The sequence below is a fragment of the Nuphar pumila genome, chromosome 12, assembly GCF_984573655.1.
Source record: "Nuphar pumila chromosome 12, dmNupPumi1.hap1.1, whole genome shotgun sequence".
NCBI classification, from domain to species: Eukaryota; Viridiplantae; Streptophyta; class Magnoliopsida; order Nymphaeales; family Nymphaeaceae; genus Nuphar; species Nuphar pumila.
In genome coordinates, this window is record NC_143260.1 from 93,088,873 (window position 1) to 93,233,051 (window position 144,179).

General features: G+C 37.6%; 3 protein-coding genes and 1 pseudogene across 3 annotated transcripts; 3 read left to right on the top strand and 1 right to left on the bottom strand.

The window, feature by feature from the left end:
- Positions 1-8,525: 8,525 nt before the first annotated feature.
- LOC149821182 (spliceosome-associated protein 130 A-like) lies at positions 8,526-26,761 on the top strand. Its single transcript, XM_089982721.1, has 3 exons — positions 8,526-11,768; positions 25,362-25,853; positions 26,154-26,761. Exons 1-3 carry the CDS (start codon positions 8,754-8,756, stop codon positions 26,289-26,291), a joined length of 3,645 nt encoding a protein of 1,214 aa, XP_089838847.1. The 5' UTR covers positions 8,526-8,753; the 3' UTR covers positions 26,292-26,761.
- A 346-nt stretch (positions 26,762-27,107) lies between these two features.
- Positions 27,108-58,108, bottom strand: LOC149821183 (UDP-glucuronic acid decarboxylase 1-like). Its single transcript, XM_089983561.1, has 9 exons — positions 57,856-58,108; positions 57,577-57,728; positions 56,838-57,405; positions 42,419-42,565; positions 41,493-41,572; positions 40,784-40,867; positions 40,585-40,659; positions 27,662-27,754; positions 27,108-27,552 (listed from the first exon to the last, which is right to left on the bottom strand). The coding sequence occupies exons 3-9, from the start codon at positions 57,403-57,405 to the stop codon at positions 27,361-27,363; spliced, it is 1,239 nt and encodes a 412-aa protein (XP_089839687.1). The 5' UTR covers positions 57,577-57,728; positions 57,856-58,108; the 3' UTR covers positions 27,108-27,360.
- Positions 58,109-62,455: 4,347 nt separating this feature from the next.
- Positions 62,456-64,899, top strand: LOC149821184 (exopolygalacturonase-like). The gene is made up of 5 exons (XM_089981912.1): positions 62,456-62,602; positions 63,084-63,398; positions 63,502-63,791; positions 63,987-64,215; positions 64,663-64,899. The coding sequence occupies exons 1-5, from the start codon at positions 62,456-62,458 to the stop codon at positions 64,897-64,899; spliced, it is 1,218 nt and encodes a 405-aa protein (XP_089838038.1).
- Positions 64,900-79,252: 14,353 nt separating this feature from the next.
- LOC149821185 (putative GPI-anchored protein At1g61900 pseudogene) lies at positions 79,253-81,300 on the top strand (annotated as a pseudogene).
- The last annotated feature ends 62,879 nt before the right edge of the window (positions 81,301-144,179 follow it).

Consider the following 144,179-nt stretch of genomic DNA (forward strand, 5'->3'; position numbering starts at 1 on the left):
AGTTCTTCTATTCTGCAATTCATGACATGAAACACCTCTTTCTTGATCCATTCAAATACAGTTAGTGTATACAGAGCTGCAGGTCGCATCAATATTTTCATGCCAAAAGTTAGAGGTCGTGTATTGGAGCATTTCACGTCTTGTTCAAGCTCATTCTGTCTTAGACCGTCTACAAATAATTCATATTGTTCCATGAAACGAAATATTGTTAAACATGAATACAGGGTTTTCTTCAGCGTGGCATGCATAGATTCGGCTCTTTGTGTGCTTATCATACCTGCACAAAAGTATTGTCTTCCATATGCCAATGCCCACTTCTCTTTTTCTGTATATAAATTTTGTAACCACAGACAGTCAGCAAGGTCGTATGTCTTAATCATTTTGTCCCAATCTGACTTAAAGGTGACCTCGTCTACGCTATGAAGTACACACCTTGTAAAATGTTTGTCAAACCCTGTATTCTGATTAAATATGTGTCCTATGTTCTTTGCTGCATTTTGAAAGATATGCCACAAACACAGGCGATGATGTGCATCTGGCCACACATGAAGCACTGCAGCCGCAATTGCGTGATCACCATCTGTGAGTACAGTTTCAGGATGCTTCCCGTTTATTGCCTGTGTAAATACTCTGAACAACCACTCAAAGGTTTCCTTGGTATGGTCATACACAAAAGCACCGCCTAATATACAACTCTGTGCGTGATGGTTCACTCCCACAAACTGCGCAAATGGCCACTGTTCAGTGTTAATCTTTACTGTAGTATCAAACACAAGCACATCATTGAAGCATTCATAATCTAATCTAGACCTTGAATCTGACCAAAACATATTCACGGCATATCCATCTGCGTCCACTTGCATTGCACTAAAGAAATCATGTTCATTGCTTGATTTATTCTGTAAGTAACGAACCAAACAACATATTTCTCCGTTCTTCATGTTATCTGTCCTCTTTCTACTCAAGTGGTTTCTAAGATCCAAAGGTGTGAATGGCACATTTTCGCGACCACCATCTATGCGGGTAAACAAATTGTATGTCTTCCTTGGTGCAATGCCGGCGCTATCGGCTATTTCAGCCATTGCAGCATGAGCTACAGTTACTTTACGATGTGACCTTAGCATAGGAGTCATAAATGATGCAGATAAATCATGATTATGATCACTGATTAAAGTACGCACGACAAATTTCCCATTCGGATGTCTTCTCAAAACCAATCTCGCCTGACATCCACATCTTGATTCTGGCGTGCTCCTAGTTGGATTTCCCATTGATTTCTTCCAACCTTGCTTGGAACATACATATGTCTTTCTAACCAAGACACCCTGTGCATTTTTTGACCAAGAAAACCTTCTCACACTGAAGCCAACTTTTAAGGCATAATCATTGTAATATTTATATGCATCTTCTTCGTTATTAAAATGCATTCCTTCTACAGGAACATAGTCAAGTGCAATTCCATGTACATTCCCAGTTCCTACGGTTTTCTTAAGTGTACTGACATCAAAATCAGGATCATTACTGAATTGCATTTCTTCTCCTGGAACATTGAAGTCAGGTGTACTTCCGTGTACATTCCCGGTGCATACACTTTTATTATGTGCGCTGTCATGGTAGTCTACCTCATCATTGAATTGCATTTCTTCCACTGGAACATTCAAGTCAATAGTGGGTCTAATGCCTGCACCTTTCTTTTCATGTGCATCGTTAGTGCAGATGTTCAATTCTTCAGTTGGGTCATAAGTATAGATATTCAATTCTCCAGATCTTTCTATTGATTGAGCTACATCGTCTTTATTACAACCTGATGATAAGCTCAATAATGTTTTAAGCAATATATCAATTTGTGTTTGCAGTAACATGGCAAACAAGTCGATATTATCTCACAAAAACGAGAGTCTGTTACTAATATAGCGATTTGAGATACAATGCATATGATGAGTGAATGTAGGATACCTGATGGGGTAGAGGCCCTTCCTAGCATCTGCAAACAAGCATTCCTGTCAACAGGTCCCAGCGTCTTACAAATATCGATAAGTTTCCAACCTTCGTAAGAACAAGATCTACCTGCAATAACCAAACAAAGCCTTAATGACACACAAGACGACATGCCTTCTTCATCGATAGCATGATGCTGGGAAGCTACTCACGCCGCCTTGATGGAACTGGTTGGAATGTTTGTGCATCATTGCTTTCTTCCTTAATGCCTAACAACAACGACAAATAAAAGAAGACTGTGAAATGTTTTGTAAACAATATATCAATTTCCGTTAGCAAGCGGCATAGGTTTACTACGATTTAATCAGGATGCATATAAGAACGGATACCACTAGGGTTACGCAAGTCAAAGCAACGATTTAATGAATGAAAGTATCAAAGCAAGTGCGGTTTGATGTTTGCTTGTGCTGAGCATCGACGTGTCGCTTACCATGCCAATAAAATAAACATGTCGTACATGTGTGTTGACGATAACGCTCTCATAATATCCACGAGGCTCTAAAGCGAGTTCAATAGAAGTCGCTGAGAGAGCAACGATATGCATGCGAAAATTGCCCCGCCATGCGTGTCAAGATGTGTTTCTGCACCCAAACGTTTTCAAAGTCTGTGTACAAATATCTTACAAATACATATTACAAAACATATAATATCTTACAAAACGATATGTATAGCGATTTGTCAGATATTGAAAATCGATACAGCAGTTCAGTTTTTATAACTTATAACTCGACGATACAAAAACATACTATCTAAAAGGTCGATAAATATATCGCACAATAAATTACAAATCGATAAGGAAGAACTTGAACATAATAGCAAACAAATCGATATTAACTAACAAAAATGTATCTCACAAAAACGAGAGTCTTACTAATACAGCGGTTTGAGATACAATGCATATGATGAGTGACTGTAGGATACCTGATGGGGTAGAGGCCCTTCCTAGAATCTGCAAACAAGCGTTCTTGTCAACAGGTCCCAGCGTCTTACAAATATCGATAAGTTTCCAACCTTCGTAATAACAAGATCTACCTGCAATAACCAAACAATGCCTTAATGGCACACAAGACGACGTGCCTTCTTCATCGATAGCATGATGAGATGAAAAGCTACTCACTGTGCCTTGATGGCACTGGTTGGAATGTTTGTGAATCATTGCTTTCTTCCATGATGCCTAACGACAGCAGTAATGAAGAGAAGACACTGGAATGTTTTGTAACACTGGAACGTTGATAATGGGAGCACCGTTACAACAGATGGCGCAGGCGAACGTCTCCACTTTAAATGGTTAACATCGAACTTTCTGGAATTTCTGCTTTTTTGTCCTTTTCCCCACCCGTCGTTTCACAACTTTTGAATGGAGGATATTTTTGTCATTTCCTCGAACCGTCATTTCAGGGCAAGAAAAGCAAGTAAGGGTGATTAAGTCTTTGCAACATCACCAGAGTCCGATGCAAAGTTATGTCAATATACACGGGAATACGAGCCCCATGTGCATGAATACGTGGCGCTCATTCGATCCCCCGAACACGGACGTGGGATTCAGTGAATCATCGGGGGCGAACATACACAACCCTCTCGTTTGCTCTCGACAATCTTTGACCTGATGTGATCTTTTTTAGTTAAAACAACCCAAGGGGGAGGTTGGCATCTCGCTTCCTTCCATCTTTTCCCCCACTTGGTACTTTTTAATGGGCTTTCAATTAGCCTGCAGGGTCTCTTTCCTTTGCCTTTGATGCATCATTGTTGTCCCCCAATTGAAAGTTGAGCAAGGAATCTGTTGCGGCCAGTACTGAAGTTAGATCGCTCACCTTCTGTCCCCAAAGTTCTGACTGCGCCCAAGTTTGGAACCCACTCATGAATTTAAAGAGATTATCTTCGTCAAACATGTTCTTCACATCAAACATCAAAGACGAGAATTGCTTCACATATTCTTGAACATAATCGGTATGCTTGAGTTTTCAAAGAGACTCTCGAGGCACCCATATTGTGTTCATGGGCATAAACTGCGCCCTAAGTTTCTCTCCCACGTGGAGATTGAAGTTCCACTTACAACAACCTCTTCAAACCATGTTCGCCACCATAGCTTCACATCCCCATGGAGATACATGTTGGCCACCATCACTTGATTGTGAATTGGTGTGTGTGCAACCAGAAAGTACAACTCCATATCCCACAAAAAATTCTCAAAGTCTTTTGAACTACGAGTGCCATTGAACCCCTTAGGTTCAGGGACCTTTGCCTTCCTTTGTTCGGTTAAAGTTGTGCTCCCTACAACACGCTTAAGCATCAAAATATCCTCCTAGACTACTTCATTCATGGAGTGCACATCTCTATGTAGCACTTCCATTCGGCTATCGAAGCACTCAATCAATTGCCAACTTTGAGCTTCGAAATCACCCCACTTGATTCACAAGGTTGATATTTTGTACGATTGCAACAAGTTGTGCTTCCAATGCAAAGAACAACTCCTCTATCCACACCACCCATCGTGCAGGTCTCCCATTCTCGCATCGTGCAGGTCTCCCATTCTCGCCATAATGAACCAACCTGGCTCTAATACCAACTGTCACTGAAGCACTTTTTTTCTCGTCTGAAAATCACACCACATGCAGCCTAGACTCCCTGAATCCGATCGAGGGAACCTAGCAGCCTCTAGTGCCAACGACTTAGTCACGACTAGCACTCTAACATAACATAGCTTACAAGACACCACACTTGTAAACTTCAATGTCGCGCAAAGGCTAAGAAGCACTCACACTTGCACAATCTTACACAAGGGCTCACAACCAGAGGCGGAGCTGTGTGTGTGTGTTTTTTTTTGTAAAGCCCAGTCTTAGCCCAACCCTGATTCCATATGAAATAGATTTTTAGTCCAGTCCTAGCTCAGCTCTGACTGCAGCAAATAGTTTGATTTGTCCATATGAAACAGATTTTTATTAATAATTGTAGCCATTTTTTATTTTATCTCAATTTTTTTTCGTGGGCGCTGCCCCCGAACCCCCGACTATCACACCAAATTTATTTTTTTGCTACACCCCTGTTTGCTCGCGCCCCCCGCCCCCCCCCCCCCCCACCACACACACACACACACACATGAATCCTAGCTACGCCACTGCTCACAACCCATTTTATTTTATTAACTTGCACTTGGCTTACACTTGCTAGCCTCCCCTCTTACCGAAGGGACTAGAGTCCAATTTATATACACATTATACAAACTTTCATATACTAGGAGTGCAACCCTTCAAGAACAGGAGTTGCAGCCTTTCATGCGTTGGGGGTGCGCCCTGGGGTGCTCCCGTCCACAAGACAGCATCGCCCTTCACTGTGCCTCACTTTGCCAAGTATGAGAATGGTCCAGCTACTTCGATGCATGCAAGGGTCCAAAAAGGTCTTCTCCTCCACAGGTGTTGTTCTCATAGTGACAAACATTTTTATCGGCATTTTCTCATTTTTCAAAAAACTCACAAGAAATTGAAAAAAAATCATAAATCTCGCATTTTTCTGCAAAATCTCGGCAATAAAAAATAAATTAAAAAATAAAAAAATATTTTTATAAGAAAATATTAAGAAAAATCATTTAAAAATAAAAATACACAAATTTTTTGCAATAAATAGACGTTCAAAACATAAATATTGCGTTTAAATTGCGGTATTTATGTTTTTTTCATAAATCTCGTGATTTTTTGAAATTCTCGCGAGAAAATGCCGTTTTAAACTTTCAGGCAATTTCTCAAGATATTATCATGAGATTTTCGTAAATCTCGTGATATTTGTCACTATGTTGGTCTGCACAAAGCCTAACGGCACAGCCCGCAGTGCCACCCCACGTTGCGCGGCTCTTCCCCTTTGCGGCACTTAGAGTTGGGGGCTTGCAGCAAACCACTTGCAGCTGAGGAGGAGGGAGTTTGAAAATTATTTCATTAACCTAACGGGAATTTGTAAATTTCCAAAATATGGGCATGTTTTTGTAAACAGGTCAAACTTATGCGTGTTGTAAATTTTTCTATTTATATTTACTAGAATCATGCTTGAAATAACAAACTGGAGATCTATCTAATTTCACGGCACGGCAACCAATCAATTCCAAACGTAGTTACATATATCATCAATCATTTGAAAATATCATGATAAAAACATGATATTTTTCTAGAACTGATAAAATCTCAGGATATTTTCAAATGACTATTTTAAAAACATCATGATTTTATCAACAAACCTTAACACTTCTGATTTTAATAATTTTGTTTTTTTGTCTTATATAGGTTTAGTATTATAGATTATATACGCTGTTAATTTAACGAGATTTCTAAAAAAAAAACAAAAATTTCAAACTTAACGCAGGATTTTCCCTGATAAGAAAACCTTGATACCAATCTTTGTGAGATTCATTCAATCGAAACATATTGTTTGCTTGGGGTGACTATTGCAAGATCCGGTAACCCGGTTAGCTCCCTACTCTTATTTTGATAAAGGCAAAATCTAATTTATTTATTTTATTTTACATGTAAAATAATTTTCTAAACTAATTTTGCCAAATCCAGTACTGTCATATAATTATAATATTCAAATCTGGATATGGATTTAGTCCTATTGCTTTCAAATAATTCAGATTTGGATAAACCGTATTGTATCCTGTATCCGATCTGTTTTTACACTTACCATTCTCAAATTGGACACATTTCAAATCCAAAAATAAAATATTTGTTCAGTTTCAGGGAGCCGATTCATGACCCAAAACTGATTAGCCAAAATATTTGATTTATTCAATAAGGGTGCCCTTGAGAGCCTTGGATACGAGACGGAGGACCTCAAATCCATTTATCTCTGGTTCAAACGTTTGATAAGTTTTGTTTTGAGAGTCTATTTATTAGTGGGTCTGTCTAGGGATGGCAGTGGACCGGGGGAAAGCGGGGTCCCGCCCCGCCTCACCCCGTTTGGACCGGGGATGAAGGGTATGAAACGGGGGATGGAGGCGGGGACGAAGGTTAAAATCCATCCCCGTTCGGGGCTGAAGGCGGGAATGGACGTACCCTTTTCCCCGCCCCGCCCTACCCCCATCCCGGCCACTTTTCCCCGCCTCATCCCCGTTTGAACAGGGGATGGAAGACATGAAACGGGGATGAAGGCGGGGGTGGAGGTTAAAATCCATCCCCGCCGGAGATGGAGGCGGGGATGGAGGTTCTAATCTTGAGGCGGGGCGGGGGTGGAGACCTTGTCCCCCGCCCCGCCCCACTGCCATCCCTAGGTCTGTCAGACCTAGTTAAATGAGCCAAGTTGACATGACCCAAACAGAGATGAGCTAGAAGTGTTCAAGATTGGCTCATTCATATGACTAGACAAGCCAAGTTCGAGTTCATAATCAGACCGAGTTAAACGAGCCAAGTTCGAGCTGACTTGTTTATATGAAAAATACATTTTTTTCGAGCTTGAAGAAATATGATTACAAAAAAATACATTACCTAACCAGCTTCTATGAGTTGAGCTGAGCCGAATGCCTATTGTTAATATTCAGCTTGCCGAGAAAATTTTACGAGTTCAAATGAACTCTTTATGAGGATAACATGAGCCTGGTCATGAGCGGCTCAGCCTGTTTCCGAGCCCTATAGGTATCAGCATGGAAGCTGCTGGCCCAAGTATTATTTTTGTCGACCCAAACCCAACCCGAACAACATGCAGATTGAATTTTGAATGCAAATTTGCCTGGATATCCCACCTGAATATTAACCGGTACCTGACCTGAGCAACATGCAGGTTGTGTTTGGGGCGCAAATTTGCCTAGATATCCGACCCGACCCGACCTGGCTGACCTGAATATTTTATATGTATTTTTAGTGTAAACATACTTTTTCAGCACCATTCAAATTATACAAGTTGGGTTTGGGATTCATTTTTGTGACCCGAAATAATCCTGGTCGGGTACCTAAACGGCTGAACATGATTGATTGTTATTTGGGCTGGTTTGAGTAGAGTTTGATCCTAAAACCCGATCCATTGACAGCTCTATCTCTTACAACAACAACGCCAAAAGAAAGTTGATAGATACAAGCTAAAAAAAATGAATGAAGCAACAAAGCCATTGGAAACTTAGGGGAAGTCCGTGAAGGGTGATAGGAAGGAATAGAAAAAGAAGAAGAAGGTGAATATAGAAAAGAGGCAGAAGATCATCTATCAAAAGTAGTACGTGATAAATAAAATTTCAAACTTAGAACTAAAATGATATTTCTAATACATGATATTTTCAACATAATTGATATTTTGAAGATGTCAAGTAGTTTTTTTGAATTATATCGGTTTTTAACAATGTTATGCAATATTTAAATTATTTATTTATTTTTATATTTTTAATCCGTGACCTGCTCTCCAATCGTTTTGAGGAAAACAATTTTTTAATTTATCACAAGATTTTCTTTTCAAAAAAATCTGAAACTATGATCCTAATCTATCGGATTAGGTATTAGGATCTTGTTTTAAGATCCTAATTCTGAATAAATATAATGTCGGTTTAGATCGGGGGTCCAATCGAACCCGATCCATTTTCACCCCCCGAGTCCCCGACCCCTAGGGCATCCTCATTCGTCTCTCTCTCTCTCTCTGAAACTCTGAACAACTCATAGGAAGCAACGGCAAAATCCTCTTCTTCCCTAAAGAAAAGAAAAAAGAAACCCTAGAAAGAAACAGAGAACGAAGAAGAAGAAAAGGAGGAAGTAAAGGGAAGGTGGTCTTGGGAGGGTAGAGGGGCTCAAGGAAGGATGTATCTGTACAGCCTGACGCTGCAGCGGGCGACTGGGGTGGTGTGCGCGACGCATGGCAGCTTCGTGGGTGGAAAGACGCAGGAGATCGTGGTGGCGCGGGGAAAGGTGCTGGAGCTCCTCCGCCCCGACGACACTGGCAAGCTCCAGACCCTCCTCTCCGTTGAGGTCTTCGGCGCCGTCCGCTCCCTCGCCCAGTTCCGCCTCACCGGCTCCCAGAAGGACTACGTCGTCGTTGGGTCCGACTCTGGCCGCATCGTCATCCTCGAGTACAACAAGGAGCGCAACGCCTTCGACAAGGTCCACCAGGAGACCTTCGGCAAGTCCGGCTGCCGCCGAATCGTCCCCGGCCAGTTCCTCGCCGTCGACCCCAAGGGCCGCGCCGTCATGATCGGCGCCTGCGAGAAGCAGAAGCTCGTCTACGTCCTCAACCGCGACACCGCTGCCCGCCTCACCATCTCCTCCCCTCTCGAGGCTCACAAGTCCCACACCCTCGTCTACTCCATAGCTGCCGTCGACTGCGGCTTCGACAACCCCGTCTTTGCCGCCATCGAGCTCGACTACTCCGAAGCCGACCAGGACCCCTCCGGCCATGCTGCCATCGACGCTCAGAAGCATCTCACCTTCTACGAGCTTGACCTCGGCCTCAACCACGTCTCCCGCAAGTGGTCTGAGCCCATTGACAACGGCGCCAACCTGCTCGTCACCGTCCCCGGCGGCGGCGACGGCCCCAGCGGCGTCCTTGTCTGCGCTGAGAACTTCGTCATCTACAAGAACCAGGGCCACCCGGACGTCCGCGCCCTCATCCCCCGCCGTGGTGACCTCCCCGCCGAGCGTGGTGTCCTCGTTGTCTCCGTCGCCACCCACAGGCAGAAATCCATCTTCTTCTTCCTCCTGCAGACTGAGTATGGCGACATATTCAAGGTCACCCTGGTACACCAGAACGACCAGGTGAGCGAGCTCAAGATCAAGTACTTCGACACGATCCCGGTGATGACGGCGATGTGCCTGCTGCGTTCGGGCTTTCTCTTCGCTGCCTCTGAGTTTGGCAACCATGCCTTATATCAGTTCAAGGCGATCGGGGAGGACCCGGATGTGGAGTCGTCGTCTGCCACGCTTATGGAAACAGATGAAGGGTTCCAGCCCGTGTACTTCCAGCCTAGGGGGCTCAAGAACCTGGGGCAGATCGACCAGGTGGAGAGCTTGATGCCCATCATGGACATGAAGGTCATCAACCTCTTCGAGGAGGAGACGCCGCAGATCTTCGCGCTCTGTGGACGGGGGCCACGCTCCTCGCTGCGCATCCTCCGCCCTGGGCTCGCCATTAGCGAGATGGCCGTGTCCCAATTGCCCGGTGTCCCCAGTGCAGTATGGACGGTGAAGAAGAACGCGAACGATGAGTTCGATGCATACATTGTCGTCTCCTTCGCAAATGCCACTCTAGTTCTTTCGATTGGAGAGACTGTGGAGGAAGTTAGCGACAGTGGGTTTCTGGATACGACGCCTTCTTTGGCCGTCTCGTTGTTGGGAGATGATTCTCTGATGCAGGTCCATCCCAATGGGATCAGGCATATCAGGGAGGATGGGAGGATCAACGAGTGGAAGACCCCAGGGAAGAAGACGATTGTGAAGGTTGGATCCAACCGGTTGCAGGTGGTGATCGCACTGAGTGGTGGGGAGCTCATATACTTTGAGATGGACCTCACCGGTCAGCTGATGGAGGTGGAGAAGCACGAAATGTCGGGTGATGTTGCTTGCTTAGACATTGCCCCGGTGCCGGAAGGGAGACAGAGGTCAAGATTCCTTGCGGTTGGATCCTACGACAACACAATTCGGATTCTTTCATTGGACCCTGATGACTGTATGCAGGTTCTGAGTGTGCAGAGTGTTTCATCTGCACCAGAGTCGCTGCTGTTGCTTGAGGTTCAGGCCTCTGTTGGTGGGGAGGATGGTGCGGATCATCCGGCGAGCGTGTTTCTGAATGCAGGGTTGCAGAATGGTGTCCTGTTTAGGACAGTGGTGGATATGGTGACCGGGCAATTATCTGATACGAGGTCTCGGTTCTTGGGGTTGCGAGCACCAAAGCTCTTCTCAGCGATGGTGAGGGGTAGGAGGGCGATGCTCTGCCTCTCGAGTAGGCCATGGCTGGGATACATTCACCAGGGGCATTTCTTATTGACTCCTCTTTCCTACGAGACTCTTGAATATGCAGCTTCATTCTCATCAGATCAGTGTGCTGAGGGAGTGGTCGCTGTGGCGGGAGATGCATTGAGAGTATTCACTATCGAGAGATTAGGGGAGACATTCAATGAGACGGCGATTCCTTTGAGGTATACACCAAGGAAGTTTGTTCTCCATCCGAAGAAGAAGCTCTTGGTGATGATAGAGAGTGACCAGGGAGCTTTTACTGCTGAGGAGCGGGAAGCTGCTAGGAAGGAATGCTTGGAGGCTGCTGGATTTGGAGAGGGGAATGGGAATGCTAACACCGAGCAAATGGATAATGGGGAGGATGAGGAGGAGGATCCTCTTCCTGATGAACAGTATGGTTATCCGAAGGCAGAGTCGGGCAAGTGGGCATCTTGTATCAGAGTTCTCGAGCCAAAGAGCGGGAACACAACTTGTCTGTTGGAACTGCAGGAAAACGAAGCTGCATTTAGTGTTTGTACTGTGAATTTTCATGACAAGGAGTATGGAACTCTCTTGGCTGTTGGCACGGCCCAAGGGTTGGAGTTTTGGCCCAAAAGGAATTTCAAGGTAGGGTTCATTCATATTTACAGGTTTTTGGAGGAGGGAAAAACACTTGAACTGTTACATAAGACGCCTGTGGAAGGAGGAGTTCCCCTCGCCCTGTGCCAGTTTCAAGGCCGTCTACTAGCTGGCATTGGTCCTGTGCTCAGAATCTATGACCTAGGGAAGAAGAAGTTGCTAAGGAAGTGTGAGAATAAGCTATTTCCTAATACCATTGTCTCAATTCACACATACCGGGATCGTATTTATGTGGGAGACATCCAAGAGGTATGCTACTATTCAGCTAACATGCTCTAGTTGATATTTTTATAAGAGGATATTCTTTTTATGATGAATATTGGTTGATTTCATCTATAAATTCTTTTCTGTATGCAATGTTCTATAACTTGGACATTTGATGGAGTTAACTTTAGCCTTACTGCTGATGGTCGCTTTTAGTTACTTGTTGTTGGTTATCATCATACAAGTAAGTTATCCAACAGCAGACTTTGTAGAGACTAGTTTGATGTAACATAATCAATGATGGGGAATCTCCGCTGTTTTATACAGCTTTAAAGACGGCATCATCATCAAGAAATTTTTTCTCTTCCTGCTCGGGGTATGATAGAAGGCTTAGATGTAAGGGGAGTCTTACTGAGATTTAATGGTCAAAAGCAATACTTCCTTCAGAAGCCATAGCTACACAAAACACTTGGAAGATCTAGGTGTATTTGGATAGTATCCGTCCAACAATATTACAACACTTAAGGTGTAGTATCGTAGTTAAGATAGGCCCCTTCTTTCTTTTCACTTATTAGTTATCTGACTTCTCCTTCCTTCACCCATCACTCATACTGGTCTTGGAAAAGTTATTCTCCTTTTCTTCTTAATTTTTTTTACACAAAGAATTGCCCAGACTTTCGAAAATCTTGCCAATAGTTTGCTGGTGAGGCCTTGTCAATCTACTATCTTTTGGTTAACTTTATGTATGGCCTACCTGCTCTTTTTCAGTTGTCGTGAGATGTCAAGGCTGATGCCTGACCAATAGATTTGGTGGCTTGTATCATCGTGATATCGTCCCTGCAGCTTTGCGATTGGAAAGCTTCAACTTGGTGTTGGGAGTGCTATTGTTTCCTCTCATTCTATCTTAAGTGCTTTAGAACCTCCAAAAGGAAAAAGGAAAGAAAAAAAAGGAATTTGACTGCAGTAAGGGATCAGAAGTCTGTTTGCTATCTGCATGGACTGCTTCTAAGTGGCAGTGTGTCTCTTAGCCACATATTTGAAGCCTACCATTATAGTCACTTCCATTGCCATTCTTCCTCTCTGGTTACCAACACATGTAAAGTCATGCAGCAGGACAGCGACATGGATTTCTAATGTTGAGGTTCTTGACACATTAAGGTGCTCCAAGCTCCGAAGAGTTCATAAATTTTCCACAAGACTGTTCCTCCCTGTCATCTGATTGCACTCTTGGTTGAGTTCATGAATTTTTCATTTTTTTCTTGCATGCTTTCGTAAGTATGTTTGTCAACTAAGTCCAATGTCACATGGACACAGCTAAAAAGACATGGCTACACTGTTTTTGTGCGGTTTCCCATTAAGAGTACTACATAAGTGGAGGGCAGACAGCTAATTAGAGGATTCTTGTGACGTATTATGTTAGGGCTGATGGCCTGGTTAGATTGAAGTTTGTCAAATCTAGACTATCTAGTAACTTAGATAAGCTTTACTGAACTGTGACTCATAACTCGATGGTTAGCTATTCTTATTGAGTTGATGGGGGATTTGTTTTTGGCTATGTCACTTGGGTACGAGTATGGAGGGTACGGCACTGCAATTCCAAAAAATGTCGGTACGAGGACACTGCCATATACGTAATCACATAAATACAAAATAAATTCAAAATAAACTGAATATAATCTAAATATCTATGTCACACAGACTCTTCTAATAGGGCACCACACCTGCATCGCTCCCGCACCCAGGCGGGTGCGACACTTGGACACAACTTCCTTTGTGTTAGGTGAAGTCCACCACACTGAGGTCCATTTCTATCCAAAAGTAGATTCAGCTAACCCTAATCAAGTCCATTTTTATCTATATTATATATATAAATACATAAATGCACACACATACACTTAGTGTTAACTTAAAACTGTTAAAAATTATATATATACCCTCCCCGCACCCCCGCACCCAAGTTTTTTTAAAGTGCCGCATCCGCATCCGCATCCGCATCCGCATCCGCATCCGCATCCGCATCCGCATCCGCATCCACATCCGCATCCGCATCCGCATCCGCATCCGCATCCGCATCCGCACCTATGTGACAGCTAAATATATATGCTATATCTAAAATATATATTATATACTAAAAATATAAAGTTATAAACTGAAAATATAATTATAAATTATAAATTATAAATTATAAATTATAAATTATAAATTATAAATTATAAATTATAAATTATAAATTATAAATTATAAATTATAAATTATAAATTATAAATTATAAATTATAAATTATAAATTATAAATTATAAATTAAATACAAACTTGTATGTATGGAGGGTAAAATGATGTGTCTCGACACAGGGATACGCGTGTCAACACGGGTTAGGAGGGAAACATGGAGTGTCCAGGTACTATAAGTTTTTGGTTTACTTATACATAACCTTCTAAGCTTGTTTGAAGTACAATCTTAGTTTGCTCCATCAGATAGTGACAATTCTTTGATGATTTTCTCCATTGCTATTTTACTCCCACAGTCCCTAAACCTCTATCCTTAGATGCCAAAAGGCCAAAAAGAAAAAGTTGAAAAAAACACTCGTTGCCTTCAAGTTGGAAATCACATAGGCATGAATCATGTGAATCAATTGAACCTCTAAGTTGTTGTTTTTCTGAATAGACTTGAAATAACTTGAGTAATGAATATACGTTTTTTGTCTCAGCTTTTGATTCAGGTCAAGAATGCCAGAAATTGACTCTGAGTTGAGGAGGTAGTCTGAGTTGCAAGCAAATTTCGGGAAAAATAATGTTTTACTCATAGTTGGTAATGTTGGGGTAAACAATAAGAGTTTACATAGAGCCAGATCTAAATGTTGGCTAGGTGTGCATCCTGTGGTAGTAGTAGTAGTTATGAACCTGTAGACCATTCCCCTTGGAAGTGGTGAAGGGAGGGCCCCAATATGTACACACACTACTTTGCTACTCAAGTTGGACCGAGTAAACTGAGTTGAGTTAACTTGATTAAATCATCAACCATTCAACAGGCCTGTCCCTGCAACTGTGCTTCTAAATAGAGCTTATCTCAGTTTTTGGCGTTTCCTGTCAATGTTGGACAACAAGGGGATACTGCTAGGACTAGGTGTGGACAACGGGCTGGGTACCTATCAGGTTTTCGGGTACTCGGCCTGATCCAAGTTAGGTTTGGGCCACCTTTTTATAGCCCAACCTGATAAATAATTGGTCTGGTCTTGGGCATTAGGGTGAGCCTGACTCGAGGCCTTGTACCCAAATAGAAAAAACTTTTTAAATCACATTTTTCTCAAAGGATAGCCGAGGGGTCAGACCACATTAGATCCAAAGCCCGAGAGTGTTCTCAAGGTATGAGAAGGTGGAAGCTTCATCATCCCTTTATAGCACATGGAGTGCCTTCCACCTAACTCCGTTCTTTGATGTGGGATACCCAATAGTTCACTTTTAATGCATGGGTTGAATGATAAACATAAAGATTCTATTTATGGGTAGATTACCATTAATACTCTCTCTCATAAACGTTGTTGCCTAATATTTTCCCTTTCTTTTGTGTAAAAAGAGGTAACACTTTGAAAACTTGTTAGTCTTATATCGATGTGTAAAAACAAGAGGCTCATTCCACATCTATAAAAGGATGGGCATCTGCCCCTCTTTACAGTAACAGAATCGGCATCCCATTTTGGATCCGACCCACTGGACCTGCCTGATTCGGGCTCCGATCGGGCTGGTATCAGACAAAATTCAATGCTCGAGTCTGATAAGACTTGGGCTCAACTTGAGCTCGACAATAGTCGGGTTGGGTTTTCAGCAGGCACTAGGTCGGGCCTTGGGTTGGGCTGGCCCAGCTCGACCTGATGGCCACCCACAACTAGGACTCTCCTATATTGAGCATTTTTAAGCATTTAAAGAAGTGGATATATATCTAAGAGATTGAAAGAGTTTTTTTGCAACATGTAGTGAGCTCTTAGCATTTGCATTTGATGAGAATTTGATACCGCTTCCTATCAAAGAAAGAAGTACAAAAGCCTTGGAAAAGTTGGAGGGCTTGATTGCTCATTTGTTTCTTTGTTTCAGCTTCCAGCTTTCTGCTAACCCAGTCCCTGATTAAGCTATTAGTCCAAGCCTTAGAGGCCTAAAGTTGAACATAAGGAAAGAGTGGCTGACATGGTTAATAGCAATGTCATAATTATCGTATCGGAACCGTACTGCATGAGCCTGAGATATGGATGTATCATACCATATCATATTGTATTGTAAGATACGGCGAAAAACTTGAATTAAAAATCACAAAAAATATGAAAAATTACAAAAAAAAGAGAGAAAAATTTCCTAAAAATTTAGAAAATAAATCATAGAATGCGAAAAATTCAAGAAGAGTCGCTGGAGCTGGATGTGATCGATCAGGAATCTCGCTCTATTTCAAGTATGTCCTCCAATGTAGGGAGTCTAATTAAGGAAGGATATCCAATTGGCCACATAAGCAGGGGTAGAGGATCAGATTCAAATCTGATGGGCAGACTTTGGATATGGGTCGGGTCGACCCTCTCAAGTCAGGGGATAAAACTCGTTTTAAACAATCCAATAAGAAAATGTTGATGCAGTCCAAGGTGAACAAATTAGTGTTGGCAATTGAGGACAAAGTGAAAGACAACGGATGGTCTCAGAAGAAGGATGCCGACAAAGAAAATTTGAATTCAGGCGTGTATGATCAGATCAGACCAGTTAAAGCGAATGAAGTTAAAGTTATTATGTTTACTGCTCTCAAAGAAAATAGTGCAAATTTGATGACAACTGGGGGACCAGAGGGTCAACATGGTTCCCAAATTCTCTAGGATTCTATTGGCCTTGAATGCAATCACGTGGAATATAGAGACTTGGGCAGGTTCCTGGGCACACAAGGAAATAGCTCGCTAAATATTTAAGTGTAAAGCTGATATTATTTTTCTATTGGAAACAAAATTATCAGTTTCAGCTGTCTAAAGTGGGGAGAGATTTTTTGAATTTTAGTTATGTTGGAAACGAAATTTTAGTTATATTAGTTAAAAGAGGTCGGGGTAGGCCTAGGAAGACTTGGATGGAGATGATAGGAAAGGATATGAATGCTTTGAACCTCACCGAGGACATGGCGTTGGATAGAAATGATTGGAGGAAAAGGATTCATGTGGAAGACCCAAAATGAATTTCTTTTTTGGTTCATATCGCTGACCCCAATTGTTTTGGGATGAAGGCGTAGTTGTTGTTGTTGTTGTTGTAGTTATGTTGGAAATTTTGAATACGATTTGTCTTGTAGAGTTCTTTGTTTATGGAAGAATAGTAACATTCAAGTTAAATTAGTGTCTGCTACTGACCAATGCATTACTATTAAAGTGTCCAAGAATAATATTACTGTTATGTTGACTCGTATTTATGCCCATAATTATTATGTTCGGTGAAAGCTTCTCTGGCAGCACCTTCAGCATCAAAATTTCAATATTCCTTGGGCGTTAATGTAATGCCCCAAAATCCTTAACCCAAAAATACATGTATTTTTTTTTGTAGTAGAGTAAACAACAAAAAACATTCTTTAAAAATCTTGGGCAGGTTACAGGCAAACTCACACATTGTTAAGGACTAGATCCAAACCCCTTTGGGCTTGGATCCAAGCCCACACACAAATATTCAAACCACGAATTTGATATTCGAACTCCATTCCTTCTCGAATACATTCAAACCATAATGAGATATATTTAATCAAACTTCATGTGTTAAACATTTCAACATATCAACAGAGTTTAACAAATGACACGAGTCCAAGAAACGAAAAGACAAAAGTGTGGTTCAGTGACTTGTCGCCCATCCAGTCATCGACCGCAATATCAACTACTCTTTACCTAAAAATGTTAATAAATAAAGGGTTAGACTCTCCCTAGTCTGGTAGGTTAACAATAACCCCACAATACTTGCAAATAAGTAAAACATACATAACATCTTTGTTCGTTCTATCATTGCATGTATATGTTTGTGCAAACGTAACATCCATTTATGAGACACAATCATAGACAGGATATACAATTCCAGTCTATGTCACATGGGTGCGGGTGCAAGGGTGCTGCACTTTCAAAAAACTTGGGTGCGGCAAAAAAAAAAAAAAAATATATATATATATATATATATATATAATTTGTGCAGTGGAGGGGTCGAGCTGATGAGTTGTGAAGCCTGATTCAGAGTTTTTGCCCTTGCAGAAAGGGGGGTCCGGGGGCTCCCCCCGACACGGGTCCCGCTGCGTGGTCAGCGGGCGGGGATCCAGGAGGGGCCGCCCCTGGCAGGGGTCTCTCGGGGGTGCTGCCTCCCAGAACAAATTTTTTTTTAATAAAAAAGCTGGACACAAATTTTTTTTTAATAAAAAAGTTGGACACAAATGACCCTGGGTGCGGTCAACGCACCCAGGGTCGGGTTGACCGCACCCGCGTCGAGTCGCGTCGACGCGGGTGAGGCACCCTACTAGCCGAATCCCTGTGACATAGATTCCAGTTCAATAATAATTAACATGCTATGATATCTCCAATCAATGTCAAACTATGATTCACCAATCATCTCAGAAGGATATTTAATAATTATGGATAGGCTATGGATGAGCTGGTGTATAGAGAAAGTCCCAACAAGAGCGCATGTCTTTCTCTTGTGAAACAAGCGTACTCAGATGCTAACTGGGCAGGAGATCCCGTGACTAGACGATCTATGATAGGGTATGACGTATTTCTTGGTAATCATCTCGTATCATGGGCTAGTCGTAAGCAACGAACCATGGCACGATCTAGTACAAAAGCAGAGTAGAGGGCTATGGCAGTTGTCACTGCAGAAGTCTTATGGATACGTCATCTTCACTTCTCCTTATGTCAACCTGTTACTAGATCACTATTATTTTGTGACAATAGGAGTGCCATTGCCATTGCCTCTAATCCAGTTCAGCATGGGAAGATGAAGCATGTTGAGTTAGATCAACACTTTATATGGGAGAAAGTTGAAAGCAAAGAGATTTGGCCCCTCTTTATCAAAGGTGAAGAACAATCAGCGGATTTATTTACTAAGCCGTTAACATGTGCAAGTCATTGGTTCCTTAAGACCAAACTCTCCATGGTTATGAGTAACCCATGTTCAGTTTGAGGGGGCATGTTAAGAATATGTGTTATCACGTGTAAGGGTATTTTCATCACATTTGTACTTTAGTATAAATTTGTAATTTCTCCTTATGTGCAGGGGCATTCTTGTACACCATATATATATATATACAGAGAGAGAGAGAGAGAGAGAGAGAGTTGGGCGTGACCTAGAGGTTGGTACGACCCTTGCTGCATTTCTTTTCCCCTAAACTTTTCTCTCTTTCTTTCTCTTTCTCGTGAGGTAGCGAGGCCTTAATTCCAAAGTGTCATTTCTGTCAGAGCGTCCCTCAGGCAAATCTCAAAGTTAGTGCACCCCAGGAATGTGATTAAGAGACCAAATCCACTTACAGGCTGGAAAATCTTTGCCTTGCACACTAATCACATCCCATGCTGCATTTGATGTGATTCCTTTGAACTGCTTCCACACTAGTTCATCCTCTCTATTATGTCTTAAAATCATCAACCACCTCTAACACCTTCAGTTTCACCTCCTCATCCATGACCTGCAAAACAGAATTTGTTAGCACACATTTATCGAGACATTTTTGTCAATCATGTCTGCCACTTCAACTTTTTTTCATCTACCTCATCTCTTTAATGGTCAACTTTCTTTCGAAAAGACAAACCAAAGCGTAAGATCCACACCACTAGTCTGTCCAAAATTCAACCTTTGGTCCACTGCCAACAGACCATTTGGCCTCATCTTCAAAAAAACAGGTGCTCTCCACAATGCTTCTCCAACCCCATGATGATCCATTGGTATTCTATCGATACCATTAGAGCCTTGACGTTCCTACTTGATGAGGACCAAGTTCACCCATGGGTTGCAGGCCTTAGAGGCCACTTTCCACACCATCTTAGCTAATAAAGCCACATTGCATTCTTGTAATCTTTTTATCCCAAGACCTTCATCACACGGATTGCAAACGGTTTTTCAAGCTATTAGATGGGATCGACGATGGTCACTAGTATCATTCCACAAGAATTCACAAATAAGGTGCTCAATTTTTTTCTTCACAATTTTAGGTAATCTGAAACATATCATCCAAAAAATAGGATATGACGATAGCACTGACTTGATGAGCACTACCAGACCACCCATAGATAGGAGTTTACCATTCCAAGATTCCAAACTATGCTGCAACTTAGAGACCAAAGGACTACAGAACTTGGTACTTAATTTACCAATAAATATTGGCACTCTTAAATATTTGAACGACAGGCCTGCCTTGAATTTCCAACCAAACAATCTTTTTATGCAAATCATACGACCTAAAGTTAAATTGAAGGGGATAAAGGTTGACTTTTCCTTACTAATCATCAGCCCAGACACACACTCAAAATGGTCAAGGATCCTCTTAAAGTTTTCCACCGAATTTTTTGAATCCCGAATGAAAAAGATGCATCATCAACATAGAAACTATGTCTCCAATGGAACGATCTCACAGTATCTGGTAATCATTCTTTTTGTTCTCTGCGAACATGAATCTATGGGACAACCTTTTCATCACCAACAAAAACAAGTAGGGAGACAAGGGATTTCCTTGTCTAATCCCTCTGGTGCTCCAGAAACACTTCAGTAGGCTCCCTGTTAAGCATAACTGCAAAGGTCAGGGGTTGAGATACATGGCATCACTCTGTTGATCCACTGTAGAGAACCCAAAAAGCTCCATAGAACCTCTCAAGAAGCCCCAATCAATGCGGTCATAAGCCTTAGCTAGGTCAGATTTGAACATGATTGTTATTTTCGTACTATTCTCTAAGGATTGGACCATCTCATCAGCTATCAATATGCTTTCTTGTATTGATCTCTCTTTCAAAAAAGTCTGCTGATTTTCGGAGATAATCCTTTGAAGAATACTCCTCATACTATTAACCATCACTTTAGTGCTGTTTTTATAAATGACGTTGCAAAGGCTTATAGGCCTAAAGTCTTTGATTTTGGCTGCTCCTCCCACCTTCGGAATCAAAGTAATGTGTGTGGCATTTATCCTTTTGAGGAGATGGCTAGACTGAAAGAAGTCTTTCACTGCCAAACAAACATCCTTACTAATTATATCCCAATAAAATTGGTAAAAAATCACTGGAAACCCATCGGGGCCCGGTGCACCTTCCCCTTTCATTTGATACACTACCTCCTTAATTTCTTCATCCTCCACTGGGGCAAATAAATTTTTATTTTACTGAGTACTTACCTGTGGGTCACGAATACCTTCCAAATCATAAACATTAACATGAATCTTCAAAAACAGATCCTTGAAATACGATCTGGCCTCTTGATTCATTTCTTTTTGGCTCTCCACTTTCTGCCCATCTAATTTTTGGATATAGCCTATGTCACATGGGTGCGGGTGCGGGGGTGCGGCATTTTCAAAAAACTTGGGTGTGGGGGTGCAGCAAAAATATAAATATAAATATAAATATAAATATAAATATAAATATAAATATAAATATAAATATAAATATAAATATATATATAAAGTCCAAAAGTTGGACATAAATGACCCTGAGTGTGGTCAACGCACCCAGGGTCAGGTTGACCGCATCGGGTGCCGCACCTGCACGCTCACCCGCATTGCATCGCGTCGCATCGACGCAGGTGCGGCACCCAGTTGGCCGAGTCCCTGTGACATAGGATATAGGCAATACGGTTCACCTGATAGTTTTGCATGACCCGAGTATGAAAGAAGCTAGTATTACGATCACCCTCATTAATCCAGAAGACTCGACTTTTGACGCCAGAAAAGTTCTTCGATTTGACAACACTGCTGAAATTTCTCACTTGAGCCTCTATACCCGCCATAACATCACCTTTATCAATAGCCTCTTGCACCCGTATCATATCAGCCTCTAGGCTTCTCTTAAGGCTTAAGCCCTTCAATATTGCCCACCTTTTGTTGGTTGCATTCCTTCAACTTTCTTTTGATTTCATCAAGTTTCCTCACGACTTTGAACATCAATACACCTTTGGCTTTCATATTCCAGCTCTTCTCCACAATATGATGACACCCATCTTTAAGGGTCCACATTTTGAAAAACTTGAATGAAGCCTTAACTGGTTGCTGGTCTGAAGTCCATTTAAGGTGAATGCCAACATGATCGGATATCAATTTGGGATGAACTCTATATCCGTGCTTGGAAAGTGCACTCTCCATTCCGAATTGACCAAAGCTCGGTCAATTTTGCTAGCCTTGAAATCCCACCCTTTTTGGTTATTTGACCAGGTGAATTAGGTGTTTCCATTCGCAATTTCAGATAATATTGACAATAGTCAATAAAATCATTGAATTCTTTCATGGCCAGGGTTGAGGGCTCTCGTACTACGACTAGGTCTAAGCTAAGGCGGCGAAAGGTTGGAGGAAAATATGGGAAGAGAACAAGCTCTGAAAAGGGGAGGCGAGGAAGTAGGAGGCATTAAGAAGAGGCGACAATCCGCTCTTGGACTTAAGAAACTGGGCATCGCGTGCTCAAGCTTGAACACCAACCCGCTCATCCAAGACTCTAACCATGTTCCAGTCACCCATTAACTGTAATATCTGCAAATTCCCTAGGATTTTTAAATAAACAAAAATGGAATTTCAGGAATAAAGTGGCAATTGTTATTTTATCTTCAACTGGCATTTAAGTGTAAATTATTAAATTGCCATTTTCTTGATAATTATGATTTAATTAGCATTTATTTGTTAATTAGTAATCATTTGCTAATTTTATTTAATTATTATCTAGATTTAATTAGCATTAATTGTTAATTAGATTTAATTATCATCTAATTATTAAGCATATTTAATTGACATGTATTGTGCATTGGCATTTACAACAACAACAACAACAACTACGCCTTCATCCCAAAACAATTGGGGTCGGCGATATGAACCAACAAAGAAAATCATTCTGGGTCTTCCACATGAATCCTTCTCCTCCATTCATTTCTATCCAATGCATTGGCATTTAAGGGTGTAAAATTATTTTAATTGACGATTTAAAATTTGAAAGGCTAATTAACAATTTTAAAGTCTGGATTTAAGTTACATGCATGACGATTTTTAGAAATCTAGATTTAAGTATGCATGCATGTTGATTCTATAAATTTGATTCGGGTTGCATACATGTAGATTTTTAGAAATCTGATTTGGTTTATGCATACATGTGGATTTTTGAAATCTGATTTTGTTTATGCATACATGTGGATTTTTAGATCTGTTTTGGTTTATGCATACATGTGGATTTTTAGAAATCTGATTTGGTATATGCATACTTATGAATTTTAGATCTGAATCAATTGGGATTAGTTATAAATCTGATTGTGCCTATAAATCCGATTATGTTTACAAATCGGATTATGTCTCTGCATTTGATTATGTGTATGGACACTTTAAAATCAGATTTATGAAAGGAGATTATGCTATGTGTTTGAGCACTTAAAATTCATAATTTATGGTAAATGATTGTGCTACGTGTATGGGCACTTAAAATGCAGATTTTTGGTAAGTGATTGTGCTGTGTATGAGCACTACAAATCTAAATTTATGGTAAGTGATTGTGCCATGTGTACGAGCATTGCAAATCTTAATTCATGGTAAGTGATTGTGCTATGTATATGGACACTTAAAACCAGATTTGGGGTAAGTGGTTGTTGCTATTTATGAGCACTTAAAAATCAGATTTGATGAATGAACATGTATGATTATTGACTATTAAGGCACCACACAAGCTTTAAAAATCAGATTTGTGTTATGTTCATGTGTACTGAAATTAACACGTATGATTATTGCCATGTGTATGTTGAAAATCTGATATTTGTACTATGCTTAGAATGAATGTCTTGCATGTGTTGTATTGTGGTGGTGATATTGAATCATGTCTATAATGTTCAGCATGATTGTCGAATGCTATCATGATATGTTAAAATACTGCATGATGTTGATTCGTAGTGCTATAAGGTATGAAATGTATGCATGTACTATTTGATGCTTATATTAGAGCTTGTGTGGTGCCTTAATAATTAATATTTATGTATATGTCTTGCATGTGTTGTATTGTAAGGCATATAGAGCATTCATGTACATGTTTGCTCTGGAATGAGCTAGTGTTGACAAGAACCCAAGAGGTTATGAATGATACACACATATAAAATTATTTGATTCACCTTGACAGGTGAGATGTTCAATTGGTTAAAGGCACCCGAGCGAATTGGATGGGTTATGAACATGTTGAAACAATAAATCATGTATCTACTCAGAATGAGTAGTGTGTGTGGCCTATTGATGAGGCACATATGTTGGAACATAAGCCCTGTAATAAAGAGGACCCAACAACTCATTTAGAACACGTTCTACCTTGGAGAGGGTAGGTAGTACAATCCCTGAGTGACCACGATATATATAGATTGAGCTATATATGAATTTTATCTTTGTGAGAAAAAAATAATATTCTCACCTGGTTTCCAGTCCTCGGGAGGTAAGGGGGCCTGGATCTACCAAAATGTTTATCCTAAGGTGATAGATCCCGTGACTGTTGTTCCTTCCACACATAGTTCAAGGGAGAAAAAATTAATAGGTTTTGATCTCTGTCACACAGTTACTCCATTTTGACTGCCATTCTGTATCCCTTTATATACAAGGTTTATTGGGAATTTCATAAAAATGGCTGTATCCCTGTATCCACACCCGTATCCATGTGACATAGGTTTTGATGTTCATGAATCCTTATATGCATACTCACAAATGAGCAAATATATGAAAACTTTGTGAGTATGCTTAATTTTGTTAATTAATTTCCTGAACTTGTTCAGTTCTTAATTCCCTTTCATTCATGGCTCAAGGGTAATTGAATAATAGGGTTTGATGTTAATGAAGCCTTATATACACTTACATTATGCATATTAAAGCTTCCATTGTGTATTGTGTCACATGTCACCTGCACAGGCATGAGAGGAACAATATCACCCGTGTGACGGATAGCTTGGTTCCTCAGTACCTGTATCCATTTGGCGGCTCTATGATAGTATATTTATCCTGGTTGCGTGGGCAGGTGGTGCTTCAAATTAGCAGAACACTAGCATATGCAGATGCTACCATGGCTCTCTAATATTTAATCTAAGTACTGTATTCTTATTATAAAAAAATCACTGTATTCTGGTGTCTTGTTTCTGAGAGAGCATTTTCAAGTCTAGCTCTTTTATATGTTACAACATTGTGTTGTGTTGATGCATGCAATTTTCATAGGTTTTCCTTAGTTTTAGCCATTGGTTATAAATAGGCATAATGATGTTCAGAGCTTGTGTAGCACTGTGTTTGTTAGTGTATTAACGTGGACCACCAGTTTTTTTTGCTGTCCTGTTTCACAAATGTGATTTGAACCTGAATTACAGGTTTCTTGGAAGCAGGCAAGTTTAGTATTATTAATCTACCACTTGTTGATTGAATATCTGCTTCTTTCTTTTCCCTTTTGGCCAACTCAGGATATTCTCTTTCTTTTGTAGTCATTTCATTATGTAAAGTACAGAAGGGATGAGAATCAGCTGTATGTATTTGCGGATGACTCGGTTCCGCGGTGGCTGACTGCGTCCCACCATGTAGATTTTGACACTATGGCTGGTGCAGACAAATTTGGTAATGTATATTTTGTACGATTGCCCCAAGATGTGTCTGATGAGATTGAAGAAGATCCCACTGGGGGTAAGATTAAGTGGGAACAAGGGAAGCTGAATGGTGCCCCCAACAAGGTTGAGGAAATTGTTCAGTTCCATGTTGGTGATGTTGTTACATGCTTGCACAAGGCATCTCTCATACCTGGTGGTGGTGAATGCATCATATATGGGACAGTGATGGGTAGCCTAGGGGCATTGCTTCCATTCACATCTAGGGAGGATGTGGATTTCTTCTCTCACTTGGAGATGCACATGAGGCAGGAACATCCACCACTTTGTGGCCGAGATCACTTGGCTTACAGATCTGCTTATTTCCCTGTCAAGGTATTTTGTCAACATTGGAATTGCATTTCTTAGTTTACTATTTTAGTTCTATCCCATTGTTTTAGTTCCTACCATAAAAATTCCTGGAACCAAACCAAGTATTGGTTAAAAAATCTGGTAGACTGGAAACAACTTTAGATTGACCAAGTTACCATGTCTATTTGTTAGTAAAATGATGGTATATATAGGAACCATGCTCATTTAGATTTATTGTATCATCCCTTCATGTAAACATAGTTGATTTGTGTGATACCTTGTGTTCGCTGCATGACCGACTTGTATTTGTGATTGTTTTTGCAGGATGTGATTGATGGGGATTTATGTGAACAATATCCAACATTAGCTCCTGATTTTCAGAGGAAGATAGCAGACGAGTTGGATAGAACTCCAGGAGAGATTTTGAAGAAATTGGAAGATATTAGGAACAAAATTATCTGAAGGATGATCCTGATCGCTCCTTGTCTGTTTGCATCCAATGGACCCTTTGGTGCATGAATCAGATGGGCGTTGCTCTTTGTATAACTATCAAAAGAAATCTCCAAGCCTCTTGGGGAACAACAGAAGCTTTGTATAACCACCATCAACAGTTTCTGGTGGTTAGAAGGCCTGCCATTCGAGCTGTGGCACTGATGGCTTCTGGTGGGATCTGCCTTGTTCGCTGGCTCGTTTACAAGATCCCTGCAGACTTTGGTTTTTTCAACCAGAGTTGGTGTTTAAAAACTGCTTTTGATATCTTCTGTTATGTATCATCTTTTCACTAATCACCTGAGAGGTCTATTAGTATTTTTATGATGTAGCGTTTAAATGGTTAGGTATCACCGGGATATGCTTGCGATGCTATTTGTTGCAGCATCATTTTGGTCATCTGTTTCAATGAACTTGTTCTTAATTCAAAAATTTTATGCAAAGAGACGAGAATTACTGGTAGTAGCCTGGTGGATGGGGTTATGCGCGTGTGCATCTGCGTGTGCACGACTGCAATGATTCATGATGTAGAGCCTTTGGTCGTCAACCATGCGAATGCCAATATTTGATGACTCGACGATTATAGTCAAGTTTGAAATATAAGGGAATATGCTTGCTATAATCAAACAAACTAAATAGAAAACTCTATTTTCATTTAATTTTTTTATTTTTTAGTAATGTGACCCATGAATGTGATTTACATGCCCGCCCTGTTTAATGGGGATCAGTATTTGGATCATTGGGTTCAGCTATTGAAAAATCAATAGCAGTAAATGCATCAAAAACATCTCTCAAAAAATGTGTTTATTCATTAAAAAAACATGACCCAAGGATTTATCTCTTGAGAATTATGTTTTACAGAAGGGAGCAAAATCAGGACATGAAACGATCACATTTGCAATTAACAGAGATTTAAGAACGCATACTGAATATGTAGTAGTTTCCTATAAATGTATGCTATGAATCTCAAATCCAAATTGGGTAAAATTTCTCTATTATACAGGACGAACAGAAGCAATTTTTATATTTCTTTACATAATTCTCACTTATCATTGAGAACACGCTTCCGGAAATCAGTCACCATCATTGGCAGTCCTTCCCTTAGTGAGATCTTGGGCTCCCAGTTCAGCAGTTCCTGTGCTTTAGAGATATCTGGTTTCCTTTTGTGAGGATCATCTGCAGTGTTTGATTTAAATGCAATTGTGGAACTAGGATCTATTACCTCTTTCACAACCTGCAACAAGCAGAGAAGTTGACAACGCATAAGGTGAAACGAGAATAATAGAAAAAAATGTTTGCGCTAGGAGCCATAAAAAAGAACAAGAGAGAATCTAATGACAAACCTCAGCAAGTTCTAACATGGTGAACTCCCCTGGGTTACCCAGATTGAAAGGCCCAACATGCTCACTTTCCATTAGCCGAATTAATCCATCAACCTGGTCAATGACAAAATAAAATTGTGGGGGTAAAAGCAAGGAGAGAGGGGTGGTTTAGTAGATATTAATTATAACCTTATCACGAATCTTCTATTCACTGAATCCAAAAATACCATAAAAGTAAGACAAGTCACCATGCGGACGTCTATTTAAAACTTGTATAATTTAAATCGTCAAGTTTGTTTTAGAATTCTGGTGACCAGGATGCCTGGCCAATTCAAATAGCCGCTATATTACAATCACTGGCCCATTAGCCATGAGGTCCACGTAGACAGACAAGTCCTTGGACTTGTATTTTCCACATTAGTTTCTATTCTTTATTTGTTTCGTCTATGTTTCAACACATCTATTTGGCCCTTCAAGTCATGGGTTATGCTTTGGAAGAATCAAGTTTCCTTGTATGTTTGCCAACTGCATCTACGATTTCAGCATCTCTTACAACAGCAAGCATCTTGCAGGTTCTTGAATGACAAAAATATTGAACTACAGAAGGGAGTTTGTAGGGGATCATAGGTCATAGTATAACATAACCAAGAATTAGCAGTCATTTACTCAAAGCCCAAATTTTGACGGGAAGGCACTGAATGTCTTATAGTGTCTGTTTGGAAACTGCCTATTGGAGGCAGCTGGAGTGGATCTGGGGAATACTTGGTGCCAAAACTGTTTAGGATGGAGGCAGTTATGAGATGTGAGGGAACTGAAGTGGCATTTGCTGTCTCCAATTCCTCATTTGACCTATCACCTGAACAAGGGGGTTAGGGCAGTGGACCGGGGGGAAAGCGGGGCCCCGCCCCGCCTCGCCCCGTTTGGACCGGGGATGAAGGGTATGAAACGGGGATGGAGGCGGGGACGAAGGTTAAAATCCATCCCCGTTCGGGGATGGAGGCGGGGATGGACTTACACTTTTCCCCGCCACGATCCCCGCCCCACCCCATCCCCCGTCCTTCTAAAGGATGACAATAGACTACGGGAAAACGGGCCCCCGCCCCGCCTCATCCCCGTTTGAACCGGGGATGGAGGACATGAAACGGGGATGAAGGCGGGGGTGGAGGTTAAAATCCATCCTCGTGCGGGGATGGAGGTTCTAATCTTGAGATGCCATCCCTAGAGGGGGTATTTAGAAACGTCCACGCCAGCTACCACAATGATGGAATTTCCGGCTGCTCCGGTAACCTTATCGGGAACCTTCCTAGTTATAATCCCCACTTTAACTATATAACTGCTCCCAGACAATGATAGGGATTTGCCAAAATCATGAAATATGGAGATTCAGTATTTGCATTGCATCCCTAACTGCTTCCAACAGCCAGTTTCCGAACAGAGCCATAATGTGTAAAAGATTATAAAAGGCATGGATTAATACAACCTAAGATATAAATATCATCATATGAAAAAAGTCAAACGAGGACATGAGTTCAAGTAGATGCAAGATAAGACAAAACACTAGTTCAAATAGATGTATCTGATATCATATTCTGTGGTGCTACTTTCAATATTCTTTCCACTAAAGATGAACATTCCACTTATCAAGAAATAACTTTGAAAAGTAAAAGTTCCCTCAGGAAAAAAAAAATAACTTTTTTAAAAAGCATAAGTAAGATGTGAAAATGGCCCAGCACTGATATGGTGATCACTGGGGCTCAATCTATTATCATCTGGGTGCATATAACAAAATGTGAAGTGGAAAGGCTAAATGACGTTTTGGCATAACCCTTGGAAAAGCTTCAAATATCTTGGTGCACTTTATCACAAGAAAAGCCAAGAAGCGGACACTATGTAGAGATCATTGAGAAAGTATGCAAGAAGCTTGGGCTTTCCCTCTAATTCAGTCAGTGTTGGCTTCTGCTCCCTTGCACTGGCTTGTATCCTTTAAAATCCCCACCAAGGTGATCAACTACTTGGAAGATCTCTTCAAAAACTTCCTTTGGAGCATCAATGAATCACTTCAAAATCTTCACATCTTAAAAGCTTATGGAGGCTTAAATATGGGTGGACATTGAGCTGGGTAACTGTCGGGTTTCCATGTACCCAGCCCAACAAGAGTTAGGCTCGGGCTACAATATGAAAACTGGCCTGACAAAAGTTGGTCTAGACCTGACATGATAAATTATTGTGGTGGGCTAGGGGTTGCATGGTTGGCCTAAGTCAGGCTGTTATAAGCTGGTCCACTTTATAAAAGAGCTTCACTCTTGATAACCTGAAGCCAGCTGTCCCTCACATTCTCTAAGCTGGAGCCAGCTGTCTCTGGCTCCCTCTCTCTGTTAAACTTCCAAAATTCTAAAAGTGCCCTCTTCTACCATAACTTAAACCTAACTGGTGAACTGAGAAGGCTGCTCTCATGAAGGATGAGAAACTGCTGCTAGTATTGGGAGGCCTCCATTGCCATGCTCTCTCTCTCTCTCTCCATGGCTTCCATGGTGGTGCTTCGTATGCTTGCCGTGGTAATGAAGTTTCCCTTTGATGAGGAGTTCCTCGTTGCCAAGTAGATGCCGTTGGAAGTGCCATTTCAAGAAGAGCATGTGACCTACTCACATCTCTGGGACTTCTCTTAGTGAACCCTATTCCTGTCCAGAGAATAGTGTAGAAAAAGAGAAACAGACCCACTATTTTCTTGTCGTACTATTGGGTCTCTCTCTCTCTCTCTCTCTCTCTCTCTCTCTCTTTCTCTCTCTCTCTCTCAACGGAGTCTTCGACCATGTATTTTCAAGTCAAGAAAAGGGGTCGCCGGAACCCACCAACACCTTTCTCTCTCTATGTGACAAATGGGATTTGGTCAAACCCCTGTTTTCAAGTGGGCAAAAAAGAGGAGACACCGAGCTCTCTCTGTCTCTCTCTGAGCCAACCTGACCCAGGTCTATCGATAAGTATCTATGTCACCTGGGTACGGGTGCAGGTACGGAGGGGAGGATACGACATGGCAATTCCAAAAAATGTCGGTATGGGGGGCACAACTATATATATATATATTAAATATCACACAAATATAAAATAAACTGAATATAATCTAAATATATATGCTATATCTAAAATATATATTATATACTGAAAATATAAAGTTATAAACTGGAAATATAATTATAAATTATAAATTATAAATTATAAATTTAATACAAACTTGTATGCACAGAAGGTAAAACGGCATGTCCAGGTGCCGGAGCATGTCGACACAGGTACAGAGGGCAAAATGGAGTGTCCGTTTGACATAGATAAGTATCAGGCAGAGATTTATGCTCGAACCTGATAGGAGTAGAATCCGGCATTTGACGGCCTGAGATCCATTATTTTATCACCCATTTCCAAAACATAGGATCCTTTTGTCAAGGAGCATGTGTCTTGGTGGGTGGGGGATGACTGGCAAGCTAAATCCTGGCTTGATCCTTGGTTTGGTGATGCACTGATCAAGTACCCAAGTAAAGATGAATCTACTAAAATTTACTTCTAATAAAAAGGCCTGGTCATCTATGTGCAGTAAGAGAGCCCACATTCTTGTTTACATATGTGGAATGAAGTTATTAACTTCAGATTGTTTAATTCTGAGGATATACTTCAGTGGAAGGGTGAAGACTAGAGACACTACCATAGTTAGTCGGAGGGAACTATGGGATGCTATTCCATATACGCATCCGGCACAAAGATGGAGGTTGAACATCTAGTGTAAAACCACATCCCTAGGGCAACTTGGTTCCTCTATGTTGCTCTTGAGATTAAGCATCTTACATAGGATCACCATCGCAATCTTCGCTTCCAACATCCCAGTTGTTGCCCTCTTTGTATGAAAGAAGAAAAAAATAATCATTTGTTCATCACATGCTCTATGGCAACTAATGTTTGGAAGCATATTACTTTAGATTTTTGGTTAAGAGATCTCCTTGACAGTCCATCATTCATGAGCTTAAGCGGTGGTTAGAGAAGCAACACCATTTTAATTGGACCAGAAAGTGTTGAGATCTCATGTTTCACCTAGTCTTCTAGAAGCTGTGAACGTGTAGCAATAAGGTCATGGATGAAGACACCAAGCAGAGTGCACAATCCATCAAAATATTTATTTGGAATTCTTATAGGAAAAATATAGAACATTGATTGGCAAAGGAATGAAAGAGCTATCATTTCCCAGTGGTTAGACAGTGGACCGATTCCCAAGTAATTCTCAAGGATCTAATGATATTGTTTGCTGCTTGGAATATGAAGGGAATAGAGTTCTTGTGGCAATAAGAGATTTTGGAGGTATAACAGAAGCAATGTGCTTTTTTAGAGATATTAGTATCCTGAATTGGCTGTCCTTGAATATATAAAAGTGGGAACCAACTGAACAGATTTGCCGTATTTAATTCAAACTTTCACCACCAGAATGCTAGTTCAACATGAAGTATACATGTTCTTATAATTAAAAGAAATCTTGAACACTTTTATCTTGACTTAATCTTTTAAATGAATTACTAAGTTTTAATAAAAAGTTCATCCTTTAAGTAAATAAAAAAATGAGTCATTGGGTATAATTTACTCCTCAATAGTCAATCCAATTAGAATAAATCAACTACAGCTCCTTTGTGTGAACCTTCTATCTTTTGAAGAAATTATAGTTCCTGCATTTAAAAGTCTCATGTACTTGAAGTATGCTTCTCATAAAATGGTCAATGAACTTAGGATTTGCTTGGTTTCCACTTTCTAGATTCCTATTGAGCACTTCCACAGTGGTTTATAGGACTTCCAAGGATATGTAGATATTTCCTCTGACCACATGTAGGTCTACAAACACAGCGTTTAACTTCATATTTTCTTTTTCTTTCAAGCTTGTACTCTAAGCCTATGCTTTTTTAAAAATGAACTAGACAGATTGACAGAGAAAAAGAAAATGCAATCTATGGTGAAGAATAGACAACCACCATTCCGAGACATCGAATATGTATTGTTAGTGTGTTGCATACAATGGATACAGGAGGTTGAACAGAATAGACATGTAAACAATGAATAGATACAGGAAGTTGAACAAAATAAACAGGTAAACAATGAATAGATACAGGAAGTTGAACAAAATAAACAGGTAAACAATGTCAAGAAGTAGCCAAATAAGTGCATGTAAACAACAGAACTTCTTATGCAGGAGCATCAGTATCCGTGCCCCACATGCAAGGAGTGGGAGAGAGATCCAAAATGCAATACCAAAGTTATCCATTTCGTTTCCTATCCATTTGGGCCAATTCGGGACCCAAGGGTATTTTGGTAATTTTATCCACAATAATTTTTTGTGAATTTTGCATAATATATTTCAGAAAATTTATTTTTGTATTTGGTTCTTATTTTGCGAATTTTGAAGCCTCGAACAATATTGTAATAATTTTATTTTATTTTTTGGTAGGGGTCAGATCTTACGGATCCGGATAGTTCTAGTATCTGATAGGCTTTCTTTTGAGTAGTAGAAGGTGTAGTGGGTAAATGGCTAGATTTTTCTTTTTTTCGGATCTAATTGAGTATGGATCTCACTTGACAAATAGTTTAATGTGAATGGTTTTGGAGGGAGGTGGCTAACGATAGCTAGCCACCTTCCCTCTGTTAATATATATATATATATTGTAACCGAAATACCCAGCAAGGGTATTTCGGTCTTTTCACTGTAATAGGCGTCAACCCATTAGGGACTGACAACCTTTTTCACCTTTTTGCTTTTTGTTTTTTACTATTGGGTCAACTCCAATATAGCTGTTGGAGCTGCTCTCAATAGTCATAAATATGATCGTTAGGAGCAGCCCAACAGCCATGTTGGCTGCCCCCTTTAGCCTCTTGTATTATAAATAGGCCTCATGGCCTTTGTATTATTTTATCTATTTTTCAAGAGAGTTTTCTATGCAATATACTTTCTAATTTGACCCTTGTGTAGGTGGTGTGATTATTCAATTGTTCCCACTTGATTGAAGTGTGTGTTCTTGCATATTCATCGAATTCGATCCACTTCATTACATGGTATTAGAGCTTGGGTGTTCCAAAAGCCATTTTCAGAGAAGATCGTGACAATATCAAGAGGAGGATCATGAACTTGGAAAAATACAACAAATCACGAATTGTTGCATCGGAAAGCGAATCACTTCGGAAAAAAGTCTTGTATTTTCTAAATTGTTCTCTTTCTTTCTCTCTCTATCCACTTGTTGTAAATAGAGGATGAGAGGGAGGTAATAGTCCTCATTACCATACGCCTAAATGATACAAACTATGTGATGTGGGCATCCATAGTAAAACATAAAATATGGAAAAAAAGACTTTGGGGATTGGTTGACAGCACCGAAAAGGAGCCTAAACTCATTCTTACAAAAATCGAGAATGAAAAAGAAGTGCTTCAAAGAGAGGAAATGGCTAAAACCGTTTTCGACTATGAGAAAAGTTGAAAGGAATAGAGGGTGGGTCATTCCAAAATTATTGGATGGTTCATCAATAGTGTGGACATCCATAAGTGTTCTAGTTTGACGAAGTTTGACTTCGCTAGTGATGCATGAAAATACCTTAAAAACATATATAGTCTTAAAGATATCACACACATATGTAACGTCCAAAACAAAGTAAGGACCATGACTCAAGAAGAGATGATCATAAGAGAATACTACAATGCTCTCTCTCTCTCCTTTGGGATAAATTGAATCTTCTTGAACCAAAGTGGCATTGCCCACAAGATGTCAAACTCCGCGAAAATCAAATCAAAGCGGAACATTTCTATCAATTCATAAATGGGCTTAGGCCTGAATTTGAATGAACTAAATCCGCTCTTCTTCATAGAGGAAGGGTCCCTTCCATAGTTGAAACTCTTGAAGAATTAATGATGGAAGAAAATAGATTGAAAAAGCCATCAACTTCTAAAGATGAAGAATCCGTGCTTGCTATGTCAAAGTTCTAAAGATGAAGAATCCGTGCTTGCTATGTCAAAGCCTGAAAATCATACCAAGAACTATAAACCACCTCATTTTTTAAGAAATGAGAATGATAGAAATCCCAACAACTATGAAAAGAAGGGTGATCATGATTTTAAAAGGGGTGAAAAAATTATTTGTTATCATTGTTATGAATCGTGACACATCAAACCTTTTTTGTCCCAAAAGAAAGGAGGATCATAAAGAAGACAAAAGAGTGATTTCAGTTGAAAGAAGTGAAATGAACGACTCCAAATGCATCGGCTCGCTCTCTTTAGCTCAACTAATGAAAGCACTACAACCTATGCTTAAAGCTCAAGTTACTTCTTATTCGAGAGCGACCATATCTACAAGTGACAACCATGGTAAGACCTCTTAGATCCTTGACTCTGATGCTACATTTCATATGACCCCTAATGAGTCCATATTGACCGAATGCAAGTTTAACCCAAATGATTCTTGTGTTTGAACTGCCGATGGCATATGTTTGAAAATTAAAAGTTTTGGTATTTAACAAAAAACACCTATCTTTCACATACCAAACATTAGAGTAGTACCAAAATAAAATTTAAATCTTTTAGTAATTTCTCAAATTGCAGATTATGGTTACAAAATAGTTTTTTCATCTAATGATTGTCTAGTACAGGATCTCCAGTCCGAGAAGCCGATTGGGTGAGGCCATAGAAGAGGAGATCTCTATGTCATGGACAATCTTGAATTACCAAAATAACTTTTTTGTAATTTTGTGGAAAAGAAAGATATAAAAATCTGGCACAAAAGACTAAGACACCATAGTGTAACTAAATTACAATTGTTTACATTTCTTTCAAATTGTAAAGAAAAAATTTTGCATGTGAAGATTGCATTCTTGGCAAAATGAAGTCTTTACCTTTTGGACCAAGACACCTTATAACTAAGAATCCATTTGAATTAGTGCATTCGGATGTATGGGGACGGGCTTCGGTTGTGTCCAAAGGAGGTGTTTTCTATTATGTTGTGTTTGTAGACGATTATAGTAGACACTCTTAGATATTCTTTCTAAAACACAAATCGGAAGTATTTGATTGTTTTAAAAAATTTCATAGTTATATAAAGAATCAATTTAAAACCAATATTCAAATCTTTAGAACTGATTTCGAGGGAGAATTTGTGTCAAAAGAGTTTGAAAATTATATTGACCTAAATGGGATTGTTCATCAAAAAGCGTGTCAATACACTCCTCAACAAAATGAACTTGCTGAAAGGAAGCACATACACATTATTGAGAGACTAGAACACTTCCAGTATCTAGAAATTTGTCAAAAGATTTTTGAGCCGAAACCGCCCTTACGACGATCTATTTGATAAATAGAATGCCTTCAAAAAATATTGAAAATGTCTTTCCTATTGAAAAACTTTATAAAATATATCCTGATTACAAAAGGTTGAAGGTCTTCGGGTGCAAGTGTTTTGTTCTTACCAACAAGAATGATAAACTCTCTCCTAAAGAAATTCCTTGTGTGTTTTTAGGATATACTGAAAAACAAAAAGGATATAGATGTTATGAAATTGAAAGAAACAAATTTTATGTTTCTCGAAATGTTACATTCCTTGAAAATGAAAACGGTTTTAGCAAAGAAAAAATCCAAGAGAGTTGTGATTATTCGTTCCTCTTTGACCTAGTTAATGATAAGTGTGAAAATATTCATGAAAGTAAAGATACACATGAGGCAAATGAGAATGTGAGAAGGAATCGTGATGATATAGACCTATCTCACAATAATTTACAAACCTATGCTCGACGTATCGAAGGTCACCCACCATGTGCCCTAGAGAGATACTCTCAAAACCAAGAAGAAGATTCTTCTAACCTTAGAAAATCTATAAGAATTTCAAAAGCTCCTAGTAGATTCGTATCATATGATTCCTTTGAACCAAGGTATATATCGTGTCTAATGGCCATTCACTCGTATTTTGAACATCAATCATACCATGAGGATAAACATCATCAAGAATGGGTTAAGGCCATAAACGATGAGTTAGAAGCATTAGAAAGAACAAAACTTGGGAAATCCAAACATTACCTAAAGGAAGAAAAACTATAGGATACAGATGGGTATACAAGGTAAAAACCAAGTACGATGAAACATTAGAAAGATATAAAGCTAGGTTAGTGGCCAAAGGATACAATCAAGAATGTGTGATAGACTATGATGGGACGTTTACCCCAGTCGCTCGAATGACCATTGTTAGAACTCTCATTGCTATAACATCGATTAGAAAATGACCTATATTTCAAATGGATGTTAAAAATGCATTTTTAAATGGTAATCTGGATGAAGAGGTATACATGGATCCTCCACCAGGCTTAGCTTGGCTTTAGTAAATGGGAAAACTCTTCGGTTACGTAAGGCCTTATATGGTTTGAAACAAGTCCCCAAAGCTTGGTATGATAGGTTTAGTAATATGATGACACAACTTAATTTTAAATCTTGTTTTACTGACACTGCATTGTTTGTTAAGTCTTCTAATGCAGGAATGATGATCCTACTTCTTTACGTAAATGATATGATAATCACAGAAGATGATAAGAAAGGAGTTAACCATATCAAAGATGTGCTTAAAGCCAACTTTGATATGACAGATCTTGGTTTTTTATGATACTTTCTTAGAATAAAAGTTGCTTACTCACATCGTGGTTATTTTTTGTCGCAGACTAAATACGCAACGGAGATCATTGAAAGATCAGGACTCTCAGATGAAAAATTGGTCGATACTTCGAAAGTCATAAATGTCAAAATGAAGAAAGATGATGGAGAGTCCTTGCAAGATCCAACACCCTACAGACTAATGATTGTGGCTTTGTCTTATCTTTCTATTGCCCGTCCTAATATATCTCATGCTATTCATTCTGCTAGTCAATTTCAGCATGCTCCCACTACAGTGCACATGAGCGTTGTAATGCGAATTGTTAGATATATTAAAAAATCTATTAATCTTGGCTTGTTTTTTATCATCTTCCTCCTCAATAGAAGTCATTGCATATTCTGATTCTGATTGAGGAGGGGATGTCAATGATAGATGTTCAACCACTGGTTTATGTGTATTTGTAGGTGACTCTAATTTCATGGCGATGCAAAAAACAACAGAAGGTGTCACTCTCCTCAATTGAAGCTGAGTATCGTGCCATGGCGACAACTACGTCTGAGTTAGTGTGGCTAAAACAACTCCTTGAAGACTTGGGGTTTCATATTGCAGAACCTTCAAGATTATGTTGTGACAACAAGAGCGCTGTATACATTGCAAGCAATCATACATTTCATGAGAGGACGAAACACATTAAGATGGATTGCCACTATGTTCGTGAAGAATTTCTGAGAAAGACTATCATATTGCCCTATGTTCCGTCAGAATATCAATTAGCAAACTTCTTCACCAAAGCGCTTCCGTTTCCAAGATTTCACTTCTTACTTGGCAAACTCTCGATTGTTCCACCATGACTTTGAGGAGAGGTGTTAAAATATATATATATATATATATATACATATATATATATATATATATATATTATAAACGAAATACCCAACAAGGGTGTTTCGATCTTTTTATTGTAATAGGCATCAGCCCATTAAGGGCTGACAACCTTTTTCACCTTTTTACTTTTTGTTTTTTATAATTTTTTGTTTTTTACTGTTGAGCCAGCTCCAATATAGTTGTTGGAGCTGCTCCCAACAGTCATAAATATGACCGTGTTGGGAGCAGCCCAACAGCCATATTGGCTGCCCCCTTTAGCCTCTTGTATTATAAATAGGCCTCATGACCTTTGTATTATTTTATCTCCTTTTCAAGAGAGTTTTCTATGCAATATACTTTCTCATTTGACCCTTGTGTGAGTGGTGTGATTATTCAATCAAGTGTTCCCACTTGATTGAAGTGTGTGTTCTTGCATATTCATCGGATTCGATCCACTTCATTACACCCTCAACCATCTTTTGTCTAGAATGGAGGTGTCGCCCAAGGCCACAGTTCATTCTCCCTTGGTGGCTCCTCATTGGCCATTCAAGAGGAGAATAGGACAGACAATTTGAAAAGGGACTTCTCGTTGTCCTCAAGAGGGTGGCCTCCCTTGTGGCCAATAAGAGGCCATGCTACTTTGACACCTCCATATAAAACTTTTCCAGCAAAAAAAGGTGGAATCTTTTGCTATCTTTTGAAAAAAAAATCTGAAAAAAGAAAACAAAATGGGCAAATGAAAGGAAAGCATGGAGAGGGAAATTTGTGAGTTTTGGAAAAGTTTCAAGCTTGTGGGTTGAGAGAACTTGTGACTTGAGGGTTTTTGAACCTTGTGAGTTAAGGAACTTAGTGTGGGACGTCTGGTCCATTGGGCGAACTCGTGGCGGGAATGTGTGAGTTCCGATTTGGTGTTTGAACTTGTGAGAGGAATCGTGTCACTGTGCTGGATGTGAAAGGGCGTGAACCTGTCCATTGTTGGAGCTAGCTTTGTTTTTGGTCACCTGTCCATTGAAGGAGAACAGATTTGTGTTTTTCCCTTTCCCTCTCTTTCTATATTGTTTAATGTTCTGATTGAACGTGTTAGATCAGCTGGAATCTGATTTGTGCTTGAAAAAAATCAATTTGCTTATGTCTTATATGCTTGTTGATTGAACTTAAAATTGTTGCATTTGAAATCAGTTTGAGAACAAGGAAAAACGCTGTTAGCGTCTTGAGCAGTAGGATTGTTTCCTATTCACGGATCAGTTGTGACGTTGGGCTGTAGCCAATGTCCAGCCTGATTTATTGTTGTAGTACTTGGTTAAAAACTGAACCCAGACCATTGGGTGTGGTTTGACTTGCGCAAACAGTCAGTTTGGTGTCGATTTGAATCATTCGCTAGTGCGAATGTGCAGGAACCTCTTTACTTTGCGTGTGTCCATTAAACAGTCATTTCTGAAATCTGGTTCGTGTTGGTATATATATATATATATATATATATATATATATATATATATATATATATATATATATATATATTCTGTTTGCTAAAAAAAATCACTGCAAAAAATTTTCTGGCGTTAATTGCAATTTGCTGTGTGATTTCCCTATTCATGGCAAGCTGATTTAAGCCCTGTTAACAGCCTGATTAATTGTTGATTTTGTTGGCTGATTCACACCTTCAATCTGTGCCGTGCAATTGAGTTCTGTCATGACTGTTTTTCCTTGCTGTTTTGTGTTGGTTAGTGTTCTTACGCGCCTGCGAATAGAGATCAGCAGCCCCATTGCACATGCAGTTTTTCTGTTAGCAGTTTGGGCATCATATACACCCTGGTTTCAGCTGAGATTGTCACACTGAAACAGTCCAGCGACTGTCCATCTCATCAGTCTGCGTGGAGCTGAATTCTGGACTGAACATTATCCATTAAAGAAAACTTGTGCCTTATGTTCCTGAAATTAAAAATCACATTTCTGTGAACCTGTGGAATTCCTAAACTGAATTTTTCTGCGTTTGCTTCGTTGCGATCAATGCTGTTTACCAGAACTGAACTTGTGCGAACTGAGTACTAGTGCACCTAGGTCTGTCATTGCATGGTTGTCGAATTCCCATTCATAGCGCATCAATATATATATATATATATAGAGAGAGAGAGAGAGAGTCATTCATATATATTTATATAGGTAGCCGTGTACCTTTGTCTAGTGTCGTAGTATTAGGTGAGTTAGCATAGTTAGTCTTGGTCTTTATGTTTGAAAAAAAAAACAACAAAAATAGTTTTCAAAATTCATTTTCCCATTTAGGTTTTTATCGCTTCCACATCGTACACCTTGGCGTGTACGCACATTCGCAAGACCGACCTCCCATAGTCGGGTCGGGTCTATATCAACTTCATACTCCACTAATTCTAAAACATGCAAGAAGAGCAGTCAATAAATCTATTGAGAAGGCGATTATAAGGAGAATACCAGATCAGACACATACTGAAAGCTTCTGGTCTGTTTGCCATCACCATACACAGTCAAGGGCTCTCCACGGAGGGCCTACAAAAACAAAACAAACTTGCTGCTTAACCATAAAACTACGAAAACATGAAATTCGTAATCCCCCAGGGCTCCATGATGGAAGTTACAAATTAAATTATTGGCAATTATCCAAGAAATCAACCTGAGCAACGAAATTGCTGACGACACGTCCATCATCTATACACATCCGTGGTCCATATGTGTTGAAAATTCGAGCTATGCGTACCTGAACATGGAACAACCTTTGATTAGGAAGTACTTAATTAGGAAAACGTGAGTGTTAGATTTGGTTTCTGAACCAACTACAAGGTTTCTACCATTCTATTTCTCCTTAGATATTTATCATTATTTTTGTAGTATAATTGTTAATCTAAACATGGAAACAATAATTGGCTTATCAAATTATCTATTGAGCCAATGAAAAGCACTAAACAAAAAAGACAAGCAAAGTGAAGAAATACATGAAAAATCATCAGATCTTCATGTCAATACATTAATAATTGAAATTGGTGCACCTCCATAACAAAAATTGTAGTTCCATCATCCGTTTTGTGGGGGATCTTTATAAGGAATACTTGGGCCAGGAAAAGAAAATTATTACCGGTATAACCATTTCACCTTAACACAATATGATAAATTGCACAAATGACACATTATGTGCATGTCAGAGTAGCATAGAGCAGTGCAGGTCTCAAGAACCACACATCAGCTCCTCTAATGCACTATAGTTATCCACATAGGAGAAAAATATTGTTGAATATAGTAATATCAGTTAAAAAAGAGATAGATCGATTGTGTTGATTATACAAGTTGGAGACCAGGTACTGAAATGTGCTACAAAGATCTGTTACCTCAACATTTGCACCTCGATGGTAATCCATTGCCAAAGTTTCAGCTGTCCTTTTCCCTTCATCATAACAGCTTCTTACACCTGAACAGGCACAAGCCTTCAAGTTTCAATAATAAACTCAAAGCTGTTGATGCAGAATCTAGTCCTCAATGTGGACAAGAAAGTAAAATTTCTCAATTTGTTTATCACTATTTTGAAAAACTTTAATACAGCTCAATTCAATATGAGAAACTGAACTAATTTCCTATGTGAATCTATTGCAAATTATAACAAACGTTGTTCTAGCAGAAATTATTCATCCTCTTAAATTCAACTTGCGTTTTCTTTTTCAAATTATAACCTTCAGTATTTTGGAATTTGCTGAGATTTTCCAAACATGGAAACATCCAAAAATTTAATTGTTCTTACATTTTCCAAGTAATTGAATTACAAAGATCATCCTGACATAGATATTGTGAGCATCGTAAAAATTATAATCACCAAATGTTGTGATGTTTTCACCATGTTTAAAGAATTGCTTAAATACAAATTCTAAAAATATCATGCTTCAAGCTTCACTTTGTTTATTTCTTTATTAAAAACTCATCTTTTGAAGAAAATGCTTTTGTTTTAAATCCTCTCGAGAAAATCCCTTTCTGATAATATCATGAGACTGATATTCACGACTACAATAAAAGTACACTGAAAGCATAGAAAACATAATTGGAAGAGAGAGAGGGTACGACATGTAAAAAAAAAATTAATTAACAAATAAAGAGCAGTCTTAAAGAAAGAAAACTAGAGAAAGAAGACCACATAAGCACTATGCAAAGGGCCGGTATAAGTTGTTCCCCCTTCAGATAAGACTAATATGAACAGGAATATCACTAAATGTTGCTTGTCTAACCTTATCTATAGAAAGAAAGTGCAGATTAGAAGATCACTCACCTATAGGGTTGACGTTACCCCAATATGATTCCTTCTGAGGGTGCTCAAGTGGGTCACCATAAACCTCGCTAGTACTTGTCAAAAGAAACCGTGCTCCAATTCTCTTTGCCAGACCCAACATGTTCAGGGTCCCCATCACATTTGTCTTGTAATCATTGTTAGGGACACACTATACATACTATCATTCATGCTTGCAAAACCCAACAAAGAGACTTTTTATGGCAACAAGCAAAATAAAAAAGGTTCATAGACATTCCCAAGAACAGCTTTTCCTCTTTCCTTATACATATGAAATGTTTGTCGGAGGAAATGAAAAAGGAGGGTAAGAGAAGAATGTACAGTCTTTCACTCCATATGAAGAAAAATGTACAACCCATATCTTTGACATCCCTTTTATCCACTCATCGTGAATTTGGTGGTACCTATGCTAGTAAATAGATGATATATGAAAGCAAAATCAAGAGAAGTAAATGAAGGAATTTGAAAACGTGTGCACCTAGGAGAAATTGAAAACATGACTTTCATCATTGTTGTAAGAAGATCTTGCTACTAAGTCTGCAGTTGGAGTTCCCTATACTCGATACTCCCTTTCACTCCCCATAAGAACACCCATCACAATTTACTGATGATGGAAAGCTCTACATGCCCAGGTACTCATTCAAATGAGTTTCATCCACGTCATAAGAGGATCATGCCACTATGGGCATGTTTGGAAGTGAGAAAATAGTATGAAAAGTGAAAGTAGGAAAGAAAAAATTACATCTTTTCCAACTGTTCCAAATGAGAGAAAAATTTTGAAAGGAAAGTTTTTCTAAAAAATATGACTTTTGATCTATGTCACATGGGTGCGGGTGCGACACGGGTGCGGTGCAATTTTAAAAATTTTGGACACGGGGACTCGGCTATCTATATCTATATATATATATTTAAAAAAAGATATAAAAAAATCATTTTTTTTTTGTTTTTTCACCCTAAAATAGACGAATATAGACTCAGTCAACATTGTCCGAGTCCAAAACGAGGACGGACTCGGCCTCGATTCGTTGACCGAGTCTGGGCAGTGTCCTAAGTCGCACTCGTGTCAAGGCGTGTCGACTCAGGTGCGACGCCTCCCTAGCCGAGTCCGTGTGACATAGCTTTTGATAGGAAAAATTCTTCCACCTAGGGGAAGGGGGCTGGAAGAATTTTCTATAAAAAATTCTTTTTACATTAGGGCAACCATACACCCACAACACATCTCATTTTAAGGGCTGCCATAACAAGAGATTCCTCAATCTTCATCTTCCTCCCACCCACCACCATTTTCAGGTCTCTCTCTCTCTCATCTTCATCTTCCTGCCACCCACCCACCCACCATTCTCAGGTCTCTCTCTCTCTCTCTCTCTCTCTCGTGTGGTCGACACACCTCACTTTGTGGTATGGTCGTGATAGCAGCTTGGCACCACCCTTGTGATTTCCTTTATTTTCATTGTATTTTCTGTTTGGTGCGGGTTTGGATAACTCTCTCATTAGGATCTTATAGATCTAATGATACAAGTGGGTGTATGGGGTATTAGGAGTTACTGAAAGGGATACAAAGGTCTTTTGGGGTCAATAAGGGCTGCATGAGAAATATTAGAATTGTTAAAGGGAAAGAAAGTCCTTTTGTTTGGCTCAACGCCCCACCAAGGGAAAGGTGGTCATTCTACAAGCTTAACGCACCTCTAGGGGCATTGTCATCCTTTGGTTGAGGAGACAATCTCTCCAAAATTGATTTCCAAGATGAAAACATTCAGATGGCTTGGAGGCCTATAAATACCTGTACGAGAGTAGTGTAACCATTCCATTTTGAATTCAATTTCAATTGATAATTTTTCAATTTGGCTTACTGAATATTTTAGTAGGATTGACTCTTTCTTTATAGAAGAGATTGACTCCCTTGAATCCTTTCCAAAGAAGATTCCTTTCATTTTTTCCACTTTCCAAAACTGTGAGGCCTTTCCTAAATTCCTACATCTCTCTCTCACACCTCCCACAACCTCTTTCTCTCTCTCTATCTCTTCCTCTCTCTCCCTCTAGCGCCTTCTCAACCCCTCTCTCTCTCAAGCATTTGTTAAAACATATGTACTTAAGTGTATATATATATATGATACTTCATACCCGATAATGGGTATTTCTTTAAATCTGCCCAATAGGGGTAGTATTGTCTTTTATTTCTTTCTTGTTTTCTTTTTCCTTATTTCTGTTTCCTTATTTTTAATTTTATTTTTTTTATTTTTTATTTTAAATAGTGTAATGCATTGGGGGTACCAACTAAGAGTCGTTGGGACCCCCAACGATCATTAATCCGTTGGGGGCCCAACGGATCCTCGTTGAGCCCCTCAATACTGTCTCCTTTTTCAGCCATCTCTCTCCCTTTTTCAGCTGTATAAATAAGGGTGTTCACCCCATTGTAAAGTAGGTTTTTTCAAGCCCTAATGCTCAATAACATCCTCTTTTTATTTGTAAGCTCTTTGATGGCTTTTGTATTTGTCCCTTATAGACTTGTTCATTGCTATTGCACTTTGGTTGTCCTTTATAAGACATTGGGTATGCTTTAGCATTCCCTATATCTATTTCCGCTTACTTTATTACATGGTATCAAAGCAAGGTTGTGCTCTTGATTATTGTTAAAGTTGTATTTGATTTTTGTGTATCTCTCTTCTTGCTCCTTTCTCTTAATCACCACGGAGGGTGAACAAAAGATAGATTTTTCTTTCAAGCTAAATGGTTCAAACTATTTAGTATGGACATCAACTATGGAGAACAACCTCAAAGGCAAAAAGCTTTGGGGTTATGTGATGGGCACCGTTCCGGAACCTCAACTTCAACTTACCAAAATGGAAGGAGATTAAGAAAAGTCTTTGGAAGGAGGTACGCGAATCAAGGCGATTGAAGAATATCAATCCAAGATTGAGGATTGGGAGAGTAAATATGCAAAGATACTTGCATGCTTTATGAATAATGTGGAGTTAAAAATTTGTGCAAACATTGCCAAATTTCATAAAGCTAACGAGGCATGGTTCTTCATAAAAGGTATGTACACACAAAAAGACCTCACTAGACAATTCTTTCTTCAAGAAAAGATTTGTACCATTAAACAAGGGGACATGTATGTCCGTGACTACTTTAGCTCTCTTAGTCCCTTATGAGATGAGCTCTCTCTTCTAGAACCCAAGTGGGTGGCTAGTAAAGATGTAGAGCTTAGAAGAGAACAATTGGAAAAAGAATACTTTTTTCAATTTTTACATGGGCTTAAGCCTGATTATGAGCAAATTAGATTGTCTCTCCTCCATAGATCTAAGCCTCTTCCTCTAAAAGACGCGGTTGCTGAAATATGCCAAGAAGAAACCCGTCTTGGCATGATAAAAAGAGGAGATGAAGTCTTAGCCGTATCCAAACCCAGTAATCATGTTAAGACCTACAAGCCTCCACATTTTGGGAGGCAAAATGGATATAATGGTAACTATAAGAAGGTCATATGCTATCATTATCAAGAACCGAGACACATAAGACCAAATTGTCCCAAGATAAATGAAGCTCCCAAACCTAGAGTTACTTCTGTTGAAGAAACCACTCCAAGGAAGGAAGATTCAACCAAAGGAAAAGATTTTTTTTCTCTTCCTCAACTATCAGAGGCACTTCAAATTCTACTCAAATCTCCATCTACATCTGGTGCCGCCATTGCCTCTTCCTCTCCCCCAGATATGTCTTCTTGGATCCTTGACTCAGGAGCTTCTTTTCATATGACACCGGTTGAAAATGGGTTATCCGACTTATGTTCTAATTCAAAAACCTCTTATGTTTCAACTGCCGATGGAACATCTTTACAAATCAAAAGTGTTGGAACATTAAGCTCTTTTAAAAAATTTCTTGTGCCAAGTGTTAGAGTTATTCCACAATTAAATTTAAATATTCTCTTTGTTTCTCAAATTTTCGATCATCGATGTGAAATCTCCTTCTCAAATAAGGTTGCTTTGTGCAGGATCTCCGGTTCGGGAAGCAGATTGGGCAAGGCCATAGGAGAGGGGATCTCTATTACATGAACTACTTGAAACCAAGGTTTTAAAACTCGTCGAGTCAACTCGGTGACTCGGCTCGGCCCTCCAGCGAGTCAACCCGGCAAGCTAAACTCGGTCTGCAAAGACTCGGCTGTGACTCGGCATGACTCGGGCGAGTTCTGGGATGTTTAAAATTTGATTTTTTGGGTATTTCAGAATAAAAAAAAATTGTAATATTATTGAGAATATTGATGTTACTTTCTTACTTAATGCCTTCAATATGTAAAGAAGACAATCTGTGACTATGATCTAAGGTAAATGTTATTGGATATGAATCTATTTTTAGAAGCATCAAGCAAGACAATCTTCAGATTCAACAATAACTAATTAATATTTTATGATCAAGTAGATTGCTGCTTTTATTCTGTTCTACACAATTATACTTTTTTGCAGTTTCTTTGCATAAATGCATTTAATATTTTGCTTTAAACTTTACTAACATAACTATATAACAAGAATTTGGTTTTCTCCTCACACCTTTCCTCCTTGCCCCATCTTTATGAAGGCATAATAGACAAGAAACTGGAACAAAGTCATACATAACTTTGGCCTTAACATCCATAGAGTTCCAACGTCTACTTGGTGCTTCTTTCTTGTCCTTTCAGACTTCATATTTTCTTTGTAACTCATATCGGCTATACCCCTTTAATCATAACCAATTGTCCTCACCTTGCCTTATCACATCCAACAAAAATTTCTCTTTTCTTTATAGGCATGTGCATTTTTAATGCATAAAGGCATCTATGTAACTGGAATAAATTGTGCTCTTTCATTCCACATTTCCAACTTATTGCTCATTCGTGAACAATTTATCCACATGCTACCATCTCCTTATTTCAGTTCAACCCAAGATTCTGCATGGAGCCAAAAAACATCTCTTGTTTACTGAAAAACATGGTTTGAGACAAATTATATATTGTTTTTCTTTTAAAATCAAAAGTTAACAAAACCCAGTCTGAGTCACCGAGTTGACCCGCCGAGTCACGAGTCAATAAAGAACAAGTCGAGTCCTGAGTCACTGGGTTTTAAAACCTTGCTTGAAACTCTCCACAAACTCTTTTTGTAATTATGTCTAAGATAAAAATTTTAAGACTTGGCACAAAAGACTTAGACATTCAAGTTTCTCAAAAATGTACTCTTTTCCCTTTGGAAAAAAAATTTGTAATGAGAAATTTTTTGTTTGTAAGGATTGTATTTTTAGAAAAATGAAATCCACTCCTCTTCCAAATAGAACTTTTATATCTAAGAGGCCTTTTGAATTAGTTCGTTCGGATGTATGGGGGCCTTCTTCAGTCATATCAAAAGAAGGATATTCATATTATGTTACTTTTATTGATGACTTTACTAGATATGTATAGATTTATTTTCTTAACTTAAAATCTGATGTCTTCTAATTCCTTAAGAAATTTCATATGATTGACAAAATTCAATTATCAAGTAATATCTCTATCCTTAGGTCCGATTCGGGTGGAGAATACTTGTCAAAAGAGTTTCAAAATTATCTAGAAACCAATGAAATTTGCCATACAAAATCTTGTCCTAGAACTCCTCAACAAAATGGTTTAGCAGAAAGAAAACATAGACACATTTTGGAAACTACCAGGACTCTTCTTATTTCAAAAGAAATTCCAAAAAAAAATTGTGCCGAAGCCGCTCTAACATCAATTAATTTGATAAATAGAATGATCTCATCATCTTTGCAAAATATATCTCCCTATGAAAAACTATTTGATAGAATACCCGATTTCAATAGGTTAAGAATTTTTTGTTGTAAATGTTTTGTTCTTTCACATAAAAGAGATAAATTATCACCAAAAGTTATTGAATGCGTATTCTTAGGTTATGGAGAAAATAAAAAAGAATTTAGATGCTTCGACTCCAAAAATAACAAACTATATGTGTCTAAAGATGTAACTTTTTTGGAAAATGAAAATGGTTTAAAAAAAACTAAAGACATTAATGAAAGCGAATATGCATTCTTGTTTGATCTTCTTCCTCAAGAAGAAGTGATTCCGAATGAAAATTCCGTGAATGACCAAGAGGACACTCCTCTTAACAATATTGAAAATGAAAATATTGATGAAAATGATATCATTGATAGTAGACCAATTCAAACCTATATTCGGCGTGGTCAATAAGTTCCCATGAATGCATTAGAAAAATACTCCCAGGATTCTAGCATAGAGGAAACTTCACTTAGAAGATCCAGTCGTATCTCCAATCCCCCTAACAAGTTTGTTTCCTATGATTCACTAACACCAAAATATAGGTCATGCCTAATTGCGTTACACTCATTCTATAAATCATCCCACTATAATGAGGCTAAGAATTTTCTCTAATAGGTTGAAGCCATGAACTTAGTACCATTGAAAAAGCAAAAACTTGGAAAATAACTTCATTACCTATGGAAAAGAAATCTATAGGATGCAGATGAGTCTATAAAGTCAAAACTAAGAGCGATGTGTCCTTAGAACGCTACAAAGCTAGGTTAGTAGCTAAATGATACTCTTAAGAACACAGTATTGATTATGAGGAAACCTTCACCCCGGTTGCTAGAATGACCAGTGTTAGGACCCTTATTGTTGTTGCTTCTATTAAAAAATGGCTTATTTATCAATTAAATGCTAAAAATGCAGTTTTAAATGGTGAACTAAATGAAGAGGTTTACATGGAACCACCGCCAGGGGTATGTATTGGTAATGATAAAATTCTTAAACTCAACAAAGCTTTATATGGATTAAAACAAGCACTAAAAGCTTGGCATGATAAATTTAGCAATGTAATGACACTTTTGGGTTTTCGTTCTTGCTATATTGACACTGCACTTTTTGTGAAAAACGCAGGGTCTTTGGTGGTTATTCTCCTGCTTTACGTAGATATGATTATCACTAAAAGTGATAAGCAGAAAATTAATGATATCAAGAAAGTTTTAAAAGAAAATTTTGACATGTCTGATCTTGGATTCTTAAGATATTTTTTAGGTATTGAAGTGGCGAACTCCCCCAGATGGTACATTCTTTCTCAAATGAAACTTGCAGTTGACATTTGTTCAAAGTCTAGCATTTTCGACGACAAGAAGACAAAACCCCCTGAAGTTATCAATGCCAATTTAAGATTGGAAGATGAAACTCTTCTTGAAGATCCTACTCCCTATCGTCAACTTGTCGATTTCCTAACATACTTATCTATCACTCGGCCAGACATTGCTCATGCAGTTCATTAAGTCAGTTTCAACATGCACCTACAACAGTGCAATTGAGTGCAGTCTTAAGAATCATCAGATACATTAAAAACACTATAACAAATGAAGTTTTTTTTTCTCATCTTCGTCACTTGATTTAATTGCTTATACTGATGCTGATTGGGGAGAAAATCACAATGATAGAGTCTCAACTATAGGTTTCTGTGTCTTTTTAGGTGACTCTTGTAAAAGTATCTTCAATAAGATACTATAATCAAGACCAATATTCTTAATAAAAGACAAGTGCACACATGCACAATAAGAATACTAAGAACACTTGTGCACACAAGCACAAATCAATCAATCTTACAAAATGCAAAAATATAATCTTTATTGAATACTTGGGCTTTGACCCAAAGCCATGAAAAAATACAAAGGAGAGGGGCCAATTTATAGAGCTCTTAGTGGGCCTTGGAGGGGCTCCACATATAGTCGTTGGAGGGGCCCAATGACTATATGTGGGTTCCCCAAGGTACACAAAGTACATATTTTAAAAAAGAAAAAAAAAGAAATAAAAATACAAAATATAAACATATTCAAGAAGATGAATATACATAAAAAGAGAAAAAGACTGAAATACCCTTATGGCTAATATATATATATATATATATAATCGGTAGATACATATACATATATATATATATATCAATGATCCCACAATATAGTTTAACACCCCCCTCAAACTTAGGGCAAGATGACCGAAAGTTTGCCAAAGAGGAAATTGAACCGCGGAACACAAAAAGCTTTGGTAAAGAAATCTGCCAACTGATATTCTGAAGTTACATATGAAAGATCTATAACTCCTTTCAGATACGCTTCCCGAACATAGTGACGGTCCATCACAATGTGTTTAGTCCGCTCATGAAAAGTATGATTTTTGGCAATGTATATTGCACTCTTGTTATCACAGCATAGCTTGGTGGGCCCTTCTATTGTGATCCCTATGTCTTCTAATAGCTGATGAATCCATACAATTTCCATAGTAGTAGTCGTCATGGCACGATATTCAGCTTCTGTTGAGGATAGAGACACTTTTTGTTGCTTCTTAAATCTCCATGAGATCAGCGAGTCTCCTAAAAACACACAAAAACCAATGGTGGAGTGACGGTTATTTTGGTCACCTCCCCAATCAGAGTCAGTATAAGCAATTAATTTTAATTCAAAAGAAGATGATAAGAGCACTCCCTTATTTAGAGTACCATTTATGTATCTTACAATTCGCAAGATGACACTCATATGAACTGATGTTGGTGCATGTTGGAATTGACTTGCAGTATGAACTGCATGAGAAATATCTGGTCTAGTAATACTCAGATACATCAATGATCCCACAAGCTGTCTGTAGGGGGTGAGATCAGAGAGAGGAATACCATCATCAATCTTCATTTTGGCTCCCACTATAGCAGGAGTTTCATAAACCTTATCATCCGTAATACCTGACTTGTCAATAATCTCAGAGGCAAGCTTAGTTTGAGATAAAAAATACCCTCTATGAGAGTATGCCACTTCAATACCCAAAAAATAAGTTAGAAATATCAAATCAGACATTTCAAATTTATCCTTCAAAATTGATTTTATGCTTTTAACCCCTTTAGAATCACTTCCGATTATAAGTATATCATCCACATATAAAAGCAAAATGACAATCCCTACATTGGTTTTTCTAACAAATAAGGCAGTGTCAGTGAAACAAGATAAGAAACCATTTTCTAACATTACGGAGTTAAACCTATCATACCAAGCCTTAGGAGTTTGTTTTAAGCCATAAAGGGCTTTACGAAGGCGAAGTACTTTCCCTTTGGGAGTCTCCATTCTTGGTTGAGCATCCATATATACCTCTTTATTCAGATCACTATTTAGGAAGGCATTTTTAACATCCATTTGATAGATGTTACATTTGTTAATAGAGGTAATTGTGATGAGATATCGAACAGTGACTATACGAGCCACAAGAGCAAAAGTTTCTTCATAGTCAATCCCATATTCTTGACTATATCCCTTAGCAACTAATCTCGCCTTATATCTCTCAAGAGATCCATCGCTTTTAGTTTTTACTTTAACTACCCATCTACATCCTATTGTTTTCTTACCCTTAGGAATATCTTGAAATTCCCAAGTCTTGGCTCTTTTTAGAGTACTAAGTTCATTCTCTATAGCTTCTACCCATTCAGAACATCTTCGTGCTTCCTCAAAATTGTTAGGTTTTATGTATGAATGAATGGCACTAAGGCACATACAAGATAAACCTAGAAGGAGTTTTCCTATGTCTTTTCATCCTTCGCAAGTTCTTCTCACATTGAGGAACAGTCCTACCGGTGTCATCGTATCTTTAAAGAGCACTTTTGAAGGTGTTTTTATCTCTATGAACATAGGTGATGGGATCTCTAGATGATCCTTCATCGATATGTTGATGAGGATGGGAGAGGGGAGACGTGATAATTTCCTCGATTTCATTATCACTTGAGTCATTCTGAGTTGACTCATCATCACTTGTATCATCATCTTTAGTTAGCAATTCAAATAGAAAGAAATAATCCGCATTCTCATCATGAGATTTAAGACTTTCGAAACCACTAAGATTTTCCAAAAAACTTACATTTCTGAAAACATATAATTTGTCATTTCTGATATCATAATACCTAAAACCCTTTTGAGTTTCTAAATAACCAAGAAAGGCACAAGGAATGGCTTTTGGAGAAAGCTTATCATTTTTATCCGTAAGGACAAAATATTTACAACAAAAAACCCTTAACCTGCTATAGTCAGATTTCTTCTCATACAATTTTTCAAAAGGTAAAATTTTATTCAAATTTTTTGATGAAAGTCTATTTATGAGATAGACCGAAGTAAGGGCGGACGCAACCCAGAGGTTTTTTGAAATGTTTTGTGAAATAAGCAAAGTTCGAGTTGTTTCAATAATATGCCTATGTTTTCGTTCGGCTAATCCATTTTGTTGAAGGGTTTTTTGACAAGATTTTTTATGGAGAATACCATAACTTTCAAGATAACTCTTGAATTCATTTGAGAGGTATTCTCCTCCATAGTCGGATCTAAGAATTTTTAAGTTTCCATTGAATTGATTTAAAATCATCATATTAAAAATTTTAAAGGTCGAAAAAACTTCATGCTTATGCTTGAAAAAATATATCCAACAATATCTAGTGAAATCATCAACAAAAATCAGATAATATGATAATCCTCCTTTTGATATCACAAGAGCGGGACCCCATACATCGAAATGAACGATTTCAAAAGGTTTTGTTGTAAACATGGATTTTTGACAAAAGGGTAAACTTTTTATTTTCCCAAGAATGCATTCATTACACATAAAATCTCCTTTACAAAGATGTTTTACAAAAGGTAAATATGAGATTTTAACAATATTCGGATGTCCAAGTCTCTTATGCCATACATGAAATCTTTATTTTAGACAACATTACAAAATTGATTCTTGGGAACTTGGAGAGAGTCGATATAGTAGAGATCTCCTCTCCTAGAGCCTTCCCCAATCAATCTCCCGGACCGACGATCCTGTATCCAACATTTATTAGAAGAGAATTTTATATCGCAACCATGGTCTGAGAGTTGAGAAACCGAAAGTAAATTCAAGTTTAGTTTTGGTATGAATCTAATTTTTGGAATAAAAAAATCTTGTTTTTCGAAATTGCTTATTCTTTTAATTTCATGAGATGTTTCATTCGTCGTTGAGACAACAGATGGAAAAGAATTTTTAGAATATTCAGAAAAAGAACAATGAGTCATATGAAATGATGCACCGTAATCTAAAAGCCAAGATATCTTACCGAGGGGTGAAGGGGTTGTCATAGCGGCTCCAAAAATTCCTCCCTTGAGAAGAGGTTGAAGAGCTTCCATAATTTATTGTAGAGAAAGAGACCCATTGGAAGAGGATGGTCGTTCTTCAGGTTGAGTTGTGGTGGTCATTGCAAGCAATTTCTTCCATTTTGGGTAAATAGGTTTGATATACCCCGCTAATTTACAAAAATGATAAGTTAGTTTTTTTCCACTTTGCTCACTTTCTCCTTGATTTTGATTCTTGAATTGAGGAGGTTTGTAAGTCCTCACATTGTTACCCGGTCTTGAAACGACATTCACCCCTTCACTTTCTTCTTGAATAAAAGAGGTAGCAAGGATGTTAGGATTGCTTTTACCAATACTCATACGGGTTTCTTCTCCACTCAATTTAGTAATTGCATCTTCAATGGAGGGAGATGTGAAAGAAGAAAGAAGAGAGGACCAAATTTGTTCAAATTCGGGTCTAAGGCCATTTAGGAAGTTAAAGAAGCGATCTTCCTCTAGTTGTTTGTATCTAAGCTCTATAGCTTCACCGACATTTGGGTTCAAGCATAGCAAACTCATCCCAAATGAAAGATAATTCGACAAAGTATTCCCGAATAGTCATCTCATTTTGTTGTAGGGTCAAAGCCCTCTTTTAAAGGTAGTACTTGTGCGATAAATCTCTTGATGTATATATTTTTTCAAGGTATAGCCAAGCTTCGGAAGTTTTCTTGAATTTGATGATATTGGCATTGATCTTGGTTTCAACGGATGCGAAAATCTAAGATAAGATCTTGAAGTTCCTCATTTCCCATTCGTCATATTTTTTTGAGTAGTCTTCAAGAGCTCTTTGCCTTTTTTTCTCCTTCAAGAATCTTTATATCTCTTTTTTCCATGATGGTAATTTTTGGTTCGGGTTCCGGTATCGAACCTTGAACATATCCCCAAAGCCCATTTCCTTTAATATGGGCTTCCATATTACCGGCCCAAACATGATAATTTGAACCATTGAGTTTAAACCTGAGGGAGAAGTGGGAGTCCTTTTCGCCCATTAGAGAAAAGAGAAATAAGAAAAGAACACATACCCCAATAGATTTTTAAGTCTTTCTTGACAAAGAAGACTTATAAAATATTGGCTGAAGGAAATAATCCACTCTAATCTCTAATAGCTTGAGAGCACGTTTTTCGAGGCACCCAAGAATGTGAAGAAACACACGATCTTCCTTCCTTGAACCAAGCTCTGATACCATGTAAAAGTATCTTCAATAAGATACTATAATCAAGACCAATATTCTTGATAAAAGACAAGTGCACACATGAACAATAAGAATACTAAGAACACTTGTGCACACAAGCACAAATCAATCAATCTCACAAAATGCAAAAATATAATCTTTATTGAATACTTGGGCTTCGACCCAAAGCCATGAAAAATACAAAGAAGAGGGGCCAATTTATAGAGCTCTTAGTGGGCCTTGGAGGGGCTCCACATGTAGTCGTTGGAGCCCCTCCAACGGTTACAAATGTGACCGTTGGAGGGGCCCAATGACTATATGTGGGTTCCCCAAGGTACACAAAGTACATATTTTAAAAAAGAAAAAAAAATACAAAATATAAACATATTCAAGAAGATGAATATGCGTAAAAAGAGAAAAAGACTGAAATACCCTGACGGCTAATATATATTTTCTATATATATAATCGGCAGATAAATATACATATATATAATATATGTATATGTATTACCTTATATATATAAAATATATATTGAATTACACTATTTAATTACGTAATTTAACAACTCTATGATTTCCTGGAGATGCAAGAAGCAACACAAAGTATCTTTGTCCTCAACAGAAGCTGAATATCGTGCAATAGCCACTACAACCATGGAGCTTGTATGGCTTCGCAACCTTCTTAGTGGTATGAGCATAATCATCTCTACACCTTCAAAGATGTGTTGTGACAATAAAAACACCGTTTATATCGCAAGCAACCACACCTTCCACGAGCGTACTAAACACATTGAGATGGAGTGTCACTATGTATGTGATGAATATCTAAGAGGGACTATCACATTACCATACGTTACATCCAAGTACCAGTTGGCGAACTTCTTTACCAAATCTCTTGTTGCTCCTCGTTTTATCTTTCTACGTAACAAGCTTTCGGTCATCTCCTTGTAAAGCTTGAGGGAGGGTTCTAAAACATACGTATTTCGATAATGGGTATTTTTGTAAATCTGCCTAATAGGGGTAGTATTGTCTTTTATTTCTTTCTTTTTTTCTTTTTCCTTATTTCTTTTTTCTTATTTTTATTTTTATCTTTTTTCTTTTTTATTTTAAATAGTGTAATGCATTGGGGGTCCCAACTAAGAGTCATTGGGACCCCCCAACGGACCGTTGGGGGCCCAACGACTCCTAGTTGAGCCCCCCAATGTTGTCTCCTTTTTTAGCCATCTCTCTCCCTTTTTCAGCTGTATAAATAAGGGTGTTCACCCCATTGTAAAGTAGGCTTTTCTAAGCCCTAATGCTCAATAACATCCTCTTTTTATTTGTAAGCTCTTTGTTGGCTTTTGTATTTGTCCCTTGTGGACTTGTTCATTGCTATTGCACTTGTGATTGTCTTTTATAGGACATTGGGTATGCTTTAGCATTCCCTATATCTATTTCCGCTTACTTCGTTACAGCATTTCCAACCTCTCCCTCTCTCACGCCTCCCCAAAGCACCAACCTCTCTCTCTCTCTCACGCCTTATCTAACACCTGGGCAGCTACCAGGTCAACTCTCTCTCTCTCTCTCTCTCTCTCTCTCTCTCTCTCTCTCTCTCTCTCTCTCTCTCTCTGAGAGACACACACGTAAACACACATTTTTCCACTCCATTATTATCATGCTATACAAACAAGTGAAAATTTTTCATTCGGAAAAGTTATCATATCAAAACTTCTCATAGGCAAAGTTTTCTTTTCCAACGAGATTTTTTTTTTGCTTCAAAACGTGACCCAAATCCGCAGTTGGAGGAGTCTATATTCACACTCCCTTTCATTCCCCATAGGAACACCCATCACAATCTGTTGGATGGAACTCTACATACCCAGGTATCCATTCAGATGAGAAACAACAAGAATGCACATTCATTTGCAACAACATATCATGCACAAACAACCAATATCTTCCACGTTAACAGAAACAAAGGAAAATTGCAATTTGCATAGCAGCACTAAGAGCAAAATAGCACAAAAAAATTCTAGAGAAACATGTCAAGCAAACAAAAAAAACAAGAACAGAATTCACTGTAAAGGATATGATAGTCTTGATCGGATTATACTTGTAATGAACAGGCGAAGCTGGACAGGCTAGGTGATAGATCTGATCCACCTCCAAAAGAATAGGCTCGACCACGTCGTGCCGGATCAACTCGAACCTCGGGTTACCGAAATGATGCATCACATTCTCTTTCCTCCCCGTGAAGAAATTATCCACAACTATGACATTATCACCCCTCTCAAGCAGCCTATCCACAAGATGGCTGCCGACGAATCCCGCCCCGCCAGTCACCACAATCCTCCGCGCCTGGTTCTTCAGGCCAACAGGCACCCTCCTGTTATTAGCGACTACTCCGTAGCTATAGCCATGCCCATCAATCTCTTCATGATTCACTCTCGGAATCCCCGACGGGTAGACCAGGTGCCGGTTCTCCACGGCGCTGAGTTTCGAGAGGCTCGGCTGAAGCATGAAGAATGTGGAGGCGATCAACATGCCCACAAGAACAAAGAGAAGCCTCTGTTCTTTCAGTAAGTAATTGAACAGCGACTTATGCCATGATCTGGGCTTCTGAGGTTTCGCCGAGAAGGGCGTCGCGTGCGTCGGCATCTGTAGTTCATCTTCACTTCTATAATTCGAGCTATATTGCTTGTGCAATTGTTTCATGATGTGGGTATGTCCAAAATCGGAGGGAAACACGAATTCGACTACAGAATTTTGTGGGTAACTTCTGTCTCGCTAAGGAAAACAGAGATCGACGATTGAGAAGGAAGGGCGTACCTGAAAACCGCTGGATCTCCGAATTTCTCGAAAAAAAAAACGAACGAAATCGCGAAATTAGCTCTGCAAAAATTTTCTCCTAAGAAGAAAGAAGATTCGCGATGTTGGGGGGCGATCAGGATGCGTCTAGAGAGTCAACAGATCCGGAATTCCTGCCACCCATTTCGAATCGTGAACTGGGCAACTCGAAAACTCGATGAAATCACAAAATCGAGCAAAGAAATTTTGTGGGTGTTGGTGATTTCTTCAAGAAATGAAGAGATCTCGAACAGAACGTACCTACAAGCGACGGATCTTGCGACTTAATGCGTTGATTTGAGTCTCTGAAAAGTGCGTAATTTATATTCCCATTGTGAAGCGCGTACCGTAGTCATTTGGTGTACAGATCCATTTTGTCAATAAAACTGGCCCTACCCCAGCTTACCAAACGAAAAGAAAAAAAGTTTTCGAGTGCAAACAAATCCGTGGCGCCGCCCTTGATTTGGAGGGTGAACACTGTGACTGGGTGGTTTTCTGTAACGAAGTAAAAAACGAAGCCTTCAATTGTCCTGCTGCCAAAATATATAAACGTTTAAAACCGAAAAATAATGGCAGCGAATTTCTCCTGAGAAATTAAACTTTTTATATTTCTAGCAGTTGTGTCAGCAAAACATCTGCAGAAGCAGATAAATTAAAAAATTTAAGAAATCATGTATACAAAACTCAAAAACAGTTTTTTCTTGCATATAGCCATTAAAAAGTGATGTTTTCAAAATATCGCTGTATTTTTGAAAAGTCTAAACGGCTGACGACATATCATGTACTTGTGATAAGTTTGAAAACATCGCGATATTTGTGACACTGCACTTGGTTTGACGCTCAAGAGTGCACTCCAATTCGGTCTTCATTACAATACTGAGTTGCTAGCTGCACTTGAGAGAGAGAGAGAGAGGTTAAAGAATACAATAATGATTTTGCCACAAATTTGACAGCAAAATATTGGAAATCCAAATTTCAAGCTTGTCACACTTTGGTTAACCAACACAAAATATAGATTGGAAAGTATCCTAAATAGAGGCTCATTAAAGCCAAAAGATGAAGCTCCCTAATCATGAAAATCTTGTACTGATATAAAGTCTTTTTTTTGGACAGAGAAAGCTGGGGTTAGGCAGGCCCTTGCATCGTCCCAACACAAGGTGACGTGCACTCCCCCGTTGGTATAACGTCTTTTTCTTAAGATTAAAAAAAACGATGTGTTTCTAAGTATAATACAAGAGGTGAGGACGAGAAGTCCACGCACCAGTCACCACACCAAAATCATAAGGAACAACATACAATGTTCCCAAAGACTAAAGATCCTTTACCAACGGGGGCTCCGCTTGTCTGGTAGGAGCAGCTAGTTCACGTCACCTTGTGTTGGGATGTTTCAAGTTCAAATCCCAATGGTATGGTTGTAGGGTCTGCCTAACCCCAGCCTAACTTTAAAAAAAAAAGAAAAAACTAAAGATCCTTCGCTGTGAGAAATAGGCCCAGACGGTGCCCACCGATCCAAGACCACATCGATTCGGACAGGCCATGAAAATATCTAGCTGCACCAACCGTATCACTTCAGATAGAGATGCACAATGTCCTCCAAAAACTCTGTCTATTTCTTTCCTTCCACACCCGCCACCATGATGCTCATATCTGCCACTTCCAAATTTTCTTCCATATCTTTGAATGACACCACTGATCGGGACCAATTAGAAGTTGCCTGAAACAATAGGCCTGCTGGTGTACATTCAAGTTCAAACCTGGCCACAAAGCTGTGAAGATTGATTGAAAGAATTCGCAAGACCAAAGTAAATTGATAGGCTGATTCTGTATGTTTCCTGCACATAGGGCATTGGCTAGCAAGACGGCAACCGACTCTTTGTAGATGATCTTGTGTGTTGATATGCCCCGCCAGAAGCTCTCATGCAAAGAAGACAGTTCTCGGGGAAGGGCCCCAAGACCATAGCATGTCCCTGGGGTGCCAACAGACCCTGGGTTGAGGGAATTTGAGATGGCCATCCTTAGAAAGTGATCATTTGAGGGAATTTGAGATATCATCTTGATCAAGAAACTACAGGAAAAGGTTTCGAGATTTAACCAACACTATAAGGATGAGGGTCAAAAGCTGTGATTTTTCTCGCAGCTATTGCTTACCATGCTATACTAATGCTAGCTAGTGTTGGTTTGAGTTCAGGTGCAAATGGGAAAATTCGTTCCATGTTTTCTTACCTGATTGTCTTCTTACATTTGCTTTTCTTGAGGTGGTAGATACTCACCTGGTCGTGGATCCTCGCACTAGGGAATCTCGTGGGTTTAGGTTTGTAACTATGTCCACTAATGGGGAAGCTGATCGATGTGTAAAGTATCTGAATCAATTTGTTCTTGGAGATCGAATAATCACTGTGGAGAAGGTATATTACAGTGGCTTAATGTTTGTCATGCGTTTGTTGCTTTTGGGGTGGCATATTTATTGTTTAGTCAGATTATGAATAGAAGCAAGGACACTTTATTTACACGTTGGTTGAAAGATCAGTTTGTTCCAGTAGGTTAGCTCTGTGTAGCAGCTCTACGTCAAACATCAAATTCAAACTCAAACAGTCAAGCAAAATCATACTATATAACCAGAGAGTTGTAGGGCCTGCATCGAACACCGACTCCAGGGAAATATCTGGGTGCTTAGTGGGAGGTTATTTATGTTGATGCATTTATGTGGATCATTAATTGCTTTCTTACATGTCTTATTTGAGTTTTGCAGTGAGGCGCTTCTCCCCAAGCTACTCTTCTTATGGTCGTTCTGGATATTCTTCTGGGAGAGATCGATCCAATCAGTTCAGTGGTTAACTTCAAAATCAGCAAAGAAGGTAGTTGGTTTTCAAACCTTTCTCTGCTTTTGAGGTTGTTTGATAATGACTATAGTATGATATCTTTCAGAAAACATTTGTGCTGCATGTTTCTTCCATGTTACTCCACGCAAATGCTGGTTATATTTGTGTTAAACCCCAGTCATGTGTTCTTGTTGGTGGATCACGTGTAATGATATGAATGTAAATTTCTAGGGGTTTAAGTTTGTAATAAAAAATACATATAGTCAATGTCGACAATAAATATCGTTGGGTTTTTAAAAATAATAGTCAATGCCGACAATAAATATTGTCAACTTTAATATATCAACGACTATATTTATCATCGCCATAAAATAATATAGGCGATGATATTTATCGTCGGTTTTAACTAACATATCCGACGATCTTTGTCGTCGGCTATTTGGATATATGATTTTTTAAATTTAAATATGACGCTGTTAATATAGATATTAAATACAGTCGATGATATTTGTATAATATTGCATTATACATCATCTTAGCCCTATAAAAGGTTAGGTCACTTGTTAAGACCCTTTAAACATCATTGTTGCAGATATTTTTTTCCTTAGCATGAGCTGATAAATGTGTTTATCATAGTTTACTCAGTAGAAAATATTTCATTACAAAAGACTCAATATTTTTCATTAAAACTATTTAATTTAAATAATGTATTTTAGTAAATATACAATAGTGAAGCAAAAAATCACCTGCAACTAAGATTTTTTAAGGATCTTAAAGAGCCGTAATTGAGATGATTATATAAAAAACAATAAACATTTTTCATAATATAAACTTTTAGTTTTTAAATTCAACTGAACAATATTGTTCGTTACATTTTGAAAATTATTTAACTGCTTTTTCCTCAAAGAAAAGGCATACTCTACCCCTAAAAGTAACTATTTTGAAAACTGGATGGTTTATTCAAAAATTATATTCTATCCTTTAAAAATTGATTATGCATTTTAAAAATTTCCATTTGCTTAATTTGTTGGTTATTTCAATCCGTCAAATGTTTGTAAAGTTGATATATATAATCACAGCTCAATTTGCCAAGCCTAATCTAGCTTAACAAGCTTGATCAAACTTGTTGCTTACGGCCATGCGCATAACTTGTCTCCAGAAAAGCTGAACTCTCCCTTCACACAGCAGCAGCTCGGCACTTTCTAGACGCTACACAGATAGCTGCCTTGCTTCCAACAGTATATGGACAGGTGCAGGGAAGCTGGCCCCCGGTACAAGCCAGTAAAATAGGTAGGAGAGAGATCAGGTGATATGCCAAGACACAAAATTTGTCTTTTGAAATCAGCACCGTTAATATGCCTGCATCACTACCATTCATTGCACAAACAGTGGGCCCACGAAAAGTGCTGCTGTCATGCTTACCCAAAGATCAAGACTATGGATGGTGGTGATTTCAAAACACAAAAAATTTGTATTTTGGCAAATCACCTGATCGACCTATCTGTTACCTACCATGTGCACTCAACTCAGGATAGCTGGTAAAGAAGGAAAAACAAAAAAAAAGTTAGAGAGGGTGATTGCTTTTCTTAAAAATAGTGGTTCAGTTATATGAAGATAGTGATTTACTATCATTAGCTAAATATATTTAATTTGAAGTTAACAAAGATAAGTTGGAAATAAACTAAACATGTTGAGGTTCAAAGACAAGTTGGAAATAAACTAAACATGTTGAGGTTCAAAGACTAGTTGGAATGGAAATAAACTAAACATGTTGAGATTCATAGGTAAATTAAATAACTATTAAAAAAAAGAGATAGATAGATTAATGAATGGAACCAGCAATTTGTTTAGATGCTTTTCAGACAGCGTGAGGAGTGGCGGATGGTTAGAATTTTAGCATGTTGGTTGCTGGTAGAGAGGAAGCACCTACAACTTATTTATACCCATACCATGCTCCAATTAATTTCCATGAACAGGTGAAGTGAACAGAGAAAGAATCAGGTGACTGCTGGCCTGTGTGTGTGTGTGTTGCAAGAGAAGAGATGGAAATGAGCTATAGAGGCCTTTGTTCCTGGTGCTTGGTGGTAGCTTTTAGCTTATATGGCATTGCAGGTACTAATGCAGGAAATCTAGTCTTCAATGTGAAGAAGTTTGGAGCAAAGGCTGATGGCCAAACGGACGATAGCAAGGTATGTTATCTTTATAGATCCAAAGGAGGCTAAATTGTAAGCGAATTGGTTCATTGGGCATCTCCCGTCAGACATCTTCTAGATCTACCATGAATCGTGAGAACCCATAAACTGGAATCATATAAAATTTATGGTACCAGAACGATTTCAAGGCTGACACGTTATGAGTTGATAAATCATGGTTTGATTAATCAATCTTTATATCCAACATGGTCCAACATTAATACAAGGATACCCAAAGGTAAGACACCTAAGAAGCTGAAAAGTAATGTTGGTCATCAGAAAAGCCGCCACAGTCTCTTCAGGCCACATGTTCTCTTCATATCATATGCACTCATGAGTTCACAAGCTAAGATACACTGGCTTGGCACAACAGCATTTTATTCCTTTCAAACGTTCAGTAGAATCTGCTTTACTAACATATGGTAAAGAGGGTATAACTACTAGCTAGTATTTAATTTTCTGTTATTACGAATTTCAGGCATTTTTAGATGCATGGAAGGGTGCTTGTGCATCAAATGGGCGGCCTCACATGGTGATACCACAAGGCACATTTCTCAGTGGCCCAATTGAGTTCAAGGGCCCTTGCCCTGGTGCACACCCTATTATAGTGGAGGTGAAGGGGAAGGTGATAGCTCCTACAGATCTCTCTCAATTCCCATCAAATAGTTGGATATCCTTTCAGTACATTGATGGCCTGATCTTAACCGGAGGGGGCACTTTCGATGGTCAAGGGGCATCGGCCTGGCCAAGCAACAAGTGCCCCAAAACTTCCAAATGCAAGCTCCTACCAACAGTAAGATGGGATTATTATCTCATAATCACTTATAAGTACTTCGGATTTGATCGAACAGATAGCTTAATTTAGTTATTGTGCCTTCTTGTGAATGTTCCAACAGTCTCTAAACTTCAGTTTTCTCACCAACTCAACTATACGACGTATATCTTCAGTGGATAGCAAGTCCTTTCACATGCATATCTTTGCCTCAGAGAACATCAAGGCCCATAATCTAAATATATCAGCGCCAAGTGACAGCCCAAATACTGACGGCATCCATATCGCAGATTCCACAGGGATCAGTATCTCTAGATCTTCCATTGGCACCGGTGATGATTGCATATCCATTGGATCTGGTAGCAGCCAACTGACCATCTCCAATGTTTTATGTGGACCAGGCCATGGCATCAGGTAAGTAAAATAAAGTGATGAAATCACACAAGGTTAGTTGCTAATTGCAACCAACTTCAAGAACAAGGGCACTAGTAGAACGCTCTAGTTAGCTCATGAACTTGGTCAAGTTTTTGCTCAACTTAATTAGTTGCTTCTAATCGTTTCACGTCATCATCTTTTATATAAATTTTGAGAATACATAAACTTTGGCAGCGTCGGAAGCCTTGGGAGGTCTCCAAACGAGAAAGACGTGAGTGGCTTAAGAGTAACGAATTGTACCATCAGAGACACCACAAATGGCTTGAGAATCAAGACCTGGCCTGCAGGATCAAATGCACTCTATGCCAAAAATCTCACATTCCAAGATATAGTCATGAAGAACGTCTACAATCCCATCATCATCGACCAAGAGTATTGCCCTTACAATTCATGCCCTGGTCAGGTGGGTGACTTTTAACTTGTCTCACAGTTCAATATTTTCTTGTGCTTTACTCGAATAAAAAAAAAGAATGATTTTCAAGATGATGCATGCCGACTCTGAACAGGGCAAACGAGCACAACCCTCATATTTATTTGCTAATTAACCAGATCCATCTCCATATCCCGATCTGAACAAGGGGTGGGTGTCCAAGATGATTTTTTTTTTATGACAAAAACTCTCACCGAGAACTGGGTCACTTAATGGGCCTGCCTTCCTGTGAGGTAAAACTCAGACTTTGACCACCCAACCTTATGTGCCCCAACCATGATAAAAGCAATGACAGCCCCTGCATGCACCAGCGTGATCACATGGGTAACCACCGCAGTGGTTAAAAATGATCAGCACCCAAGATGATTGATTGTTGGTGTGGATTTTAATTTTCCCTTCTGTTTCCTTGCTGTGAAACAGGGAGCACCATCAAAAGTGAAGATCAACAAAGTAAATTTTAAGAACGTGCAAGGAACATCAGCATCACAAGTAGCTGTGAAGCTCGTGTGCAGCAAGGAATTCCCCTGTGAGGGCGTTGAGCTTAGTGACATCAATTTGAAGTACGATGGACAAGGAGGACAGGCTACCTCTATGTGCGCTAATGTTAATGGATTCTCTACTGGCATGCAGGTGCCACCTTCTTGTGTACAGTCATGAACAAGCTTTTTTTTTTTTTTTATGTTGTTATGCACGCACACCTTTAGCTTTAAGCGGCAGGGTTGAACACGATTTCCCTTGCCAAAAGTGATATAGCTAGGATACAGGGAGCAACTTTCATATGATAACTTGATTTGTATTAATAAAGAAAACAATGGCATTCTGTTAAACCTGAAAGAGAAGCCATGAGGTTGACATTTGCATTTGTGATGATTTGTCTTCGATTTATAAAGACGTTTTGAAAGTTTCAAGATTAGTTGTCTGTAATCTTCAAATGTTTCAATATTGGATTATACAGGTGAGAAAATCTTAAGGATTTTATGTTGGATTACGTGGTGGTTATCCACGATGTGGATTCATCCCCACATCTATCGCTTTCGATAAACCAGCATGGGATAAAGGGGGAACGGTTATGCAAACCATTATCATCCCGTGCCCTATAAAAAGGGGGTTTCATAAGCAACCCGATATAGAGTGAAATACAATGTAGCTTTTCACATACAGGGAAATCCGAGAGAGAGTTTAGAATCTTATCTCTCCATTCAAAGTATTTCCATCCGGTCATGAGAATCGGTCCTGCTCACCGACTGCATCCGGCAGCATGCACTTGTGGAGGGCCGCAGTTCGACTGAGGAGAAACTGCATCCTCTGCTCCAGCCACCACCAGTCCGGTTTTCCCCTGCTCTAGTCGACCTCCACCTACAATAGTTATACAATGGCGGCATCAGGTACTCCAGCCCCCTTGTTTTTCTATTTTTACACAAATACAGTTTCTATTGTGTATTTTTTGTTTGTTTGTGCGCAGGCTGCCCACAAGGAAGACCCAACATTTTATTCCACACACAAACACAAAGAAAGAGAAAGAGGGTGTATGTTTTCTATCTATCCAACAAGGAAGAGAGAGAAAACAAGAGGGGTCTGCCAAGGTATAGAGACGTCCCTTAGAACCGACAAGAAATTGCTAGACAAAAGGAGTTGAACTCCTTAGCTCCAACATAGTACTTAGCTGAATATGTGGATCGCAGAGCCAGCCACCGACCCGAAGAATAGCTCCCATGATGTAGACAACAGCCAAGAGAGAGAGAAATGGTGTTTCTTCATTCATGAGTTCTCAACAGAAGGGGGGGGGGGTCACAATGACAACAAGAAGATCCCCTTCTCCTTCACATTTTTAGCTAATTTAGAAGGGGTAGAGAGAGTGAGTTTAGGGCTGCCGCCCCTTGGGGATTCAAGGCCCAACAACTCTATTTGGATCCAATGGGATCACTTGTTTTCCAACATCCATATTTGGGAACTCAAGAAGATCCAAACTTCAAATTCAAAGAAAAATATCCAGACCCAAAATAAAAGCTGCCCAAATACTCACTGCACCCTCCAGTCGCCCCAAGTAAATCATAACGGGCTACTAGACCTAAAATTCGGATCCACATGGTGAATTCAAACAAAACCTAAAGAATAAAAAATCCAACTACAAAAAATTAAGACTAACATCTAAATAGTCAAAAACCTATTTCGAGATAAAAATAATATCAAATTAAATTTTGGAATATCAAAACTAACTCAAAATGGCATTTTAGCCTTGCGGGCTTGGTTCAACTTAGGCACACATGTGCCTTAATTGCGATCTCTTTGAGTTTGCCTAGATGCATTGTATACATTGTATGCCAAAAAAAATGCATTTCTCAAAATGCCTTAGAATTTTTGAAATCTGCTGGATGACCAAAATCTCAAAGTTTTTATAGTAAAAAGATATTTTTACCCTTCACACAAGCAAATTTATTTAGATATGCGAAACTCCATCCCAAATATTTAAAATATGCAATTTTTTTCTTAAATATGCCAATTTCCTAATATATATGTGAATTTTCTCACATATTTGCAAATTTTCTCCCAAATATGCAAATTTCTTCGTAAATATGCAAATTTCCTCTTAAATATGTGATTTTCTTCCCAAATATGTGAATGACCTCCTTTCATGTCATTTTTTATGAATGATTGCACATGGATGAAGACATTCACAAATTTGGGAGATGTCAGTGGACTCGTGTGTGCTTTAGCAACACTTTTGCAAATACCAGGCAAGAGACCCTTTGCACTTTTGAAGCATCACTAAAGGCTTTAATAATACTTTTAAAGTGTCAATAATGTTTTTAGCAACACTTTTGAAGCATCACTAAAAGTTTTTTTTATCTTTAGTGACACTTTTGTAAATAACAAGCAGGAGGCCATTTGCCTCACATGTCCTGGCATTCGCAAATACAATATGACATTTACAGCCATGAATTGCAAGGTCCCTAAAATATGCGAACTCCTTTTACAAAAATCACATAAGGGGCATAAACAAAAGAACATTCGAAAATATGGAGGATATTCGTGTGTGAATGTCCTCCATATTTTTGAACGTTTCATATGTAGAAATTCATATTATATCATTCAAAAAAGTGATCATTCGTTCTTTATTCTTACTTCAAAAAAGTCCACACCACTCTATATCTATAGATACTATGAATGAATCAGCAGATTCAATGTTTCAAAAACATCATAAAAAATAAAGGAATGTAGTAATTTGAAACATCAGGGCCAATCAAATGATCCATTTTTTCATTTAGAAAAATCTAATACTAATACTAATAATTATGTATATGCATTATGATTGTGTTGACTGAATGAATTTCCACCTCTTATGGAATGGGTCAAGGTCTCGGTATGGTTGTGAATGTCACCAAAATGAGCGAGTCTCTTTTTAATAAAACTGCATAAGGTGTACATGCAGGAGGACATTCATAAATGTACGGGCGAAGATTTTCATACTTGAAAGAAAAATCACATATTTGGAAGGAAATTTGCATATTTTGGATATTTGGGAGGAAGTTCACATATCCAATAAAATTTGCTTGTGTGAAGCATAAAAAAATTTTTTACAATAAAAAAATTGTGACTTTGGACACTAGACAAATTTTGAAAATTGTAGAGCAATTCAAAAGCATGTTATTTTTGGCATATAGTATGGTCATTTTTTGTAGATTTAGTCGATACAACTTGCACCTATGATTTTTAGCTTATTAGTTCCTTACCTTCATTTGTAGCAAATATTTTATGATATATATATATATATATAGGAAAATGAGAACCTACTAAATGAAACATGCTATTCGATTTTTGTGAATTTTCAGTATTTTTTTTTAAATTATGGTTATAAAGATGTGATCTATATTCTTGTTCTTATAAGAATCGCTTCTTGGAGCATTTGATTCTGATGCACGGATAGGTTGTTATAAAATTTTAAAAATCAACGGCCTACAAATTTCTTTTTTTCATTGAAAATTCATGTTCCAAGTGGTGAGTTTTAGTAAATCAATCATGTTGAACACATATGTGGAGTCAAGATTTAAAAAAAAATACCAGAATGTTTAGTAGGTTTTGTATTTAGTAGGTTTCCATTTCCCTATATATATATATATATATATATATATATATATAGGAAAATGAAAACCTACAAAATACAAAACCTACTAAAAGAAATATGATAGTGAATTTTTATGAATATCTGGTGCATTGTTGAAATTCTAACCGTACATTTATGATATGTATGTTTGTTTTATAGGAATCACTTCTTGGAACATTTGATTCTGATACATGGATACGGTTTTAGAAAGTTTCAAAAATCAATACCCTATAATTTTCATAAATTTTTGAAGCTCTAAATACCATTTTTCTTTCCAAAATACATGATCTAATTGTTGATTTCTAGTAAATCAATCACGCTTAACACATCTATGGTGTAACCATTGAGTTGATTGCATTTTTGGGACCTAATAAGGGTATACAAAATTGTGTTGAGACATGATGTGTCTCACACTTTGTACTTTACATTTTTCAGACTTTCCTACATAGGCAGGTGGATGTTGCAGTACACGTGGACTATGAGTTTGTGGGATGTTATGCATATCTTTATATGTAACATATGGGGTCAAAATTTTGACTAAAACACCAAAAATCCACTATCATGTTTCATTTAGTAAGTAGTGTATTTTTTAGGTTTCAATTTTCCTATATATATATATATATATATATATATATATAGACACACACACAAATGTGTAGGTGCATGATCACTTTTGAACATGACCAAAATGAACTCGCACATAGCGTCCATCACGTGCATGATGGTTGCTCCGTGCAAGGTTCCGCCATGACCTTTAGCGACAACTTTTGTCACCACTGAGACTTTTAGTGGCAACAAAAGTTGTTGCTATCTTAGACCTTTAGCAGCGTCATCGCTAAAAGTCCCAACACAGAAAAGTTCGTTTGGGTCATTGTTTGAAAGTGATCATGCACCTACGCACTACTCTCTCTCTCTCTCTCTCTCTCTCTCTATATATATATATATATATATATATATATATATAGAGAGAGAGAGAGAGAGAGAGAACACTACAAGAAATCTGCATTTTACTAGTGCACTCTAATGGTAGTGCCATTATAAAATTCATTTTACTAACACAAAAAAGAGTTGCACCAGAAAAACATGTTTTTCTGGTGCATCTATTATCTGCTCCATAAAAATAAGGTTTCTTTGACACACCTTTGAGTTGTGCTAAAGAATATAAGGTTTCAGTGGCTCTTCCCCAAACTGTGCCAATAAAACCCATTATTTATAGCCCCAACCTGCGCTTGTAAAAGGTTTCATTTATTTTCATTTTGCGGGGGAGTCTCGCACCCTCTTTCTTTTCAACCCTAAATTGCTCTCTCTCTCTTTGAAAACCTTCTTCATCAAACATTGGGCACCCCTCCACTGATCACTACACCCAACCTCCACGAACACTGGTTTTCTCCCTCCTCTGCTCTCTGTCTTCTTCCACAAGGTGTGACGCTCTCTCTCTCTCTCTCTCTCTCATCCATTTCCACACATTTTCTCTCACTCTCTCCCATTGTCTGATTTTTTTACCATCATCATGCCAAGCGGTGATCAACGAACACCTTAGCTGGTGTGGTGGTCATCTGTTAAACTCTGCCCTCTCTCTCTCCCCTTCTCTCTATATGAAAACCAGCCCTCATCGGTACCTGATGAGTTGTGGAGCCTGATTCAGAGTTTTTGCCCTTACAGAAAGGGGGTCTGGGGGCTCCCCCTGGCGCAGGTCCTGGGCAGCGCCTTCCGAAAGATTTTTTTTTGGGGCTTATGTTTGAGACCCAGTTCCTTGTGGATCAGACCCGATTTGTTTAGGTTTAGGGTCGTCGCTCTTGCCTTGTATAAATACTTTGTTTTCTTTCTCTCTTGTACCAGTCGAAGAAGAGCACTAAAGTTTTCTCTCGGCGGCCGTGGTTTTTTACTCTCTCTCGGATTAGAGGAGAGGTTTTCCACATAAATCCTTGCATCTTTGTTGTGTTTAGTTTGATGATTTTTGTTTATTGTTTTCTTCAGTTGTTTCTTGCTTTCAGTTTTCCTAATAGTACCTTCTTTCTTGTTGGTTGTTTATGTTCTCTATGGTGATTGTCATGGCCATGATCATCTTACTCACTTGTCCTCTCTACATGGTAGGTGAAACATCTGATTGAGAAGTGACTCTTGTTCCACGTGAACCAAGAGGAGTGTGTTGAAACTCTTGCAAAACATGCCAATCTCAAATCAGTTATCAGTACTACTTGTTGTTCCTTTGTTCTCCTCATTTCTTAAGTTCTACTCTCTTTCTTTCTTTTCTCTGATCATGGGCATGTTTGCCCTGATTAGTATGGAAAGAACTGGAAAAGCTGAACAACCTCAACCTAATGTAGTCTCTCTCACTATTTGATTGTGTTAATTAAAAGTCATTTTTCATATTTTTTAATTTAGGTTAGGTTAGCTCTTTCTCTCTTTCTCATATTTTTAATTTATCTATGGATATAAATCTGACAATATGATGGATGCTAGATTATTATTTCTCTTATTGTTCCTTGTTTAATCAGTCATTCATGTGTGAAAATTCCCATGACTTACTTCTTAGATTTTTATGATTCTAAAATACCATGCATATTTTTTAATCTTAAGGTTTTCTTTTACATCAAATGCATAAAACATTTTTGTTTTTGAAATGCATTATGTTGCTTTGGTAGTATGTGCTTTGGTATTCTTTATTATGAAGGTATTTTGTTTCCAATGGTAATTCTGATTTAGATATAGGCTAATCTTCTGTCTTAAATTCTACATGAATAATATTTTCCCTTGCTATAGTATCAATATTAATATGAGCTTTACAACATTTGATCTATAAGCTAATTCTTTAGTTGGTTTAATTCTAGAAACATTTAAGCACATATCCTTCATAGGTGTTGTTTCTTGAAAAGATCGTTTAGCTATACTTGTTATTCAACATGAGAACTACAATATTTGGTTTCAAATACATGACATGAGTCATCTTTTTAATAGCACTTGAATTTTGAGATACCAATTCTGCAACTTTCTTACTAAGAATGACACTTTGCAATTTTTCATCAGAATCCACTCTGTCACAACCCACAATTTAAAAACCCAAAAATTTACCAAAAGTTTTTTTTCTCTTTTTTTTAATATAGGTAGCGAAAAACAAAGTTTTATGTTGTTGCTACTGGGTTTCACAATTTTGGGCGGGTAACAAAGATGAATCAAGATCCAACATATTAGAGTAAAACCAAAATATTATTTACATAATCACTATTAAAATATAGTGTTAAAAATTACAGAGCTTGGAAAAAAAATATTATGAACAAAATCCCAAGTTGGGCCTTGGAACCTCGAGAGAGTGCTGGTTCTCGATGCTGCTTTTGTCCCACTGCATTCACTGTCCTATACCTGAACAAAACCCCTATTAAAGGTTCAGACTTTTGACAGTCTTGTAAGTTTATACCAATTCTAAGTAATTCAGAATATTAAAAACATATTCAAGTACTATAAGGTAGCTCTACTGATGCAAATCAGATGTCATAGTTCATTCGTAGCTACGACTAGAGTCATTCCACAAAAAGGTATGAACAATACATAGAAAAGGAACACACTTAGTTGTTTTGCATTAACATGGAAATTTTTTACCTTAAACTATGTACTTCAAAGGTCTTTGTTTCTATATTCAACCATCCACCCTAGTACAAGGGAGACGACCATTGGAGACAGTCGAAGCATTCTTGAGGTATATTATTCTCAAATATTTTAACCAGGTAACTGATTAAAGCATACCTAAAGTGGGTGGTTTGTGACAGGGAGAAGTCACCGCTACGGCACAACGAAAATAACATGTATCCTGGACTAAATATTTATAATCACATGCATATTCAAAATTGGTTTCTCTAAAAGCCCAAAATTCTCATAAATTCACATCCATGACAAGGCATCCATGAACTATGGCAATTGATTTCTTACATGAATTTTTTTTCTGTAGTAACTTCCATGTCTAAAATTACTCCTCAAAATCTCATATTTTTTGGATTTACAATTTGGGAGAAACAATTTATTCTTTTAGGTCATTCGGGATAAAATACCTTGAAACCACATAAAGCTTTGCAAGGGTTCACCAAGCATGTTTAGGAATTCATCAATCTAATGCTAGATTTATAACCATCTCAAATACAATATTAAGTTCACATTTAAGGGTATCTAACATTTTTTTTATAAATAAATTCAAATCATAATATCAATACTACACATAAAATTACTTATATTTGACAAAGAAACTTGATTTTCTAAAAGAACATATCCCTAAGTCAAAATGATTTCTCATAAATTGTTTTCAAATGTTCAGTCATTTGTACACACTAATATGAGTTTAAACATGAAACAAAAATCAATTCATTCTATATATAAATTAATTCAACTCATAAAATAAATATTGAATCACATAAAAGCCATTTTTCCAAAACAAGGCTTCTAAACACCAAATTCGTGCTTTAGCAGTTGGGATTTATTTCTTGATGTTATATCAGTCATGCACATATAATATCAGACCTAACCTAAACATAATTAACATAGGCTGAACATAAATCAATTTAGTATAAACATAAATAAAAATATATGTCCTTTTCCTGAAAAAGGCCCCCATAAACCCTATTTGGTTTTAGCATATATGGATTTATCTGTGTATTTTTAACTCATCCAAGCATACCAATATCAAATTAATTATGAATCTGATCCAATTTATACTATACATGAACCTCAACTCATGACATAATAGCATAAACCCATAAATATCGTTTTTTTTAAAAGATACTCCAAAACCCAAAAATCATTTTTTCATATTTAGGTTTTTATTTTTCTTTTATATATCTATCAAGTGTGTTCCATATATAATTATAGAATTAAACATGGTTCTTACATTATACATGCTGATCATGTTCACATATAACATTAATCATAAAGTTTGAATAATCAAACACAATTTTCACAAGACCACTTAATTTGTAGGTTTTTTTTCAAAACTAATTGGAAGTTTCTTAGAATCTCTGATCTCAACATGATATTAGTCCTTGCAAAAAGCAAAAGCTTATAACACGTTAGTACACCCTCTGGGATTTTATCCAATATGCTCATGCACAAAAACTAGAGTGTAATTACCCCATACGTAGGCTTATTAAAAATGGAAATCACTAATATATGCATTTAGTGGTTTTGATTCATCATAGATTCATTATATGCACACACATAACACCTAAGCATGATGGTTTTATATAAACCAATCTCATAACAGGGACCAATACATGCTACACACTCAAAATCAAGAATCTAAAAAAAAATTGATCTTCTAAAAGGAAACACTTGAGAATCCAAACATCGATTTTTGCAAACAATGTTTTAAAGGTTGTATCAGACATCAATATTAATTTAATCAAAGATATAATGTCAAAACACAGACTATACATGCATCCATACACATTAAATATCTAGCCTAAAATTGATTACAAGAAAGAGACAATAATCTCTCAAAAAAATAATTTTTTGCAATATCAGTTTTGAAGATTTAAGATTCCAAGAATTTGATGATATTAGCACCATCATTATACATGGCTGATATTCATATGTTGTTGAGCATCTATGGACCATACCACATCATGCACAAGCAACTTAATACTATGTACACAAGCAAGGTTAAGTGTACCTACCTCGAAAAGCAAAATAAATAAATAAAAAACCGTACACCGAAATGAAATATGAAACCGTAGGAGCTCTTTCTTCTTGATGAGCACCTACTCCTCAAAGCTGCACCAGCACTAGGGGTCCACCAACACTAGATCCAGACTTCCATTGGGGGTGTGGGTATGGGAGAAGAAGCGAGAAAAAATAAGAAAAAGAGAAGAGGCAATAGAGAGAGTAGAGAGGGAATTAGAGAGATAGAAAGAGGGGGTCGTGTGACGCTGCCCCCTTTAGGTAGCCCTACACATGATATTCCAGATCTAATGTAGAGTCTTCCTCCATAAAGGAAAGAGAGAGAGAGGGGTGCACCATCTTACCAAAGTTGTTAACCCTCACAATGGTAAACAATTTTTTATTTCTTTTAATTTTCTTTCCTTTACTTTTTTTTGTATAACCTTCTTTAAAGAAAGGTAGGGATGTCCCACCCCCTTTCTTCCTATTTTAATAAGTTGAGTCTACCTAAGGTGGACTTCCTATCATGTGGAAGGGGCCCACCTAAGGGGTCCATTTCACCTTATTAACATTTGAAGTTAAAATATCTAAGGTTCCTACTTGATTAGGTCACTACAAGAAAAATGCGTATTAGCAACAGACGTTATCCGTCATAAAATCTGTCGCTAACATGTTTAGCGATGGCTTAGCGATCGATAATGTTCGTTGCATAATCCTGGTCGCTAAACTGCGATAGAATTTAGCTGTCGCCAATCCGTCGCTAATTAGCGATGAATTAGCGGTGGATCATATCCGTTGCTAATTCGTTGCAAAATAGAGATTAATTTGGTTATGCGATGGAATTTAATCTATCGCTAAGTTGTGATGAGGGATACGTATCCATCGCAAACCATCGTCTGATTTAAATTGGTGATGAATTAGCGACATATAATATCCGTCACTAATTTAAAAAAAATGAAATATGAAACTTTAGAAAAAGTTCTCGTTATACAATTCATATAACTTTCTTATAAAAATCAAAGTACACATAAAAAATATATATACAGATGAAACAATTTTAATACAAGTTCTAAGTTAAACAACTTTAACAACCAAATACAATCATTGCCAAGTTATAATTAGTCACAAGTACGTCAAACAAATTAAACACATGAATCTAATCCTCGCCAAGATTCGGAGCATCATCCTCTTCATTTCTCGATCTGCCCCTCCCTCCATGCCTCCATCAACTTCTCTACGCTGATCATCTCCAGCATCCTGCAAGAGAACCAAAATGTTAGTATTTATAAACAAAATATAATGAAATAAATTATATGCAATGCACCTAATCTAATGCAACAAAGTTAATGGCTGAATGACACATAGACTAACAATAAACTGAAGGACACTAACATAATTCAGATATGTGTTCTAAGACTGGAAAAAAAAATTATAGTGATTCAATTATGCAGATATGTGTTCTAAGGTTGTCAAAGAATGTCACAGTGATTCACGCATGCATATATGGTTTATAAGGCTGTCAAATAAATGTGTTATGTATCACAATCATGCATATATGTGTTACAAGGCAGTCAAAAAACTTTCATAGTGATGAAATCATGCTAATATGTGTTCTAAGGTTGTCAAAAAACTTTCATAGTGATTCAATCATGCTCACATGTGTTCTAAGGCAGTAAAAAAACTTTCATATTGATTCAATCATGCATATATGTCTTCTAAGAAAAAATTTAAAGTAATTTAATCATACATGTGTGTTCTAAGGCAGTAAAACAATTTCATAGTGATGAAAGCATTCTTGTATGTTGATTGGAGTTTTGTAATCCTTATTTTAAAACATTATTTTATCATTGAAATTGTTTTGGAAAATTGCCAATCAAGTAATAAAACTGACTTCCCACTGCCGTGGTGAGTACGGATTGATCCACAGGGAACAGGATATACTCAGATTAAAACTAAATATTGCATTTTATTGATATAGAACTTGCTCAATTACAGAGAACATTACAATGAAATCAAATTTGAACAAGAACAGAAAAGAAACACGCAGTGACTTAAGCCCGCGAGTGCAAGGGTATTTTCATTATTTCACTGATGTGACAATCGACCACTGGGATTAATTTCTCTTACTGCAACTTAATATCACCTGCACGATATAAAAATAGAGTTAGTAAACTATTTACAGGAATGGAAACGACTATTTCTAAATTAATTCTAAAATTAATCGCTAACCTAGTTCTACGTAAAATGAGAAATTACCATAACTAATTTCCTAAACTAATTATCCTAACGGTACAATTAACTCTGAACTAATGTTAGAAACCTAATAGAATGCTAAAAATCAGAATTGAAAAAACTACGCAAAATCATAAATGACAAATTTTCTCCTGCACTACGTGAAACCCTAATTTCTGTTAGGCGGTCGGAAAATGATTCGTAGATGACTCAAACGGAGTTCGAATGGAGTGATTTCTATTCTGTTGTATTCCTGATAGAGCCAAGAATTCAACGAAGCTTGCAGATTTCTAATACCACTCCGGGGTCTCCAGATCTAAGCATCACAAATTCAATGAAACTTGCAAAATATACCTATCTAGAAATATCAAAATCGCAAAGGGAAAAACTATGAGGGAATTAAACCCTAACATGCTGAAAACAACAAGAACTAGCTAACCTAAATTAGCTATACTATTCATCACTCTGTTTTAACTATATTAATCATACCTGTGAACACCCCAAATTTTTCAAAATCTTTTTAAATATTTCCCTTTTGCCCCTAAATTCATTTTTTGAGCAAATGGGTCATTTCAAATCTAAATTTTAGTTCATTTCTCTAGTTTTATTGAAATTAAATTCATTTCATAGGTCTAAATTGATTTTGGATCTGGATCCATTGTCCAGATCCAAATCTGAGTCTCCTTGTTCAAATTTTAAATTAAAATTATAGAAAATACCAAAAATAGTTTTTAAATAACTCGGACAGTCCATTCGACATCCGTTTGGATCCATCACGTGTATTTCTCGATTCGAGCTTCAAAAACTTGAACATTTTCTCAAAAACTCGGGTCCAAACTCAGTCTTCTGAAGAAATTTTCCCGAAATGATCTGAAATTCTCAGGAAAATACTTTTGTAAATGTTCTTTTTAGAAAAATACAAAAAAATTAGGGTTTAGACTTTGTTTCTTAAATTTTTCTTCCAAAAATACAAAAAAATGAAAAATAAATGGAAAAATCACGAGACAAACAAATGAGTTTTTACTAAAAACCTCATTTTCTTTTTGAAAAACACTTTTGTGAAAATCTCTTTTTGAGGGAGCCCCCCCCCCCTCTTCGTAAAATCCTAAAAGCAATAGGGGCCCCTTTCATAAATTTCTTTTTAGGGTTTCTTTAGAAAACCTTCGTAAGAAAAGAGGGGAAGTGGCACATCTCTCCCTCTCTCAGTCTCTTTCTTCCTCTCACCGAAACCCTCAGCCGATCACCCTTCTCCATCGCACATCTTCAACCAACTTCTTCTCGAATCCTCCTCCTCCTCCTTAAAAGAATCTCTTCATCTTCTTCTTCGGGACCGCTTCTTCACCTCCCCATTTCTTCTTCTCGGATCGTCTTCACCCCTTCCCTTTTCCTGTATATAGCATCCTCTCCTTTTGCCTTCACTAAATCCGCCATTCACCTCTTCATGATGTTCTTCATATCGAGCAAAGAAAATCACGCCTCACCGATCTATCAGCCTCTTTCACGATGACCTTCCTCTTCGCCTTCCTATCTCCTCCGTTTCTCCTCAAGTAATAGGTCGACTACCTCTGCCATTACAGGTAAGTACATTTTCTTCTCCTCTGTAAATTTTTCTTTCCTCTGTGATTTCTTGCTTCTTAAACCCATTAACGCACCTTGGGTAATGTTGAGTTGCCTGTGCAACATCGACACGCCCATGTGCAACAGCGATGGAACGTTTGTTCCAACATTTCCCTCTTACGTTTATTAAAATTTCTCTGATTTTTGTTAAATATCTGTCTTCCAATTTTTCATTTTCATTATCCGATCTACCTACTGCCACAATGGAGGAATACAATGTTCCAACCTATTTCATTTTTTTTAAGTTTGCATCTAACCTTAGATCTCGTTTTAGATAAGTAATATGTATTCTTAATGTCCATTTCTCTGCCTTCTGTTGGTTGTGATTGCCTATTGTGTTTGATTTTCTGTTTTCCACCTTTCATTTATTGGATTTAATATCGGAGATGCCATCATTGCCATCTTTAGAATATAGCAGCGATGGATTTTACATGACATCGGTTTATTTACATCACCCTGTGCATTGGGATCCCATTTCCTCAGTGTAATCCCGCGGTTGCTTCATACACTGTTTTAAAGATGTTCTGATTCACCATACACCTGGATCCTCTATATTTTACTTTATCATTAGGCATGCTGTGTCTGCAAAACATTAGTTTCTGCACACCGGACTTCATCTGCAAACAGGAAGATGGCAAGTTTTTTTTAAAAAAACCTGTGACAATGTTCATAACATGGTAATTTTAAGTGTACACGAGTTGTCATGGTTCGTCATCAAGTACCTCCACAGTGATCTGCATGTTAAAGCCTGAAAACTTTGGTGACGAATTCTCCAGTACAGAATCTGCTGAAATCGTGGCATACAAGACACTTTGAGTTCTCTGGATAAGATGACTCCCCATTTTGATTCTCATTTTGTTATTAGCATTTTATTCCTGCGCGAAAGATAAAGGAGAGATCATGGATATTGATGAAATGGGTTACAAAATCAGGTTTGATGGGTCAGCGCCTACAGATAACCAGGTGGAATCAGGTAAGAAAGCCTCACTGCTACTTTTTTTGCATCAATCCTTTTAAATTTTGACATTATATATATATTCTATGTTCCTGATATTATAACTCTGTGTTTTTCCTCTTAATGATAAAATGATAATCCAATTCGTTTGTTAATAAGCAATCGTCGGGTTATAAACCTTGGATATTTTGGCACAAATACCTTGTAACCAGTTTATATTGGGCCTAATCGGATGGGACCCTCAAGAGGTAAGGCCTGATCATCTCTCTAATTTATTTTGGAATTACCAACTGCTCTGATTGCCAGCATGAAGTTGAAATGCTGTAAATTTCAATACAAAGGTCCCACAACATTTGTTAGTACCTGTGCACGTCACCTGCACAAGACACCTGAGTAATTCAAACAACACTTATGAGAGGTTGTTGGAGAAATTTGAAACTGAGAAAACAGTTAATTCTCCTGCGATGACAGTTTGCAGAACCATGCTTATGTTCCCATATGTGGATGATTCTGTAGCAAAGGTGACACTCCCTTTTATCATAAATCTAACAATTCAGTAAGCTGGCAAAGGCAGAAGGTAACTTTGTTGATAATATTGCAAATTTTCCTCTTCAATTGGAAGGAATCAATCTTATAATACCTAGAAGAAGTGTTTTCTTTCCCCTCAATTTGAGCTAAATTGCGAAAACTATGGCTGAAGTGAATTATCATTGTGATCGCAGGTTCCATTCACTAAAGTTTAAATATGATGAGCTAATATCCTACTATGGCGTCCACGCAGTTGGGGTACAACCAGTCATTTAAGATTAAGCAAAGACCAGCTCGTTTCAGTTCGTATTTCTTAAAGACATGAGGGGCTCAAGTGAATCTACAGAGTCAAGGGAATCAGCTTCTAAAAGATTGGGATCCATATAGCTACATCCACCAAAGCTGCCCGTAAACAAGGACAAAATCTGCAGGGAACTGTCAGGCTTCCATGTATCACTACCAAATCAAAAATTTCCTCTCAGATGAGTCATCTTTTCATCATATTTTATAGCACTTACAACATTTGGTTGATGTTTGACATGCTTTACTGTGAGATTGTCTAAAAATCTGTAGCACCAACATTGTCATCGGTGCATGTAATGTTGTTTTGTGGCCCTACGAATTTGTAGTAAATTCATCTGGGTTAGATGCTTTTATCCAAAATTGCAACACCTGAACCACAATATTTTCAGTTTGCTGTAATATGTTTACTCTGTTCTTATGCTGCATGTTTATACCTGTGCTTAGTGTATTAGCGATGTAAGTTTGTGCAAACTTTCGATGTTGAATTCTTTTACTTGCTTTTCTGACTGCAAGTCACCAACACACCATCGTCCACTTCCATAGCAGTCACTCAGCACTGTTGTAGCCTTTATTTGTCATGTTTATAGCAATACCAAGATATTGCTGTGTTCATCTTATTACATCACTTATGGCAATACCGAGTATTGCTGTAGTTTCCTTATGCACATAAACATACCAATTTCCACTCCACTGTACACTCCCAGCAATCCAAGAGTTTGCCCTTGCCCACGGTTCCATGGCCATCCCTTGTGGCACCCTCTCCATTAGCACCATTTGGAAACAACAGCCTGCCAATATTGTCAGGAATATGCACCTTGAATTTTTCTGCTGCTGAGAGTATGTTAGGGATGACTGCAGTTGATTGTTGGGGATCATTTACCCCCTTTCTTGCCAATGTTATCTGTTGTCCTCAGTTGCAAGCCACTCTTACAGTTCTTATAGGGGAATCTAGCAAAACATCTGGTTTACTTGCTTTAGACATGAATCATGCAAATTACTGCCTGTCAGATGTTCAGAAGATCTTGACAAACCAGGGTGCAAATGAAAACCTTCAGCACATATGTTCGTTACAGCCTTCCAATCTTACTCAAAGTTCTTGTCCAATTAAAGATGTAAATGAGTTTGAGACCACTGCAGATGTGTCTAAACTTTTGGCTGCATGTGGGAAGGTTGATGCAGTAAAGGAGTGTTTACAGCCAGGTGTGTCAAAGTGTTGTATCTGAGTCTGCAAAGAGAATTGTCTTGATGGATTCTTCTCTTTCGACTCCCATGAGGGAGTCCAAATGTTCCTGAGCTCTCAACTGCAATTGATGATTGCATGAGGGTTGTCTACAGATGGTTAACTAGTCGCCTGGATCCAGATGGTGCAAAGGAAGTTCTCAGGCGTATCTCCAATTGCAATGAAGAATCAGGTTGTCTGTTACCAAGCTTGCCTTCAGATGCAGCACTTGACCACACTTCAAGAATTAGTTTCATGTGCGATTTGAATGACAATATTGCTGCTCCATGGCCATCAGCTTCTTTAGTACCAACATCTTCATGCAATAAATCAATTTCATTCACAGCCATTTCCAGCTTCACAGGCCCATTTAGCTTTGTAATAGACACCCTTCACAGCCCTATTTCATTGATGTCACCATCTGTATGCCCCTTTTGTACATATACTTCCCCATTGATTTAGTACTATATTATACATACATTTTCACATTAAATCTTTCACAAAAACTTATGTTGCCACTCTTGTATTATAGATATGCATACTATCATTTAGCTTTCATATATATATGCATGACATTTTCTTGTATTGCTAATGCTAACTCTGTTTTGCAGGAATATATGAGGGATTTAGATCTTCTTTTCTTAAGTTAGATATTTCCCATCTTTTCAGAATTCAATCTCATAATGTAATAATTAGATGTAATGAAAATATTTCACATTTCCTGCTCTAGATTAGAATGAATGAGCATTTGTAAATATCATAAATTGCTTATTCTCATACCTTTTACCTTCACTTTTCAAAATCTCACAATGGTGAAACACGAATGGCACGTGCACCATTTCATAAAAGGTAGATTAATCCTAAGTTGATGATTTACATCAATGGCCATAGTCAGGATGTAAACAAAACTTAGGATTTTTATCTTTTATAAAATAACATTGGATCTGCACTGGATCCTCTTCAAAATCATCATATTTTCAAACATTTCCTTCTTTTATTAGAGTTTAACTTAGAATTTGCTCAAAATATATACCAATGACCCTAGTCAGGGTATATTGAGAATCAATTCCATTTTAAACTTTATAAAAGCACAAAAATATATTTCATTCTTCACCTGAATTTAAATATAGATTATTATATAATACATTCAATGACCATAGTCAAGGATGTATTATATCTTCAATCTTATTTTAATTCATTTAAAGAATGGAATAGCTTTTCAAAATCCAATTTCAAAAATTTAAATTCATTCATCATTTAGGATAGAATTGCATCATATTTTCAAAATTCTTTTTCATAAATTCAAGTTATTCTTTTCTTCATTTTATCAGATCAAATCCTATTCATAAATTCAAATTCAAAAGGATTTAAGAATTCAATTTCAAGGTCCAAATTGACTTTAAAACTTCAGAATCATCTTGTATTTCAAATTCCAAATTCTATCTCAAATTCGAAGTCCAATTTTGACTTTGAAATCCATTTGTATATCCAAAAATTCAAATTCTAAAATTCAAAGTCCAATTTTGACTTTGAAATCCATTTGTATACCCAAAAATTCAAATTCTAAAATTCAAAGTCCAATTTTTGACTTTGAAATCCATTTGTATATCCAAAAATTCAAATTCTAAAATTCAAAGTCCAATTTGACTTGGAAATCTATTTGTATATCCAAAATTCAAAGTTCAAATCAACTTTAAAACTTCTGACTCATCTTCAAAATCAAGACCAAGTTCATCTCCAGACTCCAAAATCAAAGTTTGAGATTGATCCTGAATCTAAAAAAGCTTGGCCTTTTCTAAGTTTTAAATTCAATCTGGGTTTTCAAAAACCCAGATCCATACTCAAAAGTCCCATTTTGGACTTTCAAAAACTCGAAATCCAAAATTAGATCAACTTGGATCCAATTTTATAAATACAATTCTACCTTTGGATCTCAGACTTCAGATCCAATTCTATCTTAGGATCCAGATTTCCAAGTATAATCTTCACCTTTTTGGATCTCAGACCTCAGATCCACTCCATTCTAGGATCCAGAACCCAATTTTACATTAGGATCTCAGACTTCAGATCCACTCTATTCTAGGATCCAGAGCCCAGTGATACTTCGGATCTCAGACCTTAAATCCAAATCCATTTCTAGGATCCAGAACCCAAGCCCATCTCGGATTTCAAATCTCGGAGCCAATTCTGTTTAGGATCCGGAATCCAATTCCAATTCTAGATTTCAATTCCATTTTCGGATCTAATCTGAATCTCTTAAATCTATTTCTATTCTTAAATACCATTTGATTTCTCAGTTCATTCTAAATTTCAAGCTTCAAATTCAATTCCATCCCAAGTATTCATTTCCTTTCCTAAAATTAAATCCAAAATTCAAAGTCCATTTTCGACTTTGAAACTTCATTTCTAAAGCTTTAAATCATTCTTTCTCAAAATCAAAGATTTATTCTTTCAAACTCTGATTTACTTCAAAGACTTAGAACTTCTCTGATCTATCTCAAGTTCTAAGTTAGATTCAAATCATTTTCTTCACTCCCTTACCAAGTCCATCTCAGAATACTTGGAAATTTTCAAAACATTCTTTTCAAAAGAAGCATACATCCTTTGCATTGCACAAGCATGATTCTTTATGCATTCAGAGTTAGAATAAATTCTTAGATTATATTTAGGCAAAGCAAAAGGCATAGATTCGATCCTTGGTTCGATTACCCCTGGTAAAGGCGCCAGGAACGGTCGAACCTCGTACCGACGAGCAAATCCCGTCTCTCCATTTTCCCGTAATATTTTCAAAAACGGAGGCGAGTTAAATTTCTAAATGTTTTCAAATTAAGGTCAAGTGAGACCGTGCAAAATAGTTCTTCTTCTCTCTTTCTTTTCTCCTCTCTTTCTCTTTTTTCTTTTATTCGTCTTCCTTCAAAAAGGAGAAAAATAGAGGTTAGAAAAGGAAAAGAGAAGGAAGAGAGAGAAACCACGAGAGAGGAAAATTTTTGCGATGATCACAGAATTGGCGACCGAGATGGGACTTCGTCTTCGTCCGGTTGAATCTATGCCTTTGCTTTGCTCTAATATTCTCTAAGTCTTTATTCTTCAATGCCAGCTACATTTTCCATGCAAACCTTAGGAGCCTAGACTCTGTCCTAAGCTGACATCATTGCATATAAGATCTAAGTATGGTTTGGTAGGACCATATTGAGGAGATTATATCCATGTTCACATTAGATTTAGGTTGAAATACAACTCTCCTCAATTCTAGGGATTGAATGCAAAACAATATATGCAAGTGTATGCTTCTCTTTATTTAAATCTATCTCTTTAGGACTTGCATTAGAGCCTGTTACGACAATGAAGCCATACATGATACTTCAAGTACAAGGTTTTGATGATGAGCAAGTGGAATCAACTGCATTTTAGCTAAGGCTATGAAGAAATTGAAGAATTCAGTGAAGAATCCTTGAAGACTAATGTGCAAATGTTTAATTCATTAAAAGTCTTAGATTCTTGTAAGAGCCTTACTTAGAGTGCATATTTAGGTTGCATTTCACCTTAAAAGTCTTTAGAAAAACTTTTCTAAAAGAAACTCTTTTGAAAATCCTTTTAAAAAACTCTTTTCTTAAATTTTCATGTTTATTAGTCGACCAAGAGACTTATCAGTCGACTAATCCTTTCGCGTCATATTTTCTAAAAAGTCATTCTTGTCAAATTAGTCGACCGAAGGTTTTATCAGTCGACTGGACAAAATGTTTGTTTTCTAGAAAATTAGCAGCAGTCGACTAATGGTTTTTCAGTCGACTGAACAGAACATGTGTTTTCTGAAAAATTTAGCAGCAGTCGACTAATGCTTTTTATCAGTCGACCGAACAGAATGTTTGTTTTTCAGAAGTTTTTAGCAGTAGTCGACTAAAAGGTTTTTCAGTCTACTGATGATATTATCAGTCGACTAACTTTTCTCAAGTCGACTAAGTTTCAAAAGTTCAGATTTTCAAACGGCTCGATTAACAGATCAGTCGATCGACGATAACTGTCAGTCTACTAATAACTAACTATTAGTCGACTAACTGATGTTTCAGTCGACTAATTTTGCCGTTTTCCTGAAACTTCAAAAAGGCGTCTCTTTTCATTTTTCAAACGTTTTGATCGTTCAAAATGGACCGTTTTGACACCCTTTCATACTCTCAACGTATGAAATCTTTTAACTATAAATATGAGTGCATTTTACACTCAAAAACAACAATTCAATCGATTTGAATCTTGCTTTTTACTCTTATTCAGTCAAGTATTGATTTTCTCACTCACGTGATATTTTCACTTCAGTTTTTCACTCAAATCACTTTGAGAGATAGTGAATTCGTGAGTAGAGTGTTTTAACAACCTCAAAAGCCAATTGCATCTCATTTGCATTCAAAAGGAAGGCTCATAGGTTGTATTGTAAGTTCTTATTTCTTTTTTGTAAAAAGAAGGACTCCTTGGTGTAAAGGAGTTGTTTGCTTTCAGTTGGGTTGTTACTGAAAGTGGGACCGGTTATGGTCTGTGTGAACTTGTAGTTTACAAGGTTGATAGTGGAAAATCTCAAGCGGGTTTTGCTTGGGGACTGGATGTAGGTCGGGTTTGACCGAACCAGGATAAAATCTTGTGTTCTTTGTGTGTTTGCTTTGAGATTTGCAAAATCCTTCAATATTCCACAGAAAAGTTTTAAAAGCACTATTCACCCCCCCTCTAGTGTTCGTTGCCTCGATCCTAGTGCACTTTCATTTGGTATCAGAGCACAGGTTTGCTATTACTTTGATTTGACCATCATCTAGCATGGAAACTACAACATCTCAGCACAAAGAAGGAAGCTCCTCTGTTCGTCCTCCTCTCTTCGATGGAACAAACTATGGATACTGGAAAGTAAGAATGACAATATTCCTGCAATCCATGGATCTCAATATCTGGAGAGTTGTTTCAGAAAAGTACCAAACTCCATCAACTGATTTCAGCCGATGGACCGATGAAGAAAAGAAGACTGCTTCACTGAATGCCAAAGCCATGAATGCATTATATTGTGGCGTTGATAAGGTAGAGTTCAATCGCATCTCTCAATGCTCTACAGCTAATGAAATCTGGCATACTCTTCTCGTAACACACGAAGGTACGTCAAAGGTAAAGGAATCTAAAATTGCTTCTTTAGTTCATAAATTTGAATTGTTCAAAATGAAGCAAAATGAATCTATATCGGACATGGTAACTAGAATGACCGATATAACTAACACTTTGAAATCCCTTGGAAAAGAATATTCACAAGTGGATTTAGTCAAAAAGATTCTAAGGTGTTTAACTCCTGAATGGGAGAGAAAAACCACTGCTATTAAAGAAGCAAATGATCTCAATACTCTCACTCTTGAAGACTTAGTTGGTAACCTAATGGCATATGAGGTCCAACTTCAAGACAGACAAGAAGAAGAGCCTAAAAAGAAATCTTTTGCTTTTAAGGCTACTTCTGACTCAGAAGATTCTGAAGAAGATGAAGATGAAGATATTGCCCTCATCACAAGGCAATTCAAAAGATTCATCAAAAAAGGAAGATTTCAAAGAAAGGCAAAGAAAGTAGATTCTTCCATTCCCAATGAAGTAAAGTGCTTTAACTGCAAAAAGGCAGGACATATCAAGAAAGATTGTCATCTTCTCAAATTCAAGCCCAAGGACCAATTCAAGAAGAAAAAGGCATTTCAAGCCTGTTGGGATGATAGTGACTCCTCCTCCGATGAAGAATCAAATGAAGAAGTCGCCAACATGTGTTTTGTAGCACAAGAGAATTCGGTAAGTCAATTTGACTATGATGAGTTATTTGAAGCATTTAATGATTTATATGCTAAATTTAAGAGTCTTAGTTCTAAAAATAAAGAGTTAAAAACTGAAAATTTAACTCTTGACTCTCAAAATAAAGTGTTACTTCAAAAAATAGAAGATCTCAAGAAGGAAAATTCTTGCCAAGCACTTGAGATAAAAGAAATTGGAGTTAGAACCAATCTCTTACAAAAGGAAATATCTAGTCTTAAAGAAAAGTCAAATGATCTTCTTTCTATAGTGACCAAATTCACAAATGGTCAAGAGAATCTAGAAAAACTTCTTGGTTCTCAAAGATGCTCGGTTAATAAAACCGGATTGGGATATAGCTTCTTTGATACTCAAAATAGACCAAACTATGTGGTAAAAAATCAAAGACATTATTCTCAACCTTTTGTTCATAAAACTAAATTTTCTAGTTCTAATAGAAATGCATCTAGATATGATTGTTCTAGACATGTTTATTCTAAATCCTTTTATAGAAAGAATACTTATTATCAAAGGAAACCAAAATCCAAATGGATATGGGTTCCTAAGACTAACTCTCATGGACCCAAAAATAGAAAGGGGTCAAATGCTCTGTTTTCTGATTTTGTTGTAGGTACACAACATAAGGAGCAAATGGATATTGGACAGTGGCTGTTCCAAACATATGACTGGAAGGCCGGAGTTATTTTCCACCCTCCAAAATAAGGATGGAGGAACCGTCACCTTTGGTGACAATAACAAGGGAAAAGTGATAGGTATTGGTAATATTGGTAATCCAAAATTTCCCTTGATAGAAAATGTTCTTTTAGTAGATGGTTTAATGCATAATTTAATATCTATTAGTCAATTATGTGATAAAGGTTTTCATGTTTCTTTTGAAAATGATTTATGCTTAATTTCTGATTTTCAATCTAAAAAGATCATTTTTAAAGGTAAAAGAAGAAACAATGTGTATGAACTATATCTAGATGAATTACCCTCTTTTAATGAAAAATGTCTTATTGTTTCAAATGAAATTCAATGGTTATGGCACAAGAGACTTGGACATGTTAATTTTAAAATTATTTCAAAATTATCCAAGAATGATCTTGTAAGAGGCCTACCTAGAATACCATATAAAAAGGATCACTTATGTGATGCTTGTTAAAGGGGTAAACAAATCAAGAGTTCTTTTAAAGCAAAAGATATAGTTTCAACAAAACGTCCTCTTGAACTTTTACATTTAGATCTATTTGGACCATCTAGAATTCAAAGTTTGAATGGTAGCAAGTATGCTTTTGTTATAGTAGATGATTATTCTCGATTTACATGGGTGATTTTTCTAAAAAGCAAAAATGATGTTTTTTCAGAATTTTCTAAACTTTGTAGAAGAATTACAAATGAAAAATCTACATCTATTATTAAAATTCGTAGTGATCATGGTGGTGAATTTGAAAATGAATCTTTTCTAAAGTTTTGTGATTTACATGGTATATCTCACAACTTTGCTTTTCCTAGAGCGGCTCCACAAAATGGAGTTGTTGAAAGAAAGAATAGAACTTTGCAAGAATGTGCTAGAACCATGCTTCAAGATAAAAATTTACCAAAGTATTTTTGGGCTGAAGCAATTAATACAACATGTTATGTCTTAAATCGTGTTCTTATTCGACCAATTTTACATAAAACATGTTTTGAATTGTATTATGATCGTATACCAAAGATCTCATATTTCAAAATTTTTGGTAGTAAATGTTTCTTGTTAAATACCAAAGATAATCTTGATAAGTTTGATTCAAAATCAGATGAATCAATATTTCTTGGATATTCTTCTAGAAGCAAAGCATATAGTGTTTTCAATAAAAGAACATCTTGTATTGAAGAATCTTTACATGTTGCATTTGATGAGAATTGTGAGCAGGTTATTCCTCTAAGCGAAGAAGAAGAAGCAACACTTTAAGAAGAACCCTTGATAGAGAGTACTTCTCAAGAAAATATTCCCCTTCAACCGGTTTGGAAAGAAGTTCCTAATCATCCACATGAACAAGTTATTGGTGAAATAAAGAGTGGTGTCCAAACTAGAAGGCAGTTAGAAAAATATATTTCAAATATTGCTTTCATATCTAAATTAGAACCAAAGAATATCAATGAGGCATGTGATGATGAATTTTGGCTTTTAGCCATGTCTGAAGAACTTAACCAATTTACTATGAATGATGTTTGGGATCTAGTTGATAGACCAAAGGATCATCCAGTAATTGGAACAAGATGGGTCTTCCGAAATAAGCTGGATGAAAATGGTGAAGTCATTCGTAACAAAGCAAGGCTAGTGGCACAAGGCTATAATCAAGAAGAAGGCATAGATTTTGATGAAACCTATGCACCAGTGGCTCGATTAGAGTCAATTCGTATGATGCTTGCTTTTGCTAGTTACATGAACTTCAAGTTATATCAAATTGATGTTAAGAGTGCATTCTTAAATGGACACATTAATGAAGAAGTTTATGTAGAGCAACCCCCAGGCTTTGAAAATGAGAAATATCCAAAAAAGGTCTACAAATTGAAAAGAGCTCTGTATGGACTCAAACAAGCACCAAGAGCGTGGTATGAAAGACTACGAAATTTTCTAGAACAATCTGGTTTTTCCATTGGTCGGGTAGACTCCACTTTATTTATTAAAAATCTTAATTCAGATATTCTTATTGTGCAAATTTATGTTGATGACATAATATTTGGTTCTACTAATGATTCTCTTTGTAAAGAATTTGCTAAAGCTATGCAGGAAGAGTTTGAAATGAGCTTGATGGGCGAATTAAACTACTTCCTTGGACTTCAAATAAAGCAAACTGAAGAAGGAATCTTCATCAATCAGGGTAAGTATACAAAAGAACTTCTCAAGAGATTTGGGATGGACTCATCGAAATCAAGAAGGAATCCTATGAGTACAACTACTTCTCTTGATAAAGATGAAAATGGTAAAAGTGTAGATACTAAGCTCTACAGAGGTATGATCGGATCTCTATTATACTTAACTGCTAGTCGACCTGATATTATGTTTAGTGTTTGTATGTGTGCAAGATTTCAAGCTAATCCAAAGGAATCTCATTTAACTACAGTAAAACAAATTCTTCGATATTTGAAAGATACTTCAGATTTCGGTTTGTTTTACCCAAAATCATCTTCCTTTGATTTAGTTTCATATAGTGATGCAGATTTTGCAGGAAGTAAATCTGATCGCAAGAGTACTAGTGGAACTTGTCATTTCTTGGGAAATTCCTTAGTCTCTTGGTTTAGTAAAAAGCAAAATTCAGTATCACTCTCAACAACTGAAGCTGAATATATAGCGGCTAGTTTAGCATGTTCACAAGTACTTTGGATGAAACAGACCTTAAAAGATTTTGGTTTGAACTACTCCACAACAACTATTTATTGTGACAACACTAGTGCTATAAATCTTTCAAAAAATCCTATTCAGCACTCAAGAACTAAGCATATTGAAGTTAGACATCATTTTTTAAGAGATCATGTGTTAAAAGGAGATATTTCGTTAAATTTTATTTCCACTAAAGAACAACATGCCGATATCTTCACTAAACCTCTTAAAAATGAAGATTTTATGAGAATTAGGAGAGAACTAGGTATTTGCTCATTTTTGGATTTATAAAAATGCTGATTTTTGAACAAAATCTCAAAATCGCACTATATTAGTCGACCGATAAAATTCTAGTCGACTGGTGTTTTTATATTTTGGAATGTATCGCATCATATTAGTCGACCGATATATTTCTAGTCGACTGATGATTTTTTAGAATGAGTTACAATTCAGAAGGATGTAACTGCCATTAAGGATTTGCTAAACTCTCTTTTCTGATCTTTGATCTTTGAAAAACATACTTTATGGGTTGTAATATTTTAAACTTATCTCTATTTTTGCTTATGCTATTTTTGCCCTTACTCTTTTTGATTCTGACAAAGGGGGAGAAAAAGATAAAGATAGCATTACTTTGAAATTGCAGGAGATCTTGAGAAAAAGATGATAGCAATTACATTACAGGAGATCTTGCATGAGAAATGCAAAATTAAGAGAAAAAGAAAGCTTTGAATGAATGTATTTCTAAATACATGAAGAAATGATGAATGGAAATGCAAACCAATCAATATGTGATATATGTGCTTTAAATGTGCTAACTTTTAATGTTTTGCAGCATATTGATAGGGGGAGTAAAATCTCCATCTATGCATCTAAATGCTTCATCTTTGATTAAGTTTGTCATCATAAAAAAGGGGGAGATTGTTACGACAATGAAGCCATACATGATACTTCAAGTACAAGGTTTTGATGATGAGCAAGTGGAATCAACTGCATTTCAGCTAAGGCTATGAAGAAATTGAAGAATTCAGTGAAGAATCCTTGAAGACTAATGTGCAAATGTTTAATTCATTAAAAGTCTTAGATTCTTGTAAGAGCCTTACTTAGAGTGCATATTTAGGTTGCATTTCACCTTAAAAGTCTTTAGAAAAACTTTTCTAAAAGAAACTCTTTTGAAACTCTTTTTAGAAAACTCTTTTCTTAAATTTTCATGTTTATTAGTCGACCAATAGACTTATCAGACGACTAATCCTTTCGCGCCATATTTTCTAAAAAGTCATTCTTGTCAAATTAGTCGACCGAAGGTTTTATCAGTCGACTGGACAAAATGTTTGTTTTCTAGAAAATTAGCAGCAGTCGACTAATGGTTTTTCAGTCGACTGAACAGAACATGTGTTTTCTGAAAAATTTAGCAGCAGTCGACTAATGCTTTTTATCAGTCGACCGAACAGAATGTTTGTTTTTCAGAAGTTTTTAGCAGTAGTCGACTAAAAGGTTTTTCAGTCTACTGATGATATTATCAGTCGACTAACTTTTCTCAAGTCGACTAAGTTTCAAAAGTTCAGATTTTCAAACGGCTCGATTAACAGATCAGTCGATCGACGATAACTGTCAGTCTACTAATAACTAACTATTAGTCGACTAACTGATGTTTCAGTCGACTAATTTTGCCGTTTTCCTGAAACTTCAAAAAGGCGTCTCTTTTCATTTTTCAAACGTTTTGATCGTTCAAAATGGACCGTTTTGACACCCTTTCATACTCTCAACGTATGAAATCTTTTAACTATAAATATGAGTGCATTTTACACTCAAAAACAACAATTCAATCGATTTGAATCTTGCTTTTTACTCTTATTCAGTCAAGTATTGATTTTCTCACTCACGTGATATTTTCACTTCAGTTTTTCACTCAAATCACTTTGAGAGATAGTGAATTCGTGAGTAGAGTGTTTCAACAACCTCAAAAGCCAATTGCATCTCATTTGCATTCAAAAGGAAGGCTCATAGGTTGTATTGTAAGTTCTTATTTCTTTTTTGTAAAAAGGACTCCTTGGTGTAAAGGAGTTGTTTGCTTTCAGTTGGGTTGTTACTGAAAGTGGGACCAATTATGGTCTGCGTGATCTTGTAGTTTACAAGGTTGATAGTGGAAAATCTCAAGCGGGTTTTGCTTGGGGACTGGATGTAGGTCGGGTTTGACCGAACCAGGATAAAATTTTGTGTTCTTTGTGTGTTTGCTTTGAGATTTGCAAAATCCTTCAATATTCCGCAGAAAAGTTTTAAAAGCACTATTCACCCCCCCTCTAGTGCTCGTTGCCTCGATCCTAGTGCACTTTAAGAGCCTTCTGATTTTACTGCATGTTGATCATGTTTTTGAAAAACATCCCTACCTATATTGTCCCGGTCTTCACGTTGCTGGGCTGTCTCACTGAACCATAGTTCGGGAGAGAGCCTCACAACTGGACCACTTATTTGGGTTCGCACCCCCTTACCACGTACCTAAGGGCCATAGTCCGAGGTATATCGGTAGGTGCTCAAGGATGTTGGGAAGCCATTACCTTAGCACCGAAGAGATATCTTATATGCCATGTACTTCGAGCTTCGGCTTGAGTATATCGGCATACCTTGATGGAAATCAGATGATCTAAATCTTAGAGTTAGGATTAAGATCCTATTTGTCATTTCAAATATTGCATATAGAGTCAGCTTTAGGGAGTGTTGTTTGTGCATTGGTTGATATTTTGAAATGATATTTTTAAACAATATTTTTCAATGAAATACATGGGAAAATCGTCAACCAAAAATATAAAACCGACTTTCCACCGAAGTGGCGAGTACGGGTCGAATCCACAGGGAACAGGATATTTCTGAAGTAATTCCAAAATAACACTTTATTAATAAAAACCAAGTTTACAACTATGTCAATGTTTACAAGTTACATTAAATAACATTCTAAACTATGAAAATAAAATAAAATCGGAGGCTAAGTCTTCTGCAGGTCTCCAGGGGCATTTTTGTCTTTTCACATCAAGTGCAGTCGCACATCACAATTGAATTGCATCTGTTAACCTGTTCTAACTTAACAACCTACATAATAAAAACAAAAAGTCAGTAACTAAATCAAGAAATTATTTAAATTACATCTAATACTAATTCTAAACTATTTCTACATTAAAATACCGTTAATTTAAATATCTAAAATTAAAATTATACTAACTAAGTAAACTAACTAAACTAAATAACTCTAATTACTCTAAATACTGCTAATACATTAACTAAAATGTCAGAAAACAGTAAAACTACACGAAATCAGTCAAATAATTAAAAGACTATTTTGTCCCTAAAGAAGGCAAAAATGGATTCTGACAGCTTTTCGCAAAATGACTGTTTGAGTGGTCAAACGAATTCCAAAATTAGTCAAATCACTTCTATTCTGTAAAAGACAGATTCAATAAACTGACACATTTTACAGAAGTAAAAAATACGTTCTGGATCTCCAGAACGAAGCGTTTTAAAATCAGGATAATTTGGGAAATCGCTGGACCCGAGATTTAAAAATCCGAAAAAGCTGTTTTCATAATACGCTTTAAAACCAAACCAAATCAACTCGGATCGAGCTGAAATTTGGTCTGCAGACATTTAACACACCAATGTCGAGAATAGAAAAATAATATCCAGAAATATCATGAAAAATATACATGAAATAACTAGTGCATGATCGGGTAAAAATTAGGGTTTTGGTTCAGTGCACTATTCATCCCTTTGAGTCCACGAATGCATTTCCACATTAAATCACATGACATAACAGTCCTCAAATACACCTAAGCTACTGCTAAACTACAGTAAATAATAACAATTAAATTAATTTATAAAATCTAAGAAATGACCTAACAACTACTATTAATTCGAATCTACACTACTTGTTAAATCTAATTTAACCTAACTCACTAAATTAATTAACTATATAACTAATTTATCAATCGAACTAAGTCTAATATACTTTAGCTAATATAATTAACTAATGAACTAATTAATCTAATGTTAATTCTAACCTAATAAAGCAATTACTAACCTACGGTTAAGCTAATTAAAACTAGTTACTAATTAAATTTGACTAAAGTTAGTTCTAATTATGTTAAACACTAACTAAGGGTACTAACAACCTACGGTTAGTAAGTAATTAACTAGGGTCGGTTAAGGTAGTTTCTAACTTAGGTTCTAGGACATGGTTGGGATTAGGTATCTAGGGTTGGTCGACTAAGGCATTTGGGTTCTAACTAAGGGGGTTAGGATTTTAACTATGGTTAGGATACATTAACTAAGGTTGACTAGGGTTTACAAGCGTTGATTAGGGTTAGTAGGATTTAACTAAGGCTAGGACTTGGTTAGGCTTAACTAACTATGGTCGGCTACTTAAGGTTAGGGGCGGTTTAGGATAGGACATTGACTACACGCCACCTTAGGGTTACTTCCTAACTAACTAAGGTAGGGGTAACTAATTAAGGTTAACTAATGGGTCGGTTAACTATGTAACTATGGTTAGTTGGGGTGGCGACTTGGATTAGGTAGGGTCAACTAAGGTCAAACGAGGTTAACTAGGATTTAACTAAACTAGGGTTTAGAGGTTAGAGTTAATTAACTCACTAGGTTAAACTAGGGGCGACTAAGGTTTGGGTTCTAACTAAGGTTAAGTAAGGCTAGGGTTTAACTCGAGTTAGGGGTTAGCTTTTAACTTAGGTTAGTAATTAACTACCTACGATTAATAATTAGTAAATTAAGTTAACTACATAGGTTATACACTAACTAGGGTTAGTAAGGGGCGGTTTAAGAGATGGGGCTTTACATTACACGCCACCCTAAAATCATTAATTATACTAATAACTAAGTGTTATTTCCTAAAACACTCATGTATATCTAAATTAACTATTACATTAATTAGAAACTAAGATTAGCACCTATCTAAAGCAGTATACACGAATTTATAAAACCTACCCTAAGGCACACCTTACTAAATTAATTACACCTAATTAATGCTAAGTCAATTGACTCAATTAGTAAATAGGACAATAAAGGTATAAATCCACGATTTTGGTAGGGGCCAACCCCTCTCTCCTTCTTGCCTTAATTTCACATTGGGAAAGCTCACCTTCAAAAATCGTCCAGCCCATTGGGAAATACATTTTTCAATGTTTCATTAAAAGCATTAACTCCTTTTTTTTAAAAACCTTTCCCAAAGCATCCCACACGATTTTTGGGGTTGCTTTAAATGAAAATTGGAATTTCAAAACTTGCCCCAAAACTCGTGTAGACATTTTTAGAAAGACCTTTGGAATTCCAAAGGGTTTCCACGTTGGAAAGGAGAAGTCATTTATGACTTGGCTGGAAATTTAAATTTTCCTTAAATGCACTTCACGATTTGGAGGGATTGGCGTTATACCAAAAACGGATATTCAATCACAAAGACTCTAATGCCCTTTTTACTCAAATCTACATTATTAAACAATTACTTACTCTAAACTAATGTTAACCTAACTAAAATAACTATACAAATATAATTCAAAGTACATGAATGGGAAATACGAATTGAAAAGATCTATCAAATTAAATCCTACACCAAAATGAACATACTAAATTAATGCTAAATTAACTACCACAAAAATCACGAACTATGCAACCTTGCTGGACCTCTAATGGCCGCCCTACCTATGGGGAAGAAGAAGACACCCACACTCAAAAATGGAAAATCTAATTTTAAGCTAAAAACACAATAATAATTGCAAAGCTAAATTAAACTAAGCTAACATCCGAATATTACTAACTCATTAAACTCAAAACACACACTCATACTAACTAATTATGCTTGTTAAAGAATTATATAAAACAGAAAAAACGTTGAATCAAAATTTTATTATGAACAACTAATTAAACTAAAACAAAAAGTAAAACGATAATCTAAACTAAATATCATGCTCACACAACTGAACTAAACTCAATAATTTAACTAAACAAACAATTTATCTACAGAAAACTATATAGAAAACACACTATAACTAAGTTAACCTTAAACTAATACAACCTACATGACATGCTACTTACGAAAATCATTAAAATGACTAAGAAAGCAAAAACGACCTCCAATATAAAAACATCTATAACTTCTACTACTAATAAAACACACTTAAACCTTCCTACAACTGGGAAAACATGATGAAGACACAGACATACAACAACATTATTTCAAACACACGCACACACCCCACACACCATTGATGGAATGAAAAACAATATTTTAAAAACACCAAAACCTAAACACCCTACATGCTGGTTTATGCATGAACAAAAGCTATACTAAGGCTGACGAAAATACAGAAAAACGCAGCACACATAACTCACACACATGATAGGTTTTAGCTAGAAGAGAAGGGAGAAGAAGACCTACCTCTTGGGCCGATCCGAAGAATGGGGGGGTGAAGAGAAGAGCAGACTTTGCTTGACTTTGCACCATTCGGGACCTCGTTGATGCTGGAAATACGCCATGGTACCATGTCCTACAGCTGCAACACGTTGGAAATCTACCGAAGATGAAATGTGAACCGATTCTCGATCGGGGGGCGTAGAAGACCGAATGGAGGTAGAGTCAGCCCTTCTCGTTGGAGTGTTTTGCACTTCCACCCGAGAAAAGTGTTTCCCACCTCTGTTGCACCTGCAATACACAACAACAAAGGGTATTAAACAACATGGAAGATAAAGAAATGGAGAGGTTGTGAAAGAAGGCAAGAAAAAGCTTGGATTTCAAGCTTGTTTTCTTGCTCTAATGGAGATGGCGTGAAGATGGAGGATGAGAAGGGGGCTGGAGTTAGAATCATGCCCCTAGGGCATGAAAACCAAGGCAAAGACCCAGCTGGAATGGGCGCCCCCCCTCTTTTGACGATTTTGGTTCTTTTGGCCATTTTACAAAAACAGGTTTAAAAACAAAATATTTACTGGGCGCCTCTTTCTATAGGGTTTTTTTTGAAAATATTTGATGAAAAACTCAAATAAGCTGGAGATGGGTTGAATCCATGTAATTTGACCCAAATCCAGGATCCAAATGGGCGTCTGGATCCAAATCTCTCAAATCGGCTCCGAGGTTTGATCCGCTACACTGTAAATGCCATAATTCCTTCGTTTTAAGTCCGATTTCGATGAAATTCGAAACCAAGCTCTATAATAATGTTATGCACCTAAGTGTTTGCTTTTAACCTATAGATGATGCATTTATGCAATGAAATTGTATTAATAAAATGTGATATTTATGCATCATCAAATACCCCCATGCTAGAATAATTGCTAGTCCCTAGCAATACACTCTATCATGCAATGAACATATGGACTACCCAATAATCATGAAAGCTTTTATTAAAAAAAAATACAAAAAAATAAAATAAAACTAACTCACTTTCGTAGGAATCACGATTGCATTTAGCACATGCAACAAGCCCTTTAAACCCCTGGATTACCCCAGTGGACGAGTAAGGTCTCGTGAGGGTTTGCAGAGATGCTACCCACAAACATCAATATCATGCATGGATAATTTTTCAGAAATAATAGGTAATTAAGAATTCATTGTAAACAAATATTTCATGTAATCTACATTTTCAAAACAAATTCAGAAATTTCTATGCCACCACAGTAAGAATTATTTTTTTCTTTCACTTCTCTAAACTTGTAATTATTTATGAATTTTCTCAGAAAATCAAGTACTATCATGTTTTACTCATTTATTCTCACCTGTATATTTTTTGCACAGTAATTCATTAATTATTCATAAGCATTGAATTTCTCTCTTTAAGCTCATTCTTTTTCTTTTGATATTCTATTTTTCACTCTTTTTCATTCTTCTAAATTGAGCACTATTTCGAATATCAAGTCTCATGACCCGTGTAACGAGCTTTAGGTCAGTGACTCCCAAGTCGGCCGGCCTTAGGGCACTAGATACAAAGTATCCCTCAGACTTAATTGCTCGAGTCACTAAACCTTCAATTCTAATAGTTACGTATAGTTTTCCTCTCATCACGTGCAATGTCTCTATCTCTTAGGCTTTCTATGCAGTCCATGTAACAAGTTTTCGAATCGGTGACTCCTAAACCAGCTGGCTTTAGGGCACCAGGTGTAAAACACCCTTCAGACTCTACTTACTCGAACTACAAAGGCCACAGATGTCGACTAGATAAGAGAATGATATTCTTCGTTATCCATTTCGTCAGAGACTCAAACATTTCAACTCGTGTCTGAGTTCTACTACTTGGATTCACGAAGAAATCAACAACTAAACGTAGCTCTATTCTATTAAGATCATTTTTCAAAAACATCATTCAATTGCTCACTTTTCTCATAAAACATACTGTGCATACTTATACTTAAGTGAATCAAAATTTTCTAACATATCAAATACTATCTTTTCTTTACTATTTCATAAACAACTACTCTATTTAAATCAGATAAGAAAAAAAATTCACATGGGGCTTATAAATTTCTAAATTGTCAGATCATGGAGAAATACAATCATAAATGCTACAAACTATTCTTAAAAGACCTACTTTTATGAGTTTTAAGCAATCAAACATAAAGAAAATTTTTTAAAATTTGTGCATCTAAACCATCCCCCCATGCTTGAATGACACTGTCCCTAGTGGCATACAGAATAATGCAATCATGCAATGCAGATGCACACTACAGAATAATAAAATGAATAAGGAGAAAGGATTGATACAACCTGGTATGCTTGATCCTCTGGAGTTGTCGATTGACTGGACTCTGCACTACCACAATGCATGTACAAATGCATAGCTTTCTGCTCATCTGGTCAATTTTCTACTCTTGAAGGCTTCTTCATATCCAATTTACTTGGACTCATACATTGATGGATCGATTGTTCATACATGTAAACAATGAAATTCAAATGAAATCAAAATAAAATTCAAAACAATATACATGAATACTAACTACTTTATTTTAATGTACATATGATACATCTAAATAATATAAAACATTAAGATATAAAACCACTAACTATGTTAGAATAATCTACATCTAAATCAATAAAACAATGAAAAAAGTAGCAGCTAACCTATGTTAGAATTAAACTATGATAATCAATCAAATCTAAATCAGCAAGTTAGAAATTTCTCTATGTTAGACTATGCTAAAATAATCTAATTATTCTATGAAATCAAAACATCTACTCTAAATCAGAGAGTTAAACAACTAAACTATTTTAAACTATGTTAAAGCTATCTAATTAAACTATGCAACTATGTTAACAATGTTAAACTAAGTTAATTACTCTATGAAATAAAAGATAAGCTATTCTAAATCACAATATCAGTAAATACAGGAATTCACACTATTTTATCCAAGACTCACATGTTTAATAAATCATTGAAGCATGGAATTCAGTGAATCTCAGAAAAAACAACAAGTGAACCTATATTTATCTAACTATGTTAATTCTACAAACTAAAACAATTAAAACAAACTAAACTAAACTAAACACATATATTAATAAAATGATATCTCAGAAATAATCAGAATAAATCACCGTTCCCCGGCAACGGCGCCAAAATTTGGTTGATATTTTGAAATGATATTTTTAAACAATATTTTTCAATGAAATACATGGGAAAATCGTCAACCAAAAATATAAAACCGACTTTCTACCGAAGTGGCGAGTACGGGTCGAATCCACAGGGAACGGGATATTTCTGAAGTAATTCCAAAATAACACTTTATTAATAAAAACAAAGTTTACAACTATGTCAATGTTTACAAGTTACATTAAATAACATTCTAAACTATGAAAATAAAATAAAATCGGAGGCTAAGTCTTCTGCAGGTCTCCAGGGGCATTTTTGTCTTTTCACATCAAGTGCAGTCGCACATCACAATTGAATTGCATCTGTTAACCTGTTCTAACTTAACAACCTACATAATAAAAAAAAAAGTCAGTAACTAAATCAAGAAATCATCTAAATTACATCTAATACTAATTCTAAACTATTTCTACATTAAAATACCGTTAATTTAAATATCTAAAATTAAAATTATACTAACTAAGTAAACTAACTAAACTAACTAAACTAAATAACTCTAATTACTCTAAATACTGCTAATACATTAAGTAAAATGTCAGAAAACAGTAAAACTACACGAAATCAGACAAATAATTAAAAGACTGTTTTGTCCCTAAAGAAGGCAAAAATGGATTCTGACAGCTTTTCGCAAAATGACTGTTTGAGTGGTCAAACGAATTCCAAAATTAGTCAAATTACTTCTATTCTGTAAAAGACAGATTCAAGAAGCTGACACATTTTACAGAAGTGAAAAATACATTCTGGATCTCCAGAACGAAGCGTTTCAAAATCAGGATAATTTGGGAAATCGCTGGACCCGAAATTTAAAAATCCGAAAAAGCTGTTTTCATAATACGCTTTAAAACCAGACCAAATCAACTCGGATCGAGCTGAAATTTGGTCTGCAGACAGTTAACACACCAATGTGGAGAATAGAAAAATAATATCCAGAAAAATCATGAAAAATCTACATGAAATAACTAGTCCATGATCGGGTAAAAATTAGGGTTTTGGTTCAGTGCACTATTCATCCCTTTGAGTCCACGAATGCATTTCCACATTAAATCACATGACATAACAGTCCTCAACTACACCTAAGCTACTGCTAAACTACAGAAAATAATAACAATTAAATTAATTTATAAAATCTAAGAAATGACCTAACAACTACTATTAATTCGAATCTACACTACTTGTTAAATCTAATTTAACCTAACTCACTAAATTAATTAACTATATAACTAATTCATCAATCTAACTAAGTCTAATATACTTTAGCTAATATAATTAACTAATGAACTAATTAATCTAATGTTAATTCTAACCTAATAAAGCAATTACTAACCTACGGTTAAGCTAATTAAAACTAGTTACTAATTAAATTTGACTAAAGTTAGTTCTAATTATGTTAAACACTAACTAAGGGTACTAACTACCTACGGTTAGTAAGTAATTAACTAGGGTCGGTTAAGGTAGTTTCTAACTTAGGTTCTAGGACATGGTTGGGATTAGGTATCTAGGGTTGGTCGACTAAGGCATTTGGGTTCTAACTAAGGGGGTTAGGATTTTAACTATGGTTAGGATACATTAACTAAGGTTGACTAGGGTTTACAAGCGTTGATTAGGGTTAGTAGGATTTAACTAAGGCTAGAACTTGGTTAGGCTTAACTAACTATGGTCGGCTACTTAAGGTTAGGGGCGGTTTAGGATAGGACATTGACTACACGCCACCTTAGGGTTACTTCCTAACTAACTAAGGTAGGGGTAACTAATTAAGGTTAACTATGTAACTATGGTTAGTTGGGGTGGCGACTTGGATTAGGTAGGGTTAACTAAGGTCAAACGAGGTTAACTAGGATTTAACTAAACTAGGGTTTAGAGGTTAGAGTTAATTAACTCACTAGGTTAAACTAGGGGCGACTAAGGTTTGGGTTCTAACTAAGGTTAAGTAAGGCTAGGGTTTAACTCGAGTTAGGGGTTAGCTTTTAACTTAGGTTAGTAATTAACTACCTACGATTAATAATTAGTAAATTAAGTTAACTACATAGGTTATACACTAACTAGGGTTAGTAAGGGGCGGTTTAAGAGATGGGGCTTTACATTACACGCCACCCTAAAATCATTAATTATACTAATAACTAAGTGTTGTTTCCTAAAACACTCATGTATATCTAAATTAACTATTACATTAATTAGAAACTAAGATTAGCACCTATCTAAAGCAGTATACACGAATTTATAAAACCTACCCTAAGGCACACCTTACTAAATTAATTACACCTAATTAATGCTAAGTCAATTGACTCAATTAGTAAATAGGGCAATAAAGGTATAAATCCACGATTTTGGTAGGGGCCAACCCCTCTTTCCTTCTTGCCTTAATTTCACATTGGGAAAGCTCACCTTCAAAAATCGTCCAGCCCATTGGGAAATACATTTTTCAATGTTTCATTAAAAGCATTAACTCCTTTTTTTTAAAAACCTTTCCCAAAGCATCCCACACGATTTTTGGGGTTGCTTTAAATGAAAATTGGAATTTCAAAACTTGCCCCAAAACTCGTGTAGACATTTTTAGAAAGACCTTTGGAATTCCAAAGGGTTTCCACGTTGGAAAGGAGAAGTCATTTATGACTTGGCTGGAAATTTGAATTTTCCTTAAATGCACTTCACGATTTTGGAGGGATTGGCGTTATACCAAAAACGGATATTCAATCACAAAGACTCTAATGCCCTTTTTACTCAAATCTACATTATTAAACAATTACTTACTCTAAACTAATGTTAACCTAACTAAAATAACTATACAATTATAATTCAAAGGACATGAATGGGAAATACGAATTGAAAAGATCTATCAAATTAAATCCTACACCAAAATGAACATACTAAATTAATGCTAAATTAACTACCACGAAAATCATGAACTATGCAACCTTGCTGGACCTCTAATGGCCGCCCTACCTATGGGGAAGAAGAAGACACCCACACTCAAAAATGGAAAATCTAATTTTAAGCTAAAAACACAATAATAATTGCAAAGCTAAATTAAACTAAGCTAACATCCGAATATTACTAACTCATTAAACTCAAAACACACACTCATACTAACTAATTATGCTTGTTAAAGAATTATATAAAACAGAAAAAACGTTGAATCAAAATTTTATTATGAACAACTAATTAAACTAAAACAAAAAGTAAAACGATAATCTAAACTAAATATCATGCTCACACAACTGAACTAAACTCAATAATTTAACTAAACAAACAATTTATCTACAGAAAACTATATAGAAAACACGCTATAACTAAGTTAACCTTAAACTAATACAACCTACATGACATGCTACTTACGAAAATCATTAAAATGACTAAGAAAGCAAAAACGACCTCCAATATAAAAACATCTATAACTTCTACTACTAATAAAATACACTTAAACCTTCCTACAACTGGGAAAACATGATGAAGACACAGACATACAACAACATTATTTCAAACACACGCACACACCCCACACACCATTGATGGAATGAAAAACACTATTTTAAAAACACCAAAACTTAAACACCCTACATGCTGGTTTATGCATGAACAAAAGCTATACTAAGGCTGACGAAAACACAGAAAAACGCAGCACACATAACTCACACACATGATAGGTTTTAGCTAGAAGAGAAGGGAGAAGAAGACCTACCTCTTGGGCCGATCCGAAGAATGGGGGGGTGAAGAGAAGAGCGGACTTTGCTTGACTTTGCACCGTTCGGGACCTCGTTGATGCTGGAAATACGCCATGGTACCATGTCCTACAGCTTCAACACGTTGGAAATCTACCGAAGATGAAATGTGAACCGATTCTCGATCGGGGGGGTAGAAGACCGGATGGAGGTAGAGTGAGCCCTTCTCGTTGGAGTGTTTCGCACTTCCACCCAAGAAAAGTGTTTCCCACCTCTGCTGTACCTGCAAAACACAGCAACAAAGGGTATTAAACAACATGGAAGATAAAGAAATGGAGAGGTTGTGAAAGAAGGCAAGAAAAAGCTTGGATTTCAAGCTTGTTTTCATGCTCTAATGGAGGTGGCATGAAGATGGAGGATGAGAAGGGGGCTGGAGTTAGAATCATGCCCCTAGGGCACAAAAACCAAGGCAAAGACCCAGCTGGAATGGGCGCCCCCCCTCTTTTGACGATTTTGGTTCTTTTGGCCATTTTACAAAAACAGGTTTAAAAACAAAATATTTACTGGGCGCCTCTTTTTATGGGGGGTTTTTTGAAACTATTTTATGAAAAACTCAAATAAGCTGGAGCTGGGTTGAATCCATGTAATTTGACCCAAATCCAGGATCCAAATGGGCGTCTGGATCCAAATCTCTCAAATCGGCTCTGAGGTTTGATCCGCTACACTATAAATGCCATAATTCCTTCATTTTAAGTCCGATTTCGATGAAATTCGAAACCAAGATCTATAATAATATTATGCACCTAAGTGTATGCTTTTAACCTATAGATGATGCATTTATACAATGAAATTGTATTAATAAAATGTGATATTTATGCATCATCATGCATCCTTGCTTGTATATCTGTGATTGTATGATATTTTATACATATATCTTCCTTATATTTTCCAAAACCCTGGGTATATATTATTCAAAATTCCCTCTTTTAAAAACCCAGGTGTATTGCCTTTCCTTTCTGATTTCTTCAAAATCTTTTGATTCTGCCTGCTATTTTTCAAAATTTTTAAATCCTTGTCATCTATTTTCAAAATTTGTTTTCCTCCATCATGAGAGAAATGATATTGCCTATGAGGATTTTCAAAATCATAAAATTTCTTCTAAAAAAGTCTTCAAAAGATTTAAATATTTTGATCTAAATCCCCTTTTAAATAAACTAACATGTTGATTTTCCCTTTTCCAAATTAGGTGTTGAAAACCATTTGTCTTCTCGTGTTTGTTTTCTTTTTCAAAACTTGGTTTTTAAACCACTATTTTCGAAATCAAACCTCATGATGATCTCTCATGATGATTCCCTTTTTAAAGGATCAGACCTCGCGCTGATCATTCTTCTTGTGGTGGATTTTCTTCCCCAAAATGATTTCTCACTTATATTTTAAATAAACATTTTTCCTTCCAAGATCCCATATGCAGGCAGGATCAGAAAAACTCCTTTTTCTCTTAAATCTTATAAATTTTCAGTTAAAGTTTGCTATTTTTATCAGTTTCATTTATTTTATTCAAAGTTTATATCAATTTTATCAAGTTTATCAAATATTTCCTCAATTCCATTAAAATTTTATCAATCTTTCTTCCCTTTCAGGTTAAGGGATAAACCTGATGCCTCTTTCCCATGAGGTATTTCCTTTTATTCTTATTTACCCTTTCAGGTTAAGGGAAAAACCTGACCCTCGTTGTCCGAGGTGTTCCCGCTCAGGTTAAGGGATAAACCTGACCCTCGTTGTCCGAGGTGCTCCCATTCAGGATAATGAAAAATCCTGAGACCCCTTGTAGGAGCAACAATGCTACCTATGAGGATTCTTTTGTAAATACAAGTTTTGTTAATCTTTATTAATTTTCTAGATTTATATCAATTTGCCTTTGCTAAATTTTCTTAAATTCTATTCTTTTCCCATTCAGGATAAGGGATAATCCTGAAACCCCTCGTAGGAGCCACAACGCTACCTATGAGGATTCTTTTATTAATCTTTGTTGATTTTCAAGATTTATATCAATTTTCTTTCATTAAATCTCTTTAAATTCTATTCTTTTTCTCATTCAGGATAAGGGATAATCCTGAACCCCTCGTAGGAGCAATAACGCTACTTACAAGAATTCTTTTGTAAATACAAGTTTTGTCAACCTTTATTTGATTTTCTAAATTTATATCAATATCTCTTCACCTTCTTAAATTCTATTGTTATCCCCATTTAGGATAAAGGATAATCCTGAGATCACTCATAGGGGCAACCATGCTACCTGTGAGAATTCTTTTTACAAAAATAATAAATCAATTTCCTCAAATATTCTACATTTTTTTCAAAGTTCTATATCCTTTTGTCTTCTCAAAGTTTATTCTTTTTATATTCCCCGTCACATACCTGGTCCATCTAAATCATAGATCATAAATTCTAAATCTTGTCATATCCCTTCTAAATTCAAGTCTTAGGTTATCTCTTCATAAAATCTTCTATTTTCCCCTTCAGGATAAGGGATAATCCTGAAATCCCGGCCATTCTTCTTGCTTCGATCTCTAAATATCTTAAATAGGCTGATTTCCTTCCCAACTCTTAGTTGAAAAACCTAGTATTCGCATTGGTTATTTTGATAAGTTTTCAAATCTAAAGATCAAGTTCATCAGTCCTCATACTGGTTGTCTTTCAAAAAGTCTCAATCTTAAATCAGGTCGCTAAATGATTAAATGAAAAGTCCCAGCTACTTCGCTGGTCGTTAAATGATTAAATGAAAAGTCCCAGCTTCTTCGCTGGTCGTTAAATGATTAAATAAAATGTCCCAGCTAGTTCGCTGGTCGTTAAATGATTAAATGAAATGTCCCAGCTACTTCGCTGGTCGTTAAATGATTAAATGAAATGTCCCAGCTACTTCGCTGGTCATTAAATAATTAAATGAAATATCCCAGCTACTTCGCTGGTCGTTAAATGATTAAATGAAATGTCCCAGCTACTTCGCTGGTCGTTAAATGATTAAATGAAATGTCCCAGCTACTTCGATGGTCGTTAAATGATTAAATAAAATGTCCCAGCTGCTTCGCTGGTCGTTAAATGATTAAATGAAATGTCCCAGCTACTTCGCTGGTCGTTAAATGATTAAATGAAATGTCCCGGCTACTTCGCTGGTCGTTATATGATTAAATGAAATGTCCCAACTACTTCGCTGGTCGTTAAATGAAATGTCCCAACTACTTCGTTGGTCGTTAAATGAAATGTCCCAACTACTTCGTTGGTCGTTAAATGAAATGTCCCAGCTACTTCGCTGGTCGTTAAATGAAATGTCCCAGCTACTTCGCTGGTCGTTAAATGAAATATCCCAGCTACTTCGCTGGTCGTTAAATGAAAGGTTCCAGCTACTTCGTTGGTCGTTAAATAAAAGGTCCCAGTTTTTACTGGTCATTAAATGAAAGGTCCCAGCTACTTCGCTGGTCATTAAATGAAAGGTCCCAGTTTTACTGGTCAGAATGTCCAAAATCATAAATTGCAACTAAAGGTCGCATCAAAATCTATATTGAATAAATATTTCACATAGAAGTCATGAAAAAATTTGCCAATTTGCTAAAAATATTTGTTGATTCCAATATTCTTAAATGCACAAAAGAACTACCTCTGATTACCTCTAGTATTCTTTCCAAAAAGGTGAAACTTTCTACGAAAAATAGGTGTGAACACCCCAAATTTTTCAAAGTTTTGTAAAAATGACCTTTTTGCCCCTAACCCCATTTTTCTGAGAAAATCAAGTCATTTCTTTAGATTCTCTGAATTAAAATCCATATTGATATATTCAAAATCAACTCTGGATCCGAATCCAGCATTTTAAATCCATATTTTCTCAAAATCCGGATCAAAAACCCATTTCTGAAGGAATTTCCTCAAAATAGCTTTAAAACTCTCAGAAAAATTCTCTTTTGTAAATATTTTACAAAAACACAAAAAAATTAGTTTTAAATCTTTGATTTCTCGAATTTTATTCTAAAAGTATAAAAAAAATAAAAAAAATAACATAAAAACCAAAAAAAAGAAAAAAAAGAAAAGCTACAAAGAAAATGGATGATTTTCGAGCTTTTTGAAGCCATTTTTACCAAAAACCTCGCTCCTTAACCATTTTTCAGAAAATTCTTAAAAAGGGAACCACCCTTTTGAAATAGTGAAAACTTGCAACGGCTGCAGGCTCGCTCCCTCCCTCCCGCAGACCTTCTTCCAGAACCATCCACCATCGCTCAACTGTCACCCCCTTTCTCAATCATCCATCGCCAACCAAATCTCCATTAGCCATTGGATCATACCCTTCATCTCTTCTCGAATCCTCCGTTCCCTCTTTAAAAGGAGACATCGACTCCATCCCAAGGGGACATCGATCATCTCCTAATCTTCTGAGGCATACATTTCTGGCAAGCACCGGTCCATCACCAAGCTTCCTCTGCAAAAATCCATCACCCATCTTTCTACCTTCAACCCTCCTACGGCAGCCATCCATCCATCTTCACACAGTTGGAGAAAGGTCAATCCGGGCCCAAATTTTCAAGAAGACAGCAACAGCCGATCGAATCAATCAAAAGGGAAATTGTATTGCAAATAAAATAAGGAAGGATTTCTCTCAAGACCTCTGCTGTTGTTCGAAGGAAGGTAAGCCCTTCATTCCCTTCCCTTCTCATTCCTTTGTAACTTCCCTCTGTCTTCATTACTCTGGTTCTCATAAAAACCTAACACCCTCCTGTTTTCGGTCCTACGTATCTTTGGCATTAGAGCAGGGCTCGATCTGTGCATAGCAGATTCGACCCTCTCATTGCAACATTTAACAGGGATTCATCCCAACATCTCGTTCTTCTTTGTTTTATTTTTTTATTTTTTTTATTTTTATGCTTTGTTCGTCATTTTCCCTTACTTTGTCATTCATGTATACTGAAACCCTCTCTCTAATGTTAATATTAAGAGAGTTAAGACATGACTATCAAGTTAATTTCATTTCCAATTGGAGTGGGCAATGAGATCTCGGTTTCAGAATTAACTTATTTTGAATCTTTGCTTCAGTCTCTATTCCTGCTTATTCTGATCATAGTATTCATGTTGGTCTTACTCCCATTTGTTTTGTTTCAATTCATGCTCTTTTCTAGTTTTGATTCATTTCTGTTTTGATTCTCAATGCAGTGTTTGTTTTGTTCCTACTATCAAATTATTTTTTTTTCTGTTCTGTCTTTTTTTTTTTATATCTCAAGCTTCGATTTATATCGCTTTATGACATGAAGTAACCATGCGATTATTGATCAACCTGATTTCAGCTATCAAGTGGTTGATCGCTGGTTCTCTTTATCTGCATAATGCCCCTTACCCATGATTTGTTTCATTTGAGCCTGCCTCGATGACAGGGATAACCTGGTTTAAAAAAAAAAAAAAACCAAGGATATATACAAGTGACAGAAGTCAGTTTATTACTTAAGCTTTCTGAAGAACCAGATGTCAGGGCCTTATCCATTGGCCAAGCTATTTTCTGAAACCCAAGGATATGATATCTGCCAATGACCTGCTAATCGATGGGTTTGAGATGTTAGCACTAGTGAGTGATACATTACATGGAATGAGATAACCTGAATGTCTTCATGCCGTCCCACTGCTGCAAATTCATTTCCAAGTTCTGCAATACATCCATAAATCAGTGGCAGACCCTTCGAGCCCTGGTTGGAAGAGACAATCTGGAACAGGGGGGTGATCATGTATTACACATTGGTAAAAACCCACCAATAACATTAGCTCAAGGCATGCTCTGGCACTTTACTTTCAGCACACTTGCTGAACTCATTTTTTTTATTTCTCCTTTTCTTTTTCCTTTTTTTTTCTTTTCTGTTATGTTTCCAATATCGGCTAAACTCCACCAGTTATGTCTATTACTAATGATATTATTAGGGAATTACATCTGAGAATAAACTCAGGGTGATTTTCTTTTCCATTTGAATTGTTACTTATGGGTTTCTTTTTATAATAAGTCAGCAGGTCATGTATAGCAACGAGTCCCCTGTAAGACTGAAAGGTAGTAGGGCTCATCAGGTAATGTATAAAAGACCATTGCATATGTCGTGAAAGCACTTGCGAGAGTGCATGCTATCGATTGAGGTTCCCCCTCTCTACAATCACTTGTTTGAAATCGATAGGAATGGACAGTGTTTTCAAGTCTGAGGATATTTTTTTTAGCTTAGATTAGAAAACTTATCTCTTGTGGATTCTAGGGATATTCAGCCACAACTTTGCTTACCCCAGCTATTACCCCACCATCTTCTGCTGTTGTGCTCTTAGCAGTGGCAGGTACATACCCTGTTGCCATCTATACGTTTCCACCCTGCCTTCTATATCTCAAATTTATCTATTCCCAACTGCAACATTTTTTTTTGGCAACATAGGAGTTGTCTCTTAAGAATTTTTATGGTCTTGTTTTGTTATTGTTAAAGGTGGTTCACCAGGCCGATTATTCATGGTAATTTCATTTGAAGCATCAAGGGGTCATGAACATTGGTTATGCAAAATTTTAATCTGCTGTGGCGTCATAATTATTAGGATTCATACTGATGTTAATATTTCCCCTCTTTCCATCTGTAACTGGCTTTACCACATTCATCACTGCATGCACTCTTATCTCTATGTTCCATGCCTTTCCTGCAGCATCATTGCAGGTCATCTACAACATGTAATGCAGCATTTATAGCCCCTGTAAATACAGCCTTTGCATTTACCTATTGTGGCCTCCATCCCAGCATCCCTTTTAAGTTGTCACTTTTAATAGACCAGTCTAGTAGTCTCAGCTTCAACACTATCATAACCATACCATGTACACTATTTTACATTTGCTGGAGCTTCACCACCTGTCTACACCCTCCACTATTGCACACCACCACACTTGCTGTTCATTTCCTGCAACATCTCTTCACCCATGACCCACCTGCCACTTCCTTATTGGCTACCCATTGGCATCTCAACTTATTATTCAATCGCTGTTGTGAATGTCAAATTTCAGAAAGTTGATCCATCACCTATAATCTGTGGGAATCGTCACTGCATCAATAAGATTGGAGCGATGTCTTGTTACAATGGTTAACAAAGTTAGTGGAAAACTCCAATCCGTCGGTTCATGGATCCACTAACCCAATAATTTGCACCTGTTTTTTTTTTACCTAAATGTTTGGTATATTATATGCCTTCTCTCATACAGGCATCCCCTTTGTTTAAACATCCATCTATTTTCACCCTTTTCATTAGTTTGGCATATTTTACATATACATTTCCCACCCAATTTTCCATCAGTTTAGGATACTTGCCTATAGGCATCTTTCATGCAAAACAAATTTTGTTCTTGATAAGAATTAGCATAATCATTTGCACTTTGTATTTTCAACCTAACTCTTTCCACTTGCTTTTATCTTTGCCTTGTGATAACCCTGTTTTGCAGGAAGCATGAAAGATCTCATTACTTGGGGTTGTAAATTTAATTTTACATGTTGTAATAGCTAGATTTGAATGAAAATTTCCATTTCCTGCTTTAGGTAGAATGTATGAGCATACATGCCTTGGAAATTATTTGTTTTCATATCATTTTTCTCTTATTTCTCAAAAATTCACAAATGGCAACACGAATGACACGTGCACCATTTCGGAAGAGGTAATTGATCCTAAGTTGATGATCCACATCAATGGCCATAGTCAGGATGTGGACAAAACTTAGTATCTTTATCTTTTACAAAATAACACTGGGTCCACACTGGATCCATTTTCAAAATTCATCATATTTTCCTTAAATATTTCCTCTTTATCAGAATTTAACTTAAAATTAATTCAAGATATATACCAATGGCCATAGTCAGGGTATATTGAGAATTAATTTCATTTTTAATTCTATAAAAACACCAAATGTGTTTCATTCTTCACCTGAATTTAAATATAGATTATTATATAATACACTCAATGACCATAGTCAAGGATGTATTATATCTTCAATCTTATTTTAATTCATTTAAAGAATGGAATAGCTTTTTAAAATCCAAATTTCAAAAATTCAAATTCATTCATCATTTAGGATAGAACTACGTCATATTTTCAAAACCCCTTTTTTCAAAAACTCCAAGTGATGTTAATATTTCCTTAATCTATCTTCAATTCTTATGAAATCCAATTCATCCTTTCATTTTCAAATTCAATTTCAATCTCAAAATTCAATTTAATTTTGAGATTTCAAAGTCATTTTTTATATTCAAATTCAAAAACAGATTTCAAAGTCCAATTTGACTTTGAAATTTCAAATTCATTTTATATTCAAAACTCTAATCAAACTCAAAGTTCGATTTTAAACTTTGAGATTCTTGATTCATTCCAAATGCAAGCTCCAAAATTCAAAGTCCAAATTGACTTTGAAGTTCATTTTCAAATTCTCAAAATCAATTCCAAAATTCCAACCCAAATTCAAAAATTCAATTTCAAAGCCCAATTTAACTTTGAAGTTATCTTCTGATCCTTTTATCTTCAATCAAGGTTTAGATTGGAATCTCAAAACTTGAAAATTTAAATTCAATCTGGGTTTTCAAAACCCAGATCCATCATTAAAGGTCCCACTTTGGGCCTTCAGAATCCAAATCTAAAATTAGATCCTAAATCCCAACTTGGATCCGGATTTCCAAGTACAACTCCACTTTGGATCTCAGATTAGAGATCCAAAATCCATTCTAGGATCCAGAACCCAATTCTACCTTGGATCTCAGTTTCAGATCCAAATTCCAATTCTACATTGGATCTTTGACTTCAGATTCAAAATCCATTCTAGGATCCAGAACCCAATTCTACCTTGGATCTCAGATTCAAATCCAAATTCCAATTCTACATTAGATCTCTGACTTCAGATTCAAATCCATTCTAGGATCCAGAATCCAATTCTACATTGGATCTCTGACTTTCGATCCAAATCAATTCTAGGATCCAGAATCCAATTCTACTTTGGATCTCAGATTTCAGATCCAATTCCATCTTAGGATCCAAAGTCCAACCCTATCTTGGATCTCAGATTTCAGATCCAAATACCATCTTGGATTCCAAATCTTGGATCCAATTCCATTTCAAATTCTAAATCCAAATTCCACTTTAACTCCAATCCTTAAAACCAATTCCATTTCATTCCAGATTTCAAATCAAGTTCCCATTTCAGATCCTAAATTCAAAATTCAACTTTGAACTCTATTCAGATCCAGACCTTGGATTTATATTTCATCTCGAAAATTCCAGCTTTTAAATCAATTCCATTTCTCAATTTTATTCAAATTTCCCAATTCTATCTTTTCTTCTGATTCAATTCCATTTTTTTCCATTCTGATTCAAAGTCCATTTATGACTTTGAAAATTCCTTTCTTCTTTTTTCCTTTTATCTCAGTTTCAAAATCATTTTCTCTCAAAGTCCAAATTTATATTCCCAAGCTCTTGATTATTCTAAAAACTTAGAGCTTTAATCCTAAGTTCTAAGTTAAAATCATTTCTTCACTTTATCAATTCACTTGAAAATTCTTCAAAATATTTTCAAAAGGAGTATACATCTTCGCATTTGCACAAGCATGATTATTTGTGCATTTAGACTTAGAATAGATTCTTAGACAATTTCTTAGCAAAGCAAAAGGCATGAATTCGACCCTTGGTTCGATTACCCCTGGTAAAGGCGCCAAGAACGGTCGAACCTCGTACCGACGAGCGGATCCCGTCTCCCAAATTTTCCCGCAAATATTTAAAAACCGTGGCGAGTTATTTCAAAAATTTTCAAAATTCAGGTCAAGTGAGACCCGCGAAAGAGTTTCTCTCCTCTTCTCTTCTTTTCTTTTCTCTTCTCTCTTTCTTTCCGTCTTTTATTTTCTCCCTTCAAAAAGGAGGAAAATAAGAGGTCGGAAAGGAAGAGAGAGAATATTACGAGAGGAAAAATTTTGCGATGATCACAGGTTTGGCGACCGTGATGGGACCCGTCTTCGTCCGGTCAAATTTGATGCATTTTTCTTTTGCATTGATATTATCTAAGTCTTTATTCTTCAAATGTTAGCTTCATTTCCATACAAACCTTAGGGGCCTAGATTTTGTCCTAAGCTGTCATCATTGCATATAGGATTTAAGTATGGTTTGGTAGGACCATATTGAGGAGATTATATCCATGTTCACATTAGACTTAGGTCTTAAATACAACTCTCCTCAATTTTTAGGGATTGAATGCAAAACAATGTATGCAAGTGTATGCTTCTCTTCATTTTAATCTATCTCTTTAGGACTTGTATTAGAGCCATCTGATTTCTTGCATGTTGAGCATATTTTGAAAAACCTCCTTACCTATATTGTCCCGGTCTTCACGTTGCTGGGCTGTCTCACTGAACCATAGTTCGGGAGAGAGCCTCACAACTGGACCACTTATTTGGGTTCGCGCCCCCTACCACGTACCTAAGGGCCATAGTCCGAGGTATATCGGTAGGTGCTCAAGGATGTTGGGAAGCCATTACCTTAGAATCGGAGGAATATTTTTATGCCACGTACTTCGAGCTTCGGCTTGGGTATATCGGCGTATCTTGATTGGAATCAGATGATCTGAACCCTAGAGTTAGGATTAAGGTCCTACAAGCCATTTCAACTATTGCATTTCGAGTCAGCCTTTAGGGAGTGCTGTATGCGCATCCTTGTTTGTGCAGCTTTGGTTGTGTGATATTTCTCTTATTCTCTCATATATATGTATCAGACCCTTTTCAAAAAAACCTGGGTGTATTATTCAAAACTTACCCTTATTTTCAAAAACCCCAGGTGTATATTTCTATCTACCTACATTTCTTTTTCTCTTTTTAGATCAAATTCTCTTCAAAACCCTGGAAAATTCCTTTAAAATTTTATCAACTTTTTCAAAATTTCCAGGTTTGATTCTTTAAAGAGTCTATCCATAAGTCCTGCATTCTATCTAATTCCCCTTATTTTCTTTGCCCCAGTATCATCTCAATGGCGTCAAATTCCCTCGATGTTGTCTTTCCTCGAGATCATGTCTTCTATCAGATTTAGGATGGACCCCCGGATCTGCGGGTCATCCAATCTCGTCCTTTCTTTCCTCGGTGGTATTATTCTTGGTTTGCCACCTTCTCACGTATGTTTCCAGACCACTTGGATGATTGTGGGTTGGAGATGGCATCAGCGGCAGGCAAGCGAACCATCAATGGAGCCCTGATTTAGGCTATGACAGAACGGTGGAATCCACGTACCTGCACATTCTGGTTTCCTTGGGGGGAAATGACGCTACTGATGGATGAGTTCAATGATATTATGGGATTGCCCGAACCAGCTGGTCAGCCAGATGATCCTGTCAAGCAGTAGTTTTTGATCAACATCAAAGGGGTGGATGTTCGAGAAGCCTTGGCCATAGCAACAGGGAGCAGATCTTGGCCCCTTATTGAGATTAGTGGGAATCAGTTCATCGACCTGTTCGAACTATATCAAAAGTACGGAGCCTACAAAGAGGTTGACACTTTGTCTCGAGCAGCGAAAGACAGAATTCAGCATGCCATGATCCTGTGCACACTGGGGTTAGCTTTCTTCCAAGATGGTCAGAATTTCATAGATGTCAGAGTCGCCCAGCTCTTTCGAAGATGGGGAAGCAAGCAGACCCGTCAACTTTCAGTCTCCATGGCCGCATTAGCCTTTCTTTACAGAGGCTTGGCTCAATTTGCTCTTGGGGAGACCATTTTGGTAGAAGGGTGCACCTACGCCCTGCAGTCGTGGTTCCTGCAGCATGTTCCCTCGAAGGCCTGTTCTTTCAGGTTCAACAGTAAGCAGCCGAAGACAGTCATCCAATGTCGAGCTCTGATCGAGAAGCTGCATCAGAAGGAGATTACCTTGGATTTCTTTGACAGAAGAGAGACTGTTCCTCGATACACTTATGCACGTGACAAGCGCTACAAGTTGATGGGCCCTTTCTTTTGTGTTGATTATCAGCCGGAACGATGCCTGAGACAGTTTTCGCAGCGGCAGGTTCGTGCCAACACCCGCTTCCCGATAGGCAACGTGCCAGAATTCAACCTGCAGTCGGATCAGTGGTCTGGGGCATATCATGTCGCTAAATATACCTGGGATTCCTTTATTTCTCTGTCCATCTTTCCTGGGCCAAATGTATCATCTGAATATCAAGAGTGGTGGCAAACTGTCTGCCCACCCTCTCTTTGTCTTTGAATGTTAAAACTATCAATAAAAATTTACTTTTTGGCCAAAAATGTTGTTTTCTGTATTTTTGTTTATAGCACAAATAGTCACAAATTTTTGGTGACGACCTCATCCCGGGTAAATGGGACATTCCTTCCACATTTTCTTCAAATATATTTTCTCATGGTTGACGACCTCGCCTACGTAACAAGGCACATTTCTCTGTTATCACCAAATGGTAACACAATTATCACAAATCGTGTGATGACCCAATCCCGGGTAATGGGATAATCTCTTGAAATTGTCTACCCAATCCCTTCATTTCTTGCTTTTTCTCAAAGAAATTGTGATTTTCAAAAAAGCTTCTCCATACTCTAATCATTCTCATATTCTGCAGGAAAGCTTAGGCATCTGAAAATGATTCAGACAAGGGCTGATAAAAGGGCTGCTCAACAACACAGTGACAGCGAGTCAGAGGAGATGAATTCTCCTAGATTGTCCAAGAAGAATAACTCCGGGGATGAAAGCGACGTTGATCCGGCCATGTATCGGATCTTTCAAAAAATGATGACCAAGATGATGGTTGAGCAGGCCAAAGCTGCTCCCAAGAAGGCAACTTCTAAGAGCAAAGCTAAGAAAAAGCCCATGAAGAAGCCTGTCAAGATCAGCAAGCAGAAGAAGCAGCGTGACAGTACTTCTGAGGATTCCGGGTCAGCAGGAGAAGTCTTTGAAGAAGAAGAGCAGCTGATCTACATCCCGAAGCATCTGCAGCAGTCGAAGAGGCCGGTGGAAGAGCCAGTGTCAGTAAACAAGCCCAAGTATGGGCCCCCCGCAGAGGATTCAATTCAAGCTTTGACCAAGATAGTAAAGGACCTGCAAATCCATGACAAAGGAAAGAGGTCGTACACCAGGCAGAACTTCTATCTTGGTTTAGAAGGGGACAAGAATCTGGAGAATCTCCCCCGGAAGTTCATCAAGTTTGATGGAACCGGCGACCCGAAAGCTCATTTGGCAACGTTCTTCCCAGAATGCGCCCGGTTCAGTGAGGATAACCGCGCTCTTTTCCTCTGTTTTCCCCGCAGCCTGGACGGGATAACAGCGAAGTGGTATGCTGAACATGTCAATCCCATCGAATTGAGGGATTTCAACAAAGTTGTTAACATGTTTGTTGAACGCTTCCTGTTCAACACGGAAGCTCTGCCTACCCTAAACCACTTGTGCAACCTCAAATAGGAGCCTAATGAGAAGGCCAGGGATTTCATCCATAAGTGGAGAAGCATTTGCAATAAGATGAGGAATCCCATTTCTGAGGAACACGCCCTTCAAGTCATTCTAAATAATTTTTGTCAACCTCTGAAAAGCCTCCTTTTCCCATATCCCTCCAAATCCTTCATCGAACTAACAGAATGAGCAGAATGGCTCGAAATGGGGGTAGAGAATGGGATGTATGAAGGTGTTTCTTCAGCTAAAAACATCCTGGACTCAAAGAAAAAGGCACATTTTACCTATTCAGCTGATGTTCCCGAAGATAATCAGGGGAGTAGCAGTAAGAATGACAACGGCAGTGGCATGAGACCCGAGCAGAACAGAGGCAGAAAGGGGAAGTTCTTCAAAAGCAATGACAAGTCTCTAACAACCAGCCCTCAACAAAAAGGAGACTTTCAAGAAAAACCAAAACACATCAATTGGAGCAAGGATAGGAAATTCACTCCTTTGGACCAGCCTCTGGAGAAAGTGCTGGAATACCTGCTATCCCATGGGATGGTGAAGTTGCCCAAAATTGCAGACCCTCCAGTATTCATGGGGAAGTATAGGGAGCAGTACTGCAAATTTCATAGAGCCATGGGGCATGATACAGAGCACTGGTTCGTCTTGAAGCATTTGGTCCAAGACTGTATCAACAAAAGCATCCTCATAGAAGATGAAGAGGAGGGCAAAATGAAAATTTTATCTGCTCCATTTCCAAAGCATTCAACATCAACCATCTCCGAACACTCTTTCCTTCCACAGAGTCATATCCACCCATGCTCTAGTGAAGAGCTAAAACTCCAGCATCAGGTAATGGTTCTACATCAGGATCAGCCTGTGTATCAGAAAATGGATATCCTCTCGCTTCTTGACCAAGCTAGTGTACCAGTCAAGAATGAAAGAATTCAAATCTTCCCAAAGAGTTTCCTCAAGAAAGAAGCCTGCACAGAGAAGGCAGAAACCTCTAAAGCAGCAAAGGAACGGGCTGATGATTTCCAGAAGCCAATTACGGCACTCTCCAACATTTTCATCTTCGAATTAACTCATGATTCTCCCAAACATCAGGAAAAGTTGGATGATCTATTAAGAAAGATCAAGGTGAAGCCGGGCACCACGCCCGAAGACATGGAGCAGATTGTAAACCAGGCGATGACAAATGCGCCTATTACTTTCTCTAATGAGGACCTGCCGAAGCCTCATTCATTTCACAACAACGCGCTGTACATCGTAGTCAGGACCAGGGGCATGATTGTCCCACATGTACTTGTTGATGAGGGCAGCAGTTTGAGTATTTGCCCAGAAATGACAGCGAAAGCATTGGTATTGAAAGAGGAAGAATATGTGCCTGATCCCATCACCATCTACGACTTTGATAATCACGGGCAGACTGCCAAGGGCAAGATCTTCCTGGAAATTTTTATTAACTACTCAGTACACACGGTGCTATTCCATGTCGTTAACGTGACGCCAACTTACAATCTTTTGTTGGGACGAACATGGATCCATAATGCCAATGCCGTTCCATCGACTCTCCACCAGTGCATCAAGTGGTCCAAGGGTGGAATGATCACTACCGTTTTGGGCGAAGATCCTGAAGAAAGGCTGTCGCAGCCTATGATTCCTCGTCCAACATTCACAGCTGATATTCCAAGCATCCGAGAAGCGGATGAGATCAATCTCAGTGACAGTCTAGAGATGCTGAAACTGAAAGATGTCATGGAAGAGGAGAATGTTGCAGCTACGGTCCAATGGCAGGGACCTTGTTTCTTCAAGTTAGGAGGACGCATTGATTACGCCTCCTTCAAAGATCACCCTTTATTCCCTCAGTTCTCCAAAGCCAGAAAGGGATTTGATCTGCTGATAAAACATGGATACCAGCCATTCTGAGGTATGGGGAAAGATGAAGACAGCATGATAGAGCCCATCATTCCAGTTCGGCATGCAGACAGTTCAGGGTTGGGATTCACTGGACAGAATTCCAGCAAAAGGACAGTTTTTGTCAGAGGAAGCCAATGAAGAGATGATGCCTTAGTTTTCCTGCTTTCTTTTCTTCTCTTTTGATCTTGTAGGGACAATACAGTCCCATCTTTTGTTAAAATCTTGTAAATACTTTACTTCAATCAATGAAAGATCAAAATTTTCTCTTCGAGTATCCATCATTTCCTTCTTATACTTTGTCTATGTCATTGCTTTTGCTTTATACAAAAAATTGTTTTGGCTTGTACATTCCCCTGAAAACCTCTTTTTGGCATTTTCAGGACCATTAACTCCTGAATCAATGACAAAATTCATTATCAATCCTAAGTATCTAAAATTGGCAAGGTTTCCTGAGATGAAAGACAGAGCAGAGGTCAGTCAGGCAGCAGATCAGCCCGAAGAGCCAGCCGAGTTTGATTCCACCATTCAGGATTTGCCAGAATTTGCTCACATTCAGAAGCAGGATGAACCCTCATCTTTGGTTCAAGATCCAACTGAGGATATCAACATTGGGTCGGAAGATGATCCAAAAATTCTCAAAATCGGGTCAAGTTTAAGCGAAGTCGAAAAAGCTAGACTCATCCAATTCCTCGAAAAGCATCAGGAAGTATTTGCCTGGACTTACGAAGATATGCCAGGATTGGATATCAAACTGGTTGAGCATCGACTCAAGTTGAAACCAGAAGCCAGACCAATCAAGCAGAAATTGAGGAAATTAGATCCTCGAATCGAGCAGCAAGTCAAAGAAGGACTTGAAGATCTATTAAAAGCAGGCTTCATCCGGGCCATCAATTATTCAGATTGGTTGGCAAATATCGTAGCAGTCCCTAAAAAGAATGGAAAGGTTCAGATTTGCATTGATTTCAGGGATCTCAATAAGGCTACCCCGAAAGATGATTATCCACTTCCTAATATTGACCTGTTGATCGATAGCACAGCGGGTCATGCCATGTTTTCTTTCATGGACGGATATTCAGGTTATAATCAGATCAAGTTGGCCGTTCGTGATCAGTCGAAGACTTCATTTACTACCCCATGGGGAACCTTCTGCTATACAGTCATGCCATTTGGGCTCAAGAATGCCGGGGCAACCTATCAAAGGGCGATGGCCGTCATTTTCCATGATCAAATGCATAAAAATATGGATGCATATGTGGATGACATTTTGGTTAAGTCAAAATAAGAAGAGGATCACCTCGATGCTCTTAGTCAAGTTTTTGAAAGACTTATTCTTTACAAATTAAGACTTAACCCTCAGAAATGTGTTTTTGGAGTAGAGTCTGGCAAATTACTCAGCTTTATTATCAGCAAGAAAGAGATCGAGGTGGATCCGGCCAAGGCAAAAGCCATTATTGACATGCCGCCTCCAACTAATCTCAGGGAACTGCGAAGCCTTCAAGGGCGTATTCAGTCTATTCGCAGGTTCATCTCCAATTTGGCTATGAGATGCGAGCCTTTCAACCATCTGCTAAGAAAAGGAGTTAAATTTGAATGGGGATCAGAATGTCAGCTCTCGTTTGAGCGCATCAAGCAGTATCTCCTTAATCCGCCAGTTTTGAAGCCGCCAAAGCTGGGAAAGCCTCTCCTACTATATATTTCAGTCAATCAGAATGCCTGTGGTGGATTCCTCGCGCAGTATGAAGCAGGCAGCCTGATAGAGCACGCCATCTACTACGTGAGAAAAACTTTCATTGATTATGAAAAGAAGTACTCTCAGATGGAAAAAACTTGTCTGGCTCTGGTTTGGATGTGCCAGAAGTTGAGACATTACTTATTGGCTTCTGAAATCAAATTTCTGTCAAAACTTAATCCGCTCAGATATATTCTTGAGCAACCCTTTCTCACTGGACGGATTGCGAAGTGGTAGGTCCTCCTAATGCAATATGACTTAGAGTATGTCTCTCAAAAGTCGATTAAAGGCCAAGCGATTGCAGATCAGTTGGCGGATTTCCCTTTGACGGAGGAAATTAAAGTAGAAGATGATTTTTCTGATGAGCACATCTGTAATATCCAACAACCCCCAGTTTGGAACTTGTTCTTTGATGGCTCTAAAAACATGTCTGGCATCGGGATTGGAGTCTTGCTGATCACTCCAGAAAAAGAAATGATCCCCTATTCCCTCAAGCTTGGTTTCCAATGCACTCATAATATGGCCGAGTATGAAGCTTTAATACAAGGCCTCAAAATTCTGCAAAACTTCAATGTCAAGAGAGTGCATGCCTTTGGCGATTCACTACTTGTTGTCAGTCAAGTTAACACTGAATGGCAAGTGAAAGATTCCAAATTAATTCTGTATCATAAGATCGTCTTAGCTCTTATAGACAGCTTCGAAGAATTTCAGCTCAATCACATCAGAAGAGAGCATAATCAGATAGCTGATGGTTTAGCCAGTCTGGGCTCCATTCTATCCTTCAAAGGTGGTGAATCATGTCGCTCTTTCGAAGTTGGTAGACTTGAGCAACCTGCTTTTGATTCAACTATGCAAGTAAACCAGGTCAATCAGAAGGAAAAGCCTTGGTATCAAAATATCAAGAATTTCATTGAGACTGGCAAATTTCCACCAGAGATGTCAAAAAGGGAGCAACGTGCAATTCAGCGTATGTCTACCCGTTATTTCATTCTCGCTAATGTCCTCTACCGCCGTGGGTTCAGTTTTGAGTATTCAAGGTGCTTAGACAAAGAAGAAGCTATGGAAGTTATCCAAGAGGCACATGAAGGGATTTGTGGTGGCCATGTCGGCTATCAGACTCTCGTCAAGCAGATCGTTCGAGCAGGGTACTACTGGAACACCATGCAGCGTGACTGTCATCGATTTGTGAAGAAGTGCGTCAAGTGCCAATTGCATGCGCCTTACATTCATGCTCCGGCCGCATATCTACAATCAGTTGTTTCTCCTAGGCCATTTTCTATGTGGGCATTCGACGTCGTCGGCCCGATTACCCCTTCTGCTTCCAACAGCCACAAATACTTTCTGGCTGCGATGGAGTATTTCACAAAATGGGTTGAAGCTGTTACTCTATGCACGGTAGAAGGCCGCCATGTGGTTTCTTTCATTCACAAGAACATTCTTTGCCGCTTTGGCATACCACATGACATTGTTTCAGACAATGGAACCCATTTCAAAAATGAGAAGATGAAAACCTTCTGTTCTAAATTCAGAATTTGCCATCATTTCTCAGCTCCCTACTATCCTCAAGGGAACGACCAAGCAGAGACTACCAATAAGATTCTCTGATCCGTATTTTAGAAAGGACTGTGAAAACAGGTCAAGATTGGCATGAGAAAATTCATGACGCACTTTGGGCATATCGGACCACCATTCGGACCCCGACTAATGCCACTCCTTCAGAACTGGTTTACGGAACTGTTATCGTCGCGAAATTTTTCCCGTCTTCCCTTCCTTGCGGAAGAGAGAAAGGGAACGCTTTCGCGCTTCAAACTTGACCGGATTTTGGAAGTTGTTTTGAAATACTCGCCTCCGTTTTGAAAATTGCGGGAAAATCCATGGGATGGGGCTCGACCTGTCGGTACGAGGTTCGACCGTTCCTACCGCCTTTAACAGGGGTAATCGAACCAAGGACCAAAATTGTGCTTGACTTAGTTAAATCATTAAAATCATGTTTTATCCTAAATGCACAGAGAATTCAGGCATGTGCTATGAGATTTTGGAAAATGCAACTTGGGAAAACATGATGTATGCTTGGAAAATATTTGAAGTTGAAAAGAATCTCTCAGAAAAAAGATGAAAGTCAATTTCTAAGGAAACTCAGAAGAAAAGAGTTTTGAAATCACGGGAAAGTTCATAAAGATGTAGGAAAATCATGAATAGTTGAAAATCTTGGGAAAATGGAGGTGATTCTTGCGAAAAGGGTGAACATTTGAAAAGGGAAACACTTATCACGAAAACTCAGACTTTGAGAATTTTCTTAGGAAAAGGATGGAAAATTTATAGAAAAGCTCATTGGAGAAGAAAATTCAAAGCTTGGGAAATTGAAATCCTGGGAATCTTACCCTTGAAATGCTTGGAAATCGATTTTGATCTTTCAGAAAGATTGGAAAACTCCTTTTGAAAATCTTGAGAAAATAACCTTTTCCATGGAAAACTGTGGAAAAACTTGACTTGGGAAAACCGATTTTGAAAAATTCTCAGAGTTTCTTGAGAAATCGATTTCTTGAGTATGAAATTTTCTTAAGAAAATTACGGGAAAATCAATGATTTCATGATGCAAATGATATGAGTGTATGAATGCACTTTGAAAGATTTTCTAAGAAATTTATTGGAAAATGTGTATTAAGTCAAAATAAATCCTTCACATATTCTGACTGTGGCCATGAGTATGTTCAGAGTTTAATTGATTTAATGCACAATGCTTTGAAAACATTGGAAATATGATGTGCATTTTTAAGATAGCCTAAAAGTGTAGGCTCAATGTGACTAGTAGAAAGATGATGGATCTGGGTCTCGTCCATATTCCGACTAGGGCCGTAAATATGGATTCCACAGAGTCCATCAACTCCCTAAGAGTTGGTGCACGTGCCATTTGTGAACATCCATAGTGCTTTTGGAATAAAATGCATGAATCATATAAGCAGGATATTGCATAAATTTAAACTATATGATATGCATCCTAGTCTAAGCAGGAAATTAAAATCTTATTCCAAAATTTACATTATTACATCACTAAATAAATGGAATAAAATGAAATTGCAGACTTCAGCTCCTTCTTTTGAATGTCCCTGCCAAACTTGAAATAAGGTTAGCTCAAATATGTGGGTTTTTCCAAGATTTTCCAATAATATTATGAAATTATTGGATTTAAATGGATATAAACTCTATTCTCATGCTTCCTTGATATTTGAAATGATGTAAATGCAGGCAATTCGGTGGAAAATAGTTTGAAATTTGGATTTGGGGTCAAAATGACCAAAATACCCCTAAAATTAAAGTTATACCTTTAAAATCAGGGTTTTTTGAAGGAAAACTTGGTAAAATTGAGATTTCGAAATTCGAATTAAATCAAATGATGATGAAATGCAGTATGAAACATTCTGACATGCTGCTAAACACATTAGGACTGTAAAATCCGAATTTGGCATTTTGCAATTTATCCAAAATAACGAATTTCGCTTGTTTTTCGCTTGGATCTGGGTCCTGCGGGACCCTGTTTTGATATTATGGCTAATCCGAACCTCAAATGGATTCCAAATTGCACCAAATTCGGTATGAAGCATATACTTACTCTGATAAACAGCCTAGACTACTAAAAATCACTAAATGATATGATTTAAATGCTAGAATTTAAAGAAAGTCCTAAAATGGTGGATTTTGCCTATGGATCCGAACCAAGTGCAATGCTTAACATGATAATGCAAGATTTACACCATGAAAACTTTTGATATTTTTCAGACTGCTAAATGACCCGAAATGAAACATTTTGGGTTTTTACAGCTTCGGGATTTGAGCCATGGTGAGTTCGGTAACATGGATTTGGTTCTGACAGAGATAAAAATTGACCTAATGTTACATAAAATGCTAAATAAATAGAAAACAGCCATGGAAATTTCTAATATTTAACGTAGCTACTCACGACACCTATATGGACAACTTTTATGTTCATGACTTTGGTATTGGATCAACAGAAACACAGATAAAAATATAACGTTTTCTGCCTAAATCAACAGGACAGACAAATGTGACAAAACAGAGGACTGACAAGAAAAATCCGAAACAGGTATCACGACTATTCTAAAAATCACAGTTTTTCAGATGCAAATAGAGGACACCTCGAAAATAACTTTCACTTTTTACAGTTTTGGTATTGGAGCAACACACAAAGAGAAACCATAGCCCTAAGTCGATCCAAAATCTCAGAGGCCCAAATCAGGCTCTAACACATGTCCCGAACTCTCGGATTTTTTTTCAGACATGTAAAAAAATCATAAAAATCCGCTAAAATCAGGTTAAAAACTAGACATTCTTTCGAGTTCAGAACATCTTTCGGATCGAAAATCAGATCTCACATGAGGGAAATCTCAATTTTACAAGTCAGAATAGAGTTTTTAAAACGCATCCCAGGTAACAAAACCCGACTTGCCATTTTGAATGTTTACCGCAGTAAAAAAATTCAAATGTTTCCGAATTTTTGGCACATTTCTAGGGACCCCTACAAGATCATTCCATGATTTTTTTGGGAGTTTTAATAAAAAATAAATGCATGAAATGACATGTGTACTGACTGACAAAAACAGAGAACTACTGAAAATGAACAGAATTGAAATAAATGCTAAATTAATCCTAATTAATTCATGAAACGTGCTAAATTAATGAAATAAAATGCAAATTAAACCTAGCTAATTGCATGAATGCTAAAAATCATCAAGGAGGCATGATTGAATATTTTTATATATGTCGTTTCATAAGAATAGCTCAATCCATCCCTCGGATGAGGTCCTTCTTCAAACGACTCCCGAATCGAATTATGAAATCAAATCAAGAGAAAAAGGGGTGCACCTTGCTTCGTTAGACAACTTTGAAGCTCTTGAAAGGGACAGCTAGCACGAGCTTCGTTCGTCCTTCGCTTCGGGCTTCAAATGATTCACTAAGATCGATCCACCGTGCCTTCTTCACTGAGCCAAAGGGGGCGTGAATTCCAAAGTGCAAAAATCGGATTTTCAGGAAGGCTAGGTCGAATTTCCAAGTTCACAAAAGCTAAAAAAAATGGTCTCCCTATGCTGGGCGTGGAGTCTTGTTTTTATAGATTTTCTGAAAAAATTTGACATTCAAACAGGCTCAATCTGAGCCCGCCATGTGGCGCCATCTCAGGGGGTGCTATCTGGGGATTTGAAATTCGAATTTGGCTTTTGCAGGGAGCCCTCAGGTGGCGCCACCTCATGGTGGGCTGCTTTTACTAAAAATAAAATAAAAATAAAAATGAAACCAAGTGGGAGCTTTGGAATGGCGCCACCTCAAAAGGTGTTTGACACATGTCAGAAGAACAGAGCAGTGGGCTCAGAAGGTGCCACCTCAGAGGAGTTTGAATTCTACTTTTTCTGATGAATGGAGATCTGGACATGTGGCAGTCCAGGATGGTTCTATACCTGACAAGTGTCAGCCTGCTGGAGGAGGTTCTTCAGATGGCGCCACCTCAGAGGGGGATTTGAATTTTAAATGGAGGTTGGCCCTGGAGGAATGGAGGGTGGACATGTGGCGCCATCTCAGGGTGGCTCCTACAATGCCATGTGGCAAGAGGGAGGAAAATGAGGGAAAGGGACACGTGGCACCATCTCACACAAAGTAGAAAAGGTGAAGTTCAGGATTTTCGCCACCTAGCCTGGAGTTTGAATATTTGAGTTCTAGTTTTCTCTGAAGGAGGTAGAAAATGACATGTGTCCTCTACTTTTTCTAAGAAGAGCAGAGAATGATATGTGTCATTTGCTTTTTCTGAGAAGAGCAGAGAATGACACATGGCATTTGCTTTTTCTGAGGAAATGAGAGATTGACAAGTGTCCTCTGCAGGAGACACACTTCAAATGGCGCCACCTCAGAGGAGATAAGCCTACCTTTTCTGAAGGAAGCTAGGAGTGACACATGTCTCCTACTTTTCTGAGAATAGTAGGGAGAGACATGTGTCAGGCTACTTTTTCTGAAGGAGGGAGAGGTTGACATGTGTCCTCTGCAGGAGACACACTTCAAGTGGCGCCACCTCAGAGGCGACAAGCTCCACTTTTTTAGACAGGACAACCTATGACACTTGGCATCTCCTAGTGATCTTTGGAATGACACATGGCGCAGGATGGATAGGGTGACACATGGCAGATAAATGGGATGACATGTGGCGGCTTCTTAATGTAGCCCCACACTGACACTTGGCATGGAAATGGGAGGAGAGAGAAAAGACAAGTGGCACCAATCCAGGGGACAAGGCTCTTATTTTTTTGGGTTTTTTCAGAATTCAAAATTTTCAAGAGAAAAGTCTATGTGACACCACCTCAATGTGGGTCCCACATTGCTTCTTTATTGAAATAGGGATAAAACAACAACTTCTTTTTGGAATTTTTATAAAATCTGGACTAATTGGTAAAACAGAAATTTTGAAAAGAGTTGGCCCCTGTAGGGCGATTTTGTAAAAGAATGATAGTTGAAATAGTTTGACAAAAAGGCAAAATCTGAGTAGAAGTGGCTGAAATCCATATTGAAAACTATCCAGATCGTTTTCCTGAGAAAATATTTTGAAATTCAGAATCCTGGGGGTAAAATGGGAAGAATTGATAATTTTGAAGACCTAGGGTTTTGAAAACAATTTTGAAAAGAGTTGAAACTCGAATCTGGATTGAAAATTTTGAAATCAAGAGTTCTGGACCTCGAAATGACATGTTGTGCAGTACAGTGATATGAAAGGCTCATGCAATGATATGCAATGTCATGTCTTATGCAATAGAATCTTGAACCAAGACTTGGAGATTCCTGTCTCGTGTCAGGAGTAAAATTTTGAACATCTGAGATAAAAATAAAGAAATTTTGAGAGTTGCAGATGAAATTTAGACTTTTGCAAGCTCCGGGCTCAGAATGACCATTTTGCCCTCCGGCTATTTCAAAGGTTGAATGATGATGTTTGGTGGAGATGTCGGGGAGGTGATTGAAAATTTGGGGTGTTTACAGATGCCCCTCTTTGCTACTAAGCCGGCTCGTGGCCGAGCTTAGTGGCAAAGAAAAACACACCAAATTTGGGCTATGCATAAAAAAATGCCCCAGTTAGAAGGATCAGACTGGGTGTGAAGAAATTAGCCCGAGGAAGATGGTAGATATGGAACGAAGAATGAAGAGGAAAGATTTGCTCTATGAGAGCAAAGTTCAGGTTTATGCCCTTGACCTGGATGGGACGGAAATACCTCGCATGGAACGAAGCTCAGGCTTTTAACCCTTAACCTGATTCGAGAATGGAATATCTCATCGAAATGAGACTCGGGTTTGTACCCTTAACCTGATCTGGCGGAAAATGAAATACCTCTTTGGATAAGGCTCAGGTTTATACCCTTATCCTGATCGGGCGGAAAATGGAATACCTCTTTGAATGAGACTCAGGTTTGTACCCTTATCCTGATCGGGCGGAAGATGAAATACCTCTTTGATTGAGGCTCAGGTTTGTACCCTTATCCTGATCGGGCGGAAAATGGAATGGAATCCTCGAAGGAAGAGACCATGATGGAACCTTCGGATTTTGCACAATAAATCCGACAGGGGTTTTTGCAAAAGGAAGGAAAATGGGGTCCCTAAAGCTTGAAAAAGGGATTGATCTTGGGCGTCTCACTACTGAGACTAAAATCAGCTTTTGAAATTGCCTTTTGCTGGAATTGGTGGCTTAACCTCAAGCCGAAATGGGACTGTCTATGGTGGGACAGTGGGGACACCGGGAAGTGTGCAAGTCTGAGAGTCCATGCTCTCAAAGAAGGGAAGGAATCAAGTCCTTAGGAGGGATTAAAATTGGTGTCAGGATGTATCTAAGACGGACATCAAGCTCTCTCTTCACGTCAGGATAGCTAGAAAGTATTGTCAAAATATTAAGAATTTTGTTGTTGATTCAAAGTATTTGAAAATGTTGCACATTGTTGCAAAGATGTTCTTTCTCTTCTACCCAAAGTATTACCTCCAAATAAGGTTCACTTAGTAGAATCGAGACTTGAAATCCAAATTGCTCGCAATTGACCTTCTTCAAGGAAGCTATCAATTTCCTTGATATGAACAGGAAAGAGAATTTGATATTATGAAAGCCGTTGATGAAAGAGTATTGATAATAGAATTTCACAAAGTTAAAGAGGATTCTTGATAAACTTGGCAGTTTGATATCCTGGGAGCTTCTCTCATGATAATCTTTCTGCACTCTTTTGACCCTCTAGTGTTTTGGCTATATTCTCCTTCATTTTGGAGATGTTCTGACTTTTTCTCTCTTTCTTTTTCCTCTCTTTCTCTCTTTTGGGGAAGGGTACGTCACAAACTCCTTCAACTTGGAGATGTTTTGATCCTCCTTTGATGATATTGGCTTATGGGTTATTTTGATGATATTGGCTCATTGGCTGAAAGATCTTTGGATGACAGCTGAAATTAAATACCTTTTAGGGATTGTCGAGGGGTTCATCGCATCTGCCTTCATCTTGACAGTGCTTTGGACCTTCCCTGGAAGGATCCGTCACAAACTCCATCATCTTGGAGATGTTTCGAATCTTCTTTGGCCCCGGGGGTCTACTCGCCTAATTCGCCTTCATCTTGACGACAGGTGAGAGATCCCTTTTGCGGATATTTAATTGCAGCTTAGGTGATTCTGAGGAGACAGGGCTTGGGTAAATGCTCTCTTTTCTAGCGCTCAGGATATTTCCACTGCCTCATCTTTACAAGAATAATCTTTTAAAACTGTGCCATTGACTGCGATCAATATCGATCATCTACGGCTTTTCAATAACTTTGAATCTTCTTTTCTGACCATATCGAGGATTTATCCTTCATCCTTTTGGTTGGCCAATAGAAAGAATTTGAATTCTGAATCTCGTTTCGCAAAAGCTTCACTCTCTTGGGAGTAATGCTGAAGGTAGACTGAGGTAAAGATTTGTATAATAAAGTTTTTGAAATCAACAGATAATTGATTGACACATTGACGAAATGTTCTTGAAATCCTTGGTGAAAGAGAGCATTTAACATCCGGCTTAACATATCCGTGACGAAAATTGAGTCCTGAAAAGACTCAGTAAAAGATCAATTCGACAGTTGAGTTTTGTTTTGACTTACCAGCTCGAAAGCAGGATTTTATCGAAGTACCAGCTCGAAAGCAGGATTTTATTTGTTTGACCAGCTTGAAAGCAAGATTTTGATAGCAGTACCAGCTTGAAAGCAGGATTTTGATAAAAGTACCAGCTTGAAAGCGAGATTTTCGGGAATACCAGCTTGAAAGCAGGATTTTGATTGTTCGACCAGCTCGAAAGCAGGATTTTGATTAAAGTACCAGCTCGAAAGCAGGATTTTTGGGAATACCAGCTCGAAAGCAGGATTTTGATTGTTTGACCAGCTCGAAAGCAGGATTTTGATTGAAGTACCAGCTCGAAAGCAGGATTTTTGGGAATACCAGCTCGAAAGCAGGATTTTGATTGTTTGACCAGCTTGAAAGCAGGATTTTGATTGAAGTACCAGCTCGAAAGCAGGATTTTTGGGAATACCAGCTCGAAAGCAGGATTTTGATTGTTCGACCAGCTCGAAAGCAGGATTTTGATTGTTCGACCAGCTCGAAAGCAGGATTTGTTGACCAACCAGCTCGAAAGCAGGATTTTGGTTGACCGACCAGCTCAAAAGCAGGATTTTGATTGTTCGACCAGCTCGAAAGCAGGATTTTGATTGTTCGACCAGATCGAAAGCAGGATTTGTTGACCGACCAGCTCGAAAGCAGGATTTGGGTTGACCGACCAGCTCGAAAGCAGGATTTTGGTTGACCGACCAGCTCGAAAGCAGGATTTTGATTGAAAATGATTGTCATAGATAGAGATGTGACCCGAAGGTTTGAAAATGATAGATATTTGATGAATTTGTAACCCGAAGGCCTGGAAAGTTGGAACCTGCAGGCGGAAAAATGACTGATGTTGGCAAGATTGTAACCCGAAGGCTTGAATTGAGAATCTGATAAAGTGGGTGGTCCAGAGGTTGAAATTGGAAATTAAGTGACCCGAAGGTCGAATAGAGAATTGGGTAACCCAAAGGTCAAAATTAGAAATTTAGAATTGGAAATTGAAAATTGAAAATTGAAAATTGAAAATTGAAAATTGAAAATTGAAAATTGAAAATTGAAAATTGAAAATTGAAAATTGAAAATTGAAAATTGAAAATTGAAAATTGGCTGTTAGAAATTTGGAAATTGGGAATTTGGAAATTGAAAATTGGATGTTGGAAATTGGGTGCAGAATAAATGCAAATGGAATGCAAATGCACATGACAATGCAAATGAAGTGCAAATGAGCGCAAATGGGTGCATATATATGCAAAATGAGAGGTTGGTTTATCCTGCCTGCATACAGGATGTTTTGAAGTAAAGATAATTTTTCACAAAAAAAATGCCCCAGTGTAACTAGGGAGGAAAATTTTGAATAAAAGAAGGATAATTGGTGAATAAGGCAACAAGCTCCTTGACTGATAGGCGTCCTCAAGATCATTTCTCACAAGAGAGACATTGTGAAAAGGAAGGATAAGGAAATAAGATGGTGCCAAGCTATTGAAAAAAATTCGATGACTTTATTGATGCTTAAAAATCAAGGAAAGAAAATGGGATTACATTATTTTTTTGAAAAGCAAGAGAAGAAATGGGAAAGTGTCGGCATGGTCATCTTCTGGAATGATTGTAAAAAAAATCTTAGTCGGGATGACTAGTCCTCCTTTTCGTCTTCAACGAGGAGCTTCTTGTCAATGCAGTCTTGAACAATGTTCTTAAGGACGAAACAATGCTCGGTGTCATGACCCATTGTCCGATGAAACTTGCAGAACTGATCTTTAAACCTTCCCATGGTCACAGAAGGATCTGCTATCTTGGGGAGTCTAACCATCCCTTTGGCGATCATATATTCCAGAACTTGCTCGAGCGGTTGTTCTAAGGGAGTAAAATTGCGGTCGTATCCCCAACCATCATGCTTTGGCCTCCCCTGCGGCCTTAATTCTAGTTGGATGCTCGCGGGAGAGCTGTCATTCTGCTTGTTGATTCTGTTTTCTTATCCTGTATGATCATCTTTGCTGGAATTTAGACTCCCTGACCCGCTGGTGTGGTTCTTTTTGCCACCCCTTTTGCTTTTGCCATTGTTGTTGCCAGGGGCATTCACGGAGAATGTGAAGTTTGACTTTTTCTTGATATCTGAATTGCTCTTTGAGAGTGTGAGGCTCTCATATACTCCATTTTCTATTCCCATCTCGAGCCATTCAGCTCGTTCTATCAATTCAATGAAAGATCGTGTTGGGGAGGTAGAGATCAGGCCTCTCAAAGGTTGGGAGAAATTATTCAGGATGACCGACAACGCGTGTCCTTCTGATATTGGGTCCTTCATTTTGTTGCAGGTCTCTCTCCATCTGCGAATGAAGTCTCTGGCTTTTTCACTATCTCCCTGCTTCAGATTACAGAGCTGATTTAACGTTGGTAGCGCTTCAGCATTGAACAAAAATCGCTTGATAAATAGATTAACCACCTTATCGAATTCTTGCAGCTCGATTGGATTGATATGCTTGGAGTACCACTTGGCGGCAGTGCCTTCTAGGCTACGAGGAAAACAGAGAAATAGGTCCCTATTATCTCTCTTGAATTTGGAGCATTCGGCGAAGAACATGGCGAGATGGGCTTTCGGGTCGCCGGAACCATCGAACTTGATGAATTTACGGAGAAGGTTCTCTAGATCTTCATCTCCTTTTAAGCCATCATAAAAATCCTCGTCGGTGAAGACTTTCTTGCCCTTGTCGCGGGCTTGCAGATCTTTAACCTCTTTGGCCATTTCCCTGAACTGTGTCTGCAAAAGCTTTTCTGCAACTTGACCTTTTAGTTTGTGACTCCTCCTTTGTTCTCGGCTATGTTTCTGAAATGCTGGAGGCACTTCATATTCTTCATCGGTGTCTTCCTCTGATTTTGATTCATCTGAAATTTCTTCTAGCTGAACTTGCTTCTTGGAAGTCTTTTTATCCTTGTGCCCATGGAACTTCTCTCTGAATGGGTTCTTCTCTGCACTGGTCCCAGCCTGTTCACTCATCATTTTGGTCATCATTTTCTGGAACATGGCATACATCTGCGGGTCTATGCCATCCTCCCCTTGCTGCTGCTCTTGACTCCTCTCGGATCGCGGGGAGCCCATCTCTTCTTCTGAGGCTGAGGAGTACTGTGGTGATGTGGTTCTTCTTCCTGGCCTTGTTCGAACCATCAAATGTTGTGGATGCTCTCTGCAGGATGAAGTCTTGATTAGACTCTGAGGGAATTTTGGATTGGGAGGAAAATGATTATTGACGATATGGTAGACAATTGGAAGAATATCCCATTGCTAGGGATGGAGTCGCCGTTGAAATTACGACAATTGTGTTGTCATTCTTTGTAAGATAAATAACAACGGAAAATGTGCCTTGTTATCTAGGCGAGGTCGTCAACCACGAGGAAAAACACCATTTTGAAGGAAAGAGATATCTCTTGAAAAAAACAATCCGCAAACGGATTTAGAATAAGGAGAAGGCAAGTGGGTAAACAATTTCCACCGCAATAATCAAAGTATACACGAGGAAAATAAGGTGAAGAATTTTTTGCAAATAGACAAAAGAATTGAAAATCCAATGAGAGAAAACCTATGATTTTGAAAAATTGCAGGCAAGATGAAAATGCAGCTGGAAATTCGAGATCCAGTAGAACGGAAGAGTGAAAAATCACCTGGAGTTTTGAAAGAAATTGGATATTTGGGAAAATCTTCCAGGGTTTGAGAAAATAAAGGGAAAGGATGAAAATATGGGTATTTGAAAATATTTTAGGAAAAATATAGGAAAAATAAAGGTAATATAAGAACAATCGCATCCTGCACAAACATTTATGCACATACAACACTCCCTAAAAGGCTGACTCTAGATGCATCATTTTGAAAACAGTTGTAGGACCTTAATCCTAACTCTAGGTTCAGATTATCTTTGTCCAATCTAGTTATGCCGATATACCCGAATTGAAATCCAAGGTACGTGGCATATGATCTCAACTCCGGTTCTAAGGTAAGGTTTTCCAACATTCTTGAGCGCCTACCGATATACTTCGGACTGTGGCCCGCGGTACGTGGTAGGGGGGTGTTAACCCAAATAGTTGGCCCAGTTGTGGGGCTCTGTCCCGAACTATGGTTCTGGAAGAGAGCCCAGCAACGTGAAGACCGGGTAATGATAGGTAATGGAGATTTTGAAAAATGATCACATGTAAGAAATAGAGGGCTCTAAATCCTAGAGAGATAGATTTTGAAAACTTTGAAGAAGCATACATTGTTTGCATTCAGATCTTGAATTGAGGAGAGTTGTATTCAGACCTAAGTCTATGTGAGCATGAAAATTTCTCCTCAATCTGGTCCTACCAAACCATGCCTAAGCTATATGCAGTCAATGTCAGCTAGGTCAGAATCTAAGCTCCTAGGTTCGCATGATATCAAAAGTAGAAGAGCTGACATTTTGTGAACATAATTTCAATAATTGAACTAAGTCAAGCATAATTTTGACCAGACAAGGACAGGTCCCATCACGGTCGCCAAACCTGTTATCGTTGCGAAATTTTTCCCGTCTTCCCTTCCTTGCGGAAGAGAGAAAGGGAATGCTTTCGCGCTTCAAACTTAACTGGATTTTGGAAATTGTTTTGAAATACTCGCCTCCGTTTTGAAAATTGCGGGAAAATCCATGGGATGGGGCTCGACCTGTCGGTACGAGGTTCGACCGTTCCTACCGCCTTTAACAGGGGTAATCGAACCAAGGACCAAAATTGTGCTTGACTTAGTTAAATCATTAAAATCATGTTTTATCCTAAATGCACAGAGAATTCAGGCATGTGCTATGAGATTTTGGAAAATGCAACTTGGGAAAACATGATGTATGCTTGGAAAATATTTGAAGTTGAAAAGAATCTCTCAGAAAAAAGATGAAAGTCAATTTCTCAGGAAACTCAGAAGAAAAGGGTTTTGAAATCACGGGAAAGTTCATAAAGATGTAGGAAAATCATGAATAGTTGAAAATCCTGGGAAAATGGAGGTGATTCTTGCGAAAAGGGTGAACATTTGAAAAGGGAAACACTTATCGCGAAAACTCAGACTTTGAGAATTTTCTTAGGAAAAGGATGGAAAATTTATAGAAAAGCTCATTGGAGAAGAAAATTCAAAGCTTGGGAAATTGAAATCCTGTGAATCTTACCCTTGAAATGCTTGGAAATCGATTTTGATCTTTCAGAAAGATTGGAAAACTCCTTTTGAAAATCTTGAGAAAATAACCTTTTCCATGGAAAATTGTGGAAAAACTTGACTTGGGAAAACCGATTTTGAAAAATTCTCAGAGTTTCTTGAGAAATCGATTTCTTGAGTATGAAATTTTCTTAAGAAAATTACGGGAAAATCAATGATTTCATGATGCAAATGATATGAGTGTATGAATGCACTTTGAAAGATTTTCTAAGAAATTTATTGGAAAATGTGTATTAAGTCAAAATAAATCCTTCACATATTCTGACTGTGGCCATGAGTATGTTCAGAGTTTAATTGATTTAATGCACAATGCTTTGAAAACATTGGAAATATGATGTGCATTTTTAAGATAGCCTAAAAGTGTAGGCTCAATGTGACTAGTAGAAAGATGATGGATCTGGGTCTCGTCCATATTCCGACTAGGGCCGTAAATATGGATTCCACAGAGTCCATCAACTCCCTAAGAGTTGGTGCACGTGCCATTCGTGAACATCCATAGTGCTTTTGGAATAAAATGCATGAATCATATAAGCAGGATATTGCATAAATTTAAACTATATGATATGCATCCTAGTCTAAGCAGGAAATTAAAATCTTATTCCAAAATTTACATTATTACATCACTAAATAAATGGAATAAAATGAAATTGCAGACTTCAGCTCCTTCTTTTGAATGTCCCTGCCAAACTTGAAATAAGGTTAGCTCAAATATGTGGGTTTTTCCAAGATTTTCTAATAATATTATGAAATTATTGGATTTAAATGGATATAAACCCTATTCTCATGCTTCCTTGATATTTGAAATGATGTAAATGCAGGCAATTCGGTGGAAAATAGTTTGAAATTCGGATTTGGGGTCAAAATGACCAAAATACCCCTAAAATTAAAGTTATACCTTTAAAATCAGGTTTTTTTAAGGAAAACTTGGTAAAATTGAGATTTCGAAATTCGAATTAAATCAAATGATGATGAAATGCAGTATGAAACATTCTGACATGCTGCTAAACACATTAGGACTGTAAAATCCGAATTTGGCATTTTGCAATTTATCCAAAATAATGAATTTCGCTTGTTTTTCGCTTGGATCTGGGTCCTGCGGGACCCTGTTTTGATATTATGGCTAATCCGAACCTCAAATGGATTCCAAATTGCACCAAATTCGGTATGAAGCATATACTTACTCTGATAAACAGCCTAGATTACTAAAAATCACTAAATGATATGATTTAAATGCTAGAATTTAAAGAAAGTCCTAAAATGGTGGATTTTGCCTATGGATCCGAACCAAATGCAATGCTTAACATGATAATGCAAGATTTACACCATGAAAACTTCTGATATTTTTTAGACTGCTAAATGACCCGAAATGAAACATTTTGGGTTTTTACAGCTTCGGGATTTGAGCCATGGTGAGTTCGGTAACATGGATTTGGTTCTGACAGAGATAAAAATCGACCTGATGTTACATAAAATGCTAAATAAATAGAAAACAGCCATGGAAATTTCTAATATTTAACGTCGCTACTCACGACACCTATATGGACAACTTTTATGTTTATGACTTTGGCATTGGATCAACAGAAACACAGATAAAAATATAACTTTTCTGCCTAAATCAACAGGACAGACAAATGTGACAAAACAGAGGACTGACAAGAAAAATACGAAACTGGTATCACGACTATTCTAAAAATCACAGTCTTTCAGATGCAAACAGAGGACACCTCGTACATAACTTTCACTTTTTACAGTTTTGGTATTGGAGCAACACACAAAGAGAAACCATAGCCCTAAGTCGATCCAAAATCTCAGAGGCCCAAATCAGGCTCTGACACGTGTCCCGAACTCTCGGATTTTTTGTCAGACATGCAAAAAAATCATAAAAATCTGAAAAAATCAGGTTAAAAACTATACATTCTCCCAAGTTCAGAACATCTTTCGGATCGAAAATCAGATCTCACATGAGGGAAATCTCGATTTTGCAAGTCGGAAAAGAGTGTTTAAAACGCATCCCGGGTAACAAAATCCGACTTGCCATTTTGAATGTTTACCGCAGTAAAGAATTCAAATGCTTCCAAATTTTTGGCACATTTTTAGGGACATCTACGGGAGCATACCGTGATTTTTTGGGGATTTTTAATAAAAAATAAATGCATGAAATGACCTGTGGACTGACTGACAAAAACAGAGAACTACTGAAAATGAACAGAATTGAAATAAATGCTAAATTAATCCTGATTAATTCATGAAACGTGCTAAATTAATGAAATAAAATGCAAATTAAACCTAGCTAAATGCATGAATGCTAAAAATCATCAAGGAGGCATGATTGAATATTTTTATATATGTCGTTTCATAAGAATAGCTCAATCCATCCCTCGGATGAGGTCTTTCTTCAAACGACTCCCGAATCGAATTATGAAATCAAATCAAGAGAAAAAGGGGTGCACCTTGCTTCGTTAGGCAGCTTTGAAGCTCTTGAAAGGGACAGCTACCACGAGCTTCGTTCGTCCTTCACTTCGGGCTTCAAATGATTCACTAAGATCGATCCACCGTGCCTTCTTCACTGAGCCAAAGGGGGCGTGAATTCCAAAGTGCAAAAATCGGATTTTCAGGAAGGCTAGGTCGAATTTCCAAGTTCACAAAAGCTAAAAAAAATGGTCTCCCTATGCTGGGCGTGGAGTCTTGTTTTTATAGATTTTCTGAAAAAATTTGAATTTCAAACAGGCTCAATCTGAGCCCGCCATGTGGCGCCATCTCAGGGGGTGCTATCTGGGGGTTTGAAATTCGAATTTGGCTTTTGCAGGGAGCCCTCAGGTGGCGCCACCTCATGGTGGGCTGCTTTTACTAAAAATAAAATAAAAATAAAAATGAAACCAAGTGGGAGCTTTGGAATGGCGCCACCTCAAAAGGTGTTTGACACATGTCAGAAGAACAGAGCAGTGGGCTCAGAAGGTGCCACCTCAGAGGAGTTTGAATTCTACTTTTTCTGATGAATGGAGATCTGGACATGTGGCAGTCCAGGATGGTTCTATACCTGACAAGTGTCAGCCTGCTCGAGGAGGTTCTTTAGATGGCGCCACCTCAGAGGGGGATTTGAATTTTAAATGGAGGTTGGCCCTGGAGGAATGAAGGGTGGACATGTGGCGCCACCTCAGGGTGGCTCCTACAATGCCATGTGGCAAGAGGGAGGAAAATGAGGGAAAGGGACACGTGGCACCATCTCACACAAAGTAGAAAAGGTGAAGTTCAGGATTTTCGCCACCTAGCCTGGAGTTTGAATATTTGAGTTCTAGTTTTCTCTGAAGGAGGTAGAAAATGACATGTGTCCTCTACTTTTTCTAAGAAGAGCAGAGAATGACATGTGTCATTTGCTTTTTCTGAGAAGAGCAGAGAATGACACATGGCATTTTCTTTTTCTGAGGAAATGAGTGATTGACATGTGTCCTCTGCAGGAGACACACTTCAAATGGCGCCACCTCAGAGGAGACAAGCCTACCTTTTCTGAAGGAAGCTAGGAGTGACACGTGTCTCCTACTTTTCTGAGAATAGTAGAGAGAGACATGTGTCAAGCTACTTTTTCTGAAGGAGGGAGAGGTTGACACGTGTCCTCTGCAGGAGACACACTTCAAGTGGCGCCACCTCAGAGGCGACAAGCTCCACTTTTTTAGACAGGACAACCTATGACACTTGGCATCTCCTGGTGATCTTTGGAATGACACATGGCGCAGGATGGATAGGGTGACACATGGCAGAAAAATGGGATGACATGTGGCGGCTTCTTAAGGTAGCCCCACACTGACACTTGGCATGGAAATGGGAGGAGAGAGAAAAGACAAGTGGCACCAATCCAGGGGACAAGGCTCTTATTTTTTTGTGTTTTTCAGAATTCAAAATTTTCAAGAGAAAAGTCTATGTGACACCACCTCAATGTGGGTCCCACATTGCTTCTTTATTGAAATAGGGATTAAACAACAACTTCTTTTTGGAATTTTTATAAAATCTGGACTAATTGGTAAAACAGAAATTTTGAAAAGAGTTGGCCCCTGTAGGGCGATTTTGTAAAAGAATGATAGTTGAAATAGTTTGACAAAAAGGCAAAATCTGAGTAGAAGTGGCTGAAATCCATATTGAAAACTATCTAGATCGTTTTCCTGAGGAAATATTTTGAAATTCCGAATCCTGGGGGTAAAATGGGAAGAATTGGTAATTTTGAAGACCCAGGGTTTTGAAAACAATTTTGAAAAGAGTTGAAACTCGAATCTGGATTGAAAATTTTGAAATCAAGAGTTCTGGACCTCGAAATGACATGTTGTGCAGTACAGTGATATGAAAGGCTCATGCAATGATATGCAATGTCATGTCTTATGCAATAGAATCTTGAACCAAGACTTGGAGATTCCTGTCTCCTGTCAGGAGTAAAATTTTGAACATCTGAGATAAAAATAAAGAAATTTTGAGAGTTGCAAATGAAATTTAGACTTTTGCAAGCTCCGGGCTCAGAATGACCATTTTGCCCTCCGGCTATTTCAAAGGTTGAATGATGATGTTTGGTGGAGATGTCGGGGAGGTGAGTGAAAATTTGGGGTGTTTACAGGAACTGAAGTGGTGTTACCTCTCCATGTCCAAAAGCTCGCTCTCAAATTTGCTTCTCTTATAGAATTGCCACTCGATCAGTATCAGCAGCAGAGACTGGTACAGCTGGATCTGCTAGATGAAAAAAGGCTCAAGGCAGCGGAACATGCTCAAGCTTATCGGCAGAGGATAGCTCGACAATATGCCAAGTCTGTCATTGAAAGAAGATTTCGAGTTAACGATTTGGTACTCAGATCGACGACTCATCTCAAGCATTGACCACGGGGCAAGTTGTCACCCAATTGGGAAGGCCCTTATGTGGTTAAGGAAGCGCTTCCTCGCAATTCGTATCGTCTAATCAACGCAGATGGAGTGGAAATGCCAGATCCCATCAATGCTCTGCATCTGAAGAAGTTTTACACCTGAAATATTCATTCTAAAGCCTTTGTACTCTTCAAAAGAGCCATTTTCAATAAAATAATGATCTTCTATTCTTACATTCCTCTCCATGATACTGGGGCATTTTTATTTTTGATCTATAATCATCCTCTTTCATCATATGCAGACAGGATTAGACAAAAGCTCTTTTCCTCAAATTTTGTTAATGCTCATTTGATCTTATGATTTTTTATTTTTCATTACATTTGATTTACTTTTTGGTTTGAGCAAATTTTCTTCAAGCTATTGCTCATTTATGTCAAGTATTAAACGATTTTTCATCAATCTTATTAAAATTTTCATCTATCTTTACCTACAAAATACCCCTTCAGGTTAAGGGATAAACCTGATGCCTTCTGCTAACGAGGTATTTATTTTCTTCCTTCCTAGTTCAGGATAAGGAGATAAATCCTGAAAACAGACCGCCACGCAGTTAGGATGTGACGGTCCATTGAATTCAGAATTTCTCATATTTTACTTTCCAAGTTTAGCTCATCTTTACAACCCAGTCCTCGCACTAGGGTATTTTCCAAAATCTTCAATCTTATATTGAGCTCATTTGGAGGATCCGATCTTCGCGCCAATAACTTTCTACATTCAATCTCGATCAAAATCCTTTCTTCTACAAAATTCGAGTCCTGATTTAAAATCTCCCAAAAGCTGATGTATTTCAAACGTCCCAGTTTTTACTGGTCAGGTATTTCAAACGTCCCAGTTTTTACTGGTCAGGTATTTCAAACGTCCCAGTTTTTACTGGTCAGGTATTTCCGAAAAGATCCAACAACTTGTTGGTCATATATTTCAAACGTTCCAGCTTCTTGCTGGTCAGGTATTTCAAACGTCCCAGCTTTTGCTGGTCAGGTATTTCAAAAGATCCAACACTCGTTAGGCATGTATTTCAAACGTTCCAGCTTCTTGCTGGTCAGGTATTTCAAACGTTCCAGCTTTTTGCTGGTCAAATCCAACACTCGTTGGTTATATATTTGAAACGTTACAGCTTCTCGCTGGTCAGGTATTTCAAACGTCCCAGCTTTTGCTGGTCAGGTATTTCAAAAGATCCAACACTCGTTGGGCATGTATTTCAAACGTTCCAGCATTTTGCTGGTCATGTATTTCAAACGTTCCAGCTTTCGTTGGTCAGGTATTTCCAAAAAAAGATCCAACACTCGTTGGTCACGCATTTCAAACGTTCCAGCTTTTCGCTGGTCACGCATTTCAAACGTTCCAACTTTTCGCTGGTCACGCATTTCAAACGTCCCAGCTTTGCTGGTAATGCATTCCCAAAAAAGGACTCAGCTTTTGGTCGTGTATTTCAAAAAGTCCCAGCTCACAATTTTCGAGCTCCCAAATCAACCTATTTTCCATAAATCAAACCCTCAGGGTGCGATTCCTCCATTCTCTTATTTTCAAACCTGCAGGTTTTAATCTCGCAAATCTATCATTTTCACAACCTTCATATCTCCAAATCTCTCAAGATTATCACTTCTCCAACCTCGGGGTCACAATGTTTTTTTCTCAACCCTCGAGTTATAATCTCCCAATTTCTGTCATTCTCAACCTTTTTATTAAAACTCAGTTTTTCATAACCATTCGTGTATTTCCCAAAAGACCCAACACTCGTTGGTCATGTATTTCCAAAATGTTCCAGCATTATTGTTGGTCATATATTTTAAATGCTCCAGTTTTACTGGTCAAGTATTTCGAAAGGTTCCAGCTTCTCGTTGGTCACGTATTTCAAAGGTTCCAGCTTTCGCTGGACAGGTATTTCAAAAGATCTCAACGTCTATTTGTCATGTATTCCAAAAGGTTCCAGCTTTCGCTGGTCATGTATCTCGAAAAGGTTCCAGCTTCCGCTGGTCACGTATTTCAAAGGTTCCAGCTTCCGCTGGTCACGTATTTCAAAGGTTCCAGCTTTTGCTGGTCATGTATTTCAAAGGTTCCAGCTTTTGCTGGTCATGTATTTCCCAAAATCAAAAGATTGCAACTCAAGATCTCATCAAAATCTTTATTGAGTGATTATTTCACAAAGAATTCGTGAAAACTTTGCCAATTTGCTAAAAGCATTAGTTGATTCTAAAAGTCTGACTACACAAAAAGAATTTTCTCAAGATTACCTCCTGTATTTCCTTCCAAAAGGTGAAACTTTTTGCGAAAAAGAGGTAAAATTCAAATATTTTCCTGTCGATCAACCAAAAGGATGTAAGAAATGTCCTCGATATGATCAATGAAAGAAATCTTCAATGATGTTGAAAAGCCAGAAGCGAATTAATATTGATCTTAGCTATGGCGCATGTTTTAAAATGACTTTCTGGCAATCAGGCAGTGGAAATATCTTGAGCCATAGGAAGAATACACTCAACTCATCCCTTCTCATTTTCGTTTAAAAGTTGCAATCAAATATCCGCAAAAGGGATCTCTCAATTGTCGTCAAGATGAAGGCGAATCAAGCGAGTAGATCCCCGGGGCCAAAGAAGATTTGAAACATCTCCAAGATGACGGAGTTTGTGACGGATCCTTCCAGGGAAAGTTCAGATCACTGTCGAGATGAAGGCAGATGCGATGAACCTACCGACAAACCCTAAAAGATATTTGATGTCAGCTACATCTAAAGACCTTTTTGAGCTAATATCATATAGAATCCCTGAGAAAAAGAAGGATCAAAGCATCTCCAAGATGAAGGAGTTTGTGACGTACCCTTCCCTGAAAAAGAGAGAAAAGTCAGGACATCCAAATGAAGGATGATGTGAAAAACCGAGAAAGCCCAATGACTAAAAAAGAGTGCAAAAAGATCATCATGGGAAAACACCCAGATATCAAACTGCCAAAGTTGCCAGAAGTCATCTTTTCTCATGCAAAATTCTTTTATCAATGTCTTTTCATTACTTGCTTTTATGAAATTAAGAATATTTCTTTTATTCTCATATCAGGGAAATGGATAGCTTCCTTGAAGAAAATCATCAGTGCTAAATTTTTGAATTTGACTCTTAAAACCGAGGAGTTAACCTCATTGGAGAAAACACTCTAGGTAAAAGAGGGAATATCTTTTCACATACATGTACATTTAGAAGCATCTGAATCTGCTATGATTTTATCTTATTGGCAAAATTTTCTAGCTATTCCAAGAATTAAATAAACATTCAATATTCATTTTGATGCAACCTAGCGTTGTTTGTATTTCCCAAAAAGAGTTGCCTCAGAAGAAGTATCTCTTCCTGTCCCATCACAGTTTTGTCATTAACGGATTCCGTATGAATAACCCATTCAGGATAAGGGTCAAACCTGAACCATTTGCGAAAGATCATTTGATTACAAAAGCTATTTCAGTCTCAACAATGAGACGCCCAATTTCTTCCCCTTTTCAAAGCTTTAGGGACTCTATATTTCCTTCTCTCGCAAAAACCCTCTCGGATTTGTTCATCCAAATTCCGAAGGTCCCATCGTGCTTTCTCCATTTTGAGAAACCTGTATGGTAGATTTCCCCCACTCAGGATAAGGGTTAAACCTGAACCGTCTGCAAAAAATTCTTTGATTTCAAAAGCTATTTCAGTCTCAGCAACGAGACGCCCAATTTCTTCCCCTTTTCGAAGCTTTAGGGAACCTTATATTTCCTCTTTTCGCAAAAACCCCTCTCGGATTTGTTCGTCCAAATTCCGAAGGTCCCATCGTGCTTTCTCCATTTTTGAGAAACCCGTATGGTAGATTTCCTATCCAGATAAAGAGTTAACACGGAACCTCGCTTCGCGAGGTATCTTCCTTGCAGGTTTGGGTTAAACCTGAGTCACATTCCAATGAGATTCCTCGTTTTGACGAGATGTTTTCTTCCAGTCCCATCATGGTTCTTCCCATCAAGGAACCCATGCTTTGTATATCCATCCAGGATAGGATTCTACTTGAGCTGCATTTCACGAGGCATTTTTCAAAAATGTCCCATCAAGGTCCTCATGTATTCCTTTCCTCATTCAATACATTTTTTGATATATCTTCGTCCCATCCAGGTTAAGGGCTAAACCTGAATCATTTCAAAAAGAGTATCTTGTCTCACCCATGAGACCTGATCAAAATTTTCATTTCCCACCATTTCAGAATTTCTATCTAAAGTCCCATCACAATTTCCTCATTTTCTACTCAAATCATATCATTTCGAGGATTTCGTCTCCCCAAAACCTTTCAGGACAAGGTTCTAAGACTGAAAAACCATATTTTCAAAATAATTCTTCCACACCCAGTTCAGACCTGCTGACTGGGACATTTTCAAAATTTGGAGTGTTGTCTTTGCCACTAAGCTCGGCTCTCAACCGGCTTAGTAGCAAAGAGGGGCATCTGTGAACACCTCAAATTTTTCAAAGTTTTGTAAAAATGACCTTTTTGCCCCTAACCCCATTTTTTTGAGAAAATCAAGTCATTTCTTCAGATTCTTTGAATTAAAATCCATATTGATATATTCAAAATCAACTCCGGATCCGAATCCAGCATTTT

Coding starts and splice junctions, on each gene's coding strand:
- LOC149821182 (XM_089982721.1), top strand. CDS start 8,754: ATGTATCTGTACAGCCTGACGCTGCAGCGGGCGACTGGGGTGGTGTGC. Junction 11,769..25,361: donor ATGTGGGAGACATCCAAGAG/GTATGCTACTAT, acceptor TTTCTTTTGTAG/TCATTTCATTATGTAAAGTA. Junction 25,854..26,153: donor CTGCTTATTTCCCTGTCAAG/GTATTTTGTCAA, acceptor TTGTTTTTGCAG/GATGTGATTGATGGGGATTT.
- LOC149821183 (XM_089983561.1), bottom strand. CDS start 57,405: ATGCCGACGCACGCGACGCCCTTCTCGGCGAAACCTCAGAAGCCCAGA. Junction 40,868..41,492: donor ATCGAGGTGCAAATGTTGAG/GTAACAGATCTT, acceptor TTCCATGTTCAG/GTACGCATAGCTCGAATTTT. Junction 27,553..27,661: donor CCATGTTAGAACTTGCTGAG/GTTTGTCATTAG, acceptor TGCTTGTTGCAG/GTTGTGAAAGAGGTAATAGA.
- LOC149821184 (XM_089981912.1), top strand. CDS start 62,456: ATGGAAATGAGCTATAGAGGCCTTTGTTCCTGGTGCTTGGTGGTAGCT. Junction 62,603..63,083: donor GCCAAACGGACGATAGCAAG/GTATGTTATCTT, acceptor TACGAATTTCAG/GCATTTTTAGATGCATGGAA. Junction 63,399..63,501: donor AATGCAAGCTCCTACCAACA/GTAAGATGGGAT, acceptor ATGTTCCAACAG/TCTCTAAACTTCAGTTTTCT.